This window comes from Aptenodytes patagonicus, chromosome 9 (genome assembly GCF_965638725.1).
Source record: "Aptenodytes patagonicus chromosome 9, bAptPat1.pri.cur, whole genome shotgun sequence".
In the NCBI taxonomy this organism is placed as follows: domain Eukaryota; kingdom Metazoa; phylum Chordata; class Aves; order Sphenisciformes; family Spheniscidae; genus Aptenodytes; species Aptenodytes patagonicus.
Window position 1 is genome coordinate 15958758 of NC_134957.1, and position 142922 is coordinate 16101679.

General features: G+C 42.5%; 3 protein-coding genes across 8 annotated transcripts; 2 read left to right on the forward strand and 1 right to left on the reverse strand.

Moving 5' to 3' along the window:
* The first annotated feature begins 237 nt into the window (after nt 1–237).
* On the forward strand, nt 238–46249 carry MTM1 (myotubularin 1). 3 transcript variants are annotated; one of them, XM_076347233.1, is made up of 17 exons: nt 251–293; nt 1953–1989; nt 2472–2627; nt 13408–13479; nt 14470–14542; nt 16074–16168; nt 17183–17293; nt 18224–18325; nt 26218–26301; nt 27584–27733; nt 29578–29766; nt 33403–33588; nt 34635–34841; nt 38998–39090; nt 39966–40079; nt 40435–40611; nt 42974–46249. In XM_076347233.1, exons 4-17 carry the CDS (start codon nt 13417–13419, stop codon nt 43139–43141), a joined length of 1812 nt encoding a protein of 603 aa, XP_076203348.1. In that variant the 5' UTR covers nt 251–293; nt 1953–1989; nt 2472–2627; nt 13408–13416; the 3' UTR covers nt 43142–46249. The 3 variants fall into 3 exon arrangements, with proteins under 3 accessions (XP_076203347.1, XP_076203349.1, XP_076203348.1); XM_076347232.1 differs by lacking the exon at nt 1953–1989 and having other exon boundaries at nt 238–293; XM_076347234.1 differs by lacking the exon at nt 1953–1989 and having other exon boundaries at nt 238–293; nt 42977–46249.
* Nucleotides 46250–46760: 511 nt separating this feature from the next.
* On the forward strand, nt 46761–92787 carry MTMR1 (myotubularin related protein 1). Of its 4 annotated transcripts, XM_076347236.1 has the most exons (17): nt 46761–46825; nt 49771–49876; nt 52705–52728; nt 54936–54986; nt 56342–56417; nt 57324–57418; nt 57635–57742; nt 58153–58254; nt 58952–59035; nt 59697–59846; nt 60595–60783; nt 61276–61461; nt 64603–64809; nt 65631–65723; nt 70720–70833; nt 72232–72408; nt 91523–92787. In XM_076347236.1, the coding sequence occupies exons 5-17, from the start codon at nt 56372–56374 to the stop codon at nt 91685–91687; spliced, it is 1716 nt and encodes a 571-aa protein (XP_076203351.1). In that variant the 5' UTR covers nt 46761–46825; nt 49771–49876; nt 52705–52728; nt 54936–54986; nt 56342–56371; the 3' UTR covers nt 91688–92787. The 4 variants fall into 4 exon arrangements, with proteins under 4 accessions (XP_076203351.1, XP_076203352.1, XP_076203354.1 ...); XM_076347237.1 differs by lacking the exon at nt 54936–54986; XM_076347238.1 differs by lacking the exon at nt 52705–52728 and having other exon boundaries at nt 46784–46825.
* Nucleotides 92788–95341: 2554 nt separating this feature from the next.
* CD99L2 (CD99 molecule like 2) lies at nt 95342–129547 on the reverse strand. Its single transcript, XM_076347240.1, has 11 exons — nt 129460–129547; nt 111824–111889; nt 109484–109522; nt 107927–108022; nt 106969–107043; nt 105815–105907; nt 103554–103616; nt 102414–102449; nt 102181–102300; nt 99711–99776; nt 95342–99268 (listed from the first exon to the last, which is right to left on the reverse strand). The coding sequence occupies exons 1-11, from the start codon at nt 129515–129517 to the stop codon at nt 99204–99206; spliced, it is 777 nt and encodes a 258-aa protein (XP_076203355.1). The 5' UTR covers nt 129518–129547; the 3' UTR covers nt 95342–99203.
* Nucleotides 129548–142922: the final 13375 nt, after the last annotated feature.

Genomic DNA, 142922 nt, shown 5'->3' on the forward strand with positions numbered 1-142922 from the left:
CCGCCGGGCGGCGAGCGAAGGGCTTCCCCACGCGCGGCCCGGCGCCCCGCACCGCCTCAGGCGGCTGTTTCCCGCCACAGCCCCTGGGCCGCGAGCACCGCCCTTCAGGACTACAACTCCCGGCGGGCCCCGCGGCCCCGCGGACTACACCTCCCGGCAGGCACCGGGGACTCGCCCCGCGGGGTGGAGCGGGCGCCCGGCCCGTCACGTGAGCGGGCGAGGCGGGCCCGCGCGGGGCGGGGAGCGCTCGGCGCCGCACTCGGGCCCGCGACGGCGACGGCGGCCGCGTCGCGGTGAGTCTCCGTGGGGCCCGGGTTGGGCAGCGGGGCTACCCCGGCTGTCTCCGCCCCTGTCCCCGCACCCTAGCCCCTCCCCGCGCCGGGGATCCTTTCCTCCCGTCCCCGTCCCCCCCGCCAGTATGCCCGGGCAGGGGCTGCTGCCGGCCCGGGCCTTCCCTCCGGCCCAGCCCCTCTCCCTCCGGGCACGGCACACCTCGCGTCCCCCGTCGCTTGCCTCTTCGCCTCCCGGGGTGGTCTGGGGGTTGCCGGAGGCTTTTGTGAGGGGCCCCCCCCCTTGCCGCCCCGAGCGCTTTGGGAGCCCCGCATCCCCGGCGGGCCGCGGTGCCTGCCCGCGGGCCGGGAGTCACCTGTGGCCGCCAACCGCGAAGCGGCCGGCGGGGCCCTGCGGCTGGTGGGACACGGCTGCTGAGGCTGCTTGTTGCTGTTCGGCTCCGGCTTCTCCTGACTCACGCCCTGATGTGCTGAATCAATCTGGAAGCGAGACGTTGCTGAAGCGCATAGCCCAGCGTCATGGCTTAGCAAAGACACCTTTGAACTGTAATTTTTACCTTTCCTGTAAAAAGAAATTCTCTCCTGTGATACGAAAATATTCCGAGTGCTCTTGATTCGCTTTCAGACTTTTAAGCCACTGTAGTAGTCATTTCTGACTGGCTTAAATTTTGTTCTGAAGCATGTGACTTCTTTCAGTGTTCACGGCTGAAAAGCTGAAACCTTCCATTTCAGAGCAAAGGTTTTTAGTTGATTTAAAACAAGAAATGACTCTTGAAGATGATAGACTGTTTCTGCTTGCTGGTCTTTGTGCTATGGCAGTCAAAAAGCATAATTCCTGCTTTGTGTGATTGGTGTTTTTTGGTTGGTTTGTTTTTTGTGGGGGTTTTTTCAGATGTACATGTAATTAAGAGCATAAGAAGGGTATTAGCTTTTTTCTTTTCACAGAAAGCCCCTTTTTTCTTGGTACTGTAGAAAGCAACATAGGCAAATTCAGTTTTAAAATCGTGTAGGTGTTAAGTGTTTTGCAGTTGGCCTGTAGATTGTCTTGTCATGACAAGTACTAATCAAAACTAGATATGTTTAAAAAGTACCTGGTCTCTACTGCATAATACCTGTTTTGGGGCAGTATTCTGCTCGTTGCTTGCTAGTAGCCATATATCTATTTATCATTAACCAGATTTGAAGGGCAGATATCTCATGGTACAGGATTAACACTGTGCAAAACCAAAACTTCTTTCCTGCTGTAGTTTTCTTTTTAATGTAAATTTGTGGTTTAGGTCGTTAAAAAAAGTTAGGCTGTACAGTTATTAACAAAGCTGGTAAGTGCAATGAGCCTTAACACACAGAACTTTTGGGGCTGTATGTAGCTTCATTGTGTGGCAAACGTCACAAGAGATGAGATGTAGAGGTATTTTCAATAAAATGCAGAATTTTCCCTTTTTGTACTGTTTATCATTCTATGCTTGGTCAGAAGGAAACTTCCAAAAGATGCACTTGGCGAAGAGGCGGGCTTGTAGCATCACTGAGGTTGAGCAAACTCTAGTGTTAATGTATTCCTGATATGTAGAGTTGCAGTGTTAACTAACAATAGTTAATTTAGAACGCAAGACTAATTTAATGAGAAGTAGCTGTAAATCTTTAATATTGTGTGTTCTTTTAAAGGAGACAACGTGCTAATTTTTCTAAGAACCCGAATCAGGTAAAATTAAGTTTTGTTTCATGGTCTATTCCTTCTGACTTCGCCAAGTTGCATAGCAGCTTTCATATGAAAGTAATTCCTGAATGTATTTGGGAAGAGAAACAAATAAATGGCGGTGTTCTTTGGGAAGGGACGAGAGAGGAAATGCTTAACTGTGTGCAGAAAGATGCCCAAATATGTATGGGGAACATAAGCATGGTTAAAAGTCTGCGTAAGGTTTACACATTAGAAACACTTCAAAACCGTATCTTAAAGTTTTAGAAGAGAAGGTTCTTCTCAATTCCAACTACTTGATGCCAAACCTCGTGACAGAAGATAAAACATAAAAAGAACTAGTACTGTTTGTTTCCTTTCGCCAGAATGTTTTCAGTAGCAACTATTCTGGGGTTTTGCTTCCTTTCTGAAGTTTTTTAAAAAGTAATGTCAATTGAAATATTCTGGCAGTGCTAACAATGTCTTCCTACCTGCTCCATTCCTGTCAGGGGCCAGCTACAGCACAAAAGTCAAATGTTGTTTGAAAGTTGAAGGAATGAACACACTGTTGTCCTCTCATCTCGCGCTGAAGTGGGCATCTCTATACTTTCTACAGTTGAAATGACTTATTGAATCTGGAGGCTTCTGAGCAAGAGAAAACAAAAGTAAGTGTTTTCAAGTAGACTGGGTTACACTTTTGTGTTAAGTTGGGGTGTGTGTTTTTCAACAAAATCTAAGTAATTGGTGCGCAACCTCTTCGCTGGGTTGTTGCATATAATGAATGGAAAGGCTGTATGCCAGAGACTGTGGATGTGACCGGACCCATTAATGCATAACATACATAGGCAGATGTGGAATTCAGAAGTATCAAACTTTCTGTGCCCGGCAAAGTACCTGCCTGTTACTTGAAAGAGAGCACACCCGAAAGTATGGTGCTGCCCCGTGAATGAGTTGGGCAGGGTAGTCCCAATCTCCCCTTTCTTAGGGATTGAAGCAAAGAACGGTTTGTGAATGACTTCATCATAGTCCTTAGTCTACTTCTTTTTAAACAGAGACAAACTCAGAATGGTACTTTCTCTGTGGTATTATGTGTATTCAGAGAAGCAATTCATGTAGTGGAAGATGGAACTAAACACAGCAGATGAAAGAGGATGAGTCTGATGCATCAGTTGTACATGTTCTCAAAGGAAAGTTGGAGGAAAGCCTGAGTAGGGGATGTCATTTTAACTGTTACAGTGTCTTTTTTTTTTGTACAGTATATCATTATATAACAGATACAATTTCCATTTCTCTTGTGGAATCATCAGTTAAATCTTTAGCAATAGAACTACAGTGGCCTGAGGGGATATCTTTCAAGAAGAATGAGCAGAAAGCAACTGAAGGCTTTCTTAATAGAAAACTTTGAAGCTGGATTTGCTATCCCATAGGCTTTCCTGTCAACCGCATCAGCTTTTGACAATGTGGGAGGTATACATTCCCTGCAGGGGATGCAGAGTAGAGAAAATCGACTGGGTGGGTTTAGAAAGCCACAGATCAGCCTTCAGGCATAGGTTTCCTACAGATGTAATGCTGATTCTAGAGGTAATGTGACAAATGGTTCCTAAAAAAACCCGCTCACTTCTGTCATGCCACCTAATCTAGCTGGATTTAACAGCTACTGGCTGTACGTGGCTACATGCATAGAGGGGAAACTACTGCTTTCTTTGATCCACTCACATGATTGAACTTCCACTTTAGAACTCAGTTACCAGAGTAAATATTAAGAAAAAATCAGGAAACAAGATAATCATGGCAAGAGAAAGAAATTACACGTGGAACAAATACAGGAGAAGCAATAAGTGAGTAGAAGTGGACAGAAATAAGTGTTAGCATAAATTACAAGGAATAGACTTCTGACAGTTGCTAGAAAACAGGCCTTAGCAATAATTATATTTATTACCACTGAAGCAGGTGCTGCTTTTCCTTGTTACAGTGATACAAAGCATGAGAAATATCTAACTAACAGATCAGAGTCCATCAGCAGATAAGTTACTTAGTGTCCACGATAGCACATGTCCTACTGTATCATGTCTCTTTGTGAGAGAGCTTGTAATTCTCTTACAAGAAAGCTTGCCAGGGTAAAAGCCAGGGATATCACCCTAAGCTACATTTTCAATATAATTTGAAAGGAGGAAGCAATTGGGCTGATAATTAGAAAAAGTAATACTACAAACTTTTATGTTAGGTCTTGTTGGAAATTGTGATTTACTTTGAAAATAGGGTGGGAGTCAAATTCCGTGAGAAGTTAAGACAGTAAAAGAAAACCTTCAAATGGAGACAGGAGATATATCAGTCCAGACAGAACTGAAGATTTTTTACTCCCTCCAGCTATTATTTATTCAATACCTGGCTTCCATGTACAAGCTACAAGATTTATTTTTTTTTTAAAGAAACATATACCCAGAAGTGCATAGGATCTGGTGGCACTGAAAAAATATCTGCCAAACTTTCTGCCAAGCTGTTGCTACTTGCTGCCGTTTGTAGAACTTCATTGTCAGGATATTATTTTTTGTTAGTGCAAGGTCTTCCTTCTAATATCTTCAAAACTACCTGCTATAGTGTAGGTATAAATATATATATTATATATATATATATACACCTACACCTGCTATAAAATAGGAGTGGGCAGGCAACTGGCACACTTCTAATTTGTTTGCCGAATTAGCAGTCACTTGGCTGTTGTGAACTTTTGTTCGTTTGCACTTGTTCATATTGAGTCCTTTTGGGGACAATGACTTGCCCTTTCAAATACAGGGCACATTAGAGAACAAGAGAATGGTTTTTCTGGGAGAGGGAGCGTTTCTGATTCTTTGCAAACAAATTCAGCAGTCTGTGTTGAGTTGTACAGCTTGCCATTCACAGTCCAGCAGAGAATTGGCAACATGAGGGATTCTAGAGTGCATTTTTCTTAAAGACAGGAAGCCTGGTGGAGAATTGGCATTTGGCAAACAGGTAGATCCAGACTGCAAGTTTTTTTTGTAAATTATGCTTTTTTTTTGTAGGATACAGAAATTTTTTTGTAATGCATTACTGAAGAATTTGATTAACTGACTTAAAAACTTCAGTGCAGAAGAGCAAATACTAGTATGCATTCTACATGCACAGTATCCCATTGAAGCTTGTACTGCTGGCATGCTTTTTGTGTTCTAGTTATGGCTTGAATTGAGAAGGCTTTCAAAGAGACTTGAAAGCTCATACGGTTTCCCTGGAAAATTTAGATTTAGTGAGTACATGCGAATGGGGAATATCATTTAGACATTAAAAGAGAAGACCCACTAGTGGCATAATCCAGTCTCAGATCAGTAAAGTCATGAGGATCCACCTGAGGAAAGGTAAGGGCTGCAGACTCCATTACTAAGAGGTTACACTTGGAAGGATTTTACACCCTGTAACTGTGATGGTAAAGAAGAAACAGGAGATTCCGTGATCTAGCAATCCATGTTGACTCCAAAGATCCACTCTGGAATAAGTGCAGGTAGAAGCTTATGACCTGATATGCAAAGGTGGTTTGTTGGTGTACATCATAGGTATGATTTGCCCTTGAACTCTGATGGTAAGAAATCATAAGTGCTCTCAAGTGGTTTAATAGAGCCCCTTCCTTTTCGTGTTTAAATGATACTTACATCTCACAGGTAAGTCGGTTTTCCTTTCTTTCTGTTTGCCATCGGTTGCATAACAAGTGGCAGGTAATTGCTACTGGCCACAAGTAAATACATGTAACTATGATGTCTGAATTGGCGTTGCTCTAGGCATGCTTTTGATGTCAGTACTGTATGACTTTTAAATGTTAAAATCTGTTTTTTAGTTAAGTAGTCTAAATGTATCAGGTCAGAGAGCATGAGCAACATCATTACGATTAATGATCAGAGGGATGGAACACCTCTCCTATGAAGAAAGGCTGAGAGAGTTGGGGTTGTTCAGCCTGGAGAAGAGAAGGCTTCAGGGACACCTTATTGCAGCCTGTCAGTACTTAAAGGGGGCTTATAAAAAAGATGGCGGCAAACTTTTTAGCAGGGCCTGTTGCGACAGGACAAGGGGAAATGGCTTTAAACTAAAGGGGGCTAGATTTAGACTAGATCTAAGGAAGAAATTTTTTACGCTGAGGGTGGTGAAGCACTGGCCCAGGTTGCCCAGAGAGGTGGTGGATGCCCCATCCCTGGAAACATTCCAGGTCAGGTTGGACGGGGCTCCGAGCAACCTGATCTGGTTGGAGATGTCCCTGCCCGTGGCAGGGGGGGTTGGACTAGATGACCTTTAGAGGTCCCTTCCAACCCAAACTATTCTGTGATTCTATGATTCTATAAATGCTAGAGGCGAGGTGAAGTGTTAGCAGTGCATTCGCATAGGTGGGAAAACGAAATGAGCACTGTTAAAATTGAAGTAAAAACCACAGCTATACAGCAGATTGTAGTGGGATACAAAATAGGAGAAAGCTTAAATATGTACATATATTTTAAAACTCCATCACAGGATAACTTTGTTCATTCTGTGATTCTATGATTATTTAAAAAAAATAGTTTTGCTTCTAAAAACCCCCTGCATTGGTATCTTTCATTGTTGCAGGAAGTTTTGGTTTTTTTTTTTATTTCCTTTGGAAATAAGTATAAGCAAGTATTTCTGTGGTGTGGATTTTCTGTGGGTTTTTGGTGTGTTTTTTTTTTATCTGTTTGAAACTGGAATGCTCTGCCTTACACTACTTATTTTTTGTAGCTTTGTTAAACTTTGGAGACTTCTGCTACCTTATTTTTGTTTCTGTTATTGAGTATAGTTCCTTTGTGTTAAAATATAACTGGTTAAATGAGTGTGAAAGAGATGTATTTATTTCTATGGACTTGATTAGTTGGTTGTGGCACTTTGGTCTCACCGTGTTTCTTTTTGGTTGATTGGTGTGCTGTTTGGTTAGGGACAGCTGATGTCTGGAAAACTGTCTTCGTTGTTGTAGATCTTTTTTTGTGACTTGTTTTGTATCCCTGTATATCTTTATATGTAATTCAAAAATTTTATTAACCTTTAATGAGATGAATGACTACTCTTAACTTTGTTAGAGTAAATGCTCATTTACTGGTGTTAAAGTTGCTGATGCTTATTTCGGTGACCCTCTGATATGATAACTTAGATGCTGTTGTTGGCTTGACCCTTCAGGACTGTTGCTTTTCCATATATATGTATATTTTTAAAGGATTTATGTTCCTTTCTGCTTGATACTTAGAGCGAAATACTTTTTTTTCCCTTCTCTTTTCATGGTTGTCTTAGCTTAATTTTGCTACTGTCTTAGAAATTCCTAGAGTTCTGCTCTATTTTATATGTAATTTCTGAGAACCTATGTATTATGTGTTATCTCTTCTGTGCAGTTGTGGTGCTGACAGATGTGGTTTTGTTTTTAGGACTTTGTATTTTATGCTTTTAATTTTATTATGGGAAACACAAGGCAGTATATTCATACTGGCTCTGCAGGTTGTTACTGTACCAAATAAAACTCTACAATCTTTGTGTAACACCAGCATTCCTTGTTATTACGAACCTGCTTTTTCATTTTTTGCATCTTCTGTTTAAATGAGGGTGCAAGCAGCTTTTTCTGCATGTCTGCACTAACTTACACTTACCTCAAGCACAGTGAAAAATTGTTTACTAATATAATACTATTTTTCTTCTCTTTGAAATAATTCCTTATTTGATGTCAGGTCTAACTATGAAGATAACCTCATTTTTAACCTGATGGATGCCTTGCAGATCTTAAATGATTAACCCAGTGCACTGATCACTTTCAAGTGTCATATAATTGTCCAATTGTAACAGTAACTCTTTTTAGAAGTGCTCTAATTGTTTTCTGAATTACTATGACAGCAAATGAAGGGGCTTAATAAATTTTGTAACTGTATTTTTAGGAGAGGCCTTGGAGATGCACAAACTTTTTTCGTTCTTGCACAAATCATTACCTGGAGCAGGATTATGAGAACCTTGGCATTACCCTGTGTGTGGTTATTGATGTGTGACAGAAATTGGAATGCTTCTAGAAAATGTTCAGTCAAACTTTTTGTTGTTCATTTTTACCATATTGATAAATCTGATTCTGGTAAAAGCAAATAATTCTCATGCTTATCCAGTTGCCCTTATATATATATTTTTATATATATATATACACACACACACACTAACTGTTTCAACTACAATAATATGTCACTAATGTTTTTTCATCGTGTTTACCTCTTACTCAGTATGTTCTGTAAATGTCTTCTGTGTATGGTAATTTAGCAGTTTAATTTCCTCAGTCTTTGCAGATTAACATGTTGAACATTATAGACTATACAAAGTTAAAAACTTCATTTTACATTAAGTGTTGTCAAAATTGTTGTTGCTCCAAATGATTGATATAGGTACAAATTTGAAAGCATTTTTTTCCAAAGTTTTAATCCAGTGATGGAGGGTCAAAAATATTAAATAGCTGGAAAGTGGTGCTCACAATTTACTTGATGCAGTTTACTTGATCTCAGATGTTTGTGGTAGTAATCCTTTGGCAGATGCAGATTATGTTGTGTTTGGGCATAAACTAGTTCTTTATACATGTAAAGATTTTAGGTTGACAAAAGCACAGCTCAGTTATACAATAATTACAAATTATTTGGTGTGATTCTGGTGTGAAGATGAAGCCTTTAAAAGGACCAGCAAAATGTCAAATGAGCTTTAATTTGTTCCTGGATCATAAACAATGAGAACTAGTTTCACCAGGCTGTTGTCAATCTAAACATGGCTTGTAAGAGTCTTGGTTGTCTTTCCAAGCTGCACTACACACATCCTCTAACCTGTTGGCAGTGAAGAACCTTAAGGAAAGAGTAGCTGGTCATTTCAGGTTTCTTAACCCTCAAAAGCTTATTTACGTGTTTTAAAGTTTATTTAGATTCTCTGTGTGGGCATATGCTTGTGTCTGTCGGCATTTATTAATAAAGAGCAGATAGGATCCTTGAATTGACTTCTTAAAATCTGGCCTTCAGTGCCTACCCTTTCAAATGTTGTTGTGCCTCCATTCCCATGAATCCTAGGAAGCACAAGTATAAATATCATCTTTAATGAAAATACAGATCCCAAGTAGTTTAATTGTTACTGTAAGATCATTGGAGCCTATGTTTCTTGGTAGTGTTACTATATTAAGTTCTAGTAACTTTAACAAAGCTTTGTTTATTAGTTCAAGTTAAATCCAGTAAAATTGCTTTGTCTCCTTGCTATTCTGGAGTCAGGGAAGAATGTTCAACTGTTTGTAACTGCAGAATATCATAAACAAAGTTGTCTTATTTGTTTTAAATTTGCAGAGTAATTGTACTTCTGTTCAGCTGCTGGCAAGCGTGTGGTTTGTATGGTTTTCAATTTTTGTGCAAGTATAGAAAAACATCTGGGTGATACTGGGGAATAAAATGTGTTTGCAGTGGAAAACTACTTGCAAGATTTTTCCCTGTGTGGAAGGACTACTGCTGCTCCATGATTATGAGAAAGTTGTAGCTATTTTAAGACTATGATGGAGTATGTTTTTGAATTGTTCATGGTAATATTACTTTGGGAGGTTGCCAGAAGCTGCTTCTACAATTTGACAGAAAAAGAAATAATATTATAAAAGGAAATATTTCATGTTCATTTAAAATGTTTTTGAAAACTTGTTTGCTCTTTTGGTATAGAGGTGTCCACTTTAAGGGTGTGTCCTCGTTCGATGGGTACTTTTAAACGAGAACTTAGTCTTGTCTGTTGCCTGAGGGTCACAGCAGCATAGAGTAATTCAGGTTGGAAGGGACTTCAGGAGGTCTCTAGTTCAACCCGTTGCTCAAAGTAGGATCAGACCCAGTTGCTCAAAGCTTTATTCAGTTGGGTCTTAAAGACCTCTGAGGATGGAGACTGCAACCTCCCTGGGCCCTGTTTTCACTGCCTGACTGCCCTTACAGTGCAAAAGTAGGGTGTGTTTTTTTTCCTTAAATCAAGCTGGAATCTAGTTTGTTTCGGTTTCTGTTGTGTCTTGTCCTCTCATCACTCACCACTTTGAGAAGACAGAGCCAGGGTCCTCAGAGGTACTACCTCAAAGGTACTGGTGGGCAGCTGTGAGGTCCCATTGGAGTTGTCTCTTCTTCAGGCTGAATGATTCCCGGCTCCCTCAGCCTCTCATTACAGGGCAGGCGCTCCAGGTCCTGGTCCTCTTGGTGACCCTCTGCTGAACTCACCGCAGTTTATCAATGCCTGTCTTGTACCGGGCTCCAAAAGTGGACACTGTTCTAAATGGGTGTTCTATAATGTAAAGTTTAATTACTTGACCATAGTTTACTTATAGAAATCAGGGAAATATGGGTGGTTATAAATGTGCTTATTAGTGTTCGGGTTTTTAAAGTGTGATTGGATTTCAAAGCAAAATTTGGGTAGCGTTAAAAGAATTCTTCCACTTATATACTGATGAAATAATTTGCATTAATTTTGGTGAAAATGTTTGATGGATTTTAAAAAAAAAATATCTGACAGATAACACCTTACCTTCAATACGTATTTATTCAACTTGATTAGCTCTGAATAAGTCTAATTTGCATCGTTAGTGTTGGAAATGAACAGAGTAGTTGGTTGTAATTCTATAATGAAATATTCTGTAGAAATTGAAGTCAGTGAGTGAATTCATGCTCACTGTAAAGTATGTTTAAAAAAATCAGTCTCATGGAGGGTTGAGGGAATTTTACATGAAGTAAACTTACATACACAGAAACACGCACATAAAGGTCTGCTGCAAGAGCTGCACGGACATCTTGGTTGTTTGAAGTGGCCTAGTGCGGTGGCAGAGTGGAGGGGAAGCGAGCTCTGTCCCGCTGTATTGTCAGGTTCTACCAAGAGAAGTTTTTCTGAGAATCTGAAAGGATCTCTGCTTATTCCTTTTTATTTACACTGAGGTTTGGAAAAGTTATAGTCAGTGTTCTGGACTCGGATGATTATTTCGGAATCGTAACTCACCTCATGTAATGCTGCAGTTCAGCCAAAACTTAGTGAATGTGCGGTAAGGGAGGAAATAATATAGAAAGCAAAGGAGGAAACAGAAGGCTTTTAGAACACTTCATACTGTTCCCTGTGTGAGCAGCAGAAGCATGCTACGATTGGTGGTAGTATTGAAAGGCATAAGCAATGTCCCAACGAGCTTTTGTTCTTATGAGCTTAGGCAGTGGGTTGGCACTGAGGTGAGTGTCCAGGATCCTGGGTGGGCTCGTGCGACCTCTGCTGAAGCTTGTCTTTCTGTGGCTTTGCTGGTGGAGTAGCCGCGGTTGCAAGACCAACAGCTAGCTTGGGTGTGCCTGTACCTGCTGCAGTCAAAATTTCCTTTTTGCAGTGCACATCTATTCAGGGTTGCCACATCTTTTAAAAGTCACTTTTCTAGGGCTTGTTTATGCTCGCTTGTCTCTCATGGTCGGTGCAGCCTTAATTTAAATTTATGTGAGCTCCAGTTAAAACCACTTTCTATGCTGACATAGAAAAACTGGGGCTGCTGTGCCTTTGTCTTTTTTTCTCGCCTGGTATTTCTCACTTAAAATATGCACAAAAACCACTTCATGTGGAAAACATTTTAAAACAAGCTTCTGAGTAAATATACCTTTTACCTTTATAAATATCTGGTTATTAGAAAACTTAAGCTTCTATAAATTAAGGAAAGTCATCTGAACAAATATTGGATGTTCACAAGTTAACATAGCAATACAGAAAAAGTTAAATCTACCTTAAGTTTTATAGTATGTAAGCTATTGCAAGAAAGGAAAAACTGTGAAAATATCTTCTCTTAATCTTCTAGGCAAAATTATAGTCAAAACATTAGCCTCCAGTGTTGCAATAGTTTTTCTGTGGAGGGTAGTTTGAAAGAACAGTGATTTAATGTTGATTGCTAATAGCTTTTCATTTAAATTGTTGGCGTTGCACTAAAATTAGTTCAGGACCCCTCTGTTTCGGTGTTGGGAGAATGCTGAGACTGCTGGAGACCCAGGAAGGAAGTAATACCTCTGTGTGACAGGGTCACACAGGCTCTGCGGCGTTCAACTTTCAATTTTTCAACTTAATGTGGGTTCCTTTTTTCTTTTTTTTTTCTTTTTTTTTTGGTGGAGGGGTGTGATTTTTATACTGATAAGCTGTATCACTGAATATTAGTTTTAAACACAATGTCAGGTTTCCTATGTTTTCTTTATGACATATGGAAGACTTAGGCACTATAAGGAAGTAACAAACCTGTAGAACTTCAGGTCATGGTTTTCCACCTTCTTCCCGCAGAGACACATTCCTGTATTGTTATAGTAACTTTAAAGCATTTTGGACCTTGCAGTTTAATCTGTCACTATCGCTTGTGTAGGACTGTTGCAGTGTCACTGTGAGCCTGCTGTTATGAAGGAGCACGGGCTGATTTGTCATGGTGCAGAGAAATCTGTGCAAACTTTTTTCAGTGTTGAGAGGGGAGAGAAAGTGCTTGTTTAAGGCTGCAATGTTTCATTTATGGAATAGAAGCAAAGATTGTGTGGTCTGTAATCACCTCCCCCCCAAACAAACAAATAAAAACTCTTCAAGGTTGCTGTACCATGTCAGATGGTCTTGATGAAGGGCGTGTGACTAGTGAAAGGGAAGTATAATTTGGTACGAAGTTACTGTTTGGAGTAACTTCAAGTGTGAGCGTTTTCCCAGTGTTTGTTCTAGAGATCCCTTGTGCAATGTCAGGAAATGATTAAGATGATGAATCCTGTATCATGCGATTCTGTCTTTAATCAATACCATTTAAAAAAAAAAATCCTTTTCCTTTAAACATATCAAGGCTATTCAGACCAGAAGGCTGGACACTCCCCCTTCTGGTGTGCTAACTGAAGTTTCAGTTTAGGAAATGGGGGATTGTTTTTAAATGTAGAAGTACTGTGGAACTCCTGCTTTTTCCTTCTCACCTTTTTTTTTTTTTTTTTAATTCAAACACTTGGATGTATTGACATGCTTGTGATTTCAGGAGCTGTGCAATAATTTTATAGTTTGTTCCTGTTTTCCTAAATGAAGTCTTAATACAAATGCTCCAAGTAGGTTGCATTTCATAGTATGTGTACCTGTTGCTTAAAACAAGCACTCTAATGTCTGTTGACTGAACTAATAATAGTATTTAAACAACTGAATTCCAAAATATAGCTTGAGTCAGAATATTCCTTATAATAAGAACCAATCCCAGAGCTAGTAATGAATTTCTTGTTTGATTTGGATGCTTTTAAATAGTGACCTTCAATTACAAGGCATTGTGTAATTTTATAAATTAATAGTAACTTGCAAAACATTCTTGGAAGCTCTTGATGTCTACCTGTGGACCTCCAAAGTCTAAAACCTCTCCTGTAAATAGTCTGTAGTCCAGGAGGAAGTTTAAGTCTCCAATTTGTGCTTTTTCATCAGATACCCGGTATGGCCTCATCATCAACACCTAAATACAACTCAAACTCCTTGGAGAGTTCCTCAAGTAAAAGGGTGAGTGTAACTTTTTACACGTTTTTTACATCAGAAGTCCCAGAGATCATTATCGTCCATATTTGGGTAGAAAAATTAGTATTTGAATGACTTTTTTTCTTGAATGTGTATACTTATTTTTATTGCTAAATTTGTAATGCAGTTAACTGAGTAGATTTAAATATCTTTCAGACTGGATGGGTGAAATATTCTCTGTATCGCAAATTATTAGAGCCTCCTTAAAATCAATTCTAATATACTTACTCTTATCCTTGCTTTCTACATTGGAATATTCTGTGGCATTCTTGAAAGTTTTTGGCACTTTGATGCTGTAGAGAGATTCTGTACTGCAGTTGATAAGTTATACCTAGTTATGTTTGGCTGCCTCAGTTTTAAAATGTTCATCTGTACTGGAAAATACATTAAAGCAATCTATATATGGTGTTCCCCTCTGCTTTTTGATGCTGCGTGGCTGAAGAAAATGTAACCTGTGTGCAAGAAAACAGAAACTAAGGCTTTATTTAGCTTTTTAAGCATTTCTTCAAAAACAAAGATTATTTTCTATTAATCGTTCTTAAAAACTACTGAATGCGGGAAAGTCACAAGAGAGTAGATTGTGTGTAATAGTTGTGAGTACGTTGCTTAAGTGATTTCAGTTGATTTGTTCTTCCAAACCCAGCATACTTGGAAAATTAAGTGCACAAAACTTTCAGAGAACTTACAGTATAGAAATTTAATTCCAATTTAATGCAAATATAGTTAACTATCCTTTTAGAAGAAGAAAGACTAAAATATGCTTATGTTTCAGATCTGTTCAACCTTTAATTGTTTAATAGTTGCAGTTTAGGATAGTGGTGTGTGTTCCTGTTTTGGTTTAGTCTGCCAGTTTCTACTATGGAAAAACCTGTTTTTCCCATGCAGAAATTACCTTTAAGATTTTTTTTTTTTAATCTGGAACTTGAAAGAATTGTAAATAAAATACGACGTGCTGTTGTACTTCTCTTTCTTTAGACTCTAAAAGATGGAACTAACTGGGAACAAAATGAAGAAATACCTCGTCTGCCAGGAGAGACTAGAGTTACAGGTATGAAGCTATATATCTGCCTAACGCAGTGTATGTTTAGGAGTCTGGCATATACATGTATCTTACTGGATTGTTTCATAATTTGGACTGGTTTGGGCTGGGGGTGGGAGTAAGTCATGCTAAAAATGTCATGAATTTTTTTAAGTGATAGGGACTTTTTATCACTTATCACAAATAACTTTTTAAGTCTTTAAAATCTTGGTTTCCACACATGGCAGATCCTCCCATACAAAGAAATTGCAAGGCAAGATGTGTCATAATGGTATCTACAGACTAAGTAGCACGTGTCTAGTGATGAGAGCCCCTCCAAGCTTTCCGAAGTCAAGAGAATTCTACATGCCACCCACTGTGTATTGATATTGTGTACGGTAGTGTGGAACCTTAGTCCAAACTGTGACTACCCTAAGTACAATCTTACGCTTCCTTGACACAACATGGCATGCATGTAGCTACTATGCACTTGTTAGCCTTTACATACAGTAATGTTGTAGCATAAGGAAGATTAATGTATTGTGTACAGTGATTTCTTACTTGACGGAGGCTCTTCCTGGAATGGAGCCTTCCACTCGTGGAAGTTTATGTTGAGGTATCAGAATGCAACTGAAAGTGGTCTGTCTCTTATTTGTGAAGCCTCTCCTTCCCCCCCGCCCGAGGATTTGTTAGGTGGGTTTGTAAACAAGATTGGCTGAGGTAAAACCAAAGTGGTGATTCCGAGGAAGTAGTTATGTTTTTAATGAGGAAAGTCGTGGGGAAGGCATGAGGGAGAGGGTGTGGAACCAAGATGAATGTTTGATATGATCCTTATGAAAACTCTCTGTGTTTTGGGGCAGCACGCGGGAAGGAGGGTGCTTGTTGTGGAAGGCAGATAAATAGATTGGGCTAAAGAAATGAGTGGACAGGGAGAAATAGGTGGTTTGTAGTGCTTCACTTAAGTCTTTGATGTCATTGCTTCAGTTAAATCTTTGGGTTTTGAGTAGTATGTGTTAGTACTCATTTTGTTACTGTCCTTGCTGAAACACTGCTGATGGCCCTGCTGTATTTGATTGCCTCAGATTGAAATGTAAAGTTTCCCTTCAGGATGGTGAGTTTCCTGAACACTTTACAACTTGAACTACGCATTTCAATACAGAATTGGTTACAGAGCACTGAAAGATGTGATAGTATCAACAGAAGAACATATTTGTTCTGGGGTAGTGAACAGACTGGTTCAGTAATCACAGAGAGGACTTAAATCTACTCGCTGTCCTGCCCTCTCTCATGTAGTGCAGAGAAAGAGAAGAACACAAATGTAACTAGGGAAGATTACTGAAATCTGCTGATTTAATTTGGGCAAGTTTAGTATATGAAACTCTCACATTTTCTTAATAATTCAAGTGGACAAAATTCAGATTTATTACTTTTAAATTCATTCATCTTTCAGAGTGGCTCTTATGAGTGCAGCTGTCTTTATTTTACTGCTACTTAACTGATCCTGTCCTTAGCTCTGATTTTTTCTTTTCACAATCTTTAAGAAATGCTGCATTTCTTACAGACAAGGATGTTATTTATATGTGTCCGTTTAATGGCCCCGTTAAAGGAAGAGTGTACATCACAAACTACAGGCTGTACTTAAGAAGTGTGGAAAATGTGAGTAATATGCCACAATTACTTCCGTGGGATGAGTTGGTTTTAAACCCCCTTCCCTTCACCCCCACTGCCTTTGATTTATTTTGTGGCCAGTTCATTTGTTTTAGTTTTGGCACACTTGTGCTTGTGGAATTGCATGGGAGGCTTTTTACTTGAAATGGTCTGTAATGTTTGTAATAACCGTATCTTAATTGCGTAATGACTAAATAGTAATTGCCTTTGTACCACTGAGAAATCCGTATAAAAACGGAAGTTCTTTAAAGTTAAATGTGTTGTAAAAGTGTGATTTTTGCCTGGTACGATTACAGTTTAATTACTTACACTGAACTGATACCTTTATCTTTTGTCCGTTGGAACTTTTTTGGTAGCTGTTCCCTTTACACTTATTCTGTGATAGATCAAGGGCAGCAACTAATGATGTGCAATAGTTCTTAAAATAGCTATCAGTAAACCAAGATTTTGATTGTCCTTGCTGTTGGAAAAGAAACACTTTCATCACGTGGGTGGGGGGAGTAGTAGTGTATTTGATAAGCAGCAACATGAAAGAGAATAAAATGTGCTTGTTATCTTTTTCATAATGTGTTTTTTTTTTAAAAATAAGGTTTTAGGACTATTGAACTGAGGTCATTCTGGTTGCAGCTAAGTCTACTAGTAATCTCTTTTTCATTTCATTCTCCTTCATTCTGTATATCAATAAAGCAGTCTTAGCAAGCAAAGGCAATCAGAAGTATGTAGCAGAAGGCATCTTTTAGGGTGTTGCCACCTTTTTTCCCTGCATACTGTATTAGGCATGAAGTATTTTTGTTGCATGTTAAATTGGATGATGGTCAAGGCTGTGGAGTGACTGTACAGACTTCGTAACATGTTGGGAGGGGGGACTTAATCAAACACAGAAACACACTTTTGCTTCCTGTATGTATTTCACGTCTGCTTTCTGTTCTAGAATGCATAAGAACATTTTGCGTGAGTCTTCTTTTCAGATTAATCTTGTCCTTGCTCAAACTTTTCTTGCAGGATCCAGTTGTGGTATTGAATGTTCCATTGGGCGTAATTTCAAGGATTGAAAAAATGGGAGGAGCCTCAAGCAGAGGAGAGAACTCTTATGGATTAGATATAACCTGTAAAGTAAGACTTTCCAGTAATTCAATAGGAAATGAAATCTGGAGGTTCCTTTTCTCACTGCTTACCTATTTATAGGAATGAAAAAACACATGTTCCTCACAGCTGAATTTAAAAAGAGCTTTTTGGAACTGGACAGGGAAATACCTTTTGTATAAAGGGCTATTTAACTGTCCTCTCTGCATGCGAGGAGAGGGATTGGTCTTCCTTTCCGAATCACTAATCGACAAGAGGTTTTGCACAGTAGTCTTGTTTTAGGGCATTATTCCTGCTTTGCTTCATTATTTCATTTGTTCTAAAAGTAATTTTTTTATAATCTTAAAATCTTCAAAGAACACCTCAAATGGGGGTTTTGTAAGCTGTAAGGGCAGTGAAAAAGTTATGTAACAGCTATCTCTATTTCCTTAGTCTCACAAAAAAATTACGTTGCCATGAAAAAATATGGTCATAGGGGCGTTCCCAGTGGATGATTCAGGAACCTTTATTTGACTCATTAATGGAGTATGTATACACATTTGATTCTTAGTAGTTAATGCGCAGATTGCTTATTTTTGACGTTAGTGATGAGAAAATAGCTAGGGACAATGTAGTCTAGACAGATTATTAGCAAATTTTCATTTTGAAAACATAGAGTAACTCCCATCCTGCAAACATTCAATAGCCCATGAGACTTTTTAGTGAATCAGATAGTCATTTCTGATGGCTTTATGCCAAAGCAGCGTTTGCACCACACAGAATGTGGTACTGCTTTATTTGTAGAATTCTTGTGCTCTATTCTATTTTATGGAATAAGAAATAAAACTGAACATTCACAATGGTTTGAGGCATGTTGCAAGCAGATTCTAAATCATGTTTAGTGTATAATATAGCATTTGTACATCAGATAAAAGTATCTTACTGCTTTGGTTCACTTAAAAGATAATGCCTTTGTTTTAGGATATGAGAAATTTACGGTTTGCATTAAAACAAGAAGGGCATAGTAGAAGAGGTATATTTGAAGTCCTCACAAAATATGCTTTTCCCCAGTCACATAACTTGGTAAGTTACATTATTTATGCTATTGAGTTGTTTTAATGCAGAGTTGTTGCCAATTAACTTTAACTGTTTGACCTACTAATGGACGTCATGGCTGCTTAAAAAGAATAACCACAGAATCTGGTGTCAGCATAAACTAAAGAGAATTAATGTTTTTATTTTGTACATTTACAACACTTACATCTATGTATTTGTAAAATTATGGACACTATATGCTATACTTTAGGTAAACTACTGAGCACCTCTGATCCATGCAGATTTCATTGTTTAGAGACTGTAAGTTATCCTCCCTAATTAGGAAATATTGTAGTACATGCCTTAGTTGATTTCTTGAAAATGTTAAACTATTGGCAGTCTCCAAGGCAATGATAAATACGAATCACCAAGAGTTTTACTTCAGGAAAAGAAGACATGGTAAGAAAAGACTTGTTTTATTGATGAAACTTGATGAAGAATATAACAGGCAGCTAATACAGTAATGAATTTACACAGATTTATTTCAGGTAAAAAAAAAAAATCTTATGGAAGGAATTGAGCGACAATGATGTTAACTAACCATTAACTTCTGTTTCTTTGCCAAAATCTGTGTACTGTGCTTGGTGGATCATTTTGACATCTCTTTAGTAAATGCTTTATTTTGTCTCTTGTAAAATTCAGTTTACGTTTTATTGGGGTGCTTTCATTTAGGATAATTGTATAAGAGCTCTCTTCACAAAATGTTGGAGGGTTCTGCTATGAATTTTTAAGAACTTTGTTCAGAGAATTGTTGAGTATATGAGGCTGCAGCAAGAATCTTATTTCCTTCTCCAAAGAGACATGTCAATCAATGGGCTGTACTCTATAATAAACATTTAATTCTTTAAAACTTTTTTGCAGAAATTTTGCACTCTGTATGCAAACAGTCTGTGGAATGAAAGCATAAGGAAAAATAAATGCTTTTGCGTAGAATATTTTGTAGTGTTGACAAATAGGTCTTAAGAAATGAAACTGAGATTTCTACCTTTGGGTAGGTGTGAGGAGTTGTACTGACAAAGAAAACTGTTGTAGAAGTAGTGAATATATCTCTAACTCTACTGCTGGTATTTTATGCATCTTACAATAGAGAATGATTGAAAGCATAACAGGATATATGGACTTCAAAAGGCTGTTGGAAAAGAGAGAGAAAGCTATATGTAGAAATATCAAATTACAGAGAAGTTTAGGTCAAAAGGGGCTTCTGGATATCATCTGGTCCAGGCTTCTGTTGCAAGTAGGGCCTTAGATTAGGTTATCCAGGGCATGGTCAAGCCTAGTCTTGAATGTTTCCTGCGAGGTAGATTCTGTCATGTCTCTGGGCAATCTCATCCAATATTTAATCGTTCTCATTGCGAAGAATTTTTTTTTTTCCTTACATTGAGTACCTGTGTGGATTTGCATGTAGTGAATGTGGACAAATTAAGTTGTAACTGACTTAGGAGAGTCCCTTGTGGGATTTTTTTTTTTATGATGTCCAATCCAACTACAGGGCTTGAATAACATGGTGATGAGATGTGGACTTGTGCGAGGTTTTGTCATCCAAAAAGACCTGGTGTTCCTGTCTAGTGATGGTAGTGAGTAATGTGTGGAGTAGTACACTTCCTGCTTTGTTTGTTGCACCTGTTGAACCTAGTAAAGCTCATCATTACATGGCCTGGCCCATTTTGTATGTAACTTGCCAATAAAAGTTATGCTCAGTAACAAAAGGCTTGGTCAAGGCAGAGGTAATTTTGCCTTCAGATTCAGTAAAGCACAAAACTTAGGAAGATAATGACAATATGGATAATGGCCGTATTTTATATCTCTTAGCTATGTCTGGAGCAGGGTATAACCATTAGAAATTATTACTTTGGAGTGAAATAAAGTGAGCCTATGTTATATCATGAAGTTGTACCTGTCCTTATTTTCTAATGTCACAATGTGGATGAGCCCTTAACTTTAAAATGAGCTAAGCAAGTGTGTGATATTTTTGGTGTGCTTTTACCGTATTTCAGCAAGCAGTTCAAATTGATCCTGCCAAAGGTAGGCGTTTCTGCCTGGTTGTTCATTCCTGCCTTGGTTTTCAGATAGGGAACTGAAAGGGACTAAACCTAAACAAGGAGAAAAGAAGAAAAGCTTTACCCTGAGTCATTTCCTGAATCTTGTTAACCCAATGTGAGGATGGGGTCAGGGCATCTATGGGTGGATGTGAATGAAGAGGAATGATGGGACTGCCTCTTTCAGTGGCTGGTTTAGAACAAGGTTTCACTGTCTGAATGTGACAGTATGTCTGGGCTGTGCATGCCTGCCTTCTCCTTTGAATGTACGCTAACACTCTGACCATGCAGCCAGCTTGATCAGGGAGATCTTTTATAAAGAACGTGTTGTGGCTTCACATAACAGCTGGGTGAAGATGGCAGCCCTCTGCTATGCAAATGCTGAGCTCTTGCTTTTCTCTGGTCTCCTTCTCTCTACCTTCCAGCCATGTGGTTGATTATTCCTCTTATACCAAACTGACTTGGTATAATCACTAAGTAAGCCAATGTAGCTCACTTATCCAGCACAAAATATTCTGTTTTCTGAGTTAGTCTTGAGCCGCTTTTAATAATTTGAGGAGACCTGGTTTGAAATCAGTATGCACCAGAACCAGTGCAAGAGAGCGCATGTGAGTGGAACAGGGAGCAGGCAGGAGAGAAGAAAGAGGGATGTCCTGTTTTTAGCAGTGGTAAAATGGTAATTTTGCTCAGACCACCTTGTGGAACTGCACCCTTGATCTTCAGCTGATTCAGCAGCACTGATGCTTGTGCAGCTCTGCAGTGGAAAGAAGGCATCATCAGGACAATAAAGGTCTAAACCTTTACTGTCCTGATTTTTATCTGTATTTTTATATTTTACATCAAATTTTTATCTGTAGTGGAACCATATCCTTAGAGCTGATCCTAAACAAAACTTTTAGAGATGCCTTGCTTCCATTTTCTTCATGCTATACCGTTCTCGGACAAATGGATGGTAAATACAGTCCAAAACATTATTTCTGAGTGGAGTGTACTTACTGTTTTCAACATTTTTCTCCATCACCATCCCAACAGCAGTGTTTGAGAGCCTATAATAAATCACAGGTCTGTTCACAACTGTTTGTCAGTGTCTCAACATCGTCCTATGTGCTTACTTCCAGAAGGTAATTCTTGTCTCTCTCCAGTTTGAGCCTAGGTTGGGTTCAGATCTCCTTGAATCGATAACGTAATGTAAAATCTGATAGTTCATCTGACTGACAGCTTAGTTGATACGGAACAAACAGCTGCTATCCATAATCCTCTGTTGCATTTGCGAACTTGGGCTAATTGAAAGAAAACCGTTGCTGAAAGTGTTTTTTGCGTAGAATATTTTGTAGTGTTGACGAATAGGTCATATATACCCAAAACATACTTTTATTTTACTGCAATGTTGTTCTAAGCCTGAATGTCTCTTGTGTGTAGGTTTTATTTTTTTAAATTTCCAACCATTTTTGTTGAATTTAGACATATCTAATGAAGCTGCAGTTGATTTAGTAGAGGCTCAGAGTACTTAAACCTTCCTTCTCCCCAAACAGTACTTTAGCAGGGATGTACCATAGATGTGGAGGGAAGGAAAGATGTGTGAAGAAGGCATGGAGCGGAACTGGTCAATTTTTATTATACTCTGGTATTTGAAAGGCTTGCCTGTGTGCATAATGACGCACTGAGAGAGGTTGGCAGGGCTTTTCTGCTTTGCGGAGTCATGCGATTCCTATAGCTGCTCATGTAGTTTGCTTCTCTGACCTTCCTCTGCCCACTGCGCTCTGAAGGATATAAATATACACCCAGCTGGTCCATACTAAATGCCTATGGGCAGTGAAGCGACTTCCCTGTTTTCAGCCTGACACAAGAGGTGTGTGTATGTGAGGGGCACTAATACGAAGGAACCTGTATCCACAAAAAGCTAAGCCATTTCACTAGTATTTTCACTAAGATAGCACCTCTCAAATCTTACGTCAAGTTATATGAGAACCTATGCAAAATAGATTGTAAATGGCATAATGTGTTCTTCTTCCCATAATTTCTTTCTGTCCCATTTGCCTGCTACACTGTAGAATTGCATTCAGATTACATGCACTGTGACATGAAAGCTTCAGCAATGTTAAGTTAATCAAGACATACAGGTACAAACATACTGCGTTTAATCTGTAAGCTTGGGTTATTTAGGACCAAAGTGGAAATATGTGGGTCATTAGTGCAGATGTGAAGCTTACCTGAACTGTAACAAACCCTTCTGGGATCTAAATATGTATTTATCACATTGATTTGTTCACTATAATAGGGTTCGTCAATTTGGTGCATCAGAATAATAAAAGGTCCAATTCAACAAAAAAATGTTATTCAACAGAAATTACTTCACATTGCTCATTATCACATTTTGTTCCTAATAAATAAAAGTAATGTACAAATGTGTGCTAAATATGGCTTGTACTGACACAAGTAAAAAAATACAATTGTATTCAAGCATATATCTTGTTTGCTTAAGTATTTGATTCTTAGTATGAAAATAGTTATAAATGTGGGTTGCTTCGTACACTGAAGTTAAACTGTAGTTTGAAATTAAATAGAACTATATGATATGAGTATAAACGTATGTGGAGTTTTAAATGCATGTTCTCCTACTCTGACTTTTCTGCTATGTCATGTTGGAGTACATGGAGGGATACAAATTTTACTTTCATCTAATGAGCTGCTTTAAACTTACTTTAAACTGTATATTGTTGAATGGAACCATGCTGTGATTGCCAGAGTGGAAAAGGAAGCATTTTTACTCTTTGAAACTGCTTTGTATATTGCTTTGTGTATATTGTGAGACGGCCCTAACGTAGGGTGGGGATATTGCTGTATTTCAGGCTCTAGCATTTAGCCTGGACTAAAGTTCAGGCCACCTTCACAAAATATTTCAAGACTTGAAATATCAAGTCTTAAGTGAAAGGCGGTTGGGGGTGGTGGGGGCGGGATTCAGATCTTTAATCTCTTTTGTACACTGAGTAAGACTTTCAGTAGTAACCAGATTAACTGTACAGGCTGTACACAATGTGCACATATAAATGTGTGCATATAAATTTTTGTTATAATTTAGTCAACTCTTGCAGAAGAAAAATAATTTTTAGTCTTCAGGTTTTCAGATACTGTTAATTTTTAAATACTGTTCTTGTTGGAGTATACGTCAAGAGTTTTCTCTGAATTGCTCATATAAAGATCTAATTCCAAACTTTACTCCATACACCTTTGCATTCATTGTAGTGTTCTGTTACTTGTTAGACTTCAGATTTTTTCTGGCTGATCCATGATACTAACGATTTTTTTTCTTGAGCAATATAGGAAGAATTTGCACTACCTGGAACATCAACAGAACTGATGAAGCTTAATTGTCAGCTTTAATAGTTGTGGGTTCTGTGACTGAAAGCTTTTGTAGCAGATGTGGTAAAGCTGCTGTAGCTAAGCATTTTAAAAGAAACACGCTGTACGTAGTAGGACATTGTTCTTTCAGAAAGGATTCTGTCCATCCCCTCCTCGTGCATAGTAAATTTAACCCTGGTTTTTAAAAGGTGAAAACAAAATACACTTTTCTATCTGATTTTCTTGTGGATTATTTTGTGGGTGACATGAGCAGCATAGCTGCCATTTTGTTTATTTCTAGTTTGGAGCAACACCTTCTTTATTACAGTGCACTGTGATAGCTGCTACATAAAAGATTTTACTGATAAAAATAAGCTCATGTATTTTACTTATCAGGGCTTAAGCTGGGTAATTTTTAAGTTCTCACCAGGAAACTTGCAGTAAGTAGCAACTTAAATAAATAACATATTCCTGCCTTTGAGACATCTTTTAAGTGATCTGTTAGGATTCCAGTGTTTCTGTTTCCTACTGTTATAAGATTCTCCTTTGTCTCTGGTTCTTTGGTGAATTCTTAGCATAGTTGCTCTTCGGGATATAGCAAATTCCTTTGGGGAGGAGGGGATGGTTCTTGTGTGTAGCTATTTATTAATAGTTCAGCAAATCAGTTGCATCTACTGCTTTAGATAGTGATGTTCCTGTTTTGCTGTATTCCTAGTTTGCAATTAAAACAAACAACCTTTTTCAGTTTTTCTGCTTAACTTCTGATACTTACATCTTCTTCTAATGGAATGTGGTTTTTTTTTTTTTTTCTGATATAGTTGATGTCTGTCTCTTTCCTTTTCCTTTCTTCACCTCTCCCTCCATCCCACTTGATAGCAGTTTACTTAGTCAAAAGAATCCGTAATGTTTACTTACATTGAAGGCCTACCCCTTTAAAAATGGTGAAGACATTCAGAAAACACAATTTGGGAATGCATTGTTTACTTCTGCAAACTTGCCAATGAATGTACTTGCTTTAAAATACTGATCTAATTTAAAATTCCAGTTTCTAAAACTAGTGGGATAAAGTATCTTGTGTGAGTAGTAATGTCCTTTTAAAATACTTGTTGATTTGAAATACATGAGGAGAAAACTCCTGCTTTTGGAGGGATTCAGTTTTGTGTTTTGATTAGAGGTGTTTACTGTTTAAACCATTGTAACATATTAGGCTAAACAGAATTGCCTTGATCCATTAGGGTCTGCCTTCATAAGATCTAAAGAAACCTCCATCTGGGCCTATGGCGCATTTACGAAGCATTGCCTTACCTCTGTAGACGTAGTCATGGCACCTTAGAACCATGGTTTGTTTTTTTTTTTTTGCTTGCTTGCCAGGTTTTCTGCATTTCTGCATAGTTCAGGTCTACGCCTGTGAAAATGATGTGGATTTGGGATGTTCAGTTTAGCATTCAATTTATTCTTTTAATGTCTTTGAATAGCTAGGAGACTTTCAGCTTTTTTGTTACAAATGAGCTATGATGGGCTCTTGAATGCTTTCTGCTCTGGCTGCTGATGCTCAGTTAGCTCAGGACAACGCATTCTCTTCTGTGTTTTTCTTTTTTTTGAAACAACTTAGTTTCATGCTCCAGTTGGCATCTGAAGAATTTGTAAGCCACCAAAATCAATTTTCTCAATGAAGGAGATTCTTAAAATAAACATTACTTTTGCTTTCATCATAAACTGTAAAAACAAACCAAGGAAAAAAGGGGTTAGTTAGGTAATACAGCCCACTTGGAATTGGTTGAAAAGAGAAGGAAGCTAAAAGGTATGAGGAAGTTGTCAGAATCCTGGGTGAGGATGCCGTGTTGTATAAATGAGTCTTGAGAGTGAGCAACAAAGCAAGAGAAAAGCAGATAGTGTAACCTGCTAACAACATATTTTGTTTCATTTTCGATGGCAACTTTGTAATTTTCATGGAGTTTTACGGTAAACTGGATTTCTGTTAGTAAGGATCAATTGGAGAGGGGATGCAGAAAGAAGGCTGCTTCCTAATGGTAATGAATAGCAATTAAAACCTTTTTACCTTTAATTCAATTTAGCATCTAATATTTTATGTAGTAATTACAGCTGTACCTATTGGAGAAATTTTGGTGAGAAGACAGTAGTTTATTTGGTGAGGATGTGAAATACGGGAAATAAACCGATACAACCTATTTTAAAACATTTCAACCTCCTGACAGTAAAAAAAAAAAATTCAACAGTTTAAGCTTTGTAATTTTTATTTTGTCACTTCTTGTTTTAACTATTGTCATATTTTCATTATTTCATTAGCAGATCTGTATTGTTTGTTACTTCTTGCTCTTTGCTTTACAGTCTTATAAATATCAGATTTAAATGGAGAGAATGGGGCTGGCATGGAAAAGTCAGTCCTATTTTGTGGCGGGCATTAGGGTATAACTGATGATGAGCCCTCATATTTGCCACTTTCAGTCAGAGTTTGGTGTAATAAGCTTCTTTTACATCCTACAGCTTATTTTTGCATTTGCAAATGAAGAAAAGTTTTCTGAAAATGGATGGATGGTGTACAATCCAATGTCTGAATACAGGAGACAAGTGAGTTATTAAAGTTGCAGTTGCCTGGTGCTTTCGTATCTGGCAACTTACATAGAGGAATTATTGTTTGTACATTTCTCTTATCAGCTCTTTTGTGGGGGGAGCTGAGAATGGGAGAAGATGGAAATACAACTTGAAAAAAAGTAAAGAGAAGAAATAAAACACTAGAACCTTTAAAAAAAATTAGAATGTCACAGGAAGGTAGCCTTTGCTCTTTGAAGGAAGTTATTGATACCTCTTACAATGTGGCACTGTTAGGTGAGCAGGGGGCGGGGAGAATGTGCCAAATATGTAACTACAGTGTCCTAAATATAGGTTTGATTTGGTCTTTGATTTGGTCTAGTTCTTCCTGAAGTGAAAGGGGGGGGGGGGGGAAAAAAGCCGCTTATTTTAGAAACAGCGTTGCTTTAGAGAAGTTATTTATATGTCTGTCAGTATCCTACCTTGCTCTTTAGGTGATTTTGGAAAAATGTCAATGAAAGAGGATGATATATTTGATTTTAAAGTGTCTTTTAGACAATTTATTTTTGCTTTAAATATGACCTTTTCTTTTTAAATTTAAATAGGAAACAATAAGGACTTCCTTAGATTTTCTTTTTTTTTTCTCCCCCCTCCGTAGTTTTTTGGTTTAAGGTTTAGAGGCCTAAGACCCAAAAAAGGTAAAATACAAACACCCACACAAACCCCACTGTGCGTGTGCATGTGTGGAGGGGCTTATCAGTCTTTCTCAATTTCCTGGCTGCTGTTTGTGAAATGCCTTACTGAGCAGACTGCAACTAAAAGTTGTTGTTTCTCAGTAAGAAAGCTACCCTGAATCTTACTTTTAACCTGAAGGTAGTATCAGGCTACAGGGAAGAAGGGTTGAGAGGAGACTTCCTCCCCCTGTCTTCTCAGGACCATTGTCTCTTTCCAGCAGGCAAAATGGAAAGGCAGAGCTTTGAGGGAGGAGAGAAGGCAGTTTTCTTTCCTCAATCCCACAGTTAAAGAAATACATCTACTAGTTTTAATCATTGTTTTGAAACTTGTTTTAAGAATAGAACTGTGTATGTAAGAGTATATGAGATAGCTATGCAGTTGTTTAAGGCTGTGAATCCATCAGCAATGAGCAGTTTTGTGTGGTCTTGTAATCTTTTTTTCTTCTATTGTTTTGAAACAGTACTGTAGTTAGGTTAAATTGGTAGGTTATTGCCACCATGTGGCCATAATGTCATGTAAAACTCAAGAGCAGAATTATTATTTGTACGGCCAAAAATACATTGAAAAACTTTGTGTTGCATTTTAGGGACTGCCTAATGAACGGTGGCGAGTAACTTTTATTAATGAACATTACGGACTGTGTGACACGTATCCATCACTCTTAGTAGTGCCATATAATGCAACAGATGATGATCTCAAGAAAGTTGCTGCCTTTAGGTCCCGAAATAGAATCCCGGTGAGTATTATGTGATGAAAGTTACCTTATAGTGTAGCTAGTTTTAAGTATGCATTCAAACAACTTTTGGCTGAACACAACACAGAAGATGCTTTTTTTGGAAATGGTTACAGCAAAATAGTTTTGATTGGCTGGCGGTTTTTACTGCTTGAAACTAGTGTCTTGGCCAAGCCACATTTCCGTTTTTCCCCACAACAATCGCCCATTTCAACTTTGTTGGTTTTAACTTGACTTTTCTAGTAACAACTGCCAGCATTGCAGATTCCCTTTTCTTAATGAAGTATGAGCCTCAGACTGCCATCTGTACTAGTTTGTTGACTATTGTTGGATGCATATAAAAAGTGATAGCAAATGTTATCCTCCTGTAAGCAAACCACATGGCATTTAAACATAGTTCCAATGGTCAGTCCTAAAATAAAACCTCCTGCATAGTCTCTGTAGTGAATTTTTGGGCTTTTTAGTCCTTTAAATTGGGCTGTGGAATGGATAAACCCATTTGACTTTTTGGGTGTATTTCTGTAACTAAAATTCTTTGAGGTAAGAGAATTTTTATGTATCAGCTCTTTACAGCACTATAGAAAATATTAATTTCTATCACAATACAGTCTGTTTTAACTAATATTTCAATTTGGCAAACTCAGAAGTGCTAGATTCTTAGCCAGTATCAGAAAGCTGCCTTGAATCTCAGTTAATTTCAAACAGATGCAAAACTCAATATGATAAATATTTATTAGATATGGTACTTACTGACAGGCTAGGCCTATAATTATAAATTTACTTTATAATTACCTTACAGACACATATGTATATGTAGAATATATAACGTGTATATGTTAAATATATAGTGTGTGCATATAGTTCTTATAACCTAGCTATATCTTCTCTGTCATCTCAAAATTCATGACAGGGCTTTTGTATGCCTGTACAGTGAGAGTCATTTCCTTGGTAATAGTAATTTTATTTTTGTCAGGAAATAACTAGTCGTACTCACCTGCACACACACTGACAGGTCTTGTTTCTGGATCTACAACTAAGGGTTGTATTTCAGGAGTGAATACTTTCTGAGGACTTTTTTTTTTTTAACTCTGATGTTCTTTCACTCTGTAACCCACAACTCTCAGACTGGGTGAGAATACTGTTTCTTAATATTCTTCAGTGATGAAGTTGGAGGTTTTGCCTGCTTCTTGGGGTGCTTATTTTTAATCTCTTGCACTGCAATCTGTTTCCTGAGCGGCTCACTATCTCTTGTTTGTGGTAAGTCCCCTCAGGCTCAGAAGGACAACAAAGGCAGCATGCACTCTGCTCCAGTGCCCCCTCTTTGTAAAGAGGGCTGAGGAACAAAATGTTCTTTAAAGAGAAGGGGAAACATTCAAGATACTGCAGAGAGGTTCAGCTTTACTTCCTTATCCAAAAAAAAGGGAAAAGTTGTTCTTGTAGAATTGGAACATCTTAGTCACAGTTTCTACAATGAGTTCATTCTTTTGAATTGTTTCTTAGTTTCAGCAGGCATTGCTATGTTTGTTTCCAGTTTGCTTTTCAGAATTATTTGTGCAACCTAAGACTTGTAGGAAAATATTAAAATACACTGGATTATATAGGTAAGTATAATTTCAATAAGAGTTAAATATGTAACAGAATGAACTCTTTTAAAGATTATTATTATTATTAAATTTTATGAGACTACAGTGGAAGCAGTTGAGATGTCTGGGGATTATCTTTTGAAGAAATAAAATAAAAAGTGTTAATTTTCACATTATCTGTTTTAAAGAATGTAACTTCAAAATTTAAGTTATGATTTTTTAATAAAATGTATTTCTTCTAATGTGTCTTTGACATGTGACTAGGTTCTGTCATGGATTCATCCAGAGACTCAAGCTGTTATTATGCGCTGCAGTCAACCCCTTGTTGGAATGAGTGGCAAGCGGAATAAAGATGATGAAAGATATCTTGATATCATCAGGGAGGCTAACGGGCAAATCTCAAAACTGACCATCTATGATGCTAGGCCCAATGTCAATGCAGTCGCAAACAAGGTGAACAGATGCTTAATAGTCGTATTTGAAGGGGGGTGGGGAGGAGACTTAGTTTGAAGCTTTCTGTGAGGGGGTTTTTGGGAACAGTAGTAATCTTAATGTAGATAAATTTACATGATCAAATATATATATTTACGTAATAATGCTGAGGCTCAAGGCCATGAAAGGACATGAGTGCCTAAAGTAGGTCATAAGCAGGGTTTCAGGACTGTATGTGGATTTCCAGATACGCTTTACCCTGTCTGTTATCGGTCAAGCACAGATCTTAGCATGGGACTGAAATCAGATATGACTACGCTGTGCACTGTAAGGTAGATGTAGACTGATCTGTAGATCTGTTGGAATGACATGTCACCCCTGTGCAAGCCACTGCTCTGCTTCATATCCTCTGGGAAAATTCTATCCTGGAAAGGCTGTGTGCATAAAGCCAAGCCCACTGATAGGCATCCTTTGGTTCTTCCTAACCGTTACATGAACCGCTTCAGACCTATCCAGGCATCCAGCAAATAAAGAGAAAGTGATGAATAAGTTAACTTGGGGGTTTGCACTCTGAACAGCAGTCTGGGTATGATTTTGGATACCTGGATACCTATTCTTCCGTAGGTGCCTGTAGTTGGTAAATGCAGTAACAGAAGTAGTGTTTCCATCTGACAAAGTGACCATTTCTTTGCTAATCTGCAGTCAAAGGCTAAATGGGATCAGAATCGTAGAACAGCCCAGGTTGGAAGGGACCTCGAAAGATCATCTGGTCCAACCTTTCAAGAAGAAAAGGTGTCCCTGTGCCTTGATTTCCCCTCTGCTCCCCCTTAACTCTGGTGAGGACCAGACAGGCATACTCAGATAATGCCAGTCACAGTGTGTCAGTGTTGTATTTGGCACAGAGCACAGCAGGCATGGATGTGTTCCATGTTTATATGAAAAGCCTAGTTAGGGAGAGGCGGTGAAGGAAGTAAGTTTAATGTTTTCTTCATATAAGAATGTATCAACTTCACTCCCTCCGTGTCTAGGATAGTCCCTTACCCACTGAACTTCAAGCAGAAATGAAGTGGACATGCTCTTCAGTACTTACTAGTGAAGCTGTGTGTGCAGCAAAGAGCATGAGATATATGAGCTCAAGGGTTTGAGATCTTAGTGAAATGATGAGTGTGCTTATCTGGGAGAGAAGGAATTTAGCTTCTGAATAGTTTCTTTGGCACAAAATGAATACTAATTTAGTGGAATGAGTCCTCTTCAATGTTTGTGCTGAAAGGAATATGAAATGGTAAAACTTGTTTGCCTCTAGGAGGTTTATATGTAACAAATGTTAAGTTGCTTCAGAAGTCAAGAGGGACAGTAATGTTAGTGTTTTGCTCTGTGTGACTTAAAACACATGCATCTGTACCTTTACAGCCCTCTTCTCTATAATAGAGAATATAATTTATTAAGCAAGAAATTAGGCTTTTTTTTTTGTATAGCACACATTCTTTCAGAGACTCTATCCTAGGGGCTGTTTGGCTAGGTTTTAATCTGATGGTTTGTATTTTGAGGGTGTGCCTCAATTGCTTGGATTTTACTCTACAAATTGCATTATCCTCTGCACACTGAATTTTTATGGGTGAACAAAATATGTAATCCTTCTGTTTGTCTTGTGGAAGGAACGTCAAGTCTTACATTGACTTAAATTTTTCCCCAGTTCTTGGACAAACTCAAATTTTTACCCCATTTGTTTCAAAGATGTATTATGGCCAAACTTTATACACACATACTTACTGAAGTATGAAGCACAGTTTTCAGCTTTTTAAAATGGTCTGTGTATTTCACCCATGTGTTTTAATTAATTCCTGATATGTCTAAATATGAAATACTGAGTCATAGTAGTAAAAGCAGTAGGGTGCATTTCTGGGTCTGAGGGACAATGACATAAAGAGTGCAAGCCAGTGTTGATCAGCACTGAAAAGTTTTCTTGAACAGCTGTGAAGATTAGCGTAAGCAAAATCTTGGGCTACGCTACTCCTGCATTCCTGTGTTCTTTGTACATAGGTCAAGACCATACAGTCAGTAGGAGTTGCAGCAGCCCTGATGCTAAAATTACAATCATTCCTCACCAGGACTTCATAATACTCAAAGGAAAGAGAAAAATCCAATCGTTACTTCTTTTAGTGCAGAGCCTGGCAGCTCTGAGGAGGGAGATAGAGAGCATAGACTAGGGATACTGTGCTACTATACAGAAATGTAGGTGGTACTAATGAGGAAAGGCTATACCGTACTTCAGGTTGTTGTCTGATGTGTAGTTGGTGGCTGTAATGGCTTATAAAGGCAAAATTTATTTATTACAATGCATGGCATGGCATGTTTTTGCTCTCTGCAGGAAGTGCTGCAATTTTGCAGCTATCTTTGGAAAACCTCATCAGTGGTACTGTGTCCTAAAATATGTGTGGTTTTTCCACTTCCTTTTGTGACCAGGCACATCCTCTTCTGTGGTGGTGATTAAGTGTTTTGAGAGAGCAGCAGTAGAATAGACTTTCTACTTATGTGGCTCTTTAATTTCTTAACAATCTAAATACATGTTTAGTCTTCAGCAATAAAATTTAATGTTGGAAAAGTTACTTTAAAGTAAACTTTAATGTTATTACTAATTTACTTCTTAGAGGCAGAATCTAAGATTCTTGAACTTAATTCTTAAATGAAATGTAGCTTATCCTTAACTGAACTCTTACATTTAATTTTACTTGGCCAAACATTTTATCATTTTTATTTATTTCAATATCAGTTCAATTTTAGTAGTAAATAACTAGGCAGTTTAAACAGGAATTTTTTTTTTTGTAGCAAGTTTGCACTGGTAAACCTGAGATTCACTGTCTTTTGAATTAGTGGTGTAAAGAAACAGACAAATCCTTTTGACTGAATTTCTTTCTAATTGGTACAGGAACAAGGAAATGAGCAATTTTATTCCCTGGAAGTGGCGATCTAGTACATTATGAGTAATTGCTGTTTTGTGTGATTAAAATTACATTTTAATTTAACCTTAATAATCTGTCTGGGAAGTAAGTTGATTTCTTTTGTATTCAGAATCATGAGTTTCTTTAATCCTTGGTGGGAAAAGTGAACATAAATGAAGAAAAAAAATTGACATTGTAATGTCAGTTGGTCAAGGAAAAGCTGTTTCCACCATGAATCTCAAAAGTAATGAGGAAGGTACAAACGTCATCTTATTCTCAAAGCAGTCTTAGTCCTGACTGATGTGATGCTGGCCCGCTGGCCCTTACGTGGCTAGTTCAATCCTATTCGAAGATCTCCAGGCCCAACAGTACAAACAACCTTTTAGCGTTAATGTAAAATAATTTCCCTTTTAGGGTTACTCCCTTGAGGTTTTGAAAGGAACTAGGCTAGCTGGAGCAACTTGAATGTCTTTCTGGCCATGTGCTATACTTAGTACACTTTGTCCTTTTGGACAAAGGAAGGCCCCCAAGTATTCTCCAGCATTTGCCCCTCCAAAGCTTGTATCTGAGACTGATGTTTTAAACAAGCAACTGAAATTATATATTGCTCAACTACAAAATAAAGTGTAAATAAAATTCAGTCCCTTTTTGCTCTGTTGAAAAGCTGCTACAACAATGCATACGTGACTAAAGTTAATTTTAGATCTCTTGTTTGTAGGCAACTGGAGGAGGATATGAAGGTGAAGATGCGTATCCCAATGCAGAACTTTTCTTCTTGGACATTCATAATATTCATGTCATGCGGGAATCTCTGAAGAAGTTGAAGGACATTGTTTATCCTAATGTGGAAGAATCACACTGGTTGTCGAGTCTGGAATCAACCCATTGGTTAGAACATATAAAGGTAAATTTTTGCTGTTTGAAATAATGCTTGTCCAAATCTCTTGTGTCAGACTTGCTTTCTTTGCTAGACTCTGAGCTAGTCCTGATATGGAACACGTTGAACCTCTTGGACTACAAAAACAGCATCATTGAGCGTTGGCTTTTTGCGAACTAGTCTTAGCATATGTTATGACATATCATTACTAAGCAACAGTATATGAAATTCAATGTTTGTTGACTGCCTCAAGTCAAATGTCAGTCTTTAATAGAGGAATGCATTGTTAGTCTGATTGTCTTTACATGTGTGAGACCTGATTTATTGTGGTTTCTAGCAATACAGGCCTACAGGTAAGTGTCATTGTGAAGAATTAGTAATTACTTCAGTTGTCGGTATGTTTGTGACTTTATTTTGTGAATTACGGTTTTGTAAATAAATCTTGAAAATTTATTGGTAAATTTTGTAATTTTCATCTTGTAGCACAAATAAAATACTTAAACTGGTAATTCACCAGTGTTCTTACTAGTTGACCTTTGAAACTTTTGCCTCAAGTACAGCTGTGCAAAACTATTTAGAGTATTATGTAATGAATCCTACTTAATAAAATTTTAATTTTAAGTTAGTATTTGGAAAATAAGCGTATCAGAAGGATACAAGTTCCTTTTTCCAACAACTGAGATATTTCAGTAATTTCGTTCAAAGAAAGGAGCCAAATGAAATACAGAATTTTTAAAGAGTATATCCTATGGTAAATCCTCTCTTTAAAAAAGAAGCTTTTGTTCTTCAGTTTATCAAGGTTATTGTTTTCTGCCCCATTTTTTAAGAATTTGCTGAGAGATGAATTAGATCTTACTAAGGGATTAGGGAACCAATCTGTTTCTCTATTTTTATACAAGAAATTTACTTGATCTCCTAGAAAATCCTTTTCCAGTTGACTACACCATGCTCTTTAGGTCTTTTAATGGAAACAGTATCAATTTAGATACTATGTAGATACAAAGAAATCAATTTATTTTTGTTAGAATGATAACACTAATCTGTGTAGTTTGGCATCTGTTCCTCTTTGCTAGCTTGTCTTGACAGGAGCTATTCAAGTGGCAGACAAGGTATCCTCAGGAAGGAGCTCTGTGTTGGTTCACTGCAGCGATGGCTGGGACCGGACAGCACAGCTAACATCGCTGGCCATGTTGATGCTAGACAGCTACTACAGAACAATTGAAGGCTTTGAAGTTCTGGTGCAAAAAGAGTGGATAAGCTTTGGACACAAATTTGCATCGGTAAGAATTAGAAGATAGTTGCAAGGACCATGCCACACCAAAGTTCTAAAAAGCTTTTAATGTTAAACTACTCATTGTGTCAAGGTTTGATAATTCTTTTCATTATTTTGGAATTCTGATTTAAAACATTTCCAGGTAAACCTGAGCAGAGCTTTTGTTTTTGGACCTGTTTGGTTAATATTTTTTTGCTATTCTTTCTCTGAGAATTCATATTTTGTCCTTTACACCCTTTTAAAAACCCAGAATTGCTAGGGTTACTGTGGTTATTGAGCAAAGAAAATGAGAAGGCAGAAAAATGATGTCCTCCCAAACTTTTCAGAAGAAGATCAAATAAGGCTGGGACATGAGGCTTGTCCCTCACCCTCCCTTTGGACTATTTTGAATGTCATGAGACGCAGATGAATGAGTCTGGCCAATGTCTTTTATGTGATGTTTTGAATGCTTCTTCCCAAATGTTCTAAACTTGTCATAATAGCTCTCAAGAAGCTCTCACTGGTAATGCTGGCTCTAGTTCTGTTCAGTTGTCTCTGGATGCTTAGAAGGTTAAGTAGAAATTGTCTATAGCAAGTCCTTAATATCCTACCCATGTATAATGCAAAGTCAAGGGTGTTTGTGTTAGGAAACTTTTCAGAGTCTTAGTGGAACTTCTCTTAAATTTGGCAGCTAACCATTTAACCAGGAAATCTATACGAGGAACAGAGAGAAGCAGAATAGGTTGCCAGGGAGAGTGCGCTGGGATATGTAAACATTAAGTTGGGAGCTTTACAACAGTGTTACTTGTTGATGCTGAACCTTGTAATTTGCAGTAAGAAGTTTCCGCACTTTCAGTAGAAGTTATTTGCACAGACAATTTGTCCATAGTGGAATATTCTAAAGATCTTACTTAAAATTGCTAAAATTGGGAAAATAGGCAATCTGGAAAAATCAAGAAATAGAAAAATATACCTATGTGTGTATTTCATGCCTATTTTACATTTGCAAGAGTGTCTCAGTCATTTGGAAATTCAGGTATAGCTATTCAGCATGAATCACTTCACCGTTTAAGTATGCTTGTAGGCTGCGGCAGTCTTTGATCTGACATTCTAAAGGTGCTTTGAGGCTTAGGAGATTTGCATTATGATTGTTGGGAGTGATACCTGCTGTAGTCCAGTTTTTTGTGTACTTACCTGTAGTCTTCTAGTACTGATGTGTTATATAAACCTTTGAAGTATTCTGTCTTGGTACAGCCACAGGAAAACACTGGCTTGCCTTTTTATTCTCATATTTTATTTTGTATTTTTAAATGTTACAGGCATGATGCAGATAAAATTAGGTTGTATAACTAGGAAGCTTGTAGCCTAGCGCATATGTTACGATTTATCACAAAGCTTAAAGAGAGAGATCTGTATGTCCTTCACCATTATGAATAAATTTGAATTATCTATGATTCTTTTTATTAAACCATTAACTTCAGTTTGAGTAATCAAAGGAGTTTTTTCTCTCTCAACAAATAATGTTTTTCTCCTACTAGCGAGGTAGGACTTTTGTACCCCTTCCAGATGAATAGCTCAGTCCACTGGTTCATCTCTGACAATGTAGCAGCAATAAGGGTGATTTAAATAGCTTGCTTTTGCTTAAACTACTATTTTGTTTTCCCAACTTGCTCACTCAAGTAGTAATCTTTGGACATGGTTGAAGCCACTCTCCTTTAGCCATCTGCTGTTTTCTGAGAGTACTGTATATTTTGATTTGATGGGTTGTTTAGCTTGTAGTGAAGGTAGTCCTTTTCTGGAGTGTTCTGTAGAATAAAAACTGATAATGCAAGCAGAAAATATTTGATCATACATGCTCCATTTTAGTTTGGTAATTATTGATAGAACTGTGAGTTTTAATAGTGAGGACTAGGCACTTCAGTGCAGTTAGCGTTTTGTGAACCTGATCTCCGAAACTATTGTTGTTATGCCTTCCCTCAAGTGGGGAGTTGGAGAAGAGTGGGGTGTTTCTTATATTGTCTGGGTTAGAGCAAGCTTCATGTTTTCATAGAATAGTTTGGGTTGGAAGGGACCTCTAAAGGTCATCTAGTCCAACCCCCCCTGCCACGGGCAGGGACATCTCCAACTAGATCAGGTTGCTCAGAGCCCCGTCCAACCTGACCTGGAATGTTTCCAGGGATGGGGCATCCACCACCTCTCTGGGCAACCTGGGCCAGTGCTTCACCACCCTCAGCGTAAAAAAATTCTTCCTTATATCTAGTCTATATCTACCCCCCTTTAGTTTAAAGCCATTCCCCCTTGTCCTGTCACAACAGGCCCTGCTAAAAAGTTTGCCGCCATCTTTTTTATAAGCCCCCTTGAAGTACTGACAGGCTGCAATAAGGTCTCCCCGAAGCCTTCTCTTCTCCAGGCTGAACAACCCCAACTCTCTCAGCCTTTCTTCATAGGAGAGGTGTTCCATCCCCCGATCATTTTTGTGGCCCTCTTCTGGACCCGCTCCAACAGGTCCGTGTCTTTCGTATGCTGAGGGCTCCAGAGCTGGACGCAGTACTGCAGGTGGGGTCTCACCAGAGCTGAGTAGAGAGGCAGAATCCCCTCCCTCGACCTGCTGGCCACGCTGCTTTGGATGCCGCCCAGGATACCATTGGCCTTCTGGGCTGCGAGAGCACACTGCTGGCTCATGTCCTGCTCTTCATCCACCAGTACCCCCAAGTCCTTCTTGGCAGGGCTGCTCTCAATCCCTTCATCCCCCAGCCTGTATTGATACTGGGGGTTGCCCTGACCCAGGTGCAGGACCTTGCACTTGGCCTTGTTAAACCTCATCTTACCAGGGTTGCAATTTGGATGTTTTAATAACAAATAACTAAATAGTAAACTACTGAATAGTAGTTAATAGTTCTTCTCTGTATTTTCCATCTAATGAACCACACAATAAGTTTCCTTGTTGAAAAGGAATTCCCTACCCCAGCTTTTCTATGTATAGTGAACTTAGTGTACTATCCAGATGATAAAATTGCTTGCTATGTGTCATGTCGCTCTAATAATGCATTCTAATATAAGAAATATGAAACATAGACATAATTAAAGATGGAAAATACTCAGGCGTCCTAAAACTGCTAACCATAGTGAAAGTGGAAGAACTTTCACTCCTTACTGAACACATGCATGACTGTTAACAGATACCACTTATTTTAAACCATGAAAACCAGAGAGCAAGGAGGCCAATTTGTTTGTCTTCCCTATAGCGCTTTTCTAGTCATTTGCTACTGTTGACTGAGTTCAGCTACAATCCCTCATCTCCCTCTATTTCCTGCCATTTGATTCCATTATTTTAAACTATCTTGCAAATCATTGTACAGAGTAGTGTACTGGTTTTATCATTTTTCACGTCCTTAAGACATTAAGCCTGCTATCTTACAGGCAGATAGACGACGTCGTAGTTCAACATACATACTCTTCTTTTGCCTCCTCCAGGCAAGTATATTCAAGCTGAATTATAGAGTTAATAGACTCTTTTCCCTGAATCTCTTATCTGTTCTCAGCTATCATATGTGAAAAGGAAGGAAACAGCTTTTACCAAACCTACTTTTTGTCTGTGGGGAGAATTCCTTTGATTGCTACTTTGGAATCCTCAGAATAAGCGGCTCACCCAAACTTTAAAAACGTGCATTAATTTTCTGTCAAGAACATGAACGTTTCTTTGAGCTCGCTCATGTTCACTGTCTACCTCAGGGTGAATCTTTAGGTTCAAGTGTGGAGGGGGAAGAGGAGAATGTGTGTGGATAGTCTGATGATCTAAGTTCTCCAGTGGCTTAAATTACAAAAGGCAACAAAGTATATAACTTGGCTTTTGACAAACTTATTACGTAAATGTAGTTCAAAATATGTCTTGATTATTTGCAAAGTAATGGATGCTTTAACAGTTCTGCTTGTCCAATAACTGGCAGGTTTTTATAACAGGACCAATTACCACTTCGGAATTTTTCTCAGACATCTATGGAACAGCTTTGCGGTATTTCTGTATATCTGAATCTCTCCTCCTTAGTGCAATAACTAATTCTGAAATAAGAACAGGTTGCTCTACTACAGGAGCATTAATATTCTAGTGCAAAATAAGAAACAGTGTCTATTGGCCATAAAATAGACTGTTTTGGTTAACAGGAGGCTGTATTGCTTCCTTTCAGAGAATAGGCCACGGTGATAAAAATCATGCTGACGCAGACAGATCGCCCATCTTTCTCCAGTTTATTGATTGTGTGTGGCAGATGTCTAAACAGGTATGTTATATCATTCTTCAGAAGGTAACATTGTTAAGAGATTACTGAATTAAAAACCTACATCTCTATTTTAAAAAAAAAAAAAAGTATTTGAAGAAGACAGCATACCCCTCTGCTCTGACACGAGTCAAAAAGAGTGTATTTACTTTTTAACCATACCACCTCTCTACTCCATTTCTAAAAGTGGTATACAAGCTGTAGTTACGTTGCTTAAAATGGCATTGGCTGTGCATGCAAGGCTGGTGTGTCTTGGATATGGGCTTCTCAGAAACATATTGAGAGATGTGACCCAGCAGAATGCTTTTACGGGAATTGCATCCAACTACCTTAATAGGGTCTGTTTCATTTCACCATTTTTGTGAAGCTGTCCCTTGAACTACAGGGACAAATGTTGTTTTGTCAAAGCTTGAAAAGGAAGCTTGGGAGCTGTTGAGTGCTGTGATTTAAACGCTGTATTTTCAGTAAGTAATGAAACAAAGCAGCAAACTTAGTCCGTTTAGGGCCAAGGATTAGGAGCTAAACCCTTACTTTCCTGTATGGTGCTGCGCTATAAAGAGTGCACTATGGATATCGTATTCTTTCTTGCTAGTAAAAATGTAACTGTAACCATTCTGTATTTTATTCTTCTTTTTAGAAATTAAAGGCAGTTAGAACATTTTGAGAAGAGTTCTTTTCAGTGACTAGTTTGAGAAAGTTGAACACCTCATGTCATCTGAACACTTACTCTGCTATGAAGTATATGAAAGCATTATCTTAAAAATTATTTGTAGATGTATTCAGGCTTCTAAATGCTGCCTTTAGCCTCTTACCCAGGGCATGTGCATCTCTCCCTGCTTTTACGATGTAAAGAATGAATTTGTCTTTTCTGGTTTTAGTTTCCTACGGCCTTTGAATTCAATGAGCAGTTCTTGATTACGATCCTGGATCACTTGTACAGCTGCCGGTTTGGTACTTTCTTGTATAACAGTGAGTCTCTTAGAGAAAAAGAGGTTAGTCAAACCACTGATTGTTTAATTGTATTGCAGTCTTGACTCTAGATGATTACAAAAAGTTTTGGTTGTATTGTATTTGGTTATATTCCTCATATGACAGTGGTTTTGAACTGGCTTTATTCTCATTATAGAATAGTTGCATGGTAAACCCCTTGGTTTTGGTAGCTTAAAGACTATGCAGCCACTAAAATACTTGTCAAGCGCTGGTTTTGGAATATTTCTAATACAGTAACTTATTATGCTTCTAAGTAAATCAGAAGTATATTAATTTTAGAATGTAACCATTGGCTTCTATGATGGATTTCCTGGTTTTGTGCAAATATTTACTGTTCTTATTTCAATTTCATTTTAGAAAGTGACTGAGAAAACATTATCGTTATGGTCTTTGATAAACAGTGAAAAATCTAAATACACCAATCCTTTTTATACTAAAGAGCTAAATCGAGCACTCTATCCGGTAGCCAGTATGCGTCATTTAGAGCTCTGGGTCAATTACTACATCAGGTGGAACCCAAGAATTCGGCAACAAGTAAGTAAATTCTCTATAATGTACAAAATGCTTTTAGACTTTGGAAATAACTGACTTTTCAAATAGCACCAGTAATCTGTTCAGGTCTTTAATATTATATTTATAAAGATGGAGAAAAAAGGTGAAAACGATTATTCAGTTCTTTTTTTCCTTTTTTTTTAATCTCACTCAGCTCTTCTCAGAACACTGAGCTTATTTCACTGCTTAGTATCAAGTCATCCTCAAGCTCTTTCTAGCCCCTTTTCTTGGGGACAGGGCTGGGGGTGCATTTTTTAAGGGTGTTTGATGCTACTAAAGGGTGAATGGCAACGCTTAGAAATGGGGCTTACTGATCCCTGAAGAGTTAGGACATTAGCATCACAAACATGCTTAGTTGCATTTGCTTAGTCTTTCTCCTTTTTCTGAAAGAGTGTATGAAGTCTTTTACAAATTAAGATGACCTATTTGGTCCTTTCTCTTTCAAAACTGCGATCTGTATTGATGGCTTATGGTAAGATTATTTTTTTATGTAACTTTGATGACCCAACATTGTTTACACTGTGTAACCGTTGGATGAAAGCTGTTTTTGGAAATTATACAAGTGGATCAGATTGGAAGCCCAGAAAAGCTTTTATCAAATTACATATAGTTCAGTTCTGTGCTTTTAATGTTTACTATATGGACACTGGATGTTTGTGACAATTTTGCTAGAAATCTCAGCAATGTGGCATGTAAAGATAGTGTACAGAGACTTATTTGTTGTTCTTAACAAGTTGTGGAGTTTTGAGTAGGAGAAGATAGAGGAGCAATTTCTTGGACAGAAGCAGTCTTCACAATCCAGTCCCTGGAGTTTTCAAGCAATGCGCTTCCTTTTCCGCAGCTGATCTCCTGTATTATTTACAGGCCTGCAAAAAAGCCAGACAGTTTGCTATATTTTCTTATAAGTATGTTGCCAGTTTTAATTTGAAGTTCTAGTTTTAAAGCTTTTTTTGCTTGCTGTGAAAGATGAGGGCGTTTTGCAAAAGGTGAATCCAAGGATTTATTTTAGAAAGTGAAGGATTATAGGGCATGCAAATTAGCTGTAAATCTACTTAAAAATGCGCTTTGCCATTATTCAGGAAAGGTTTTTGGCAGGAGTTTCTTATTAGAAATGCAAACCCATGTGATAATCTTCTGTGCTGCTACTACCGGTCCCTCATTTTCACCATTTTTATATACAAAATGCAACAATTTTTTTTTTTTGCTGCACATGAAATTTATGCTTCATCTTGACTTAAGCAACTGAATAGTGGACATGTGGCCTGAACCAGTTTTTCGATGACCTTTGTTAGTGGCATTACTTAGAAGCATGTTCCGCATCAGACTTCAGTCTAATGAAGAGTCTGCTCTGCCACTAGCAACATCATTAACCCTACATCTCTAATAATCTTAGTAACTACATTCAGTCATTGATCCAACTTCCACAGTTGCTTCAACATTCATCGCCGCCCTCATCTGGGGTGTGTGTAAGAGTGCTGATTCAGCTGTTTTTGAACTGGTGAGGCATTTACATTTGCTCCTGAAACTGTACTGCTAATAGCTTTTAATTACAGGCAGTTAACTGTGAAACAGCAGCAACTTCTTGACAGGTATATACAGCTGAAGGTAACTTTAGGCTCTGTATCTGCCTTGGACATTTGTAATACTACTTTTCCATTTGTTTCATTACTCTATCTGAAAAAGGAAGCTAAACTTAAAATGGAAACAGTTAAGATGCTCTTTCTGTGAGTAATCTCCTGAAAGCTAGGGCAGTTGATTTTAAACACATTCAAGTTTACTTACGGAATTCACTAATAAAGTTTTGCATTTATTTCACTTGTTTGTTTACTCAAAGTTGCAAAATTACTATTAAAAACTGAAGTAAATTTCATCAGTAAGGGAAGTTATTTAATCTGAAGACATGGATTTCATTTTAATCTGATCAGTGTAGCTAAAATAGTCAGTCTGGCTAAACACTGTTTTTAGGGAAGGTGATGAGACATCTGACCTCTGGAATCTAAAACCTTTTAATAAGTCAGGAAGAGAAAAGCTTCGGCCAAGGTATTCACACCTATCTTCCACACAATATTAGATAATAAGAAAATAAAATCCACATGCTCCAGGAAGTGCTGGCTGATTTTATTGAGGTAGGAAGAACTGTCTTGTGTAAAGATTTTCTTTGGATGAGAACAACTGGAAGGCATTATAGAAATATAAATAAATATTTCTGTTTAGCTACAACTTGTTACATATGTTAGAAACTACAAATACTGAGTAATGCCAGGAAAACACAAATACTACAGCAGGCTAACTGTGTAGAAGTAGTTGGACTGAAGTGATAAGACTAATATAGATCTCTTTCTAGCAGCCAAATCCAGTGGAGCAGCGTTACATGGAGCTCCTTGCGTTACGTGATGATTATATAAGGAGACTTGAAGAACTACAGATCACAAATAATTCTAAGATATCCAATTCATCAGCCTCATCAGCATCTCCCTCACAAATGATGTCCCAAGTACAAACACATTTTTGAAGAAAATGCTGGCTTTGTTCTATTCTGTAATAGCAACTGGTGCTTAACATAGATCTATAGCATAAAGGGGAATATTTTAATGCCTTACATTAGACTGTCCTAACACAAATTATTTTAGACTGTCTTCATTTGAAGAGGACTTCAAAACAAACAAAACCAACTCTTCAGTTAGGTGCCTTGCAGAACCTGTGGACTGGGAACATTATTAATCAACTTCTAGTTATGGAGGGCTTTAAGAGTTATTTTTGAAAGTCTGGTACAATTGAAATTAAATTGATTTATTGTTTTCATAAGAGTGCTTTAATTTATTACATTGTAGGTTATGTTCCTGTAAGGAAATTCATGTCCAGTCTTACATGTCATGAATAAACACATTAATGGCAATAGGAACATTCACATTGTGCAAAATTAGGTATGTGTGTATTCCTGTTAGGAATACGTTTGTGGAGTTCATAAGATAAAAATAAATTCTATTGTAAGATTTCAGAGAGGAGTGTTGAAATTTTCTGGTTACCTGAGAATTCCAAATTTTCATTTTTCAAAATAAACAAAAATATGGAAGGGATTTCACTGATATGCTTCTAATGAAAAAGTTCAGATAGCTCAGTAGATATCAAAATAAAACAAAAATCTATTTTTTTTGTTGTAAATTGATTTAAAAAAAAAAAGGACAATTGTACTGGATTCTGAGAAGTCTTGTTTTGGCTAACTGTTCAGCACTAAAGTATATTACAAATTATCACTGTTGGCAATATTGGTTCTTTGGATTAATACAGAATAAAATGGTTCTAAAGAAGGTTTATATAATTAAAAACAGACCCACAGAGACATTGCTTAAATATCCAGCAATAGCCATAGTATTAAAGCTTGTGTTTGTCTTCTAAAAGTAAATGTGCCTGTTTAAAGGAGCTTTTATACCAAAGTAGGCAAAAAATTTCAGTTATAAATACTGTTGAAAACTTGTGCATTTATAGCTTACTGTTTAATTTAACTTTTGTTCAACGAATTTATTCTTAAGTATTTAAGGGACTTCAGTATACAAGATTTGCATATAGTGTGTGCACTTATATTGAACCTTCCAGTGAATTCTAGTTTCAAGCCTTCATTTCAGAGGCTTCTTGTAAACCTTTAATTTGTTACTTTTCAGGTATTTTTTTAAATAGTTGCAAGCATTTCTTATGACAGCACAAACCTTGCTACTTGATATTTAATTAAAATTTTGCATATTCTCAGAAGTTTAATGATATTCAGGCAATTCAGGAAATATTGCAATTCAGAATCTGTAGAGGACTCTAATACTGTTATTTTAAAGGAGATATTTTGATGCTTGAGGCTTCTGTCATTGTAAATTATTGTACATGTGAGTTTTGATCTGCAAGATATAATAGGATTATATATAAATTAAGTTTTGTGTAAGTATATATAATATAGTTTATTAGAAATTCTGCAAGTTTATAAAGTGTAAATATTTTGCATATGAAAACTGAATTTAAAGCTATAGTTCCATAAAATAAGTCAAGGTTTAGAGGACATCTGAATATTTTTAGAACAGTATTTTTTCAAAGGAATAAAAGTATACCGCCTCTTGATTTAATTCAGTATGTACACTGAATTGCACTATTTTTTTCAGGGAAGCTCAGAGCATACGGCATATGTGTTCTAAATACACATGATTTATATGACTTATTTTTATCCTCTCAATTTTATTCTCCCATCAGTGTTCTTCAGTACGTGTTTCCAAAATAACATCACTGTCCCAAAATCTTGACTTGTTAAGGTAAATAAGATGCATTACATCAGATAAATGAAGAAGGATACTCAATTGTTCATGTTATACTTTACATTTTGAAAGCTATGCATACTCTGATATATTTGCCTTCTACTTACTTGTGGTTTATAAAAAAAGCTATTTTTATGAGAATATTTAAAGTTTCTGTATTTGAGTTGAACGTATTGGTGACATCTCTGAGCAGTGTGGAGAAGTTCAGAAAATCTAATAGTTTTTACTGTGTAAACACTACATGATAACCTATTGCGTTTGGGAAAGTGTAATATAATGAAAGGATCTTTCTGCACTTCATTATGTACGTGCCGTTCTTCATATTACCGGTTCAGTTGAATTTCAGTCTTTGAAGCTCTCTAACATAGCTCTGTGTGGGCTTGGATTTTTTTTCAAGTCAACAGATAAGATACTTGTTTTAATTCTGTTTTTACATGGCAATATTAGGCAAACATAGGGGTGTTTTTAATCCAATACTTTCTGGAAATTACTACTTTGAAGTTGTGAATGTAGCCATACAAACTGATCAATGTTAACAGAAAACTTGTCTCCTTTCCACTTTGATGTGTGATCTGGGCTGTCGTTCTGCAATGCACTGCATGCACATACACTGTATCTGTACGGCACTCCAGTCCCCTGTGCAGAGCTGCCGGTGCAGCAGCTGACCCGTTAACTGCAGTCGGTTCCCTGTTGTAGCTGTCACAGCCAAGAACAAACCTGGGGAAGCTTTTGAGGTGGTGAATTGAGAGTTCCAGGTGTTGAGTGCCTTTTCCAGGAGGGGTAAGAAAGCAGGGCTGGGATGTGGACATCAATGGCTATAAATGCCCAGTATCCAATACGAAATATCCATCTCGGAACGCTATTTTAGTGTTTTCCTTTCTGTATTCTTACTAGACGATAACCTAGTTTTTGTGCTGGGCTTCAGTTAGTTATTTAGAAAGTTTATTTGTTGAATGCCGCCTTTATTTGCTCATGCCTTATCCACCCCAGCATCACTGTTACAGCTATACCCTAGAAATGATTTGCGTACTACCTCCTTTTGGTGTATTTTTAAACTCTGCCTTGAGTTCAGTTTTATGTCTCACAGTGAGCGTTTTTTTTTTTTATGCTTGAGAAAACAGGTTTTTATAACCAACCAGGAATCTCCTCATGTACTCCTTGCTGCTCCTTAAATAACAGCGTCGGCCGCCCTCGTTGGATACCACGGGACTGCTCTGGAGCTGGGTGTTATTTGTCAAGCAACTTTGGGGTGGGGAGAGCTTAACATCCGTCTGCCGTGTATGTGTGTGAAGGGAAGAAAAAAAAAAAATAAAGATGTCAGTTTTAAACCCTTTGCCTCTGACAGACGCTTTAATGGAGCACTGACAGCCTTCGCCTCCTTCCGTGACTGCTGCTGTCGGTCCATCTCTCCCAGCAGCGTGGCTGCCCAGCGCTGAGGGGGCTGTAGGGGGGTGGTAGGGCGTGAGGGGGTGCCCCCAGGCCCTGCCCTCCCCTCAGCCGCCGGGCCGAGCCGGGCCGGGCCCCGCGGAGGCCGGTGGCGCGGGGCGGCAGCAGCCAGGCCTTCCCCCGCCGCGCGGGGCCGCTGCCCGCCCTCGCGGCGGCGCGGAGGCCTGTGGGTAAGCCCCGCCGCCAGGTGACAGCTCTCGGCCGCCGCCGGGGCCCGAGCGGGCCGGGCTGAGGCGGCAGGGCCGGGCCGGGCCCGGGGGTGCGCCGCGGAGGGGCCGGGAGTCCGCCATCCCGGCGGCGCAGCGAGTCCCACCGGCGGCCGGAAACATGGAGCGGGCGGCGGCGACGGCTGGGCCGGCGGTGGAGGGCGGCGGCGTGAGCCGGCGAGCCGTGCGGGCGGGGGGCGCCGCGGCGGCGGGGGCAGGGTCGCGGCAGGCCAGCACGGAGACGCTGGACAGGTGAGCGGAGCCGGCGGCGAAGGGCGCGCCCCGGGCGGGGGGCGGCGGGAGAGGGGGCTCCGCTTCCCGCGCTCGGTGGGGGGGCGCCGCGGCCTGCCCTCCCCCCGGGGCCCGGCGGCGGGAGAGCGGCGGCGGGCGCCCCTCGGCCCGCGCCTCTGCGGAGCGCGGCCCCCCGGCCTTGGGGCGGCCTCCCCGCCGCCGCCGCCGCCCCGCGCCCCGAAACCGGCGTAGAAACGGAAGCCGTGCCGCCGGCGGGTGCCGCGGCGCGGAGCCCAGCCAGCCCGTCTCACTTCAATCTGGGGGGGTTATTTTTGTGTAACCGCGCAGGCTAGCGGCAGATTTTCCTCAGCGAGGGAACCGGCTGTTGTCAAAGTTTCCTGCTTGCGGTTGTGTGATTTTCGTCATTAACGTCATCGGTTTTGCGAAGGCTGAGGCTGCCCGCGGGATTTTGGCCCGGGGTTGTTTTGGGCAGTGCGTAGCTTCTCATCTTTGCAAACTCCAGTGAGACCGTTCTCAGATTTTAAGGCTTTATTCCCGATTTTTTTTCACGCGAGTGCGTATTTCACCTGCAGAGGTGTAACTGTCCCAAAGCGGTATTTTGTGTGTGTGTGTGTCCGTCCCGGTGTGTCAGTTTATCTCGAGGTGTGTGTGGTGGCTTTGTGTCTCGGCGGCAGCCGGTGGCAGATTCTCGGCTGGCTGCAGGTTGGTGGGTTTCACCAGAGGTGGGTACGCAGGAGCTTGACGCCAGGTGTTACTGCGTCTAGTTCAGCAGTCGCTGGCAGAGAAATTCCTTCTTTTAGAAGTTTCCAGCTGGAGGGAGACTTCAGAGCTGAATTTAAAAATCCTTAAACAAGGAGTAGAAACTAACGGAGATTTCACCCAGATGAAAAATAAAGAAAAAAGACTGTGTTTAAAAATCAGTGCCAGATTCCAGTCTCCATGTTCTCTCTCTTTTCTGCTCGGAGAAACCTGGAGTTTTACATCGTTCTGGTGAAGGTGGAAATCAAATGTCCATTTTCTATCACCACAACTTACATCTTTGTGTTCCTTATTAATGCACTTTCTTATCTTAATTTTCATCTTTCTTTCTTCTGCTAATCTTGTTCTACCCTGGAAAAGTTATAATGTCCGTTTGTCATATAATTTATTTATTTGCCAGTACGGTTGTACCAGGCTACGCTAACGTGCGTGACCTCAGATGAGACAGAATGAAAAGGCGTGTACTGGTGTGTGTCCCACTTGACAGATGGTGACAAGTCACATCGGTATGATCAGCATCCTGTGGTACACTGATACACCCTGAGACACCGATTGTAGGAGATGGACCTGCATTCACATTTGTTTTCCTGCTGCTGTTAACTTTGTTGATGTAGTGATTCCCGGTGAAGATAAGCCACAGAAAAATAAATCCTTTTCTTAATTAACAAGTAAATGCTTAATTGGAAACAAACTTAGGCAAACCCTAAAAGGGTGCACTAAAAATTAAGAGATGTGAGAGAAGGAGAAATAAATGAGATCAGAAAAGGATTACTGTAGGGTTTAGCTCATGCACTCTTTTACAAAACTTGAGTTTCTCTAAGTGAATCTGGACTCGAGTTCAGCACTAACCTGAGAGTTATCTTCATTGTTCAAGCAGGAGTATCATAGATGTGTTTTAGTTGCAAAACAACATTTTGTGATCTAGTACTGTGTAGAATTTTGTGGGTGGGGAGAAAGCTACTAAAATTTATCAGAAAAGTTCTGAAAGAGCTTTCATTTCAGGTATGAAGTTGTTGCATGCATCTTCACCATATCTACCCATCCTAGCAGAGTTAATGTGAGAGAAGACCTCTAGTTAAGTAGTAATTGGTCATCTTATGCCATTATCCCACCCCCTTAATGTCCAAGTTGTGGTGCCCCTGTTGGGTGCTGGGTATGCCTATGTAGTTATTCACTTCAATGTCACGGGATACTCACAGAATCCAAAGCTACTTCATGAGTGAATTCTAAAAATGGATTAAAATTTTCTTTCTGTATTTGACTTCCGAATAAGCATTAAATCTGTAGAAGAGCCCAGCTGAACCGTTTGAAGAAATGGCAGTTATCTAAGGCATCAGCTGAGGCTGCCGCGGCACTCAGGGAACAGTTCCCTCTGGCATTCCAGTCTTTCATGAGGTACTGGCATGTTTTGAAGGAGACCTAGCGCACTTCAAAGTGGCTGGCACCAAACTGTAATTGCTTCTCACTCTCAATACTACGTTATTTGTAAGCAGCACTAGTTCAGGCTACTGTGCTCAAAACGCATCATCTGGGATTTAGTGCGATGCTGCTGTTCAGATGCTTTGTCTGTAGGGTTCTTACAAACACCCTACACTGCAGAATTCCTTGCTGTGGTATGGGAAGGCCCGTCCTGAAGACTATTCAGAGATTATTTTACGAATAGGAAAAAATATGGCTAACTAGAAGTTACCCTTTAGAAAACATGTATTTTCTACATTTAATATTAATATAGAATACAACACTAGCATAGTTTAGATTTTTAAATACTAGTATAGAGTAATTTAATTTTGAGGATTTACTGAATAATCAGGAAATAATAATAAGGAAAGTGTAAGGAGTTTCCTACTACTTGACCAAATTCATTCCATGGATGGCTTTAAGAAAAAAAAAAGATTAATGATGAAAAAAATTACACTGGATAAGGAAACCAACATTTTTATAAGTTCATAGGACCCTAACCTTGCTTTTAACCTACTGACAGCTCCACATCTCTGATAAGATCTAGTAAAATTCTTTTCCCTAATTTGATCAGTGAAATAGTTGCATTCTGCCCACAAAGCAAGCTAATTTTTATGATGTTAGTGATCATCTGTGGTCTTGTGTTCTGGGTGTGCTCAGTTGCTACGCTATTCTCAATGTACATTTTGAATTACTGCTAAATAATTTGAAATATTCTGTTTTTGTAGCCCAACTGGATCCCATGTGGAATGGTGTAAACAGCTGATAGCTGCAACCATTTCTAGTCAGATTTCAGGGTCTGTCCCATCCGAAGGTGTGTCCAGAGACTACAGGGTAAGTGACTCGAGGAATGCATTGATTTGTTTAAGGTAGAAGAGTGAATGATCAGGAAGGTCCTTGCTACCTTGATTATCAGGTGGTAAGTACTTAAGTGATTGCTGAATGTTTCAGAACTAGAAACATCTCATTATGCGTAGGAGTCTCTTGAATCTGCTTTGTGTTTTCCTCCATATTTTGAATAGTAACATTGAACTCTACAGAATAAAAATTAAGAGAGAGGTGAAAGGAAAATTAAAAGTCAATGTTTTGAATAAAACGCCAAAAGTGAGTTGTCTTTTCTTTTGATTGCTACATAAAAAAAATTTCGTAAAGTAGATTAATAGTTACAGGTTGAAATTGTTTCTAGTGTGTGTCATTCAGAGTACAGAACTGAGCTTTCCAGATTTCACAAAAAATAAATGCATATGTCTTTGTTACCATGCAAAGAACATAAATGACTACCGTTTTTCATGGGGTTTCAGCAGAGACAGAGAATTTAACATCAAACAAACAAACAAATCGCCTCTTTCACTCCCTCTCATCAACGTTTTTGTCATTAAGGTAATGATTGCACAGTATGGTTTACCTGATAGGTTCCATTACTCTTTTTTACCCCTATTCTTTCATGCTCATTTGCCGTTTCCTATATGCAGCGCGCCAACTGAACTATCAAGAGTGGAGCGTATGCAGTTTTCCTGCTCTTACAAATTGACAAAAATCACCTGTGTTTCAAGTCCCTTTAAGAAACCCAGGCTGCTGCTATCTAGATCCTTTTTTCTTCCTAGATTTGAAACAGTTCCATGGTCTTCATGCAAAATGGCCAAATGAAGATTTAATCTTTTTTTGTTTTTAACTAGATTTTAAATTATTTTCTGATATGCTCTGTGATTAAAAAGTTTGTTGTCCAGAAACAGCATATCTTAGACTCTGTGACAGCAGGTCAGATTCAGCCCAAGCCTGAAGGTGAATCCACAAAATGTTTTTGACCGTAGTCTACTTAAAAATTCACCTCACAGAGTTTCACGCTATTGGCACAGTCAGCAGCTTATACTCATAAAAAAGTGTAGCTCTTCCATACTATGGCAGCTGAATTGCAAATGCTTACTTCAGGTCAAGGCTAACATCTTTGATAAAACATTGTGGGAAACCTTGCATTACAGCTGTCTATGTTGTATTTGGCCTGTAGATCAAGGACTTCATTTCAGTAAAATCCAAGTGTGTAAGCTTGGTGTTCAGTTTATCTCTGAGTTAGAACGCATTCCTCTGGAATAAAGGGCACTTTTAAATTCTAAATAACCTCCTTCTTTATACCAAACTCATCTTGGATGTTATTTAACAGGAATAACTCTTTTAAGGCCTAATTAAAATTCTACTTCATTCTCTGTTTCTTAGAAATGAAAGAAAAAAAATTAAGCCTGGTGGTATTCAGAATTTTTGTGTATAAATTGTATTTGGCATCATTGCATTGCTGTGATTTGAAATCCCATATTTGTCTATAACATCATGGAATTTTTTATCCTAGAATATCTTCAGTTACATTCAGGACCAGTATCTTGTGAAGTGGTATCTATGCTTTAGGAGAGGGTTTGCTTTGCACTTAGCTTCTGCAGAAGTTCAGTGGTACACTTAGTTGCTTAGTCAGTACCACTGACAGGCTGGGTTTATTCATCGTTACGATGGAATTCACATGTAAAAAGATAATGCCCATTTATAATTGTTTTCCTTGGAGACATCTTTCCCTTTTGATGCACGCTGATCAATTTTCTGGGTCTTCGTTACCTTTGGTTATCTCGAATTGCTCTATTTAGAGACTATCTTACAACAACTCAAACTTCAGGTAGGGCCAGATGTGTGTGTTTGCTTCTGGAACTGGTCAGGCAAGGCAGTTCTGTTGCTTTCTGCTGGATTTACCAGGAACTCACTGCTTTATTCTTTCTTTCATCCTTTTTTTAATGTTTCAATCAATGTTTGCAAAAACAGGTAAATATATCGATTCTTGTATCTAATGGTGTTAAGACGTGTAGATGAGGAGCTTAGGGACATGGTTTAGTGGGCATGGTGGTGTTGGGTTGACGGTTGGACTCGATGATCTTAGAGGTCTTTTCCAACCTCAATGATTCTCTGATTCTATGATTCTATGTTACTCTGTGTAACTTACCTTACCAGAATGTAATTTAGGGGAGGGGGGAATCAAACAGAAGCAAAGGGCCTGAAATGGAATCATCAAAACTGGAGAGCACTGAGCGAGCTCTTGCTTGCTAAACCCTACAGCAACATGATCTCACTCTGAGTTTGAACTCCGCTGCGTATGTCTTCTGTGACATACTCTCTGCCTGGAGAGTATTCTTGAATGAGGGGTTCATATAAATGAAAATTGCTTAGATTGTAGTAGCCGAACATAGACACCTTCAGAAATAAGTTGAGAAGAGTTGTTGCTATCCTTGTTTTGCCATTTGAATCTAAAAGATATGGTGGTTATACCGCATGGCTGTTACTGCAGGCTTATTGTCTTCCACCTATAAGGATTACCAGGCTCTTCCTTCTCTTTTCACAGCAGCACGTTGTAGCTGGATAAAAGGGTGATTAGGAATGAATGTTTCAAAAGAGCTTGGCATTTGTTACATCACTAAAATGAAGTGGCTAGATTGTTTTTAGACCAAAACACTTCTTCGAATGAGAGCTACTAGATCTGCATAGTTTTGTTTTGTTCTTTCAAAATCTGTCTATAATTAAAATGTTTGGAAGTAGAGTTTTTCTGAAAATCTGATGAAGTAAGATATAATATCTTTAACAAATCAAATCTGTGTGTTTTGTTGGATAACATTTTATATTTTAACTAACAGGTATACAGGAGGCCTGTTATACGGGTAAGATTACCTTTGGCTAGCAGCAAAACGGCCTCCTACCTGTTTGTCTTTTGTGCTGTGTGAGATCTTGGTGTGTCAAGCGTTCTTCTTCATTAATGGTTTTTATGAACCAGTCAGATCATTTTGCTATGCAGTGCAACAGCTTCTTTGCCATAGAAATGCTTTATATACATTACAATGTTTTCGTGAGCAATAAAACTCAATGTGTAAGAGAGCAGTATTTTTAAATTATGTTATGAATGTGCAATACTAACTTCAGTTTTATTACATTAATTTTGACAAAATGGATGCTTGCAACTGAGGCTTACATGCTTCGGACTACAGAGTACTGTATTAGCACCTCTAACATGTTATCGATGCTAAAGAATATTAGTGGTAAAAGTGTTACGTCTTTGTCTATCCTATTTAAATAAGATACCAATTCATGCTTGCCTTTGTACATGTTTTACCTAAATTGTTACCACCCTGTAGTAGGATTGAAAGTTAGGTTTGAAGTTAGACACTAGTGCAATGACCTGCATCTTTTTAATGATAATTTTGAGACTAGGTCTTGCCCATTGTTCATTGGAGAGATATAAAAAGGGCATGCCTTGTTTTCTTGTCCCTCTCTCTTAGTAACATTTATGGAGCGAGAAATGATCTGGATAGCGTTCTGACATTGTTCATGAAATGTGTCTAACACTTTTATTCGAACAAAGACCTCTTGTTCAGTCTCAAGCCAAGAGATGAAGTCTGAATGATTTCTTTTTCTCATCCGTTGTTTACATATTTGAAAATGATGTGTTTAGTCCAATCACACAAATCCACAAGTTGATATTTTTTTTTTTTAAAAATAGATAGCTCTTGAAATAATTGGTCTGAGTTGAGTAACAAAAATTGATTGTTTTCATTCAGTTTTTCATAGTTCTTTGTAAAGGCTTTGGTCATTGAATGATCTGCTGTGCTTCTCTCTCTTTCATTTATTTAAAATCTTCTGGTGTATTTGCTGGTTGTCCTTCTGGTTTTCCTCCAGAGATCGCAATATCTACTTTGCTTTAATTTCAGAAACAACATTTTTATGGTCTGAAATTTAAGTAATTTCTATTTAACAGAATTCCACCAATACATAAATGTTAGGAGTCCTTTATAATTTGAAAGGGTTTTTTAATTAATTGTAACTTTTTCAACTGTTGTAGACTTCAGATTACCTGAAGATATCTGAAGTTGTTCTTCTAAGTTTTTCTTTTTTGAGGGTTCTGTAGAAATACTGTAAAAAGAAAAATTGACTTTAGCAAACATTTGTAAGTTTAGACTGAGGCTGGTTTTGCAGTCTATCAAGTGAGAAGTTCTTTGCATGTGAACTGGGAATAATAGACTGTCATGAACAGAACTTCTCTCCAGTTAATAAAGAAAGAAGATGGAAGAACAGTTTTGGCTCAACGTAATAAAACAGTTACTTCATATGACCCTATGACATCTGTGCTTCTCTCTGGAGTGCATAGGGACCTTATGTTTATTAAAGAGATTTAATTAATATTCAGGATTTGCTGGCAATATGATGCAAAAATAAATTAACATTAAAATGTGAATTGTTTGCATATTTTGCTATGAGGAGTAATTTTAGGTTCTGTAAAGTTACTGACTAGGTTTTCCAGCAACAACACAGAAGTTTCTGGAAAAATACGTGAAACCATAAAACTGAAAGTTCAATTAAAACATGTTTTACACAGTAAAGCATTTTTTAAATTGTCTAGATACTTCTATTTGATGTCAACCTATTTTTTCCTTGAAAGATTGCATGAATTTTCCCCTAATGCTACCATTGCAAGCTGTACTCAATTTCTTCTATTGATAAGCATGTGGCATACTTTGAATTCATTTTCTTCACTATAAGGTTGTTTGTCTTAAAAAGACAGTATATACTTTTATGTTCTTATCTACGAGCACTGACTCTTTTGTGAAAAACGGATTAAATTTTTTATTTTGTGTTGTGCCAAATAACATTAAAAGCATCGTGCTAATAGCTTGGATTCCTTTCTGTGGAAAGTAGTTTGTGCCAGGAGTGGAAGATTTTGAATAGCTAAACTGGAGTTAAAGTATATGCTGTCTTTTTAAGGAAAGAAAAAAAAAGGGAAGCAAAAAAGAAAAGATTCTGTCCTTTCACTTGTTGTCTGCATGTTTTTTCCTGTTACTTCTCTCTTGCCCTACTGCTGCCTCATGCAATGCAGGAGATTCAGGATGGACACAATGGCTATCATTCTGAAGCAGAACCTGATCAGGTGGCAAGTTTTACTCATCTTTCATTCATTAACTGTGTAGCAAGGTACTATATATTAGTACTTGTACAATACATACAAATCTTATATTTCTCATGCAAGAGAATCCATAGAAAGCATTTAGTGTGTTAACCGGCTATGTGCTAGGTAGGGTTTTCGTGTAATGTCACGTAGTCTAAAATGTAATACTGCATGTAAGATCCTATCTGACAGAGCACATCTGTCCTTCTGAGTTTGTAAGTATTGGCTAATTCTCTACACATCATTTTCTGTGATTGGGTGCTGAATACAAAATTCTGTTAGTTTCCAAGAAAATCTAAAGCCAGAGATCAATTTAAATATCTTTAGAAATTATTTGTCAATGAGGGCTTGGGGTAGTTTGTTTGGAGGCAGACAGATCCTACCAATTATTTGTATGTGGATCAGAGCTGTAATACAAGGGAAGAGTTATTTGTTTACTGTAACATAGCCCCTTATATTTATTCTCACTTCAGGATGTAAAAAATTGAAACCTTACTATGTCATCATGTTGACCTGAGAGAGATCACTTTCTCACGTGGTCCTTAAAAGTCCCGCAAACCCTTTTATTCTTAATTAAAATCTTTAGTACATTGTAAATCTTAGCTGCCAACGAAGGACCCAAAGGATCAATCTTGTATCATTCAGGAATGAAGCCATTTACCTAAATGAAAATTTATGGAACTAGCCCTTATTTTAAAATTGCTAATTGTTCTTCTATATTTCATTATTACTTCATTCTTAATCTGACCTTCTGGATCCAAAATTCCTATAATGGACCTCCTCCATAACCTGTGGCACTCTCAGTAGGGTATTGATTGAAAAAGAGTATCGTGGGGTGCTTCTGACTTCTTGCTATCAAAATACAAAATTAAAATGTTAAATAAATAAAGCTTCTGCCATATAATTCTCTCAGATGATAAATAAACAACATTAAGAATAGAAAAAAATGTAATATGAGCTTTAAAATGTTCTCAAGTAGATAAAATACCCAAAACAATACCTGCATTTAGCAAAAGACTAACATTATTAATTATAAATTTGGGCTGATCTTATTGTTTGTATTTTTGTATGCTATATGTAGCTAGCATGTGAAACTAATTGTTGCATAAATGCTTTATTACTAATACATTACTAACATGTATGTCTGTGTAATATTTATAATACCAAGTTTTGTGTTTGTTTGGGTTTTTTTCACTATGGTACTGTTTAATACAGTTGTGCCTTGTAAAAAAAGATACAGTTCTTGTGTTCCAGTTGTAAAAGCACTTTGCATCAAAATGTATTGATGTGGTACAGATGGAAAGTGAGATTTACTCATGGTTTTGGATTTCTGCCAGGCGCTGTGGGATGGAAACAAACTAGCACAGATGGAAGAGGCTCCACTTTTTCCTGGAGAATCAATCAAAGTTACTGGTAAGCATACTATTGAGTACTACACTGAATACTATTAAATCACTAGTTTGTTTATTTAAAAACAGAATATTATTTCCTTTTTACTTTTGTTATTTTAATTTAATGCCACTTTAGATTAGCTGATTTGATGTGGATTTCTTTTCTTTGTCTTTTAAATCCAAATGTAGGAAGGAGAAATCAGTTCCAGAGGATGACTTGCTCCATATAGATAAATCAATTTTTTTCCGGGGTTAGTTTGTTCCATATAGGTGTATGGGTTGTATTTTTGCTTGGGGATGCCAAGGATACTTCATAGATTCAAAAGCTTCAAAATTGTGATAGCAAAGAAGATGAAGTTATGGAAAACTTAGTTTCCAGTTCTTAATGAGATTTATTTCACTTTGGTCTGTGATGGCAAGCTCTGTGTTAGCAGTACAGTACTTGGCTAGAAAAGAACACTAGCTCTTTCAAATAAAAGTGAAAATGAAGATATGGGCGTATAACTGAATTACTTGGAGGTCAGTTGCGTGCACATCAGTAATTGCCCGTTTGGATGCGCTCTCTCTGAGGTGAGTGTGGGTGCTTCACACCTCAGGGCAGGGACCAGAGCCGCCTGCAGCTAAGAATACCAGCAGGGTGCTTTGTTACCTGCCTGCCCTTACTGCAGCCAGGGCTAGCTGAGCCCAGCCCCAGTTGCTCAGTAGTTGCTGAGCAGCAGTGGGACTGAGGAATTTGATTGTTTTCATTGTTGAGATAAAGACAGCTCTTTCAGTCCTGACAGCTTGTGAAGAGTAGGCTTTCCTATAGAGGTCAAGCATCAAAATCTTACGGAACTGCAAAAATCTTGCTATTTTTAAATGGAAATAGATTTTTATGGAACAAATGTCTGTAATAGTAAAACAAAGCTTTAATTGGTCTGTTTTCCAGCTAAAGATGTTATGTATATCTGTCCATTTATGGGAGCAGTCAGTGGTACACTAACAGTGACGGACTTCAGAATGTATATCAAAAGTGTTGAAAGGGTAAGACTTCGCTATCTATCTGCGTATTGTTTCAGGTAGGAATGTTGCTGAAGTAGATTTCAGAAAGTGACAAATCTGGTGTAAGTGAAGTATGATGTTCCACAGCAGTCTATTAAACAGCAATTATAATTGACTCTAATGAAACATACATGAATAATATTAGTTTGTGTTCCTCCTAATGTAACAAAATTCATTTGTTTTATATACAAATTTCAGGATCCACCTTTTGTTGTTGATGTTCCCCTTGGAGTCATAAGTAGAGTTGAAAAAATTGGAGTACAGAGCCATGGAGACAACTCGTGTGGTATAGAAATAGTTTGCAAGGTATGGCATGGTAGAGATTTATTCGTATTAAAGTATTTTCATTTCATTTTTCTGTAAGAGGAATCTGCACGCACACGTGCTGTTTTGCTGTCTGATCAGTTCCCTGTATTTGAACCCTGCTTCGTTTAGATAATATATTTCAATTCCTCTTATGATACTTGCAGTCTTAAACACTTCTGCCTTTTGTCTCAAGAGTGAATTAAAAGGAAAAATGGCTATTTTTATGATATCTAGCAACTCTAATGACGATCCTAGTCACGAACACTTGCAGAACTCTGTTCTAATGCGGGTTAGATGATGTCAGTGACTTAGTGCTACATATATGCCTTCCTTCAGTCAAATTTCTTATAACTGTTTTGTTTTTTTTTTAATTTATCATAGAGTACAATAGTGTAACTTATTTTTGACAGGATATGAGAAATTTGCGGCTGGCCTATAAACAGGAAGAACAGAACAGATTGGAGATTTTTGAAAACCTTGTAACACGCGCATTTCCTGTTTCTAATGGGCTGGTAAGTCTTAAGATGTAGAGAAGGCTGTCACTAGCTCACCTCTTTCTGGAAAGTGTAGGTGGGGAAATATGAGGGCTGTATAACAAACATTGAAATGTTTGTAGCAGGCAAGCTACTCTGACCCTGTTTCCTTTTTGCATTAATTCGTAAAACATTATGCTATGTCCTGCTATCGGTGAAGTTAGTTAATTTGTACATAACCCTTGAGATCTATTTTTGCCTAATGTTGCTGATTAAAAATATGTATGTATTGACCTCTATTTTCTGCAGTAGATAATTCGGTCTAGAAGTTCTGTCTAAAACAACAAATAGGTACAATTAGTCTTATTATTAGTTAGCTGCAGAATGCTATTTCATTTGCTTGTATGGGTAAGGAACTGGTCGGGAGGTAGGAGACCAATTTCTTCATCCTGGCTCTGCCATTGATGTGTTGTATGATCACAGGCAAGTAACTTCAACTCTCTGACTGTTTCCTATCTTGATTTTGTTAATTATATACTATGTACTTGAAGGAGAAAACTGTCTTTCATTTTCTTTGTAGCACAGTGTTGTCCAGTCTTGACTGAAGGTTTTACGTCTGCTGTTAAAGAGTTTTAGAAGTGTTACATTTGAAATATTAGAAGGTTCACTGTTTTGGAGCTTATTGTGCATACAGCCCATCAGACAGTAATTTATGCCTTTGCTTTGTTGTCTTTAGCCTCTTTTTGCATTCAGCTATAAAGAAAAGTTTGCTGTCAATGGCTGGAAAGTATATGATCCAATGGCAGAATATAAGAGGCAGGTAAGTTATATAAGTACTTGGTGTATTATTTTTTTTCTCCATCTCCCCCAGAGCCATTTAAACAAGTAAAAAATATTCAAGAAAACTCGAAATTTTTAGCTCTAGTTACATAGAGAGTCTGTCTAGATCTCATGTTTAGATAATAAGATGCAAGTGGCCTGACTTTGAGAGTGCTGAGCCCCTGCTAAAGTTGATGGAGATAACAGGTGCTGAGTACTTGAGCAAATTGGTCTATCTTAACATGCATTCTTAAATCCACATTTTCCAAGTGCTGTTTCTAGAAAATATAGGCTTTATAAAAATTTGGTTTTGAATAAGCAGCATTAAACAGAAGAGTAACCATACTTTATCATTGTAAATCTACAGTTTCCTAGTTGCAAAAGCATTTTTATTTCACTATACGATCACTTTTTACCTGAGTGTGCAGCCTATTCAAATAGTTATTTTGCATATCAGTTTTAAAGATAATAAATAGGAAAGACTTTCAGTGTTTTGGTTTATGGTTCAATACGAAGTCCTAAAGTTTAGAGCTTATTTAAAAGAAAAATGTGGGCACAATTTTTTTAAAAAAGTACCTAGCATATAAAAATTTTCATCGCCCCAAACTCAGATATGTAAAGGTCTAACCTGAAAAATACAAAAATGTTTTGCTTTCGTACAGGGCTTGCCCAATGAGAGTTGGAAAATATCCAAAGTTAACAGCACCTATGAGCTTTGTGATACATATCCTGCTATTCTTGTTGTGCCAACCAGTGTAAAGGATGATGACCTCTCAAAAGTGGCAGCGTTTAGAGCAAAAGGCAGAGTTCCAGTAAGTGAAACTTTTACGAGGAGATATAAGTGCTCTACAAATTTGTAGCTTATAAGAAATTATCTGAGTTCTTTTAGGCTTTTTTTTAAATAACAGTGGGCCAGCTCCCTTTCTGAAAGCGGGGGGGGCAAGGAAAAAAGAAGTAGGCTTGATGGGTTTAGAACTGAAGAGAGCAACTCAAATGTGAGTCTAATTGCTTGGTTATTGTGCCGTGTAATAAATATTTGTTTGGAGTTAACACTTCTAAGCCACAATGGTATCTGATGCTAATTCACATATGAACTTGTGTTCTGATTTGGTGTGGAATGTGTTACAGCCATAGTGGTTTTCGTGAGAATAGACAAGTTTTGCAGGTAGCATAAGAACCCCTTCAAATATGTTAGATGGTGACAGTTTTCATGCTATCAATCTGCTTAGCAAGGTAGTGTACAGGTCCATAGACTTCCACATGGAAGCAGTTTTTCTTCGTTGTTCTTTTTTTTTCTAATTAGTAAGATGCAGTAGCAGGCTTAGCTTTTATTAGAAATAAAAGCTAAGATGTTTAGAATCACTTTGTATTTCAAGCTCAGATTTGGGATGAGCAGTGCTAGTGTGCTTCAATATGGTTTTGCATCAGCTTGTCCTTAAATTTGCATTTGTTGATTTGCCAGGAAATAATTCCATGTAGGCAGTGTGATTGTCTAATTGCACTCTGGCCTGCTGCTTTTATAGTAGTATAATAAACTAAAATAATTTTCTTTTATTCCAGGTGTTATCCTGGATTCATCCTGAGAGCCAAGCAACAATAACACGGTGCAGTCAGCCATCGGTAGGCCCAAATGATAAGCGTTGCAAAGAAGATGAAAAATATTTGCAGACTATAATGGATGCCAATGCTCAGTCACATAAACTTATCATCTTTGATGCCAGACAGAATAGTGTTGCAGACACAAACAAGGTAGGTTGGTATCATAACTAGCGTTAGTAGTTCTATCTTTATTACAAGGCTCAAGATTGAGTAAGAGATGAGGATGAGGAGAACTTGCTGTTGAAAAGGGAGAAAAAAGGGTCTCTAAAGAGGGCATGGGAAGGAAGGTAAGTTGCTTGTAGCATTTTGGAAAGGCCGGCAGGAATTGAAGGCAGCATGAAGACATAGCTGAGAAATGATGTAGTAAAGCCCACAGAAGACCACAGGTTTCAGTAGTAAAAAGGGGAAGGTATATGAATGTATTATCAAATGTAGCCTATTACAATTCGAATTTCTTTCACCTTAAAAAAATTACCCTAGTGCTTCTTAGAAAAACAAAGGCCAAAAATATATTTTTATTAGTGCTAAAATAATCCTTTGTTTCAGAAAATCCTGAAACCTGACCAAAATAACCCTCTCAACCTCATACTGAAGTCCTGTACATGTTGTTTTCTTCGTCTGTTTTTGCTTTTTGAATGACAGGCAAAAGGTGGAGGATATGAAAGTGAAAGTGCCTACCCAAATGCAGAGCTGGTCTTTCTGGAAATTCATAATATACACGTAATGAGAGAATCCCTGCGTAAACTTAAAGAAATAGTTTATCCTACTATTGATGAGACTCGGTGGTTATCAAATGTGGACTCCACACATTGGCTGGAATATATAAGGGTAAAATACTTTTGATGTGGAAAATCAATTGTATTTTTAAACCATGTTTTTAACTTGCATTTCTGAAAATATTACTAAAATAATGTCTAGATTTAAGCATGTTGCTTAGATCAGGATAGTGTTGTAAAAAAGCTTAATTTTTAAATGGTCACTTAGAACATAGCATTTTAAGCATTCCATAATAACTTTGTACTTTCAGTTTTATGTATTGGTAGGTAATGAGTTAATTCCTGATAGCACAGTATCGTATTTAGTGTTAGACAATGTTTTATTTTCTTGAGAGGAAATGTTTGTGAGCAGTCCAGGGTTATCCCTGCTTTTTGGAAGAATGCCCTGGGAACTTCAGATTATATTTGAACAACTGCCAAAAGGACTTGACTGTAAATTCTACAGTCTTTCTCATCCTTCCCTCCTTCAATGCGATGTTAGTGTTCGTGTGTTGGGCACCTACATTTTCATGGGCTGTTTATAGTCAGTGCTCTACTGGGTTATAATCTGCTCTATTATTTAACATAATATTAAAATAAATCGCTACCATACTCAGTTTTACAGTCTGTTTCACTAACCTCTGAAATGCTTTTAGAATAGATAATTTCATTACCACATTCACTCCCCTGTTTATGATGAATATGGATGGAGTGGAATTTGTTTTATTAGCAACTGGCTCAAGTGTCACTCGTGCAAAACATGTTTGGGATTGTTCATTAGTTTTACTCTTCTATTAACTAGTGCTTGCTAACTGCTGCAGGAGAACCAGTAGAGGGAGCAAACATTTAAATTAAGAATTAAACAAATTTAATGGTCTTTTGGGAACAGTTTAATTTTCTTGTTGTCTTGAAGTTGGACTATTTCAAACAGCTTTGGGAATCTGAGTATCTGGAAACCTTTTCTTATCAGCCTGGCCTTAAATACAGTAGTCTATTTTTAAAAGTGGAGTTGTTTGGGCCAGTGGTCACCTTTCATTGACATTGACTTCAGTGGGGTTCCTGGGCTTAGACGGTGTCAGAAATGGACCTTGATACCACAAGGTATCAAGCATACCACAAGCATAGCAATTTGAAATTTCATTTAAATTATTTTAAAGAGTTGACACACATGTAACATTCTTCATGAATCTGTCCCTTACGTGATACTTCACGTTACAGTATTGGCAGCACAAACTGCAGCCTGATTTCTTAAAAGCTGCCGTTCCTGTGTTAACAGTGTTGATAGTATCTCCCCGTGCTTTTATCCAAGAATTGCTTGCTTTCTTTGCCTATTTGATTTGGCTTGTAATAGCAATTAACAAATCCACAGCTTTACTCTAACGCATCTTCTGTTTTCTGGGCTCAGACCAGTGTGGTTGTGTCCCAGTTTAATGCAATGCATTACTGGAAATTCACCTTCCTAGCACTGGGCACCCACAGCACTTTGAAGATGGTCCAGGAGTGTCTGGGGAGGCACCAAAACCATTCCGTGTGTGTGAAGACAGTAGTAACAACAGTAGAGTAGAGTCTCTTGGTGCTTTTTGCACACCCAGGATGTTTCCTCATGCTCTCCAGGGTATTTTCTGTCTTTCAGGGTAGAACTTGTGCTATTAATTATTTTTAAACCGATTCTCATTTTCTAAACCAATCCAAAGCCAGTTATTCATTAGGAGCCCTAACTGAAATACTGTGATGGTTGCTAAGTTTTGAAACATCTATAAAGAATAATAATAGTTTGTGGAGGAAGCGGTTTTCTAAAGGCTTTTGTCCAAAGTAGAAAAAATGTTTCACCTACTCCACAGATATTTACTGAATTAATAGTAACTGTTTTCTGTCTCCCATTCTCTGCTTATTGCCTGTATCTGTTCTATCCTTTTATTTTCAGCTGTACTCCTTCAGAGGCATCTGTGTTCTCTTTAGGATGATTTAGAGCAAGCTATTGCATACCTGTCTATTACATAGATTAGTTTTCTGCTTTTATTGAAGAGCAAACTGGTTTAATGTTTGCACTTTTTTAGTGCAGTAGAGCTTTGTAACTGAAGTAATTGACAATTAACTAGTTCAGACCACAAGCTCTATTCTCCCATAGAAGCTTTTGTATTGTTTCCTGATATCTCCATCCTGGCATCCTTCAGTTTTACCATAAAAGATACGATCAATGAAAGATATAATCAACAAAAATTGTCTCTAAAGCATGGTTCTTGAAATAGCTTTGAAGACTGGTCTCGTGCACAGCTTCTCCAGTGGATGCTGGCTTTCCTACTTCCCAGAAGATGTTTTTACATGCCTAGGAAGGGAAAAATGCAAGTATTTTGCAAGATTCTATTTTCTGATGTTGGAATGCAGAATAGGAATTTCTCCTGTGGTCCTATTCTAGTGGCTGTTTTTTTTCACATATTTTTCAGTGCCATGGTAGGTCATGTTACAGAGACAAATCTTCACAGGAGAGAGATTATTCAAGTTTTTAAAAAACTACGGAGCGGCATAAGAGAACAGGAGAGGGTTTTTTTTGTGGGGGAGAAGAATAACAAGTTCACACAGGTGATCTCAGTCCTGTGCCATCCCTATCCTTTGCTCTTCAGCATGCTTCTGAATCCACGCTATTAATGGTCTGCTCATGGGTTGAATATAATGTATACTTCAGGCACCAACAAATAGGCACAGGCTCCCAGCCAGGGGTTTCTGGGTTTGTTTGGGTTGTGTTTTGATTTAGATTAGCTGGATAGTTTGTCCCTTTCTCTAAACTTAGTAGTTGAGAACTGAAAGCTGAGGAAGAAAGAGTGATTGATTACTGTGAAAGTGAACTTTGAAAACATTGAACTTTCAGCCTTTGGAATAGGTTACAGTATTTGTGTCTTTTCATCATGATACTGAATTTCAGATTTAATTTAGAGAAGGGATTCCCAGGTTCTTTTGCTATGTGCTACTAATAATGGAGAGCTGGTAAGAACTTTCTCCTGGTCAACAGGGTGCACACAGTTTTTGTACCTCTAGGAGTATGCATACCACCATTTGGAAATCTCTAATTTAAAGCAATGTCATCCAGATGATTATGTAATTAATCTGAAGTTTTAAAATATATTAACCTTAAGAGCATAAAATTCTAACGGGTTTTTTTGGGTAGAGTTTTGGTTAGTATTTAATATGCTTGTTTATTTATTTTTGTTTATTTAAGATGCTTCTTGCTGGAGCAGTAAGAATTGCAGATAAAATTGAATCTGGTAAAACATCTGTAGTGGTACATTGCAGTGATGGCTGGGATCGAACTGCACAGCTCACTGCACTAGCTATGCTTATGCTGGACAGCTATTACAGAACTATCAAGGGGTTTGAAGTTCTTATAGAGAAAGAATGGATAAGTTTTGGACACCGATTTGCAATGGTAAGCTGAAAGATTTAGTGTGCAATTTGTCACTTTCAATGCTTTTATTTTGAATAGCATGTTTTCTCACAGTACTCTGCTGCATTTTAGTTATCATCTCTGGTGTCCTTCTTTTAATGGTGTGAGTGTGTCAGAGAATTGTGACCTGTTCATTTTTAACAGGAAATCTGTGTGTGAGGTATAATATAAAGTAAATAAGAATTAAGTGCTTTGAACATAATGGTTAAAAAAATTCACATGACCTTTTTATGAGGAAGAGGGATTGTAACACATTGCTTCATCTTTAACAATCTTATGAATGGAGAAACAAGGAAAACAATTAAGGTGTCTAGAAGGTAAAATTGCTGGAACCATTACTCTGATTTAAGGTTGAAGTGTTTATTTAACACATGGGCTAGCGGAGAATTAGGACATAAATTATTATGACATTTTGTGGGCTCTGACTCTAAGATGGTTTAGGAGAAATGACATGTAGTTATGGCAGGTGGATATGGAATAATCATTGTTTCAGTACAGTCTTATGAAATAACTACCAGTTTGACCCACTGGTAGAAATAAATGGCTGTGCAGTGAAAGATGGGGAAACAATGGCACAGCTTTGTTGACCAAGTGTCTTTCCAGCTCTGCTCAACAGCAAAGGCGTGTCCATAAGTGAATATTGGGATGCGTTTTTAGTAGTTGAAAAATACAGGTTAGCATTATGGAAGATTTGCTTGTCTTGTTCATGATTGGAACATATTTAAGAGTTACTCAGCTTTAAAGTGTTGGGATGGTACTGTAAATACACTAGACTGAAATGAAAATCTTGTTTTGACTTTCAGCGAGTAGGACACGGAGATGATGATCATGCAGATGCAGACAGATCTCCCATTTTCCTTCAGTTCATCGACTGTGTCTGGCAAATGACAAAGCAGGTAAGATGCTTAAAGAGTGTATTTCTATGAGGACTCAGTCTTGATCTGGGAAACATAATTCATGTAGGAGAACATGTTCCTTTACAGAGCAGTAGCCTGTTTTCCTGAAGTTGGTCGTGCTATGGCTGCACCATGCACACATGTGGAAACTTTTTGCTCAAAGTGAGGCACAAGGAGCTAAAGTAGAAGTATTGACTTGAAACCAAAATACCAGGAATCCTTTCTGTTTAAAATAGGCTTTCAAAGGATTCTCTGATTACATAAATGAGGGTTATTGATGAGATAATTTATTTGCATTGCATATTCACTGGTGGAGTAAATGTTCGTATGGATTTATTTATTGTCCTTAAGAAACAGCAAAAATCCAGGCTGATTGTGAACTGAGGGGAGGAGAGGGTTCTTCTACGTATGTCTCAAATGCGAAATGTAAGTTAATGTTGCCATCATTATGCATACAGGACAGCATTTCTAACATGCAAGCCTATTTTCAGGTAAGTTTTCTTACTTCCAACACTGCTTTTACCTCTGAATCAGGGGAGATCTTTGGAATTAGTGATATTTAAGATATCAAAATATTAAAATTCTCAATTTTTTTTCTGGATATGTTAAATTATAGAATGGCTTTAGCCTTCATTTTCCTTATTTGTACCTCCATGAGCATAAACAAGATTTTTCTGAGCTTTTATATTGCTGTTCTTTAATGGGGTTACTGAAATAGGTTGTCCACATGAAGGCTTTATTTCCAAGTAAATTAGAAGTGCTTGACTCCTTTTTTTCTTTTTTTTTTCTCTCTTTTTTTTTTTTTCCTCCTTGAAGCCTAATGTAGATCTGTGCTCTTATGGTAAAAGCTATTATACTGAAATCTGTATGGTATATGATTTGAAGAGAGGAGCGTAACAGTCTAGTTCCATATGATGCTAGAACTCCCAGATCTCGTACCTTAGTCTTCTTTCTCTGAATATGGTTCTTAATAACTTACATCATAGTTTCCAAAACTTGTATTCAAAACAGTCATCTTGGTTGCTGTATGAAAGTTCCCTGCTGTAATACTGGGCCCCTGGCCAGAGTCCCTTGAAGACTTTCTCTTTCTGTGTGTCTATATTTCAGCATTAATGTGCTGTTTAGTATGGCTGGAGAAAATAAATGAAAAATTCTACCCCTCTCTCAGAGGAAAGCTAATAACAATAGCAAAGAGAAGTGGTTCTAAACACCTGGTAGGAACAAAAGTCCTCTGGGGAGATCCTTAACTGAGAGCAGCCTCTTCTATTTTTGTGATCTCCCGTTCTGCCTTCTATTTCTTGCTATAAACAGTTTAAAAAAAAAAAGGAACGGGGGGAGGGGGGAATTTGTGAAACATTTTGCCAATACCACATCTGTTCAAAACCTGGATCCAGAAACTGTTCTGAAATTCATGAACAGCAGTGGCATTGAAAAATCATTAATGTTACAGCAGGAAAAAAATTGAAAACATCATTCTCGGAGAGCTCTTGCCCACTTATTTTTATTTTTTAGTTGACTTCAACACCTAGAGAATAGATGTGAAGATTGTGATTACCTTGACATGGACCTGTGAAAACCAGGATTCTATTTTATCCTTGTGTAGATCACTTGCCTGTAAAACAGTGCTAGTTTCGTGCTTTAGAATCTATGGTAAACATATGTGAAATGTTCCAAAGCTCAAATAAGTGTTAATGACTGTGGGAGGGTGTAAGGGCTCGGGTTTGGGCATGGGCTCAAAGCAAGCAAATTTTCTCTTTCTGAGAATTACATACTTAAAACAGTTGACTTAATACAGTGAGAGAATCTCTAACTTCCCACTAAGATACAAATTTCCGGGTAGCTTCAGACAATGAAACTTAATCCTTGACAGCCTTATATTTTCCCTTGCTTTTTATGGTCTTCATGACACACAAATACAGTAATAGAGAACTTGAGAGAAGTACATTGACACCAGATTTTAATAAAAAACATATGGTGAAGTGATTTCCCTCCTCCGTTAGTAAATTCTGGTGATTTTGAACAGCAGATGTCAAATTGGAAAGGTCACATGTGATCTGATGAAATACTGATGCCCTGTTAAAAATGAAACAAAACTATAAAATTTGCATGTAGCATTGCAGCTCAAGTAGGAGCTTTCTGCCTTTCATGCACAGTACCCACATAGGAGGAAGGTATGTTTAAAGTTGGTAGACAGTTGCATCTTGTTTGTTACTGGATGTCATCTGTTGCCAGAGATGCATGTTTCACTAGTTTCAGTAGTGTACTCTGTTAGGATATCTAGTGTTCAGTTAGCCTGATTCAGTCCAATTCCACGATCATAAGAACTATTCTGTGAAGTGTTTCAACTTTAAATGTTACTGTTTTACAGAACGAGTTCATTGATTAAAAAGCAAGTTTATTTTCCATGTCTCTGAATCAGATGCCACTTGGCATCATCAGACTTTTAAACAAGAGAATTCTTTTAAATACCTCCTTTACAAAAACCCCCAACCACTCCAGCAGCATCAAGTGGGAGATTTTAATGACCCATGTGTTCTCTCACAATTATTGGATTTGACAAGAAGTAAATTTTCATTTGGGGAATTTTTTCACCTGAATCTTCAAACAGACGCTAATGGGCTTGGAACTACAGAGGAAAGCATTTTTAGGTCAGTGATTTTTCAGCAGCGGTAATAGAAGCTTTACAGTCTTGATACGTCAGCTCCAACAGTACAACTCTTGTATCCAAAGACAGGGTTTCAATAAAGTGCTATCACTTATTAATAAATTAGTTGGAGTGCAACCACTGATGTATGGAATTTTGAATATGCTTCACTGGATTGGAATAGCGGCCATGTCGTCATCCGTCTGATTAGTATGGACCCGTCACAACACAGAACCCTAATGTGACAAGGCTCATTAAGTGCTTTCAGTTAAAGAGAGTCCCTTTAGGAGAGGCTTTGTCTTCGAAGTTATTTCCAAATATCATTTTGATCCTTTGCAAATTATTTTTGCTCTCTGTATCTGCTGCTTTGGACTGGATGCAGGAGATTGAGGTCTGAGACCCACTGAATGTCCTCCTGCCTTGGTTCAGCACACCTGCTTATCAAGTTCTGTTCATATTTCTTTAAAATCATAGCTCTGTTGTTAACATCATTGTATTGTAATTGAGTTTTGGCATGATTTCCTAGAGAGAAGGAAGTGCTGTAAGTGATAACTTTTGAACGTGACTGAAAAAGAGAATTTGATAATCTTAAGTTCCTATATGTTTTATGAAAACAAATGCCTAGGTGACTGAAAACAAACCAGTGATTTGAGAGAGAAGACCCAGTGTGAGCACGCGGTGCTGTTGAGCGATGCGTAATCCACAGCAGAGTCAGAAGAAGGAAGGCTCCCATTCATTTTGTGAGCCATGATATTGATAATTTCCTTACTCAAAATTTTCATTTGAAAGTTGGTATATCTTAGCTTGAGAAGTCTTGGAAAGAGAATGTTTTTGCAATGTTTGACTTAAGTCAATCTTCTTTTAAAAGAACATTGCTTAAAACCTAGATCTTTCTGGGTTTAATACAAGCACACCCATTGTGTGTTATTCAACTCTTTACTTTCAACATGAATAAACATTTGCCCTTCATAAATCACAGATGACACTGAAGAGGAATTTCTGGATCAGCTAGTTCATCCGCAGTCCCAATTGCTGCGTTATTCCTCCTAGCTGTACTTGTTGTCTTTTTTTTTTTTTTTATTTAAAGTAGCTCTTGAGTCACTCATGCCAAGGTCTTCAGTATTCTTCAGTGGCACAGAACAGAAACCAGTCCGCTGCTTTCTTCAGATCTGAAATATTGACTTCAGATTTCTCCATACAGCAGGAAATTCTTCCTTATGCATCTGTAACTTTGCATTTTAGACTTCTGTAAAGATTTACTCCTTTATTGGGCATGAACAAAATTTGTTTCATTTGTCCTGAAAATTAGTCTCTTATAACATTCTCCTTCATGGTAATGAGAGAAATGCTACTTCTTAAGTTTTCCTTTAGTCTTCTAATTTTTTTTTCTCCTAAATGTTAATCATTCTGTGTCTGTGTTTGAGACCCTTGTCATACTGAATGCAAAGCTATTTTGACACATCAAGCAGTTACCATATGTAGTCTTACTATAAAATTTGATTGAAGAAGGACCTTTTCCATCTGAATAGGTAGAAGCTCATGCAGTTTGCATTAATTTCTTCCTTTATGATTTTTAAAGCACTACAGATTAAGGTCTCTTAAACATTTTGAGTGTTTTCAAATTTCTAACTCTTTTTCCTAGAATGTATCAGGTAAATACCTGATGTATTGTGAATAAAATAGCTAGTGGTGCTCAGTGGAATAACAGTTCTTTCATTTCACATGTACAGGATTTACTTTCCAAAATTAAAGAAGAGGGATTAAAGGCTTATTGTACATAGCTGATGGTAAACTCAAGGGGTGAAATGGAGAAAAGTAACTTACTTGGGTAGAAAGTGAAAGAAACGCTTTAAATATATGTTAAGCACATTGTATGTGCAGTAGTCTCTATTATCCAATTCATTGCATGTTAGAATAGGAAATAAAACTCTTAAATGTCATAATCTTTTTTTTTCTTTTTCCAAAATGATTTATTGTCCTGTAACAAGAGCAATAAAGCATATGTTGAAGACAGTTTGGGGTGGGTTAGAACAGCATACTGTTAGAGCACCTTAAAATGGATTGCTTTGTGTCACCAGTTTCACATTAGCTAATGTTTCTATGTTTGTATTCTAGTATACTTGCATAATGAATGTAAGGTTTGTCTCTGAGGAGTATTTATAAAGAAGTATGTAGGTGAAATGTATTAGCGCAGTGGGAGTTACTGAAATTGCTGAGTTTTCCTGAAAATAATCACTAAATAAGAAAAAAAACTTACCTGAATATTTTGGTTATTTCTTATCTCTGAGTTTCTTCCTTTCTACACTGCTTAAAATAAAGTTTAAAGTAATTTTACCGATTTTTTTATTTCAGTTTCCTGCAGCCTTTGAATTCAACGAGTTATTTTTGATCACCATTCTGGATCACCTTTACAGCTGTCTTTTTGGGACTTTCTTATGCAACTGTGAAAAAGAGAGATTAAAAGAGGTAAATAATTAGTGTAATACACGTTCTTAATTTGTTGATTTTGTATGAAAATGCTTCGAATACAAGACCTAAGAACATCTGAGCTGTGTTTTTGGATACATCTGTCCCAGAGTCTTAAAAGACAATGGGGACATGGATTGTCATGGTATGAGAAATATATACTGAATGCCCTGCTATTAAATGAGGTGGCACTTACTCTTCTTTAGTTATTATCTGTTCAGAGATTTGAGGGTTTTAGAAAGTCCTCTTTCAGATATTTCTACCCATCATATACAGTTTTAAATAATCATTATCAAATTATATTAGCATTTCTTTTGCTATTTCCAAAGGAATGCCTGTGGATGACTTTGCAAGTCACTTTAGGACATAATTAGATGGAACTTATGGTTGAAGACTATGGAAATTTAAAATATCTAAATGAATGAAGTTAGGACTCAATGAAATACTTTGAGTTTGGAAAAAAAAATTAAAAAGCTTATTAATATTCCAAGTACACTTTTGCTTACTTTTGGCTTTGTTGTTTTTAATACTTCGTATTTTTTAAAGCAAGTAACAATTCCTTGCCATATTTAGCTTTGCTATTTTTTTGTTTTGTCTCTACTGCTTCTGTAGGGAAAAAGTTACATGTAAATACCACAAGATGGAGCTGAATAACATGTTCTCAGCAAATGCAGGGTTTCCAGACAGCTTGCTTTCATAAATGAATAGTCAGATGCAATTCTCAATAAAGAAATGCAATTTAAGATACAATAGTAATAGAAACACATGCTTTGCAACACTGACGGAGTGTAAAATTGCGAGATGAATCTGATGTAAGTTCAGATTTCCAATCTTTGATCTAACCATGATTATGCTGGTTACATTTAGAATACAACAACTTTCAAAAGTGCAAATAAAGATAAAATAGGCATTTTAAAGCATAATAGCAATTGATAGGAGCAAATAGTGTGAGTGGGAGAATTGAATAGTTATTTTTCACAGATGCTGTTTTGGATCTTCCAAACTACATATCTCTTCACTGATTTTCTTGTCAAAGCTAATTTAATTTTTATTTTTCAGTTGGTCAGTGCGTAACCATATATTTAAGTAGCTGTAAACATTGCTGTAAATTACGAGCAGTACAGCTTTCTTTTGCTCAACTACACCTTAGTGTCTCTGAAAGTCATATGCCTGAATCTCCTTTGTCAGTTAGCCTTGGGCCAGAATAAATATTAAAATGTTTTGCTAAAGTTTTAAGGCTGTTAAATGATCAGCTACTGGACGTGTTCTCAGAGTGCTTGCAATTTTCTAGTACATAAGGTAAATTTCACAGACAGAATTACTGATATGTAGATATTAGCCTCATATTTTAAGGTTTTGCAGTCCATATAATTAATTTTTTTTTTTTTTTTCAATCAGGAGGTAAGCACAAAGACTATATCACTGTGGTCCTATATAAACAGCCAGTTAGATGAGTTCACAAATCCTTTCTACGTAAACTATGAAAACCATGTCCTGTATCCTGTGGCCAGTCTGAACCATTTGGAACTATGGGTGAACTACTACGTCAGATGGAACCCAAGGATGCGGCCTCAGGTATGAGCTTTCACATGACTTCTATGTTCTAGTGAAGAGCACGGAGATTTAAAAAAATTATTATTTTTCATAGTGTCGAATGCAGCATTTAATTTCAAAAGTGCTCATCTGTTGCACGTATTTCAGCTGATAGGGAAAAAGGTGATTTTCTCGAAGAAGAGGCGTGATGTGTTCAAACTTGGTAAAATGATGTTTTCATTAGTCACCAGTAGACTAGGGAGTTACAGTATCACTTTATTGGCTTGTGAAAGGTAACAGATTAACAGTCTTGTTGTCAGAAGATTACTTTTATAACACTTCTATAATCCTTTGTAACACTTTTTAATACTTTTGTTGCCTTAGCCTTCTTGTAAAGTTTAGTGTACCTTTGTTTTTAATCATGTTTTGCCCTTTACCAACAATGATATAAAATATAGCAGCAGTTTCTGAAAGAATTGGACTACATACTGACTCATTTTGTAGGCTCTCTAAACTTAGCATCACATAGATGCTTGTTTTCAATTGACCTTTACAGTTTCAAGCTGGCATGCTAAAGATTAAACACTCTGTATGTATGCTCCTTGAGTCATCCAGTATTTGTTCTTATAAGTAATGTCTGCGATTCAGATAAATCTCTACATCTCGTCAGACAAATACTCCATATGCTCTCATGCTTAGAAGTCTGAAGAAAGAACATTCAGTTTGTGTCACAACCATAATATATCTGAGGGTGCTACACCATCTCTTTATTAAGGTAACATTCCAAGGTACCCCCAAGCATATTATGATAAATTACCTGTATTAAGTGACTGCTTGAAAGCTGCTTTCATCTTCTAGCAGTTAGAATGAGACGTGAGTTTCAAATTTATTAGACACCCAGAAGTCAGAGGCTGTTGTAAAAGATGGTGTTCCAAGGTAAGTTTCAAGGACAGTACACTGGTAGAAGTCCAGGCATCTGAGAAATACCTTTTACGGTCCTGGAAAAGTCTGGATTGCTTGCTTTCACACTGAGATGTTTTTTCTGAGCTGCTTTGTTTCCCTTACTTGTTCTATTTTGGGTGATGTAGTCCTATGACTGTTAGGTACCTGTTAGGTGTTAGCATGTGTTAAAACTTGAAAGATGGTATATTTTAATCTTTATGGTTTTAAAGTAAAATTGTCAACTGCTTTTTAGCAAAATATCATCTTTCCCTTAGCCTATTTGCTGAAAAACATTTGCATGTTTTGCAAATGTTATGCATGTTTATGCATGTTTTAGTATAATCGACCTGCAGCAGTGTCAGTTTATTACTTGTATTTAATTGAGATCTGTAGGCCCTGAAAGCGAGCAGGATTTGTAAACACACATGAAAGCTAGTCCAGGTCCAAGAGAGATGAGAGTGGGGAAGAGATGACATAATGAGAAAAAGTCAGAACTGTCATACACTTAGTGGCAAGCTCTGCCCACCACCTCTCTGTTGGAGAGCGCTCTGCCGACTTCTGTTGGAGAGCACTCAGGCACTCTAGCACATGTGAATCATTGATCTTCACTGGTCATCGAGAACAGGTCCCTCAAATCAGCAGGTTGAAGGTAGCAAAATTTGATGATCCTGGTAACTGCTTTAACTTTACTACCACCTTCTTTTCTTGAAGACCTCATACGACTTTTGACTTTTTAGATCTACCACATTAGCTCTGTCTTGTGAAGATACATCATGCCTTTCCTCTTGTCTCTGGCCTGAATTTATCTGATATCTGTGAGAAATATTCGGAAGTGTTTCACATCTACTTGGATAAATTTGCTGCAGAAATTACGGCTTTTTTGTTGCAGAATTGTGTTCTCCAATCTAATTATGAAAGCACAAACTCATGCAAACAAGTAAATAAGTCTTTGTAATCACAATATACTGAGTTTGCTTTCTTCTGTATTTGCATTGTCTAGTTTCACACCCTGTTAGCCAATTCAGTAACATTCAGACCCATTCAGTAACAGCAAAAAAGACAATCATGATTGCGATGCCCAGCAGGTCTCCACTTACCTTCAGTGAAAAGATTTCTTAAACAATCAGTGGATTTATTAAAAGAATGGGCACCTCTGCCTACTGAGAAAAGGTGTTTTTGTTGAATAACTTTTAATGTGTTTCTTTTGTTTTTCAACTGGAGTAAGAGAAAGTTAAATATTTAATATTAATGAAGAGCTCTCTGATGAATAGCAATTCAAGGCAACCTCATGTACTGTTTTATCAGCTGCAAAAATTTCTTTAGGAAACTGGAACTTGTTTATTGTTTTCTAGGAGATCACCAAAAAGGAGAAATGCCTAATTATATGAGTTTAAGGGAAAATGAAGAATAGTCCTTTAATATAATCAGAATGGATGTTTGATACCCATTATCAACCATCTTTATGTTATGGGAGAGGAAACTCGCAAGACCAAAAGGGCAGTTTTTGGTTTGAGGCAATATTTTAGGTTTTCTAATTTCAGCTTTATTAGCGAGTGAGGCTTGAATTTTTAAATGGACTGAGGGAAGTTAATCATTGCACTTCATTGACTTTCTATTGGAAATGAGCATACATCACTTTTAATTTTTTTAATTTGAAAATTACTAAATGCTGACTGGATATAAGTATTTATTTTTGCTTTGTTGTACTCTGCCTTCAAATATCTGTGTCTCATCAGACCTCTATCAGTACAGAAAGGTCTGATCATGTTCGTCATTGCACTAGGACATACGGAGTTCAGAGTTACTCTTAATGTTCTGTAAAGAAAAGATTGCTTATAATGATAAATCTTCAGTTCTATCTAAGTTTTGTGGAAGGCTGAATTGGTGGGTTTGATGGTGTTTATTTGCATCAAGAGCCTTGTTTTGGGATTACAGCTGTATTGCAATAGACGCCGTGCAATTAGGTGACACAGTCTCCTTCCATAGGGTTCAAAGCTCAAGTGTCTGAGAAGTGAACAACGTGGAAAATTCTAGGTTAAATGTGGACATCTTTTGTAGATTCCCTTTTTGCTAAACTGTGCTTCAACAAGGTCATTCTAATTCTTAAGTGAAATAAAAAGTTCCTTGGTTTCAGTTTGGAGGTGTTACATCATTATCGACTTCTTGTCCCAAGAAAATTAGATAGATTTGAGTCCTATCTTACTTGAGTTCATTGACTGAGAAGAGGTTTTTTCCAGATTTGCCCTTTCCTTGGGTTGGAGAAATGTGTATTTGTATGTGACATGTGGAAGATAAGCTCTTTTGTTCTCTCATACAGAGGTGTGTGCTCTGTGAGTACCTGCTACTGGACTTACAGATGACCCTACTAGTCTGGAATAGATAAGATTGTATGATGCTTTTGAATTTTTTCAGTTGATACCGTATATTTCTCTTTCCCTTCCTATGTAGTCATTCAGACCTCTTCTTTACACTGGTTTGAGGAGTTCTGGCTGCCAGAACTCCTCAAACCAGAACTAATATACTCTTATCATTCACATATACAGAGCATGAGTAAAAGTTCTGGTCCTTTCAATTCAAGCTGTGCCTTCCTATGTGAGAGGCAAGAAAAAGAATGTATTTTAGTCACAAAATTTACATAGTCCATTAGGATATGTTTAGGTTTTTTTATGCCTTCTGGGAAATGACATTTTAACCCTTGGAGTGCAGGGCTTAAACTTGTTTTAATTGGTTTTTTTTTTTAATTTTTCTATGCCTGCTAATTTTTCCTCAAGCTCTGTTCTGGAAATTTGGCCACTGTGCTAGAGATAATATCATAGGAATCCCTATGAGTTTTTCAAATTCATTCTTTTCTTTTTGTGTGTGGACTTTCATCCAGAATATAAGGCTAGCACCATCTATAACCTAGAAATTCAGTTCAGCTACTGGAATAGGATCATCTGCTAAGGCAGTCTTTGGAGCTTCCATGAAAAGCCAGGGGAAGTCTGTTCACAGGTTAACAGCTGGCTTAAAGAAAGAAAAGGAAAAGGTAGGAATAAATAACTTATTTGTTCAGTATATACAGAAATGATCTGGAAAGCATATAAATAGGTTACAATGCTGCTTTTTTTTATGCTGTGTATAGAATTGTAGAAGGATTTGGTGTGTTGAACAGTTGAGTGATTAGATGTCAGCTGAACTTCAGTGTCAATAAACACAAAATATTGCATATTTAAAAGAACAAATAAGATGCTGAGCATCACTGGAAAAATTGTTGAGAATAAACTGGAAAACATAATTACTGAGATGTTTTATCCTGCACATAACAGGGTAGGACTTACTGTCTGGCACATGGAGTGTTCATATGATTTATACCTGCCTTCAGTCAAGTTGGCCGGCATTTCCACTCTGAGCATGTTGACATTGGTTGTAATACGTTCAAAGTTCATACATATGATTTAACACCATTTTGTGGCAGGACAAAGCCATCATAAGGCTCTGGAAATGCTTGGCATTGCTGGTCCATGATCCATGGACTTGAGTCCATCTTTTTGCATGAAAGAATGAAGCAGATGATGTCAGGAGAAGGAATTGCCTTGTGGGTTAGGTAGCTGAGTGTTTCCCTATCTAAGGAGATTTCATCCCTGCATTTACTGCAGAGTTTCTTGTGAGATAAGGCAAGTTTCTTACAGTACCTGATAGTTTCTCTCTATCTGGGTGTCTAAGTCAAGATTTCCAGAGTCTGATTTACTGCAGGTAAATTACATCTGCAGAAAGAACTCTCAGCATTCAATTGATACGGAATAAAATAAAGACTAACTGCTTATCCTGTGTGCTGAAAGAATCTGTAGTCATTTAAGAAAAAAAAAAAGATTGGTATCCTGTAATAAGCACAGCATCAGAAGATGCACAGAAAGGGAGAAACTAGTACTATATAAATAATCTTCATTTTTGGGAGTTTCTAACATATTTTGAAGAGCAATCACTCAAAGCATTGATCTAATCTATCAGATGTCTAAATCTAAGTGGGCTGTAGGTTTTAACAAGCAATGACATCAGCTTGTAGCATGTAGAGTTTCCTGAGCCTGGAAATCTATGCAGTTGTTTGCAAAAATCTCTGTTCCAGTTCCCACATGGTAGGATTCATCATTTCTGTTTGCTAGTCATTGCTTTTCCAGAAGACCAGGGGGTTTTGCTTGGTTTCCCAGGAGCATACCTCTACAATAAGTGTGGAAGTATTGATTATTATTGAAAACTGCTGTTTTCATCATTTGAGATTGCCTTTTTCTATGAGTATACTGTTAACTAGGTTTTAAAAGCAAGTCTGTCAGAGTTCCAGCTCTTCATGAAGAGGAACAAAAAGCTCAAGTGAAAGATATTGTTGTCTTTCCAATGCGCAGAGTAGGTTTTTGAAAAACCGACAGTCTTAAGTCAAGCAATGAATTTAAAATAACCATTTTCCTCTGCAGCCTTTCTTCCCTGTTGCTAAAATAGATAAAGTATACTCGCTCAATGAGACAAAATGCATTCACTGTTTAACAATTTTCATGTGAATGACTGTCCTTGAGCTAGTACAGTAATACACAGTAGATATCCATCCAATTAAGACTTGGCGGTACTATAAGTGAGTAGCTATTATAATTTCTTTTATACCTATCCTTGTGTTGATAAATTTTGCTATCCAAAAGCACTCCAGAATCCTGAAGGATTACTTGGGAATAAAAACCTGAAAATCAATACTGAAAGTGAACTGTAGTAATTCCGTGAAAAGGAAGGTTTGAATTTTTTGGGAAATGAAGCTGTCTTATGTCTAGATGTTTTTTATGTGTTGTAGTATGCATATTGTATAGCATAATTGTAGTTTCTGTGGGGGTATAATTAAAAAAAAACCACCAACTTTATCTTTCCTCGAGTCCTCACCCAGCAGGAATAATTTATTATAACTGTGAAGTGGCATGTTCTGAGAGTTACACTACACCAGATTCTGCCTTCGATGTACGTGTGGATAATTCAGTTTAAAAAATGGTTTCATATCAATGGTATTTTAAGCAATAAAGAATGTTTCTTTAGCAGTGTTCTAGGTATTTTTCATCTCATTATAGGCTGTAGGTACCTTATATCTAAAGTGTAGGAAAAGTATCTGCTTTTGGATGAAATAGGCAGCAAAGCTAGCTAATTGGGAAAATAAAACCCCACCTGTTTTAACTGGTTAATTTGCAGGAACCTACAATTGATTCTTTCTGAGTGAAGAACGTTACTTGGCTCACTCAATTTTGCAGCATTTTGCTGTTTTTTACTGGTTGGGTGCGGGGTTTCAAATGTTGCAAGTATCACTAGCAGTGGGAGAATCATATCAAGTCTTACAGGGGAAAGAAGCTGCTCGTACCAGAGAGAAGAAACTCTCTGGAGAGACAGGGCAACTGGCAGTATCATAGATAAGGAAGGGAAGGGAGAAGAAGCAAGCAGCAGGGAAGAAGTGCAAGAGTAGAAGGTAGATATAGGTGAATAGATTGTATGAGGAGGGGGATCAGGTCCTAAGTTTAATCATGGCTTGATGCAGAGAAGTTGGACTGGAAACTTAAAAGAATGTTGAAATGGGCAAAAATGTGAATTGTTAAAAGGCTAGAGAAACCTAAGGACTTTGCGAAATAAAATCTTCCTGATGAGTTGATTTTTTTTTTTTTTTTTTTTATTTACAAAAAATTAATTCCTTAAGATAACTTAATGAGAGAGGGGTAATGGAATAAAAATAAGGATTTGAATGGGAAAGGACCGCAAAACTTGGTGAGAGCTTAAAACCAAACAAAAAGATGCTAGAATCATGGACATCTGGGATAAGTCTTTAAAGCTTATATTCAGCGCTAAGGGTATTGCTCAGGATGGGTAAAAAGACTAGGGACACAGGGTTTGGGTAAGTGGCTGCAAAAAGTTGGTTATGAGTTAGGGAGGGGAACAACATGCAGTCTCAGTCATATTCTTCTTAGTTTCTGAGTCAGTATTACAGTAACAATTAAAAGGAAAAAAAACCCACTGAAATATCTTCTTGAGGTGTTTGGTTGTTTTTCAGCACATTGAGGTAATAGTTTAAATAACATGTGAGAAACATCCTGAAGACCTAATGAGCAATGGCCCAGCCAATTTTCCAGCCCAACAAAACCGCAGATGCACTGCTGGGTTAGGTTTCATCAGTGTAGGCTCCTCTCGTGCAGCAGAAGTAGGTCTTTGCTTTCCCCTGGAGCGTGGAGAGAAATGATGGGGACCTGGCTGTAGTGGCTGGGTGTTGCTTAGCAGCATTACTGTGGCAACACACTGGGAAGCTGGTGTTACAAAGGAAGGGATGCACACTCTTCTGAAAATCGCATATCGATACAGTGGAGTAGAGCAGCAAAAAGTAACTTGAACGCGACTGGGTGGTGGGTCCAGAGTCATGTTTTGAGCTTCCACTCCTAATTTGAGACGCGGGATGAGAAAGTAGAAAACAGTACATCTGCTGTCAGACTCCCAACAAATCCATCTCAGTCAAATCAATTATATGATTTCTTAACAAGACTGTATAAAAGCTTGCCCTGGAGACACTACTTGTGCTGTGCAAGTATACACTTCTAGGGTTAAGGTGGTAAGAAGATCTTTTAATAAACGATCTTCTCCAAACTTCTTGTTCCTTACAGAATCTGTCACTCTTCCACTTCCTTTTATTCTAAACAGTGGCAAAGTAAAGGAGAACCTTGTTCACAGCAAGCCATTACAGGTGTTATTGTGAAGGTTGTTGGACCCATTCCTTTCTGAAGAAGGCTTTATTTGAGAGTGGAATCACACGCTGAAATATAATGGTGTGAAGTAAAAAAAATGGAGATAGTTATCTGTAAGAATTTGCACAGGATGGTATGAGGAAACACTGGCAGCAACAGGTCTGCCTGGGAATAAGTCTTTAGGAAATGTGGAAATGAACTAAACTTCCTTTTTATTATTATTTTAATGGTTTTTGTGGCAGAATTCATTTGAAGAGGCTTCATCCTCTTACTCTTCCTCCTCCTTCCAAGACGGAAGGAGGCTTCCAGAAAGGTGCGTGATTCCGCTTCTATTTGGTTCTCTTAATGGTTTCATTATTAAAAAAAAAATAAATACACATGATTTGAGGTTGAGGCTTTGTTTTGGGCATTTTTCCCCTTTTTCCCCTCTAGCACCATTGTCTATCTTTTCATTCTTTCACTTTTGAATTTGTTCCTTTTTTCAAATAAGGGAAGTTACAGTAGCAGAATTGAAGACATCTGGGGGAAAACACGGCTCCTCATGCCAGGCTGCTTTTCAGGTCTTTTTATAAGAACTTCTATAATTTTTTTTTATATCTTTCAGCTGCTTACACCACCTTTTTCTTACCCCATGAGTACGTACTTCTAACATGCACCTTTATCACTAATAAATCGGTTATTGTCAGCTGCTTGAAAATACTCTGAAGGTGCTAAAGATTTCTCTGGACTGAATTTGACATGTTATTTCACGAAATTAAAGTATGTATCAGAAGTTTAGTGTGTCAAATCTAGTTTTGGAATTTTATTGTTTTACATCAGTGTGCGTCTACATGATGCTGTTTGTCCTGTTTCGGCTGGGATAGAGTTACTTTTCTTCCTAGTAGCTGGTACAGTGCTGTGTTTGGGATTTAGTATGAGAATAATGTTGATAACACACCGATGTTTTAGTTGTTGCTAGGCAGTGCTTACACTAGTCAAGGACTTTTCAGCTCCCCATGCTCTACCGACTGAGAAGGCTGGAGGTGCACAAGAAGCTGGGAGGGGGCACGGCCAGGACAGCTGACCCAAACTGGCCAAAGGGACGTTCCATACCATGGGACGTCATGCTCAGTACATAAACTGGGGAAAGCTGGCCAGGGGGGCCGCCACTCGGGGACTGGCTGGGCATCGGTCAGCCTGTGGTGAGCAGTTGCATTGTGCATCACTTTGTATATTCTACTATACTACTACTACTACTACTACTACTACTACTACTACTACTACTACTATTTAAATTATTAAAGTGTTCTTATCTCAACCCACGAGTTTTCTCACTTTTACTCTTCCGATTCTCTCCCCCATCCCACCGGGGGAGAGTGAGCAAGCACTCTCAGCACACACGGCTGAGGTTAAACCACGACAGTCCTTTTTGGTGCCCAACGTAGGGCACAAATGGTTTGAGATAACAACAGATTAACCAGAGTGCATTAAGGAATTTATATCTGTTAACAGTTGCAGGTCACAATATTTATTCATCTGTTCTCAATATTAGTTTATCTGATCTGCATCGTGCTCATTTTTTTGCTGTACATGTTAAAGATTGGTGTTGGGTTTTGCAGTTTGCTGTGGTCTGCAGTGATTAGTGATGTTTTGCTTGGGAAGTTTGTTATTAAAACACTGGCCTTGAGCTTAATCTGGTATTTGAGCTTTGTACTGAAGCCATTCCTGTACTTCAGGTACCACTTCGCGGAGACAATTAGCAATTATAGTTCCTCCTCTGAGAGGTTTTTTATGGAGGAAATACAGAATGGCAGCATTGCTACCTTCTTCTATGACATTTCTTCCTTCATTAGAGTAACTTTTCAGTATCTTGAGCATGCTTGGGTAGTTAAGATACTTCTATTGGTATTTCTTAGGAATGTTTCGGTTTTGTCTAAGGTTAATAAGCAATTTAAGAATATCATCCAGAGATCTGCCCCGAGGCTGGGTAGTTATGAGTGGCAGGGTGTGTGGGATAGCATGGGCAAGTACCTAGGCCAATGGGCACCCCCATTTTGGAATGTGTTTTGGAACTTCACCCCTGAGCAAGTGCAAAATCCTGAAAAATTAGTAGAATATTTGGAAAAAGTATGCTGTCACCCTGGCAACTCCAGAGAGACACAGATCACTGCAACGTGCTGGGGCCTGGCCCATGCCTACCGAGCCCTGTTCAACACCATTCAGTACCCTCAAGGGGAAGAGAAGGTCTCTGGATCTGACGATAAAACAACAGGCCCTGCGGCCACTCCAACCCCGGCGACATGCCCTGCGGCCACTCCAACCCCAGCGGCAGACCCTGCGGCCACTCCAACCCCGGCGGCAGGCCCTGCGGCCACTCCAACCCCAGCGACAGGCCCTGCGGCCACTCCAACCCCAGTGAACAGGCCCTGCGGCCACTCCAACCCCGGTGAACAGGCACTGTGGCCACTCCAACCCCGGTGGCAGGCACTGCGGCCACTCTAACCCTGGCAACAGGCACTGCGGCTGAAGCAAAGAACCAACCCATGCTGGTATCTGTCGCCCCTATACACAGGAAGAAATCTTGGAAGCCGAAGTCGGCTCGTTTAGTAAGGGAGGAAGAAGCTTCTTCTAAAAGGGAGCTGGAGGAAGAAGTATACAAGGCAGACTACCCCGGATGTAGGGCTATCATGAGAACAGGAGGAGGAGAGCCGGCCGCTGTCCGGGGAGGAAGAAGAGGAAGAACTCATAAACAAGGCAGTGACCACCCGATCCCTATCGCTGAGTGAGTTGTGAGATACACGAAAAGATTTCAGCCATCGTTCAGGTAAGCATATTGTCACCTGGCTGCTCCAGTGCTGGGGTAATGGAGCCAGTAGCCTGGAATTAGAGGGTAAAGAAGCCAAGCAGCTGGGATCCCTTTCTAGGGAAGGGGGCATTGACAAAGCGATTGGAAAAGGGACACAAGTCCTCAGCCTCTGGAGGTGACTCCTGTCAGGTGTGAAGGAAAGGTATCCCTTCAAGGAAGACGTCGTGTGTCACGCAGGCAAGTGGACCACCATGGAGAGAGGTATCCAGTACCTGAGGGAATTAGCCATGCTGGAGGTGATTTATGCTGACCTGAACAATGAGCAGTTATCCAAAGATCCAGATGAAGTCAAGTGCACACGACCCATGTGGCGGAAGGTGGTACAAAGCACACCATCATCATATGCCAACTCATTGGCAGTGATGACCTGGAAAGACAAAAAGGGACAAATGGTGGATGAATTGGCTGGCCAACTCCGGCAATACGAAGAAAGTCTCTCCTCCTTGTCTCAGCTGTGGAGAAACTGTCCTGGGAGGTTCAGGAACTCAAAGAGGCTAGGTCCTACTCCCCACCTGTATGGACCAGTATCTCGGCTATTAGGAGTCAGCGTTCTTTTGCTCAAGAGAGAGGATATAAAGGGTACACACCACGGGGCACCCTGTGGTTTTACCTGCGTGACCACAGAGAGGACATGAGGAAGTGGGATGGAAAACCTACCTCAGCCCTAGGGGGTTGCAAGGGAAAACAATCACAAAAGGGAGTTCTTCCAGGAAAATTGCTGCTCCAGTTTCCAGCGGGCAGTTCACCAGACAGAGTAGAAGGGCCGATCTTACTTCTGATCTTAATTAAGAGACTTCTGACGCATATTTACAGGAAATGAGTAATGAATACTATGACCGGGACTAGAGAGGCCCTGCCTCCAGCCAGGTGGAAGAAAGGGACAACTGGGTTTACTGGACTGTGTGGATTCGGTGGCCTGGCACATTGGACCCACAGGAGTATAAGGCTCTAGTAGACACCAGTGCACAGCGTACCCTAATGCCATCAAGCTATATAGGGGCAGAACCCATCTGTATCTTTGGAGTGATGGGGGGATCCCAACAGCTAACTGTATTGGAAGCCAAAGTAAGTCTAACTGGGAATGAGTGGCAGAAGCACCCCATGGTGACTGGCCCAGAGGCCCTGTGCATCCTTGGCATAGACTACCTCAGGAGAGGGTATTTCAAGGACCCAAAAGGGTACTGGTGGGCTTTTGGTATAGCTGCCTTGGAGACGGAAGAAATTAAACAGCTGTCCACCTTGCCTGGTCTCTCGGAGGACCCTTTGGTTGTGGGGTTGCTGAAGGTTGAAGAACAACAGATGCCAATTGCCACCACAATGGTGCACCGGCGGCAATATCGCACCAACCGAGACTCCCTGATTCCCATCCATAAGCTGATTCATCAGCTGGAGAGCCAAGGAGTGATCAGCAAGACTTGCTCACCCTTTAACAGTCCCATATGGCCAGTGTGAAAGTCTAATGGAGAGTGGAGACTGACAGTAGACTATCGTGGCCTGAACGAAGTCACGCCGCCGCTGAGTGCTGCTGTGCCGGCCATGCTAGAACTTCAGTACGAACCGGAGTCAAAGGCGGCCAAGTGGTATGCCACAATTGATATCGCTAATGCGTTTTTCTCAATCCCTTTGGCAGCAGAGTGCAGGCCACAGTTTGCTTTCACTTGGAGGGGCTTCCAGTACACCTGGAATTGACTGCCTCAGGGGTGGAAACACAGCCCCACCATTTGCCATGGACTGATCCAGACTGCACTGGAACAGGGTGAAGCTCCAGATCACCTGCAGTACATTGATGACATCATCATGCGGGGCAACACAGGAAAAGTGGTGTTTGAAAAAGGGAAGAAAATAGTCCAAATCCTTCTGAAAGCCGGTTTTGCCATAAAACAAAGTAAAGTCAAGGGACCTGCACAGGAGATCCAGTTTTCAGGAATAAAATGGCAAGATGGACGTTGCCAGATCCCAATGGATGTGATCAACAAAAGAACAGCCATGTCTCCACCAACTAGCGAAAAGGAAACAGAAGCCTTCTTAGGTGTCGTGGGTCTTTGGAGAATGTATATTCCAAATTACAGTCTGATTGTAAGCCCTCTCTACCAAGTGACCCGGAAGAAGAACAATTTCAAATGGGGCTCTGAGCAACGACAAGCCTTTGGCAAATTAAAGAGGAGATAGTTCATGCAGTAGCCCTTGGGCCAGTCCGGGCAGGACAAGAGGTAAACAATGTGCTCTACACCGCAGCTGGGGAGAATGGCCCTGCCTGGAGCCTCTGGCAGAAAGCACCTGGGGAGACTCGAGGTCAACCCCTAGGGTTTTGGAGTTAGGGATATAGGGGATTCGAGGCCCGCTATGCTCCAACTGAAAAAGAGATACTGGCAGCATATGAAGGGGTTTGAGCTGCTTTGGAAGTGATCGTCACTGAAGCACAGCTCCTCCTGGCACTCCAACTGCCGGTGCTGTGTTGGATGTTCAAAGGGAGGATCCCCTCTACACATCATTCAACTGATGCTACGTGGAGTAAGTGGGTCACACTGATCACACAACAAGCTCAAATAGGAAACCCCAGTCACCCAGGAATTTTGGAAGTAATCATGGACTGGCCAGAAGGCAAAGATTTCAGAATATCGCCAGAGGAGGAGGTGATGCGTGCTGAAGAGGCCCCAATGTATCATAAACTACCAGAAAATGAGAAACAATATGCTCTGTTCACTGATGGGTCCTGTGGTATTGTGGGAAAGCATCAGAGGTGGAAAGCTGCTGTATGGAGTCCCACATGTCAAGTTGTAGAAACTGCTGAAAGAGAAGGTGAATCGAGCCAATTTGCAGAAGTAAAGGCCATCCAGCTGGCTTTAGACATTGCTGACTGAGAAAAGTGGCCAGTGCTCTATCTCTATACTGACTAATAGATGGTGGCAAATGCCCTGTGGGGGTGGTTGCAGCAATGGAAGCGGAGCAGTTGGCAGCGCAGAGGCAAACACATCTCGGCTGCCACACTGTCACAAGATATTGCTGACTGCGTAGAGAACCTGGTTGTAAAAGTCCATCACGTAGATGCTCACGTACCCAAGAGTCCGGCCACTGAAGAACATCAAAACAACCAGCAGGTGGATCAGGCTGCTAAGATTGAAGTGGCTCAGGTGGATCTGGACTGGCAACATAAGGGTGAGTTATTTATAGCTCAGTGGGCCCATGACACCTCAGGCCATCAAGGAAGAGATGCAACATATAGCTGGGCTTGTGATCGAGGAGTGGACTTGACCATGGACACTATAGCACAGGTTATCCATGAATGCGAAACATGCGCTGCAATCAAGCAAGCCAAGCGGTTAAAGCCTCTCTGGTATGGAGGACGATGGCTGAAATATAAATATGGGGAGGCCTGGCAGATTGATTATATCACACTCCCACAAACCCGCCAAGGCAAGCACCATGTGCTCACCGTGGTGGAAGCAACCACCGGATGGCTGGAAACATACCCCGTGCCCCATGCCGCCGCCTGGAACACTATCCTGGGCCTTGGAAAGCAAGTCTTATGGTGACATGGAATCCCAGAAAGAATTGAGTCAGAAAACAGGACTCATTTCTGAAACAACCTCATAGACACCTCAGCCAAAGAGCATGGCATTGAGTGGGTGTATCACATCCCCTATCAGGCACCAGCCTCTGGCAAAATTGAACCGTACAATGGACTGTTAAAGACTGCACTGAGAGCAATGGGTGCTGGGACATTCAAACATTGAGATACACATTTAGCAAAGGCCACCTGGTTAGTCAACACCAGGGGATCTGCCAATCGAGCTGGCCCTGCCCAATCAAAACTTTTACGTACTGTAGATAGGGATGAAGTCCCTGTAGTGCACGTAAAAAATATGTTGGGGAAGACAGTCTGGGTTATTCCTGCCTCGGGCAAAGGCAAACCCATCCGTGGGATTGCTTTGCTCAAGGACCTGGGTGCACTTGGTGGATAATGCAGAAGGATGGCGAAGTCTGATGTGTACCTCAAGGGGATTTGATTTTGGGTGAGAATAGCCCGTGATTTGAACTGTATGATCTTAATTGCTACATAATATCATATGCCATACCAATGTATTACAATAAGAATCACCCAGATTAATGAAGAATGAACTTCAGTGAAACCAAGCAAAGCACAGTGATGATGGAACCAGAACTGACTTCAACATGAAACAATCCAACACCACCTACCATCTCCATCTCTCCTGCCCTGAAGGACTGTTATGACAGATGGAGCCCAAAGTCATGGACTAAATGAACTCAACAAACATTTTAGAGGGATGGCCCATAGACTAAGGGAATGATATCTGTGTGTATGTATCAAAAGACAGGAAAAGGGGTGGTGATTAATGGGAATGTATTGGAAAGTGTGGGACCTGAGCATGACATAGATGGTATAGAATAAGGGGTGGATACTGTCCTGGTTTTGGCTGGGATAGAGTTAATTTTCTTCCTGGTAGCTGGCATAGTGCTGTGTTTTGGATTTAGCATGAGAATAATGTGATAACACACTGATGTTTCAGTTGTTGCTAAGCAGTGTTTGTACTAAGTCAAGGACTTTTCAGCTTCCCATACTCTGCTAGCGAGGAGGTGCACAAGAAGCTGGGAGGGAGCATAGCCAGGACAGCTGACCCAAACTGTCCAAAGGGATATTCCATACCATATGACATCATGCTCAGTATATAAGCTGGGGGGAGTTGGCCGGGGGGCAGCGATCGCTGCTCGGGGACTGACTGGGCATCGGTCAGTGGGTGGTGATCGGTTGCATTACTTCCCCCCCCGCCCCGTTTTTGTTTCTCTCTCTCTCTCGTTGTTTTACTTTCCATTACAAATTATTGATATTAATATTATTTCAAGTATTAAACTGTTCTTATCTCAACCCATGAGTTTTCTTACTTTTGCTCTTCCGATTCTCTCCCCCATCCCTCCAGGGCGGGGGGGGCGGGGCAGTGAGCGAGCGGCTGTGTGGTGCTTAGTTGCCAACTGGGGTTAAACCACGACAACATCTACCATGCGCTTATTAAAAGATGGCAAACATTTTAAAGATGACCCTTTTTTTTTTTCCATTATAAGACCCTACTCTGCCTTGCTTACAGTTTTGCCAGACTTTAATGATTTGTATTGAGTCACTAAGTATGTGTGTCTGACTGAATTGTTTTGTAAAACTTCATCCAAGAAGGCTCAGTTGCTTATGAGCGTGTGACTAAGAAAAATGTTTTCCCATATGAAAATATTGGTATTGTAGACTTCTTTTGTTGGGGTGAGGGGCTGTTTTTCTGCAAATATTCCATCTCTAGGGCAAACATGAGATTTCAGTAAGAGAGATTATGTTTCAGAAATATGCCTGGTCACATCCTGGAAGAAATTCATCCAATTTGGAGGTCTGAGGCTGGAACAATCTCAGTGAATTCTCAAGGACTGAGAATAAATGAGAGTAAAAGGACTGAGAGATGGATTTGATACAGAGTCTATGAGAGAGTTGTGACAAACTGGGAATAGGAACTAGGAGTGAATAATACTCCAAGTGTTGGAGGTCTTTGCTTTCTGTTCAACCCATGGAATACAATCTGAGAAAGTAGCCTGGAGGGGGCACAGCTGCAGACAAAGAAAAATTGTCCCGTGGGTGAGGGAGCAGGATGCTGCTCTGGAGAAATGAGGCTTCTCCCTGCCTTTGCCAGAGGATTCCTCTGTTGTAAGGGAGATCACCTGGAGCAGAGTGGTCACCATGTGTGTGCTCCTTATTTACTGGGTGTCCTGCTTGATACCCACGAGGCCGAATTGCAGAATTCCCAAGTTCTCTGTTAAACCAATTTGAGATCAAGCTATGCAAAATTAGGAGGTGCTTGCTTCAGATCCTTGTCTGTAAAAGTGGAGTGTTAGTACTCCCATACCTTATTAGGGTGCTGCAGAAATACATTTGTTTCTTGACTTGAGATGAACGTACAGAAAAGGAAACCTAAGCATTTTAAGTTCAGAAGAATAAATAAAGGATGGGGTCAGACACTGCAAAGAAAACTAAATATTGAATAACTGCTCACTAATTGAGTGGCATCAAACTGTGCACTGAATAAATGAGGAATACAGGGGGGAAACTAGTATTTTAATGTTTATTTAACCACTGATTTTATACAGATGTACAGGAAGGCTGAATTGAGTTTGGAGAAGTAATCTTCATTCTGATACCTCCTAATTTTTTGAGAGCATAATTTTGCAACCTCAATGTTGAAGAGCGTTTTTGTGTGACTTGAATATACACACTTTTAAAATGTCATTACTATTATTTAGCTAATTTATTTAAAGACAGTCCTGTTCTTTGAGGTGGATGCATGGGGAGAACAGCACTTGCATCAAAGTTTGAGCATGTGTCTTGTTGAATTAGGTTCTGGGGGAATGCAGAAGACGGGTTGAGATGTGCAGCCACGCTTTTCCTCCTTGAAGCACTTTACACAGCGTGCCAAGTTCTGCAGCGGCTTTTGTGTAGTGTATCCTGAAAGGATTTGTAGTGGGTTCCCCAAAAGCCAGTTGTATGGAACTGCTTTTTATGAGTGTTTGAGCATTGTGCAGTGGATCACACCAGTTAATGCCTGTGTGAAAGGTGTCTAGGAGAAATTGGCCTGTTATGCTGAATCATGATTAAGCTGTGCAGAAATCAGGTGTACAAATCTCCCATGACCAGGGCTTGCGTGACTAATGATACCAATGATAAATCACTCTGTTACAGACCTAAGTGTTTCAGGAAAATGTCTTCATAAAGAAGAAATCCGAAGTGGGAGTGTATGAGGAAGGGATCTTTTACTTGAGGAAAGAAAAAAAAAAACACGGGGGAGTGCTAATTCCAGAAAGTCTTAGTCTTCACTGAAATTCGAATTTTCCATAGTGTGTATTACAGCGTCTTGGAGAAACTTCATCAACAGGCTCAGTTTTGCCATGTTTTTAGTTGTATAAATTTTCTGTAGACTGCCTCAGAAAAATGACATTGGCTTTCTGGAGGGTGTGCTTTGTGTTTGATTAGTGGAGGAGGCTGTTGTCTGTAGACTTGTGGCCTCACTGGCTAAAGAGTTTGTATGGTAGATGCAGGAGAAGATTTCAAGAAGAGAAGGAATTAATTGCATAGCGAAGGCAGGACTCCAGGGTCATTGGGAGCTTGGTGGTGTGCAGCGATTGTTCTGCTGAAGACTCAAAAAGTTATGCTTTTAAAATTGCTGTAGATGACACACTGGATGAATTGATGACTCCCAGGGTACTGGGAGCAGCACTTTGTGAATACAGTGAAGTTCCTGTTCATGGGCTAAGCCACAAACAAGAGAAAAGTATATGGCCAAAAAAATGCTGACCTAAAATAGACTGTTTGATACTATTTTATTCTTTTAAGCTAGAACTAAAGTTAGAAATGAAATGGTATTTTCCTGTTTCAGAAACACGAGTGTTAGATTTTGAAAATGTCAAAATCAAATGCATGGATTTTTGATGTACGTTGTTTAAAAAGCCAGAATTCACAAAATCATAAATTGTGACTCGGTTGAGGGTTGATGGCAAGAAGAGAAACCCTTTCTGGGTTTTGGTGTCGTCTTCACACACCACCATGTGAAAATTTCATGCTCAGGTGTGTATCCCAGCCCTGTAATCACTTTTAAGCAGTAGGAAGTGATCACGGGTGGATGTGGTTCCCTGGAGCCTGGCATTCCAGAAGCCCAGGGTATAAATTACTTACAACATCTAGCAATCCATAGGTTTCCCATTGCTGCATTTCCCCATGATTGTCTTGCCAGCCCAATTAAATTCTTTTCCCATCTTGCTCTTTCCAAAAGTTATAAACAATTAGAGTTTATACAGGATAAAATAAATTAAAAGCAATTTACAGTCAAACTTTTTTGGCCTTTCTGTGGCATTTGGAAGAAGGCGAGGTCTCTCTCTGCTTGTCTGAGATAACAGATCCAGCTGCAAAAACCAGTGTGGCTTGCATCTTCCTTTGGCCATGGTATAATTGAATGTTCCAGATGAGCGTGAAAAGTGCCTAGAACTCTGAGGCAGAGTGGTGCATCTCTGGTGTTTTTTGGGTACTGTCAGAAGCAGAGGCAGAAACCTGTACGACCCACTTCTGTGAAAGGCTTATCAGAGTGTGACTCTGGGAGGTCCACCACAAGCACAATTCACGTGGCTGCAGCACTTCTCTCACTGACAAGCTGGAAGGTGTCAGACTCTTGGAAAGGCACCTGGTTAGAAGAGTAACAAGATGCTCTGTGCGGAGCCAGCTTTGTGAACTCTACTCTCTTTACATAGCAAGTTCTGTCCCAACAGGCAGAGGAAATAGTTCCTGGGAAAGGCATTTTAAGTTCAACTGAAAGCGGTATTGATAAGGAATAGGGGTACATTTATTAGAATATTTTTGGTATCCCATCAAGACCATTTGCAAACAGTCTTTTGAATAGGTTTCCTGCCAACTGTGTTGTTAGAAAGGGACAGTTTGCTGAAATGTTTCATGTCAAATGACTAAAGAAACATTTTCCCTAAATATTGATATACTGAAATTCATAGGTGTTGGATTCCTTGTGTTACTGAAAGAAACAGTGGAAGCCTTGCTTGAGAAGATAACTCGCTATGAGAGTCAAAATAAGCCTTTTCTTTCTTCACCCGGCAGGTTCCAATCCATCAAAATCTTAAAGAGCTCCTTGCCATCCGGACGGAGCTTCAGAAGAAGGTTGAAGATTTGCAGCGGGAAGCTGCTACACGATCCATTTCTTCCTCCTCTGACAGAGGTTCATCTCCTTCCCATTCAGCCACGCCGGTGCACACCTCTGTGTGATGTGTAACAAAAGCCATGTGAAAAAATTTGTGTCAGGTAATACAGAGAGGAAGGTGAAATGCTTTTCCCATCACAAAAGGATTGTGAGTGACTTGTAATTGCTATGATCTACATGCCTTACTCTGTGTCTGATATTACCATGATGAGGCCAAAAAGAGCTTCAATAGATGTGATATATTTCCTTGTTGGCAGTTCCCACATGTGTTTTGACATCTCTAGCTAAATCACCAATTGTGAAATTAAACTTTGTTTTGAGCAGCTAACAATTTAACCATCCTAAAAAGGAATCCATCTGCCAAGCAGACAGAAAAATGCCTCTCACACTGCCTAGGGTGCCATGCCTGGTTGAGAGAATCAGATTAAATGCCACATGATGCTTACACAGAACACAGAACATTTTTCTGAATGGGAGCTCCTTATTTCACTCAGTAATATATATATTTTTTTTTTGGCTAGAGCAATTTATTTTTGTTAGGTAATTAATGCACTTGGAAATTGATTTTAAAATAAATGTTTTCCAGTGTAGTTAGTTTTACGTTTCAACTAAATATGCCATTAAAAGTGGATGAAGTTAAACTGGATTTATCAAGTACACCACACTGACTTGTATGATGTAATATATTTGGTAAAGCATGTATTGTAGGTTTTTTAATGCCTTTTGTACAAGTTGAAATAAAGTCTTTTGACTGTTTAGCTTATTGTTCAGTTTCAGCCTCCTGAGCGAGGGGTAAACCTATTCCTGTCAAAGTCTTGTACAAAGTAAAAGTTTGTTTTCTAGCAAATGGTAATATTTGGGGTTGGAATGACACCCAGCTGTGTAAATTGTATAGTCTGTATAGCTCCACATTTTGTTAAGCGTGTTTTGTTTTAAAGTATACACACAAAATGCAAAGCTGTGTCTGTTTATACACACGTGTATGTGATGTTAACCATATGCATATTCCTGTGGTTTTAAGCTGTAAATTCAGAAAATGGATCCTGCCTGTCCAAACTCTTTTGAAGACCTTAACTTGTAATGACTTTGTTTGACAAAGTTTTTAAATAATATGATCTTAATTGGTTTTCTTGAAATAAAGCCTCTTGGCTTTTTGTTTTCTAAATTGCTACTAGCATTTTTTTCTATAAAATGAATAATTTAACTGTGTTTTCATATAAAATATACATTCCCAACTTTCTTTCATCTCCCCCCTGAAATATTCATATCAGAGAGATTTGATTACTATAACATCCAACCTTTTAAAAAATTATTCAGTGGCTTTCGTGGAAGGCCCAGAAATGGTGCATGCTGAAGATTTTCCGTGGGTTGTTTTCCTCGCTGTGTTTCGTGAGAATCTGGTTCTTCTCCTTAGGGCACTTAAAATGCTGCAGCTCTGCTTTTTGACGCGTGCTTGTATGGCTCCAAGTTCTGCTGGTGGGAATTAAGCCCCGTTCTTAAGAGCCAATTGATTCTATATGCTGATTGTGGTTTTTACTATGAGTATCCGTTTATTACTGCGCATTTGTTCTTAATATGCGATGGCACTTTCCTGTTTCTCTGTATTCATATATGTAGCATACAGTTGATGAGTAAGGTGAGCTGCTGAGCACTTCTGCAACTTCAACTGGGAAGGCTAATGTGCTGTATCCAGTCTTACAAGTTTACTGTGCAGTGCAGGGTATTTCAACGTGTCCTTTTTATTATAGTGAATGCTTTTTATAATAGATACTCACCTACAAGAACAAAGTTCAGGAAGGCTTGCAACGTTGCATCTCTTAATCAACCTCAGGCTTTTTATAAATAGATGAAAGATGTTTTCCTGTAAAAATGGTTCTGCTGAACAGTATGCCAGCAGTGAATTTTACATTGCCAAAATATGTTGAGCTGGTATTGAATTAAACTCTTCCACACTTCCGATTTCCTTGACATTTTAACTGTATATTAAAGTAAAGCACATTATCTCTAAAATGCAGTGCTAAAGAAAATCTTTTGAAGTTTTCCTCTTTATTGCTGCTAATAATCACAACATTTTCTCTAGAATTATTGTAAAAGTGATGACTGGATTATCTTGGGCATTCTGAGATTTTTAAAGCTTAGATTCCTAGAGCTAAAATCTGAGGATTCGGTTTTGCATAGAAGAATACCAGTTATTTCAACTGACTGGCTGTTTATCCACAAGTTTTGGCATAGCTTGGTGAGTCTTCTCTGATCTGAAGGGAGAGGACAGGGGGAGGGGTCCTGCTCTAATACGTGTAAGCACAATGGATGTTTTTGTATATACTTAGCATGGCAGTTTTCAAAGGCATGATATAGCTCGTACATGCTAGTTAAAGCATAGTTTTATATTGAAGAGGTGACTGTCTTTGTACTCAGTCTGATTCCTGATAATCAGATTTTTTCCTATTGATTTAACAACTAATTCTGTCATTATTTTTTTTTTTAATAAGGCAGTATTGAACTGGTTGAGGAAAGACCAGAACCCTGTTCCCTGCCTGATGCACCTTGGACAGAACTATTCACTTCTGATTCACAAGCTGGATCTTCTTTTGGTTTAGTTTTTGGTTTTGACTCTGCTGAGTATAAAGAGAATATGCAAAGACAGCAAGCAGTTAAATTTGACCTGTAGAATTTTCCTGTTGTCCCAGAATGGGCTGAAACCTTGGTAACCAACTGAAACATTTTTTGGTTGTAATGTTAAGTGAATCATCAGCATCAGACACGTTGCCATTTTAGTCCTGTTTCAGAGCTGAATTACACTTTTTCCTCCTTTGTAGATAAAATTTTTTTGTTGTTTCATTAAAATGGAAGAAGGCTTTTAAAGCTGGTAAACACTCCTATCTGCCTGGTTTTGTTCCCTGCACAGGCAGCCTTCCTCTCAAGGAGTTAAAGCTTTAAACAAGAAGTGTTTGATTTTTCTCTTATTTTCCGAGAAAAGCTGTACTAATTCATATGCTGTATGTAGTAACACCAAGAATGGCTGGTTCTCTAAAAGCTGGAAATAAAGGATCAACAACTCCCATTCATTGAGCCCCACAGCAGAGGACAAAGTAAAATGGGCAGTTTAGAGTATTCCCCACATGAAGCATTTATGTTAAAAAGCAAAAAGGAATGTCTGTTTGCTGAGAGATCACATCTGCTGAACTAAGCGGGTATCATATTAGAGATCTTTTTACTGCCAGGTCTTGCGCAGTTGGGAAGAAAGAATTTTATTTCTACAAGAAGTATGAGTCAGAATTAGCTAGTTTGAAATATAAACCACCCTTTTTGGCTGTGAGACTAAACACTGCATCATTATACAAAGGTCAAAAGCTTAGTTTGCACTGCATGGGAGATTCATCTACTGGATGTGAAATTCCAAAGAAAACTGCAGGAAACCTAGGGCAGCGAAAAGGACCAAAAACCAGCGGTGCCGAGTGCAGCCAGGGACACAGGGCACTACCTAGAGTTGAGTTGCTGGGTGACCTGAGGAGAGCGTGTGTGTGCGCAAATACTTCATTTTTACCATTAAATTAAAGTTTTCATAATGATACTTGTTTTCTCACAAAGTCTAATTTGTTTTTTTTTAAATAAAGACTTTAGTGTAGTTACAGAAGAGGTTATGTACAATAAGGATGTAGCCCACCATTTGCAGTTTACTTCCAACATGAAAAAACCCACAAAAAATTGTCTGAAATGTCTTAGTAGTCAACTTGTTTTATTTGGTGTTTTCCAATGGTAGTCAAATTCTGATTTTTACCCCCATGATCCTTACATGCACGTTAGCAAAATGAATCTTATCTTTTCACAGCGTAACATTCAACCTTCATTTGGTACAGATCGCTTCTGCATCAGCAAACAATATGCCTTGCTTTTAAGTAAGGACTTCATTCAAAAGAAAGGATTCTCTAATTTCACAATGCCATTGTTTCTGAACTTCATTTGTTCCTGAACCTCCTTTGTTGCAGAAGCAAATTTTTAAAGCCTTAGCCTGTCAACTCGTCTTACTTTTTCAGAATTTGAAATGGTATTATGGACTAATTCCATTTTTATCACAACAAATGAGTAGGTAAGAATGACAGTATAGCACTTGTGAGAGTTCCTTAGTGGGGTTGCATGAAAATAACTGAATTTATAGTGCCAAAATATCTGAAATTCATGTCAGAGTATTCTCAGCTGAAGAATCTAAACCGAAGAAACTACTGCAGTATTGCCAAATCTCAAATGAAGGAACTACTACAGTATTACCAAAGGAAAATGAAAGTAATTGGTAGAATAAACAACATGAAAAGCGCTAGTTCAATTATTTCAATTCTGTTTTCTCTGTAATTGAGAAACCTTTTCTGAATCATTTTATTAAAAATAGCTTTAGTTAAGCTGAAGAAGTGAGGTGTGAAAAGAAAAAGGACTCGCAGCACACGTAGTATGTAAACTTTCAGGGCAGCTGTAGATACAGTTTTTGGACTCATAAAAAAAAAAATCCCATTTTTCCAGTGCTTTATGGCCTTTTTTTATAAAGGATGAGAAAGTTCGTACCAGTATGCAGCACCGAAGTGCAGGATTTTTAAAAATTCCGTATCCAGATTTAAAGAGAATAGATACTAATTAAATGAAAGTAGTTAGAGAGGTCAGAGCTGGGTCAGTTGTTTCAGAACTTGGATCGCTACTAGGAAAATACACAGGAATCCTCTCAGTTGCTATAATGCCTAAAATATAGATGATGTATAAACTCCCTATTTCTCAGAGACTGGTCTGAGAGTTCAGATGGAGAAGGAGACAGACTGCAATAAAAAAGTAATTTGAGCCTTTACAGGTATTTCGCACATTAAGACTTTGACTCTTGTCCAGTTCTGAAGAGAAGACCAAGTTTAATTTCTTTACTATGGTATTTGTCAATATTTTCCTATGTGAAATCCTACAGGAAGAGATCTTGAATTCTGTTACTGTAAATTTTTGAAGAAGTGCTCCCTTTCACTGTGCATTTACGGTTTTCCACATACCTACAAATTACACTAAGGCATAAGTATTCACCAAAGTCATAGAAAGGGCCTTGGGGAAAGGAGCAACTTGTGAGTTCTAAAAACTGGGGTTTTTTTTCAGTGAAACAGCTTTTTTTGCCCTTTTTTTTTTTAAACTGCAGTATTCATGAATTAGACATGTGTTTCTCATATGTTCTAGTGTAAGAGTTTCCCAAAGGAGGGGTAGGCGCTATATTCTTTAGGCAGTGCTGGACACTCCATTGCACTGTCCACTAGACAAACAGGGAGCGCACGGTGACAGAAATGCAATAAACCCGATGATCTGCATCTACAGAAAACATGGTCATCAGCAAAAGGAGAAAGGGAATTACGGTCACTTGATCTAAGCTAGGAAAACGGCTCCTCGTTACCATCAATGCCGTGTCGTAACACTTCATCTAAAGAACTTTCTAAAAACATTTTTCATGCTACAGCTTTCAAATGTGTTTGGCTAAGTAAGAAAAACAGGCGACGGTGTTTGGGAATGGAGGTACACAAACTCAGCTGCGTGGCTGCATCGGCGTCTGAGCTGCTGCACGTGATGATCCGAATCCTGCAGACCACGCTTCCTCCATGAAAAGCCGCCTCTGGGAGTAAGCAAACACAGAGTGCATCCCATCTCTACTTCCTCTGCTTCCACTCTCTGAGAGCCAATAAATAAATATTTTTATTTTCTAACCCAAACACATTCATAAAACAAAGCAGCAGTAGTTCGTAGCAGTAGTGTAGCCTAAGTGTTCTGAATACACGTGAGGCACCGTATATCCCTAGAACTTGTCTCCCTTATAAAACACTGTAGCTGTTCTGCTAGAGCTAGTGTAAGGCTTTAAAAATGCAAGTGTTAAAAAGAGCATAAAGAATTGTGCAGCTATTGCAAAACACTTAACCATGTTACTAGGCAATTTCCTTTCAAATGGAGCTGTTAGGCAGCAATGCTCCTAGGCTGATTCGCCTCCTGGCAAGGCCTTCTCTAAGTCATGCCTACCTGAAAGCTGTGAATTTGTACATCAAACTGAAAAGGCTTTTTTTTAATATACATTCACAAAATATGGGATTTGCGAAACAGTACAAAATGCACACATTTCAGGTTTATATATAAATAGTGAGTGTCTCTTATACCATGTAATGTGAATTTTCCTTCACTTGAGAGCATGCGTTTTAAGCCATCATTCATTTGAATAAATGTATCAGAAAGTGGTAGTATTCACATTTTAGTAGCCATAAAAAAGGGTTGGGGAGGGATTAGAAATATAAACACAAATTCTTGCAACATAGTGAAGGTCAGGTGTTGGCACTGGTACAACATTGAAGACGGTTGCATGAGCACCCGCGTGGGATCAGGGTGCTGTCGTGGTGGTAGCCCAGTGTCCTTCTGAGCACCACTCGCAGCCCGAAGCTTCCCAGAAAGCTGCAGGAACCCCATGCAGGATGGTGATGGAGGACCCATCCTCTCAGGAGATTCAGTTAATCTCTCAGGAGATTAACCTTTTTAAAGGTTAGTCGGTGACACAAAGGATGAAGCTGTATCTCCTTTTTCTGGTGCCAGGGAGTGCTCTCAACAGTTGCGTTAATGACTGGAGGAGAAGGTGCGGGGACTGCATCTTGCTAAGCTTGACTTCTCTTGTGGCAGTGAGCGTTACAGGTCTTAAGGGATACCTACTTTGTTTATTTTCTGTTGGGTTAAATCTGTAATTTGTTCTAGTGTGAATGAGATCTGAACCTGTCCTTGGAAGCATCCAAACACACAGTTTTCGTTTCAGTGACAATGTAGGTATCTCATGTCACACAGACAAACTGTATCGCTTGGCAGCTTCAGCTCCATTCTGATCTCTAGCATAGTCAAGCATTCAAATGGTATTTGCTAAAAGTGAACATTGCACACGCTGCTATTACCTGTATTTATGACTCGGTGTGAAAAGCAGGTCCTTTTATGCGGTTAGAAGCGCAGCGCTGTGTGGTGGTGAAGCATCCTCAACTCCTGGCTTCGGAGCAGGGAGTCACCTGCCTCAGCCCGAGGCCCCACCTGGGGACCTACCCATAGGCACTTTATTTTTAGGTGTAGCTATGCTAAGGACCGCAGTCTACCCTCAGGAAATGTGCAGTTTTCACCACCACCGTTGGAAGTGACAGGCCCATAGCTGATGGCAGAAGTTGGCTGGAGGTGCTTTACAAAGGGCGTTGAATGGTTTGCTTTGGATTGCTACTTACAGGCACTTTGCTGTCCTCATACCTGTAAGTTCTTCTGCTCCTTGAAAAAGACCTTGTCCCTTAATTGAAAATTGACTGCTACTGAAGCACCTTCTGTTGGTTTGCATACAACTGGACATCAAACCTACAGTATTACCTCGATGTAAGCATATATCTCTTTACAAAAAATGAACACATACTACCACTCTAACCCTAAAGCCTAGAGCAATAAGAAGCCAGTTCAAGCCTAAGTACACATTAAATAGCTTTGGAGTCAAATTAAATAAAAAGCTAAATTACAAGCATGTAAGATCTCCATTTGCTGCTGAGTGATTCTTTTCTAGCCCCAGGTCAAGCTTTACATCTTCGCACTGTGTTGTTTTGGTGGTTCTGCTGACTGTGTTTCCAGTACTGAATATTTAACTAGGGAGAAAGAAAAAAAAAATCGTGAGTACAATAGCACACGATGGAACCAGAGCGCAAGCAGTGGGTGCCCAGTACTGGTTGGTTGTATGTGACATTGGAAAAGTCTTTGCAGCAGCCTTGATTATCTGTCACTGAAAGAAGGATCATGCTTTTCTTGTATAAGACACTCTCGATGGCTAAAAACGTGAAAGCAAAATATTAACTGCCACCATGTGCAGCATGAGCTCCTTGGTCTCTTGCCATGGCTTTCCTTTGTGTGCAATAAAGGGGGAAAAATACTGTGGTGGGTGTTTCCCAAAAAGCTGCAGCATCACCTAAGTGGTGTCTTCCTCAAAGAGACACGGCAGCTCAGTACAGCATGAGGGACTTTAAGGAAGTCCCTCGGTAAAGCTGCTTTTGTGGCCAGATGCAGATAGGGTAAGGAATGCAAGGTTCTCACCTTGGGGTTCCTCGCTTACGACAGCTTCCATGTTTTCTCCTTTCACATATTCCGCGTTAAGTCCCTCTGAGAAGTAACAAAAAAGACAGTGAGATGGGAAGGTAGAAAGTAAAAATTATTTGCTTTGATGCCTTAAAAACTCTGGTAATGGGCCTATCTGCTGTGAAAACTAAGATGCCTTTTTGCAATCTCCTCTGCATTAACAGCAGTATAGAAACATCAGCAAACCATAAACAGTACTGAGAAAGCGTTGCTAGATTTTAAAGTCACCACAGAGGCTTGCCTAGAAGGCACAGCTTCGAGCAGCAGCCCTTTTTTCTGAGCCTTTTGCTTCATCTTCATCATGCGAGGCAGCAAGGCCTGTGCTAAGGCACTCAACTAGGAGAAGTGCATGGAGTAGGTAAGTCTTCTGGACGGGACTGCTGTGCAGCGGGGCTGCTTCTACGCGTAGATAGATGGTATTGTTCTCCTTAAAAGTTCAGTTACGCAGAGCTGCAAGAAGCAGTTTAGAGCAGGGCTGTGATGGTCCTCTACAGCTCCTCTGAAGGACCTCTTTGGAGAGAGGCAGAGACGGGAGTGCTGTGCTAACTGCCATGTCCCGTTAGGGAGGGACCAGAGAAGGGGAGGGGGCCGTGCTGGTTTGCAAAGGAAGGCTGAGGCAAGCCACGCTGCGGCCATGCAACACGCAACTTTTAGGCATCTAAACTTTATATGCATTTAAATGTAGCGCAAAGTGTGGCAGGGACCTGCTATGTCTCACCATCAGGTGTTGATGGGGCTAATTCGTACCTCACAGGGAAGGAGGGAGGCAGGGAACGGTGCCGGGGCCGAGGCAAAGCAGTGCGATGGGAGCCCTCAGGCAGCAATGGGGCAACGCAGCCTCCAAGGTGTGTGAGAGAAGGAAAGTTTCTGCAACTGGCTAAAAAAGCCCCATAAAACCCCATGCCAGCACAGACACTGCAGCCTGTGGCTGGCCAAGCCATGGAGGCAGGAGAGGAGCTGCCGGAGCAGCACTGACAGCCCCCGTCCTGCCTGGGCGCAGCAAGCGGCTCAGGGCAGAGGGACACCGAGAGGCTGAGCCATAGCCCAGGGCACAGCTAGCCAGCGGGAGATGCGGTTTAAGAAAACAAAGTGGGGTAAAGAATATTAGGCCGCGTTGTACACAGCCTTTAGAGGCATCAGCAAATGCTCATCAGAAAAGGCTCAAACCCAAGAAATGGAGGCGCAGCCTTGCCACCACAGAAGGACAGCTGGGCGAGGAAAAAAGCCGAGCCTGTTCCTCCACGCTTCAAGCAAGTGGTCATTACACACCACCGCTGCCTCCCCCAAGACATGTGTTTTGCTGGGATAACACCAAATGCAATTTATGTTTTTCAATAAAAAGCCACTTTTGCAGTGGCTGACGGCTCTTAGATTTCTGTCATGCATTGCAATGCATCTAAGGCCTGACATTAGCCCAGCATGCCATGTCTGATGGCTTAAATTAATCCTCCTTTATAATTAACTTTAATTTCCTGCCGCCTTTCTGGGGCTTTGTGTCTCTCAGCTTCCCCCTCATCAAAGCCTTTACTCTTTTTTTTTTAAATTATTTATTCTTGCCAAAATATCATTTAAGTGGGAGGAATATACAAGGGTGTTTCATTCCATTGCATTCACTTGACTTTTCCTGCTGATCTAATTTACCAAAATGCTCCTGTTTGTTTCAGGCACAACTGGGAAAATAGCACGATTCCAGCACAAATTTCCAACCCCGAACACCCTTCCCCCAAAGCAAAGGAGTCTCGCAGGAGATTTCATTTGATTAATTTAAACAGAGCTTTTTCCATCTGTTTGCAACCACCCCATAACAGGCTGCAGGAGCCCACCATGGCCAGGCCGGTGCTGTGGGGTGAGGCTGTCGGGACACCTCCTGCAATGCTTACACCGAGCAACTTTATGGGGCAGCTTGTGCAAAAGGCACTTTCTGGGAATAGGAAGCTTTGCTGCTTAATTTGCACTTAATTGCAGTGATTGCTGCACGCCTGTGGGAGGGTGGGGTGGTGGCGCGACACAGTCGTGGTTGCAGATGCTCGCTGTGCTTCCCTCGCTGCTGCCTGGTGAGTTTTTACCTTTTGCTGAGATGTTGGGGTTTTTTTGGTTGGTTTGCTTGTTTGGGGGTGTGGTGGTTTTTTCCATATTTACCCTGTTTAGTGTCCCCGTTTTGGTTTTTGGCTGTGACTGTCAGTGGGTGCGTGTGAGGGGCTGTGTGCATCCTCCAGGACGGCAGCGGGTCCTGGGGCTGTCGTTGCTGGTGGGTCCCTGCCTGTGCAACGCCTGACAGGGTGAGGGGGCTGAGGGGAGGGAAGGGCTCTGCTCTGCCAGCTCGGGGTCACCCTCTCCTGTCTCCAGGCTGGAAAATGGCAGCAGGGTTCAGGGAGCAAAGAGGGGGGGTGCTTGCTCTGTGCCCCTGCGGCGGTTGGGGGGGACTTACGCTGGATGCTGAAGCAGAACTTCTTCTGCTGGTAGGAGATGTAGCTGGAGACGGCCCCGATGAGCGCCATGGCCAGGGCGCTGGCGATACCGGCGATCGTCCCTGTCTCTGCCACTCTGCCTGTGGGCCCAGAGAGAGCAGGATGCTGTACGGCGGGGGGGCATACACACCACCCATCCCATCCCACTATCCCACTATCCCACTGCCGACCTTGCAGCCCCGGCGGTACCTACCTCCGCCGTAGTCACTGTCAGTGCTGCCCCCGGCACCTGCAAGAGACACAAGCCCATCAGCGGCCCTGCGCCCCTCTGCTCCCCCCACTGCCGTACCAGGCAGCCCGGGAGGGAGCAGGCATGCAGGGGAAGGGCGGCAGCGCAGCCCCAGGGGCATCCCTGGGCTGGGGGTGAGCGTATGTCCCCGTGGGGCGCAGTGTCTCTGCTGCCCCACACCTCCGCCTGGCTGCCTGGGGTGGCTCGTCGTTGCTTCTCAGAGGGGTCTGAAGCTGCTCCTCTCTCCCACCGTGCGTGCTTGGGGGGAGCTTGGGGGAGAGCCTCTGTGGGGACACCTCTGCCTGCAAAACAGTTAACCTCACCTCTGCCCCGCACTGCTCTCGGTGTAAAGAGCGGATAAATGAAACGTTGTCAGATAGTCACACAGCATACTTGTGCCATCACAGGGACATGACTGGCTAAGCTCCATGTCAGGGAATCTTCACTTGGCTTGAAGTCTATTTTAACATCACCTTCCCTGCAGAAACTGGGCTGGGAGGAGAAGCTGCTCCTGCTGGAAGCTGCAGTCCTTACCGAGTCACTTGCATCCTGAATTTATGGAAGCAGGTCAGCATTGTATTAATGCCTCTGATGTGGTTTGTCCTCGGCACAGGGATTCATTAAATGTTGATTGGGCTTGTGGTGTTCATCTCTTTACTCAACTGCTGTTAATATTTAACGCTGTGGATCCTTGCAAATGCGCAGGCTTATCCCACTGTTGCTGGTTTTCCTCCTTGTTTCAACCATCGGTGGTCGCATGGTGGAAGGCAAACGAAGGCTTGTGCCCTCTCACGGCACAGGGGCGGGCGTCTGCTTTTGAAGTGGTAGGTGAGATGCGGGTCCCATCTGCCCTGGTGGCAGCTGGAGCTGCAGAGCCTCCATGCGACCAAAAATAAGCAGCTCCAACCGCTGGCACAAGGTGTGACTGTGGAGGCCAAAAACTATGTGTTCCCCTGAGACATCCCCTTTCCCTGCACACACGCCCCTGTCGAGAAGGTGAGCTCTGCTCTGCACAGGGCAGTTTCTAGGAGGTTGGCTAATACAGCGGTTATTGCCTGAGACGCAACTGCTAAAGCAAATGAACGTGCGTAGGTCACTGCTTACCTTTCTTCTTATCCGGGCTGTAACCGCCATCCACGATGCTGGCCAGGTCGTCGTCTGAAATTGCTTTAAAAATAACAAGAACAAATGGTGGTTGGCGCCCAAGGGGAGACGCGGCCCCATCGGGAGGTAGTGGCCACAGGCTTCCCCGTGGAGACCTGGCACGCGTTTCACGTGTGCTCTGTGGCAGTGGTGGAGCTCGCCCTCTCAACCTGCAAAAGCCAAATTCACCCAGCAAAACACCAAAGCCACCTTCCTGGGAGGGCAAATGCAGCCAGAGCTGCCTAGAAAATAACATAACGGGAAGAAAAAATAGTGCATCGCTTGCTGGGGATGAGAGGGATCCCAAAAAACGAGTGCCTTTGGATGGGCAGGGCCTGGAAATGGGACTTTTGGGGGATTCTGGGCGGGGGTCATCTGTGAGCATCACGCACCCAGGGTCGGACTGGCGTCCTGCAAACCCCTGCTCCTGGGGAAACGTTTCTTTGCCGGGCAGACAGAGGTTGCTTTATTCATTCAAGTATTTTCTCTAAAACTCTCCATCTATTTTGAAGAGCCGTGTGGGGCTTTCTGTGCAGCAGGGCCCAGAGCAGGGGTTTGCACGCCCATTTAAACCAGTGGCTCCCAGTCAGCCAGCTACTCCATCCCCAGTGAGAACAGGGACTGGTTAATAAGCAATTCTGCTTCTCTCACAATTACCAAATGTTAACAAAAAGTTTAACCCCAAATTATTTTAAGCTCATAAAAGAGGTAATAATTGACTTTAAGTCTAGCTTGAAAGAAATACCCCTGAATCAAAGTTTAAATACTACTATATTATTATTTTTTAACCAAAATGACTGACATATTTATGAGTTCATGAAACATTTTGGCTGCTCAGTCTCAGCTGGCAGAGGAGGAGGGAGGAAGAAGCGGTTTGTGTGTGCAGTGGCTGTGCTGCTGGAGACCAGCGTGCCCTTGTCCTGCCTCTGGCGAGCCCCTGGCAGTGCCAGCCTGGCCCAGGGTCCTGCAGGCAGGGAGCTGACTCTCCTCCTTCCCGGAGGGACAGAGCAGCAGGAAGAACTGAGCACCGGCACGGCTCGGTACAGGTGAAAAAGTTATTTCGGACACAGTTGTAGTAGGAATGTTTAATTCGTGCAGGGTAGGTGCAGAGAAACACGGTCTGGGAATCAGCAGCTGAATGAGCGGAGCTGTTGAATCCCTCGGCTCCAGTCCCAGAGGGAGCCTCGGGGCACAGCAAGGCATGTGATGGGAGAAGAGACCCAACGCCGAGCCAGCAAAAGGCTCCTTCTCTGATTGTGTGCCTTGGGAAGGGTTATCTTTGCCTTAACAGCCTGGAAGAGACTGCCTTATTCACCAGCTTACCACAAAAAACAGATTTATGGGCTTAGTAATGAGTGTAAAAAGAAAAAAGACCCTGACTATGCCAGAACCGGGAGAGGTCCCTGGCAGTCCAGGGTGCAGCAATGCCGGGGGAATGAGTGTGCTGGTTTGTGAGCGGTGCCACATTCCAGCAGTTCAACGCCTCAACCTTTCCTGCAGGAGTCTGAAACCTCAACAAGCCCAGAATATCAAAGTGCAGACAAGTCACCTAGTTAATACAATCTAATAAAATATCTGACTATTAATTACACGTGTGAGCAGGGTATACAGCCATCCCGACATCAATAAACTAGCCGTGCAAAGTCTGTTTTCTAGCTCAAGTGCTCAAGGGAACAATCCTGGCAGACAAATGATTCATTCACCAGAGTATTTTAGAGATGGAAAAAAAATCTCCCAGCCCATAGCGTATGTTATGCCAGGACTTAAGCCTGCTCTAGATTTATGTCTTGGCAATGACCGCGAACCCCAACAGCACATGCCCTCGGTTAAATAGCTGTCAGGTACAAGGACGAGGGGGAACTTAACACAATCACCACAATTTAATGGGTCAGAAGAGACCCTGGGAAAGAAACCTGCAGACAGGCAACAGGTCGTTAGGCAGAGCCCCTCTCTGCCAAGGACTGCCGAGGCGGGGGCTCCTTCCCTCGCCTGCGGAAACATCCCCCTCCTCTGCGCGAGCAGGGCAAGGGCAGCGTGGTGCTGGCTGCAGGCAGGAGCCTCGGACAAGGCAGCGCCTTTGTTTCTCCTTACCCCGTCACTTAGCTGGGATGGTGTCTGGCAGTGAGACCCTGTGCCCGGGAGGGGCCGGGGAGGATCTCCCACAGGTCCCAGGGGACAGCGCAGCTGGTGGCAGGTAGGATGGAGAGTGGAAGTCCACGTACCTTCACCTGGCCTTATGTCCGGCCTCCCACCATCTTTCCCATCGTTCTTATCATCAAGGGCATCAGCCAAGTCAAAATCCATAGGATTCTTTGCTAGAAAACAACACAGGCATTAGCAGTGCTGGCCACAGGCTGGGGAACTCCGCAATTAATTAATTAATCAAGGAAATGCTCAGCTTTGCCAGGGAAAAGTGCCAGTGAAAGAGATGAAGCCCCCGACACAAACATCTCCCGGTTTCGCTATGCAGCATTGTGGCATCTTCTAAACCCATCCCGTTTCGTGCTCCTGCGCCACTGTGGTGAGAAATGTCGTGTTCTTCCCACAGAAACAGTCTCGTGCCGTGGCTCAAGTGCCAGGCAATTGGATAAATCAAGCCGGGTAGAAAAGGTCAGAGCCAAACTGGTGCTCCCAAGGGCCCAGCGAGCCGCAGTGCCGGGGGTGACGCCTGGGAGGGGAAGGAGGCGGCTGTGCCGCGCTGGCATGCCGGCTGGAGCAGCCTGCAACTTGATTGCTTGGTGTTATTTTCCTCCGTGAACCGCCCAGCTGGTACCCTGAGCAGCCCGGCTCTGACAGAGCAGCTATTGCCTTCGCTAAACGGCAGCTAAAACCGTGGCACGGAGCCAACCTGAGCTCCTCAGCCCTCCCACCAGCTCGCACCTTAGTTTATTCTGATCTAAAATTGATTATTTATTTTTTTAAGCCTGGGAGCACCTATTGCCAAAACTCTGTCCGAACAGGCAGCAAAGCACCCGGCTGACAGGGTGCCCTGAGCCTGTGTGCCGGGTGTGCCAGTGGAGCCCAGAGCGGCTGTGCTGTGCTCTGCTCTGCTCTGCTGTGCTCTGCTGTGTGGTGCTGTGCTGCACCGCACTGTGCCGGGGAGGACAGCAAGCCCACAGCCTTAAAACAGGCAGAGGAAGGCAAAATGGTCCAGGAGCCAACGAGACCCCCGGGGAAGTGCAGGGTAATGCCGAGATACCCTGTCCGCCATGTGGTTTTCTATTTTATTTTTTTTTTCCTAGATGTCTCATGTGAACAAACAAACTAGAGGCTGGAAATACCGGGGCGAGGGGCAGCGCTGCCATCCCGAAGGCTCTGCCTGCGCTGGCAGCAGAGCTGGGGTGAAGCTGCGGGGGGCTGGGGAGCTCACGCTTACCTGGGTTATGCTTGGGAGGGGCCCTTGTAGTTTTTGGCTGCTTGGTGGTGCGGATGACATCCCAAAAGCTGTTGTCTGAAGGGAGGGGAAAAAAAAGAGACGAAAATGATGTTACCATCTCAAACATGCATTCGGATGAGCGCTGGGAGGGGAACACCCTCCCCGCAGGGAGACTGGGGCTGCACTGGCATGGTTCGGTGCTCTGGTCTCTCCACAGCTTCAGCTGCCCCTGACACCGGGGGCACCCCCTGACCGTCAGTGCCCTGGGGATGCTCAAGCCCTCCCTGTCGGTGGTGGGCACCTTCGTAGGGATCCCCTGCGCCAGGGCATGTGTCAGCGGGGCTTGCATTTGAGAAGGGGACAAGCAGGGCTGCTCCCTCCCAAACACGCTGCCGGTGGGACACACGCCACCGTCCGCTCACGGGCACTCTGCCACTGTGAGGGCAGCCCCGCACCACCACCACCCCCGCCAGCTACCCACAGCCCACAGGAGCAGGAGCAGGACCAGGTGCTGCCGAAACAATACACATAAAGGATGTGCTACTTTGGCGATGAAATCTCCCACCTAATAGCAGCGAACAGCTCCATCCTAGTTAAAACCTTTTACAAATGCCGCTTGGCGAAGCCCCCGATACGGCTCATGCAGGGGGCACGTGGGCAGCAAGGGAGGGAGGGTGGTGAAATGCTGGTGCTGACCCTCCTGGCATGTCAGCAAGAGCCTGGAGCATCTCCTCTGCCGGCTCCACTATGACAGCAGGGAAGGAGGAGGTGGTCACCTTTTAAAGTCACCTGTTGGTGGTCAGCAAAACTTGCCAGACCTCATCTGTCAACGCCTGATCTCAGCCTCCTGGCTGCGGGCATGGCTCCCGGTTACCTCAGGGAGCGTTTTCCCCCATCTGGAGCCCTGAAGGTGAGCACACATGTACCCTCCCCGAGGTGTGGGGGAGCTCCGCACTACCTGGCTTCCCCGGTCTGGGGAAGGGCTTCGGAGTCGGCTTGGCTGGTTTGGTGGTAGTCTCCAGAGGGGTGTCAAAGTAATCAGCCAAATCAAAGCCTGTTGCAGGAGAGAAGGGATCGTTAAAACCCCCATCGTTTGTGGGGACGGTGCGAGGCTTTCGGCACGCATCCCCCGCACCGCAGCTCTGTGGGTGCTGTGCAAGTGACGTTGCACCATTGCCAGAGGCCACCAGCACCCGAGTCAGCGTGGAGCTGAAAAGGGCGTCCAGCTGCTCTGCTACTCAATCGCAACCGTACTGCAGAGCCTTCAGATCAGCCTCGCCATCGTTTAACTCTCCCCATCCGAGCTGTGGCTTGCTGCCCACCCCCAGCCCGAGTGACCCCAAAATAATGTGTTTTGGGGGAAGACCTGCTGGTGTCCTGCGGCATCTCCTGAGGCAGAGGCTGCAGATGAGAAGGTGCTGCAGGGATTGATCCGGTGGCTGGGACCTGCTCTGCTCCCTGCACAGCTGCCCAGGAGTGACCCTGGGCTGAGAGGAGCATGCATGGGAGATGGGGCCAGGGCACAGGAACCCGCCGCAGGAGGCCCCTGGTGCCATCACTCATCCAAAGAGCACTCCCTGGGGAAGAAGAAACTTGCTGAGACGAAGCCTTGGCCTCGGCATGCATCCATTTCCCAGGGAGAGTTTATTGGATCAAACTGCCTCTCATTTGGGCTGCGATCCAAATGACAAAGCCCTGCGCGTGCTTTTGGCACTTGGCTTTTCTTGTTCCTAGCAAAGACCATGGTGGCCAAGGAGCCGGACAGTTGGATTTGCTTAAATTTGTGCCAAGATCCTCATGCAGGGGCAAGCAGGTTCACTTCTGAGCGCTCCCCCGCTGTTTATTTCAGGCTCCTCTGGCGGGGTTGAGCAACCCTCAGCTCTTGTGACCGCACTATATTTAAGTAGGTATTTTTGGCCAGAGAAGCTGCTGGCGATGAAACTCGGGTGAATTTAAGGGAGCTTCCTCAACCAGGGCAGATGTTGTAGAGCCAGCCAGCCAGCACATCTGACAGGTGCAAACAGTCGGAGAGACATTTTTCCCTGGATGGGGAAATGTCACCAGGCTGGGCCTTTCCGTGAAGGTCAGGGATATCTTGGAGTAAAAAAAGGAAGGAATATATCCTCTGGGATCCCTCCTGGAAGGAAAGCTAGTAGGTGCCACGCAGCCAGAAACAAAAGCCCTTGTGTAGCTGAGCAGTGATTTGTGTCTTATCCATTAGGATACTGGAAAGTGTGTGAAATTCAGCCTTGGCCACAAATGCTCCACTGTCACTCGCCTTCAGCATGGACAGAAATATCAATATTGCATTTACTTCGGCCGTACGGGAGGAGCACACATATGCACACTGGCACCAGCTTTCTTACGGGCAAGCCAAGGCATCCCAAAGCCTCCGCTAAGGCAGCAGCACCCAGCCGCACACGTGCAGCCCACGGGGGGACTCGCACGGTTCAAACCCCCATGGGAAGCAAACCCCGCCCTGTGCTTAAATGATATGCACGCAAGGAGGTCTCACCTGTCCCACCTGCCGGCTTTCTGGGGCCCTTGGGAGTGGCTGTGACAAAACAGACAGGGAGGAAAATGTTAGTCATGGGCATCACCGAAAATGTGTCACTTCTGGTTTGAGAATAAATGGCAAAGATTTCACCACGAGCTTTCCAGCTGACCGTCGTTGGTTTGTACTTGTAACCTCGTAGCCCAGAGCCACGAAATCCCCACGCACACGGCGCGTGGCCACAGGGAGCAGGACTGCCTGTGTGCAAGGGCGAGTGGCTGCAGCCCCATGCAGGATTGAGCCCAGAGCTCTGCAGGGCACAGCTGTGTCTGGGGCTGAACGCTGCCCCGGTGCAGGCCAGCATCCCGCCAAGTGAAAAGCAGAGAGCTGTAATAAACTGCTCCGAATTAAGACTCCCGGAGACGGCAAGAAACAGAGCAAGGACAGATACTGTACAGAACAGCGTGGAAAACAAGAGTATGCTGCCAATGTTTTGTTGTCCCCTGCCCGGTCGGTTAGTTAAATGACAGATAATTTCCAGTGCTGCATTATGAACGGGAGGTTCCCTGTCAGCTGGAGGAATTTTGGTGACACCCCGATGCTCAGATCCCAGCTCCCCTGGCCGCTCCTGGGCTAAAACAAGCTACAGTCAGCCTTCAGGGGGGGTTATTTTTTTCACCCCCTGTAAACCACTATCTATTAATAGTGGCTAGCATTACCAAGTATATGAATAAATTATGAGCAAGAGTTGTGGCTGCTCTATTCCCATTAATTTCCATTTGCGCTTCTGAATACCGGAGTGCTTCTGCTGGGCTTCATTTCCAGTGTGCCAGTACGGTTTGATGTGACCCGACTCCAGACCCTTTGTTTGCTTTTATTCCGGGGCTGATGCGATGAAGTCCAGAGCGGGATGCAGCAGCCAGGGGAGGCTGTGGGGACAGCACTGCCTCTTCCCCCCCCCTCGCAGCTGGGACTCCAGCCTGGGGAAACGCTGCTTTCCCTCTGCATGAGATGGCCATTAGGCGTTTCTAACCAGGTGTCTCCACATACTGTATTAAAGGGCTTGCAAAATCCTAGATGAGATCCCTGAGACCCATGACCAAGTCTGATACCACATAGTCTATCCTATCCCCCTCCTGCTGAACCCGGCACGCTGCAGGAGAGATGCACGGAGCATCCTGACTCTTTATTCCACATAAACTCCAACGTAACACAGACCAAGTGTCTGTGTGTTGTTAGAATATAAAGTAAGAGATTTTGAAGCCTGTTACAGCTTTCACTTATACTTGTAGGTGTATTTTGTGTGATCACAGGGGCCGGCATCGCTCGCAGAGCGCTCCCTGCTACCGCCCAGCCGGGCGCTGCATCTGGGGACGGTCACCAGGAACCACATGGGAAGGGATGGGCAGCGAGGGGTCCTGGGCGCTGGCATGTGCAACTCCGCTGCTGCGCCTCCATGGCCGAACAGTGAAGGGGAGCTGCCAACGTGTCCAGGTGCAGACCTGGCTTGGGCTCAGCCCTCGGCGCTGGGTGGAGGCGTGCGACGTGCCCCTGGAAGGGAGACGAGTCTCCTCCCATCAGCTACTGTGCTGGTGGTTAGGTTATCTCTTTTGAGTGTAAAATGAGAGCTGCTCCACTGAATTTCCTCCACCCAGGGTGGTGCAAACCCCTCACCAGCCCCCTGACCTTGCCGCTGTTTCTGCCAGGCCTGAGGCTGAGCTCTGCCAGGCACCGCTGTCCCCTCAGTGACACAGCCCAGCCCCAGCTTACATAAAACTTATAGAGTTCAAAGCCAAATATTAAATATCAGCATGCCAGCAGCAAGGCACCCCTTTCAGAAATGAGTTTCTTTTAACTGACGGGTTACACTTGAAATTAAGCGAAGCAAAGCAACAACCCAACATGCCGTTTGCTTTCCTCAAGCACCGTGTTGCAGAGGGACCAGGGAAGGACCCGGCGCTGCCCCTGCCCGGCTGGGCTCAGCAGGTTGCCCTCACCGGCAGTTAATGCATTATCTTCCAGGCAAACAGGGGCATGTTTGATGGTAGGTGTTACTAACGCAGGCAAGGAAGCCAAAAAGATGTGGTCAGTGCTGTCGCTACATCAAAGCACTGGTGTGCCTCTGCGGTTTGCTCACGGGAATCAGAAAGCGAAGGGCACAAGGTCAGCAACCAGCTTCTCCAGGACTATCTCCAGTCCCACCTGTTGGCAAGCCTGGACACTGCATCTCCCCGGGCAGACGATGAGGTAGCCCATATCCTCCACCACCCTCCCACCGGCATCAGATCCCAAAGAACAAATTGCATCTATTGACATCTATTTGTTTTCTCCTCTTTAAAAGAATAAATAAATGTGACTTACGTCGCTTGGTGCTGAGGTCATACAGGGCATCTTCTAGGCTGAAGTCATCTGGGTTGTCGCCATGACCTGGAGACAAAGAATCAGCACTGGTTGTACTCGCTCCGCACAAAGTAAACTGCCTTTAAATACAGTGCGGCTAGACTCGTTTGCTCAAATTGCTTTAGTTTTTAGAGGGCTTTCTGCTTTTTTCTGAACCTGACCCATCATCAGTGATGAGGAAGACATCAGCTTTCTCCAAATGCTGTGACTGTTAAATTGCAGAGCAGTCATCTCTGGATTTTCCACTTGTCTGCCCTAATGGATGCTATGCTTAAATTTGTCAAGGGGAGCCTACCAATTCATCTCTTGAGCTGCCACTCATCTGTGGCTGTGCTCACGATTACACGTTTGCTAAACACCATGAAAACATTGGGACAGCGCAGACAAATTCGGTGAAAAACAAAAAAGCCCTATGCACCTCTTCTTCACAAGCGCCTTCCAACATCAAAGGCTTCGTATGAAAATGCTGCTGCTGGCTGCCAAGCACAACTTAGCATTTCAGAGACCGCCTGCACCATTCTGCCTTGGTAATGCAAACCAGGACCAAACCCCCATCCCAGGGATACCCCTGACAGGCACAGGCAGATTTTTTTGTTAGAGATGCCTCACCACAACTCCAGCCACTTTATAATATCCCGGGGATAACTCGGCGCTATGCCATGTTCTTCTGTGATAGGGCCAGCTAATCCTTCCTTTCTCCATCTTTTTTTGCATTGCGTTAATTACTGTTGACTTACCCTAGTTCTGAATGTATTTGTCTTGATAAATTCATGCTTTTACATCTCAGAGCATGCTGAGTAATTAATATCCTTTGGGTTTGCTAAGTACTGCAGCACTGCAAGAGAACATTAAAATGGCTTTCCTCTTATTCCTACTGCTAAATGGATTTAGCTATTGCCACCTGAGCTCCAGCGTGCTTCATGAATAAATTTAAAGCTTTACTGACAAGGACAATAACAATGGGAAGGCACCAGTCCATCAGAAAGCAGGTATCAGCATTTCGGTGAAAAACTTCTACCGAGAGTGGTCTCTAAGTACTGCAACACCTCCAGCTCCGGTTTCACTTACTCACACATCACATCTCATTTCGTTTGCCGTCTATTTAAATGTACACTCAGCAAACCTGAGGGTGATTTAAATGCAGGGTCTACGGCTGGAAAGTTGCTATGGGCTTCTCTCCCCTGGCAAAGCGCTCAGCGTTAAGCTACGGCTGGGGGTGTGTGTGTAAGTAATACACATCCCAGCTCACGGCTGCGTTTCTCATTGAGATGAAGGATGCCAACGCTTCTCCTGTGAGCCCAGAGGAACGGCCGGCAGTGGGCGATGCCCCATTGCAGGTGGAGCCCAGTTACCACCGTGTGAAATCCGCGGAGCGAGGCATGCGGACGAGCCCCTTGCTCAGCACAGCAGCGTGGCAGGGCTGCGCTTGGCACCTTCAGCCTCCCTGCACACCCCTCCACTCCCTTCCCAAAATATTTGCCTCTTGGGCCTTATTGCTGGCAAAATACTGGCACTGTGAGACAGGTGATGCTCTCATGCTCTGACAGCCCAGATGAAGCTGCAGGGTTATCAAGTGGTCTGTCAGTGCAAAGGAGCTAAGTAAGGACCATGCAAGACCATCCACAGCGCCGAAAAAACACCTGCCCAGCTCTAGCACTTGCACAGGTGCTGCCGAACCACCAGCATGTCCCTGCTGGGACCCCACAAGCTCATTACTGCTGTGGCCGACTGTCCCAAGCTTGCTACTCCAGCAATTTCATGCAGCATGGCTTTCCCAGCATGGCTTTTTCCCCAGCCTGTACTGGATTTTTCAGGAACCGTTGGGGCTCCTTCATTCTTGTCTTTCTATTTTAAACTGTGTTTAAAAAAAGGTGGAAGGGGAAAACCGCGGCGCGTCTCTGGCGGGATGAGAAGTGCTACAAACCCGGCCGGGGGAAACGCGTCATTGCCATGTTTCATTTCGGTTCCCCGTCTCTGTGTCGGGCAAGGCGAGCGGGCAGGAGGGATATGGTGGCAGCACCAAGACTCGCATTGGTATGCTAGGAGCCGCCCCTTCCCTCTCCCCCCGCTCCCTCTGCTCTCTGTGATTAAGTAAATGTTAAGGGCGCTGATTTGCTGCACGCCGAGCCCTGCTGTTAGCGCATCCTCCCCGTGCTTCACCTTGACACAGGAGCCCAAATACGGAGTGAGGGGGGAGCGGGCAGCCCTGGGGGTGCGTGCAGCTGACCCGCTCTTCTGCTGAAGGGCTACAGGGTTCCTGGGCCTGCACGGAGATGCCCCCCCTGGCGGGGCCACGGGCCCTGCAGGGAATGAGAGTGCCCCAAAAAACGGACTCCCCCCCGCCTGGCTTTGGGGGGCTCACTGGACCTGCCAGCCACTTACACCTCCCCACATTTGGTGACAGCTCCCCTTGGCATCTCTCACCACAGGACGAGGGGAGGGTGCCACTTCCAAAATCAGCCTCCAAAGAGCCAGCTGGCACACCAGCGGGTCCGGGGGAGGGTGAAAGGTGCTCAGGGCCCTCCATCCTCACGGGGCTGATATAAAACAGCAACCGCTAACGTGTCCTGGGCTGCAGCCATCCTGGGGGAATACCCCCCACCAGGGAGAGGCGTGCACGCAGCCCGTGTGAAGGTTAGGAAAAGTGGTGAAGCACTGAATCACCTGGTAAAACCTTCTGTAGGGGCTGCGGCGCTTGGCACAGCCCATTTCCCAGGGCTTTCCCACTGCTGCCCACAGCAAACCGAGATCCTTCTCCAGGGCAATTTAAACCCAGGAATCCCCTAGGCATTGGCAAGGACTAATAACAGATTGCCAGTTAACTGAAGCTGACAACATCTTTATTTCATGCAAAGGGTGTTATAGAGACGTATTACACCTTTTATGGATCAATAACCGAGCAGTGCCGTCAAAGGCACGCAAACTTGCCTGCTCACTCCGACAGATAAGAGCTGAACGCTCTTCTCCTCATTCTTTTATTCAGTCACTAAGCGGTAACAAACCCGGCACTTCACAGCCAGACGCTTAGAACCCAACCAGCACTCGGTATGCGTGTTTGCCTTGCAAACACAGTTTTTCGGGAGGCAGTGATGCTGCTCCCTGCACTGTCTCATGCAAATCCCTTTGCTCCTGGGGCCCTGGTCCCGCTTCGCTGTCGGTGGAGCAGTGGGTCTCCCGGGCTCCCAAAGCCCATTCTCTGATGGGAACCCAAGCACAGCACAGAGTATCTTTACATTAAGGGTTTATACTCTCTGGGAGAAGCTGGGGCACGTTCCTATGTACCATAGCTCACAAGCAGCACGCTGCTGAGGTCTTTGTCTGTAATGCATGCTCAGCAGTCGAGGTCCTGCACACCCTGACGTTTCACTTCCCCTGTAGGATGTACCCACGCTGCCTGCAACCTGTTACAGGACTGTAAAACCACTGATACACAAAATCATCCTCTGCTGGTTGCTCGGTGTCAGGGAGCAGTACGGGATCTTCGCCAGGGTTGATGACCAGACTAGTTTTGGGTTTTTTTTCCCCACCCTTGCACTGGGTCCTTGGCAGGACTCTTGTCCCTGGCTGCTGGGAGCAAATGCACATCCCCAGGGGCAGCTGGGAGGCAAAGCCAGCCCTGTGCGCCAGCCGGCCGAGGAGCGGTTGTGTACCGGCGCTGCATGGCGCTGGAGAATCCGTGGGACTGCAGGTCTATGGCAGGGGGGGAAAACAGGCAAACAAGACACGTTTTCCATATTTTTCTTTAATATGACAATAAAAAGAAACCGAGCTGGGACATCTTGTGGTCCCTCAACACCAGAACGGGGAGGTGGGGGGACCCCAAGGCTGCAGCTGCGCTGGATGGAGGCTGTAAAACAGAAGTGAGAGTTATGGCCAAGCCAGTGCTGCAGGTTCCCTGCCTCTCGCTGAGGACCCTCGCCTTGCCAGGAGTATTTTTAATCAGAGCTAGCTGCTCTTTGAAGGTAGAAGGGTTTCGTGCCTTAATGTATTCTCTCCTCATTATTTTCTGTAGCAGGCAGCTCAAACGCACAATTGTACTCGTCAGCTTTTTAGTTTTTACAATTATATATATATTCTAATTAAGCCCCACTGTTTGACAAAGCTTGAATTACAGTATCATAATTCACACCCAGTATTTGCTAGGCCGTCTGCAGCACTCGGAGTTAAGGTGTATTCCATTTTTAGCGCCAGCCCACGGATCTCTTTGTGCAATATATCTGTGTTTAGCTTCCCTGGGAATTGAGAGCCCGCGACGGTACGAGATTGACAGCCCGGGAGATTACGGGAGAATGCAAAGCAGGTACAAGGGCAGCGGAAAGTAATTCAAACTGCCTGACTTGTATGCATCTACCTTAGGAGCGATGCGGCGGGCAGCAGGTGGGAGAGCAGGAGGAAAGCACGTGCCAAGGTAACCGAAAGCACCAGGGTCTCCCCAGCAACCAATCTCGAGCCTTTTTGGCTGAGTTACGGTGTCGGCACATGCAGGTGGTTCCCTGTGCAGGGCACTCACAGCTGCGCTGGCACCTCTGGGGCAGGGTGCTGGGGATGGAGGGTTTTTGGGTGCAGGGCCGTATTGTGCTGCTGGTGCTGGACTGGATCCTCGCAGCGGTGTTTCCTGCTGTCTCAGCAAAGATACGGGCCCAAAGGTCTGCAGGGAGCAAATGGCTGCTGCAACCTCTGCAGCAGCTGGGGTGCCTCTGGCAGCAGCGAGGGTCCCCAGGGACCTCTCCTGGAGCAGGCAATGGCACGCTGCCACCAGCCAGAGCAGTGATCCTGGTCAGCACAGACCAGAGCTTCAGGCTCGCCAATGCTCTCCACCACCACTGCCTGGGCGCTGGCCCCAGCCACCTGCCAAACACGTGGGAAATTTACTTGCAAGTGCCAAGTTGCTTGCAAATCTTGAGTTCTTGCTGACTACTAAGACCAAAGCACAGTTCTGTGCGTGTACGGAGAGCAGAGCTCCTCAGAGCTGGGATGTTACAGAGCAGCGCTGGTGGGCCAGGCTGGTAAGGACAGCTTCATTGCAGCTGCACTTGTCTCCAGAGACGTGCCCAGGCTGCCTCCTGAACACAGACCTCCTCCTGAAGTTAGTTCTGCCTTGAAAAGCAGACTCCGAACTTCCGCCAGCTCCTCGGCCGCTGTGAGGGAAGACAGACTGCCCAGGGACATGCCCCTACACAAACATCCCTGTTGGCAGCCCGTCGGGATGAGGGGAGACAGGGCTCTGCCGGGAAGCGAAGTACCGGAGAAACTCAGCCCCCTGCACACGTCGCAGCAGCAGGACCGACGGGCTGATGCCAGGGGTACGTCGCCCCAGTCCGGGGCACGGCCAGCTGAGAGCGGTGGGACACAGCTCCCCAGCTGGGATGGCCCCTGCTCCTCGCAGGGGACAAGGTAGCACTGCCATCCTCGTTCTCCATTCCCAGCAAAACATTTTGATTTCCAGAAGTACTAATCAAAATCACTCTTGATTATGGCAAAAACAATCTCTGCTGAATTTTTTTTTTTTTAATGCAATTAACAAGGGTATATGGTAATTCCAAGCAATCTTGCTCTTGAGATTAAAGGAAAGCCTGCCAGGAAGCACATGAATAAAGCTTTAAGATGAGAATTTGCATAATGAAGACTTTCTCTTTGTCGAGGGACTAATGGTGGTTATGTTTGAAACCTATTAACAGAAATGCCTAAAAGCCCCGCTAAAGCCAGCACACTGCCGCCATGACCCACGCAGGCTCCGTCACCCCTGCTGGCTCCCCGCCGCGAACCTCAGCTCCACAACACCCCCAGTTTTGCCCTCTCCTTGGGCCGCCCGAGCGGCGGGGTGAGCTGGACTGGGCCAGGCATGCCGGATGGGGCAGGACAGGCAGCGCGGCCCCTGCACAAGCACTGCTGTCTGCAGCTCAGGGCATCGCACCTCGTTTGGGCTTTTAAGCCACAGGATAATTCTGCATTTCTGTGCGCCGGGGCAGCCAGACGAGAAGCAGATGTCTGTTGCAATTTGATTTCAAGGCTTACTAGGAATAATTTAAATTATTCGGTGGCAGCACCCGATGTACTTGGCACCCAGCAAGAGCGATGAGGTGGCGAGGAAAACTTGACCAGCAAAACCAGCCTGCATCTGGTGGGCTCCAGGCTCCTTCTCAGCAGGCACTGTTAGCACTACGATGTGGGGCCGGGCCAGAAAGGCCACCGTCCTAGTGAGCAGAAGAAGGCAAGCCCTTGCTGGGAACTGCCCCACCAGGCGCTGAACGCTCGAGGGATGGTGGTGCCCATCTGCTCTGCGCCATGCCGAGGGCTGCCCAAAGGTCCGAACGCATCTTCTCCCCACCTCGGGCGGAAGGACAGACCTCCAGGTTGCTCCCAAAACACCCGAAGAAGCAGCGCTGCCCTGCACACCCCACGGTATCCCACAGCCCCGGGCAGCAACCGGCAGCTCAGCCTCCACAGCCGCACCAGGAGCTGGCGGCAGGTCACTCTGCAGAGACCAGACAAAAAACACATCAGGGAGGAGTTTCTCATCGGCTGCCATCTCGTGCAGCCTTTCTCACTCCTCCACAGCAAGATTTAAAACCCCGGAGGGAAGCGCCCTCGTGTCCTCTTTCCCAACAGCCTCATCTGGTAACCAGCTCACAGAGAGCCTGCAGTATTTACCAGGTGCGCCTGCACAGAGGCTGCAAGGAAACCTCAAAAGCTGCTGGCCTCTTCCTCCTGAATTTTGGCATACGAGAAGAGGGCCTGCTCCAGACCTGTCTGCAGGAGGATGAGCTTTGCCACCAGGCTGCTCTTCCCCCAGCGCTGTCCTTGGAGCAGTGGCAGCTCCCACCACCAAACCCACCAGCCTCCACTACCACCCAGCCTCCACCATCAAATCCACCAGACTCCACCGCCAAACCCACCAGCCTCCACCCCCAAACCCACCCAGCCTTCATCACCAAACCTACCAGCCTCCATGACCACCCAGCTGGCTCCTGAAGGGGCAGAAAACACCCGCAAATCCAGAGGCGTTTCTTCATGCTAAACTCTCGTCCCAACTTTCTCCTTCTCCCCAACGTTTCTCTTTCACCTGCTCTCAGTCTCACTGACTCAAACCGGTGGTGATTACTGTATTTGCATGTTTTATTAAAAAAATGAGATGAGAAAGGCTATTAGCGGAGTGGCTCAGTTGCTGCCAGTTGATTTTGCTTTTCAAACCAGCGCGGGGCTGCCAGCTCGGAGGCTGCAGGAGTGTGGCAAAGGGGTCTTTCTCCACACGCTTGGGGACTGAGACGCAAACGAGCAAATTTGCTGTCGGAGGGAAACAAAGTGTTTCCATGCGTTTCACTGCTCTGCCAGTGTCGGCATGTGGCTGTGTTAAAGCTGCGAGTGGGAGGGGGCTGCAAGCGCCAGCTGGCCCTGAGAGGCCACGGCTCTGCTAGAGACGGCCTAATCCTGGGGGTGACGTACCGAGTGCCCATGGGCAGCCACACAACATCTGTTTTGGGAGGTGGGAGGGTGCCCAGCCCAGGGCTGCATGCAAGGTTGGAGGGGGGAAGCGAGGGGCCCGTGCCATGCATCGCATCGCATCGGCCACTGCCACGCAATGTGACAGAGGTTGCTGTAACAGCAGCGAGGCCATGGAGGAACCCCAGTGCCCGGGGGACTGTCCTGTCCCTGCAGGCTGGCAGGGCACCGGCTGCAGCCCCGGTGCTTGCGGCACAGCGAAGGGCCCTTGTGTCTCCTTCAACGCGATACCCACCCCACTCTTTGGGGACAACCCCAAGGAGGAGTATGGCAGCACAGCACCATAAACTACATCACCCCCAGTGTCAAGCTCGGTGCAGGGACCACCGAGGGTTTGATCTGCTGAATGAAAGTGTCTGGCCCTCGGAAGGCTGCAAACTCTCAGGCTGGGCTGGAGCCCTCAGCTCTGCGGGAGACCAGCAGCTCCCTGACCCGCTCATGCACCCCAGGCTCCCAAAAGGCACTGGCCAGAGCAGTACCCCCCACCACGGACAGACGAACACCTCCGGGTGCCGGCAGCAACCCTCAACAGCTCAGAGTGAAAAGCAAAGCCCCGTCAAGGGCAGCGCTACCGGAGCTAGGAAAGGCTTCACATTGGGATGCCTTGGACCTGCAGACGCTGACTGGGTCTGCCCCATCTCTGGCTCCATGGCATCATCGTCTTTCTGACCCCACGTGAAACAAACATTTCACCAGGTCTTCTTCCACCCCAGCATGGTCGGAAAGCAGGCAGCCCATAGCAATACAAGATGCCAATCAAAATGGTTTTCTTCAGTATCGGCACTCAGAGCTTTCAAGGTTTCCAAGGCTCTCTGACATCTCTGCATGTAGAGCGGGTGACGTTTTCTAAGCAACTTTAATAAGATAATCGTTCTTTGAGGTTTGTATCAAAGAGGTCTCTGCTGCAGCATTGCCAAAACCTGCTTTCAATTAGTCCCAGACCAATTGCATCGGGAGCAGAAGGCTGGAAAGTGTTCAGCACAAGTATTTAAGGTTCCTCCCTTTCTGGGGATTGCCTGAGCCCAGCTGTACCTGTGATGAGAATGGGATGATGCCCAGCTTTCTGTGCCTGGGTTGGGTATAGGGACATTGTGGCCAAGGGCTAACAAGGGCCGGGGGAGCTCAGCCTGTCCCAGCTCTCCCAGGAGCTCTGCCGCTGAGCCTAGAAAGCAAATCTCTGACCCTCCTTGGGAGTCTGGGAAAATGCACCAGGTAACCCTCAGTAATTCAAAGGTGCATCTGATGGGAAAGGGAGTTGTTTCTTCTTTTCACTCTTTTGCTGTTTGTTTGGTTTGGTTTTTTTTTAAGGAAGAACAATTTATTATACTTAAAGGGGGAAAGGATGTGGATGGCATCATTTTTTTATTCCCTGACCCCAACCACTTTGCAAGTGGCAGAGGAGAACTTAGCACTGACCCTACTGTACAGGTTAGAGAATGGTTTAAGGTGACTTTCTCAGGTCATGGAAGAACCAACAGTGTCATCCAGGACTTGAGTTTGTCCCCCTCCAGATGCAGTGTGCAGGGGTCCGCTGGAGAACTGGATTACTGCTCCTGCAGCAAGGGAAGAGGAGATGTGGGGTGCTGTGACCCCGTGAGCCAGCCCTGCCACGGAAAAGCAGGCCGGGAACAGGAGGCAGGATCTGAGCTGAAACCGCTTTGGGGGCAGCCTTGGCACCACCTGTGTCCAGGTGTGCTGCCCCTGGCCTTTGCCCAGCCCAGCCTCACCAGGCGCAGGGTGGGAAAGACAAACCCCAACTCACTCGGTTCGTGATCTCTAATGAGGGTCAGAAAACACAGCAAGTTCCTTTCCCTCCTACGACTGTGGGTGCAGGGCTGAAAATCGGGGTGCTTTAATGTTTTCCTGCATGCTGTCCACTCAGAAACATTATGAGGTATATGTTCATATTAGCCACTTGATTTCTGCTTACATGTTAACTAATGACTACAAATTTGCCTAGGGCCAAAGACGCCAGTTTATCAACCAGACAACAAATTGTGGCATGAAAGCATTTTGTTCATAACCCAGCACGGAACAACTGATGACAAAGCCAGCGATGCAGGAGCCCAAAGAAAACCAAAGCAGGAGATTAAATGCTTATCACCTGATTCCCGATGGAAAGAGATTGCTCTCATCAGATAAAGATCAAGAGAAGATGCTGTAGTTAAAAGTAGGTAAATAGGGAATTACACGGTAAAAATGCTGGTTCATCACTTGGGATGTGCTGCTCCTGTCGTACTGTGCTATTTAAAATCGGAAGCGGAGCGGTAGTGGAAACGAAGACTTGGGTGATGCTGACAGATGGAGCGAGGCCCTGGGAGAGCGTGGGGGGTTACAGCTCTTTCCTCTGGCTGAAGGCATTTGTCTGCCCCGTCAGCGCAGACTGCAATGCAGGGCTCCTGCCTGGCTGCTGCAGCGGCACAGCGCCTGCAACTGCCTGCTTGCCTTTCCACAGCACCTCACCGTGCAAATATTGGGTATCTGGATCGGGATGGGGAGTTGTTTAGAATCCAGCCTCTGCTGCTCGCTGTCTGCACCCTCCTCGCATCAGGTGCGCTGGGATGTGCAGCGCTCGCCCGGCCGTGCTCCCGCTCCCCCCTGCTTTGGGCAAGGCGCCTCCGCTGCTCCCCGGAGCATCGCAGACCCAGGCGGTGCTGCCAAGGGACAGCACCGTCCTGCCGCGGGAAGGGTCTTCCAGCATGGAGAAACAACAGGGTGGGGGGCTGCACCTCCCCCCCCCCCAAGTAGGAAGCAGCAGCAGAGATCTGCTGGAGGTGATTTTGAGCAGGTGGTGCAGGAGAGGGCAGTGATTTTTAACCACTGGCCATGGCCAGCTGGGCCAGGCCACCCCCACCCAGCCCGGCAGCTGTAAGACCACCCCTCTTGGCTCACCCATGGCAAGGGAAGCTGCTGGTCGAGCCTGCAGTGGGACGCCGTGCCACATCCCTCAGCCTTTTGCACCAGCTCATTTTCAATAAGGTGGGTTTGGCTCCTTGCTTTCATAGAGGAGTTTGGAGAAGTCCCCTGGGAAGCGGAGTTCAGGGTGTGCATCCGCTCCCTGCTGCTTCCCGTGCCCAGCACAGGCTGCGTCTGCAACTGGGGAGGTAATGCCAGCTTTGCCCAGAGCCTGCCTCCCGCGTCCGGCTGGTGAGCACCCGCTGTGTTCCCGTCACCTCCCAAATGTGCTACTAGGAGGCAAAAGCACAGTCCTGTTATGCAGGTGGGAAAGGTCTGCTGAAATACTTCTGCCAGGGGAAAAAAGTGTTTCTGCTAAGTCAATGACAACTTATCAGGATAAATTCTGCAGGTTTTTGTTACAGAATTTCATGGGGTTTTTAAAAAGTTATTTTATGAATGTAATTTAAAATGTCATTTTTTAAGTCATGAAAGACAGCTGTTTAATCCTGAGATAAAACATTTCTCTAGATGAAGGACGTGCACAGTTTTGCCTCCCATCACTAGGGGAACAGCTACCTTATAACCAGAGCACCGTTTGCTATTGATGTGGCATGAAATAATTTAAACATAAAAATAGGAGCTCACTGAGTTCAAAGAGAAATCCACCAACAGGTCTCTTGCTCTCTCTGACCCTACTTGTGGAAAAATAGCACCAACGTTTACAAAACCAACAGTTTGTAAACTGTTATTTTAATTTAAGTGTTATGGCACTCAGATTTCCTCTGCAAAAGTATCTAAATCATTCACTCAGTTAAGACCATCATTACAAAAGAGAAAGCAGGAATATACCTTTTTTTCAAACATATGCTATAAGCTCACTGAAAAATGCTCTATTTTCTGCATGAGGCCGAAGACATGTATTGGGATCTGTGTGCATTTTTAAAAACACACATGGGCACAAAGCTTAGTGCTGCCCTATGGATTTTTGGAAATAACGAATTCTGGTTTCCTGGCAAATAATTACACACAAACTGCATGGCATCCGCTCAGTGTCTCTGACAGTGTGTGAGACAGTCTGTCACCAGCAGCAGTAGCTGATGCCCAGTGAGCAGGGCCAGGCTGAACACCCGCCCCAGCTGAAGCACCTGGGTTAGAAACCAGCCTGTTTCTGGGTCAGAAAGCAGGGCTTTGCCTGGGGGCGAGGGGGACGCTCCGGGCAGGCGTGCACCAGCTGGAAGCATCGCCTTGGATGGTTTGGTTTTGGGGGGCTGCAACCTCTTCAGCCCAGCGTTGTGTTAGGGTCAGGTTGCGTGCGGATTTCTCTGGCCAAAAGAACTTCCAGGGTGGGAAAATGTGCTGGGCAAGGGGGAAGTTTCACTGATTCTTGGTCTTTCTACCTCCTCACGGCACGAGAGCGTACCCTGGGGTATACTCGGGCTCTGTAGTGAAAATTATGCAAATCTCTGAGAGAAATGCTATGTACTGGATGGCAGGATGGGACCCGGGGAGGTTTTTGCTCCAAATGAGGTAGACTGGGTCTGGCATTAGCTTCACTCAGACCGTATTGTCTGGAAAGATGACCCAAGTCCTGCGGTAGCGGGGACACCTGAATGGAGGTGGCTGGTCATCACGGAGACGCGTGCTCCACCAAGCTGCTTGCTTTCATCCCATATAGGTCATATTGAGATCTGATATAAAGACAGAGACTTTTCCCTAAGCTCCTACCCCTAAAAGCACACGTTTGTCAGCAGACAATGCTTTATAGGCACAGATTAATGTGCTGTTCAAAATCCTATCACATATCTAATGTCCCTTCTGCAGCACAAGCACCTCCTTTGTCACCCACAACTGGGGCTGGAAACCTCTTCTGCTTATTTAGCCTCCTACCCTCCTGGAGCCCGTGCTGCAGTTACCCCTAAACACCCAACCAGGAGCGTGCCCTTCTGAAGCGGGATTTCAGTAAGATTCTTCCAACTTTGACAAGGTCTTTCTATCCAGATTTCTTTGTATATGGACGAAGAGAACATTTCAAAGGTTAAGCAAAATGCTGAGCAATTCTCTTTTCCCAACACCTTGTTTGCTGGAGACAACCCCGCGCCAGCTGCACCGCCCCTCGCCTGCAGAGCCCCCCAACAGCAGAACGATGCTGTTCACAGTTCCCTTCTCCCTGCCTGAGCCGCCGCCTCCAAGATCTCGTCAATGCCTCTGCTTTTGCTTTCTTTGGCTTTCCTACACATATATGCCATGCCAGCGCTGAATCCCTACAGGAGACCCGGCCCACTCCTTCCCTGAAGATGCTGCTTGTGGTTGGGTATCTTAGGGGAGAGGAGCTTGCACTCAGCATCAGCTTTCTGCCTGTGGCCCTGGTATTCCTACCGCAATAATTTTCTGTGTTTCCTAGACAAGGTTGGAAAGCAATGAAAAAGGATTTTGGAGCGACAAGAAGACAGTTTTGTAAATATGTATTAGCATTAACTTTATCCACGTCACACCAGCAGGCTGAGCTTCAGAAGATCAAAACCAAACCTGACCCTGCGCGGCTCCACTGAAATCCCTGCAAGTGTGCAGAAAGCGTTCGCCTCTCACTTTGCGACGGCTAACGGGCTTGTACTGGGGCACTCTGTTTTCTTCTCAAAAGCATCATTCACTCGGCAAACACGTTCTTGTGCTCGCATCCCAAATCACAGCTAGTGACTCCAGCATCCGGATCCCCAACTTTGAAGTTTCCTTTTCAAAAAAAGGCCTTTCATGTTCTGCGTTTTGATACGCCACGTTCATCTTCCCCCAGTTGTGAATTATATCAGTCAATCAGATTACAAAGGAATTATTGCAAAGGTTTTCTCTTTGCCGTCAGTGTTATGTAGTTTATTAAACATATGTTTTGTTATTAGAGTGGCTTCAGAAGCACTGTCTAATAAAACCCCAGCTTTTCCTTTAGTTAATTGTAAAGTCAATGCCTTAAACCTCCAGGAGACATTTTTCCAAGGAGAAACAAATTTGTTTTTAAACTGAGCAGTCCTAAAAGTTTATTCTAGTCAGCACTGGAGATCAATAGACTCTTCTGTTTTATGTGCTTTAAGGGCTGAAACGGTTGCAACAGATGTAACGAAAAAATTACATTATTGTAGAGGGGAAAAAAACCTAAGAGTTAAATGGCCATTTCCAAGCATAGATCTCACTAGGCTGGTAGAAGAAAAAGTTCTGAAATACAAGCAGAAGTATGGAAATTAATTATTTCCAAAGCTCTGTACATAAATATCTGGGCATGGCACATTTAATTAATGCGTATTTGTTCAAAGATCAGAGATAATTTGTAAGAAAACTAATTTAGCTTCTCCCGCTTTGTCATATGTGCTAAAGACACTATCAAAGTAAAAATTATTCTTTAAATGTATTAGTTTGACTTGCTGCTGATACCTAGTAATTATAAATTTAATAACATAATAATGTATTATAACGAAGATTTTTAGCACAGGTAAACGCTTTACACAACACTGCTCTCTACTTCAGTTTCGACAGCAGTGCCAAGCCAAGGCTTTCGCTTCTACTCCAGACAATTCCTCCCTGCAACTCTCCCGGCACAACCGTGGTGAGCGACCCTGGCAAGCGATGGGCACAGAGCTGGCGGGTCACCTGGCACCAGCACCCCCTTTTCTGCCAGCTGGGTCCACCGCTGCCCGCCGCAAAGTGGAGCCCGGACACCTGGAAAAACATCTGGGAAAGAGCTGGCTCCTTTCTGCTTTCTCCACGCTCTCGGTTGGGCACTGTTGTGCGGAGACTGTGCGGAGGAGCCGCCTGCAGTGACTGCAGCCATCTGTGCAACAGTTATAAATAGCTAATTATACTGTCTAATATTACTTTCACATTTAAGTAATTATTGTAATTGCTGGTGGGATATTGTAGTCACACTTGAGAGGAGAGGTGATCTGTGAGACGCTGTCTATTAGGACACGTGATGACAACATGAAGAGTTGCCCGTCACTGCTGATATTGCAACTTTGGAGGACGTGCCCAACTATTCTTATTGCGGGTTTGTAATCATGAAGTTTTTCTTCAAGCTTTTCTTACACAACATAAAGCATAAAATCTGGACGTGCCCCTTCTGCCTGGCCGGTAAGAGGTAACCTTGCACTCCCTGCAAGAACACTGACCTCACACGTCAAATTTGCCATCTTTCCATGAAAACTCATCAGTGCATTTCTGTACTGGCTTACCACGAGAGTGAGGACAGGAGCGGGGAAAAAAATGACTGTGGAAAGTTCCTTGTTTGACTGTTTTCCTTATCATTTTGCACAAACATGTGGCTAACCCTGGATGACTCAAACATAACTACTTTCTGGAAAAGCCACAGATCTGTGCATTTAAAACATCATGCAACGCACTAGCATAGGGAATGCTCGTCTCTGGCTGCTGCTCCAGCTGCAGCGAAAAGGCTTTGCAAGCCGTTTGGTTTCCTCCACTGCCTCAAAATACTGTAATGCTTCTGCCCCCCACTGCACTGTGGGAATATGCCGGAGTTTAGCAGCACTGGAAAACAGCTTGGTGCCCTGCGAGCAATTCCTATTTCCAGCATTGCACCCACGGCCAGACGGGTGGTGAGGGTGGAGGGAGCATGGCAGCTCGGATGCACGGACGGACGCGGCACGGCTGCGTCCAATAGCCCACCAGGTGCTGAAGTGCACAGTCGCGTATGAAGGGAAACGCAGCGGAATTTGACCAAAGAGAAACTCAAAACCTACCATATTTTTTCAATTAAAAAGTGGGGGTTTGTTCCTGCTTTACTGGACAGCCACAGCCAAGATGCACATTATTCTTGTGTCAGTGGTGGATCCGGACCTCACCTGCAGGAATCGCGCTAAGTACTGATTTTGTTGTCTAGTTTGCTATCCTTGGTTCTTGGTAATTTGTAAACCTCCGAGCTTGCAAGAGACTGGGCTGTCTGTGACCCACCGTCGGCAGCGCTGGAAAGACTGTTTCAGAACAAGAAGCCAAAAAAAAGCCAGCAAATAGAGGCAATGAAGACATTTGATTTCTGTTGCTGCTGTACTGAGGAGCTGGGGTAGAAAGCCCTGCCTTGGAAACCCACACCTGATAGTTTCCTGTGGGCATGGGATGAAGGCAGCGAGGACACCTTGGTACCCGAAAGACCAGTTCAGTGCTCAGGTGGGGAAGGGCTCTCTGAGCCTCCATCAGGGTGCCGCAAAGCTGCTCCAAAACGTTTGGGAGAGAGACAGAGGGAGGAGCAGGCACCCACCCGTGGGTCGGGAGAGCCACTACTGAAATACCGAAGCACTGGGGGAGGAACTGGAGGCCACGTGGAAAGGTTGAAGCCGCGCACCAGTACCTTGTCCCTACGCGTCCAGTGTCGGCAGGGCTCTGCGCAGAAGAGGTTGCAAGTGCAGAGCCCGCTTACCTTTATATAGTTATTTCCACGGAGAGGCAATTTAAAGCAGCTCAGACAGGAGCTGAACTTAATGTTGTTCAATTACCTGTGAAGCCTTGCGCTGGCAGGAATGATTTATGAACGTTTCAGTGAAATTCATTTTGATACAAACACAGCCAAGGATATTTAAGAGCTGGACCCTGCAGCCCAGCGCTCCAAAATGAAACAGAACAGCATTTTTCTTTGCCCAGGTTGCAAACAACAGAGAATGCAAATAGCTTTACTGCTGACTAGTCAGATTTTTTTTTTATTTTAATCTAAAATCAGGACTTTATGCACAGTCTCTTAGCTCAGCCTGTCAAACTGGTATCCACCAATTAAAAATGTAGCTGCTAAACTGGTGAGCACAAGCAACTCTGTACCATGCTGTTACCCTTCCAGGTGCACGAGCAGGTAAGTACCTAATGCAAACGGAGACTAATTCAAGGCTGATTCACGGTAAACCTTCCAACAGCGAAAGCTGCTCGCGGCCCAGTTCACTCTTTGTTTTGTTGCTAATATCCTCTAACCAATCTGTGTTTGATGGGTGCCTCCTAGCTAATAGCAGATTTTTTTAGAAAAACTTTCCTAAGGCCTTTCACATAATTGCTATTTTCTCTGTACAACCTTTAAGAGGATTTTTTTTCTATTCAAACAAACAAACAGCTTCTTAAGAGTATTTTTTTTTTTAAAGGAAACAAACAAAGAGCTGTGGTAAGCTTTGCATTGATTTTAATTCCCCCCCCCCCCAAAAAAAAAAAAAAGCATGTTTTTTTCCCCTATCTTCCTAGTTACTGTCCAGCTGGGACTGATTTCTGGGTTAGACTATTCTGATCTGCAGAAATAGCAGTGGGACTAAAAAAGAGTGAGAATACAACCAGCAGCCCCAGAAATTTGGGTCACGCAGAGAATCCGCTAATCCAATAGCTCAGTAAGCAGAGAGACAAACCTAAACTCCTTTCAGGATGACTCTGTGACTCCCTCTGTTTTGGATTATCTGAGACACAGGCTGCTACAAAGCTTTATACCTGCAGCATCACACATTTTGTTTAAACATCGATGTGACACTTTCTCACAGAGGCATACGCTGCATCCCGAGATGCTTTAATCACCAGTATTGTCATCTAATGACGGGTTTAGAGGCATCATATCTGTCAGATACCTGTGCCGGAGCATCCCCAGCCGCCAAGCGGGGGGGAGAAGGGACAGGCGCTATCGGGGGACGGTAAGAGCCCAGGCGTGGGGGGCCCGGGGGGACGAGAGGGTGACTAGGGAATGGCTTTGGCCGTGCCGTGCCCTGGTGCACAGGCTGGCGTACCGCCAGCCGCTGCAGCGTCGGGGTGCTCTGCGCAGGGTGGGGCCCCGGGGGGGTGCAGCCCCCCCATGGGCGATCCCCCGGGCGGTGCATGCTCCTGGGAGCCCCTGCTAGGGACCCTCCTCGGGGGTGCATCTCCCCGGCCCCGCGAGCTCCCCCCCCCCGCCCCGGGGAAGGCTGCATGCTACCGGGGGATGCATCCAACCCGGGGAGCCCCCACAGCGGGGGGGGGGTGTGTGTGTGTGTGTGCTGCAACCTCTGCGGGATTTCCCCTCGGGGGTGCATCCTGCCGGCTGACCCCGGGCGGACGGGGAAGGGGTTTCCGCCGTGCCGGGGCCGGGGCCAGGGCCTCGATCATGCGCAAACCGCGCCGCGCCCCCCGCCGCGCCCCGCGGAACCCCCCCCCCCCGGGCCGCCCCCTCCCGCTGCCGCCCCGCGGTGCCGGCGGCCGGGCCGCCCTACCTGCGCCCAGCAGCGCGGCGAAGGCGAGGAGGAGCCCCAGGAGGCGGCGGCCGGCCATGTCGCGGCGGGGCTGCGCGTCTGCCGCGGGCACGGCCGCCTGCCAACGCCGGGGCGGGACGGGGCGGGACGGGGCGGGCGCACGGTGCCACCGCCCCCCGCACCCGCCGGGCTGCGCTCCGTCCGGGAAGCGGCGGAGCCGCGGCGGGAGCTGCGGCCACCGTGGGGTTGCTGAGCCCCGGCGCCGGAGGCTGCCGTGCTGGGCGGCTCCGTGCCCTGCCCGCCTCTTCCCGTCGCGGCGAAAACGCCTTCCTGCCGCCCCCGGCCCCGGCGCGCATCCTCCCGCCGGGCGTGTGCGGTGGCTGCCGCTGGGCGCAGCCCCATATTTACTCACCGAAGAGGGGAGAATCCGCGCTGCAAATAGCGATGAGGCGATGCGCAGGAAACCTGTGCGGGGGTCTGGGTTGCCGCTGCCTGGATGTGATGCGCTGTAGCGGCGGGCGGGGCGGGGAGGGCCCGGCGGCAGGACCCCCGGGGGCTGCGGAAGCCGTTGGGGGGGCGGGCAGGAGCCCCGGGGGCTGTGGGAGCCGTGTGTGGCGGCTGGGGGGCAGCAGTGGTGCCGGGATGGGGCGATGGTGCTGGGCGCGGGTGCTCTGCCCCGCTCCCGGGAAGGGGCTCCGCAGAAGTGCAGGGGAGGGAGCTGCTGCAATGTCACCCTTTAATGCCAAGTTTTTGACGTGGAGGTTACGGAGCCATAGAAATGTTGGCTGGAAGCGACCTCTGGAGGTCTTTAGCCCAAACGCCCCCTCGGAGCGGGACCCAGGGACAGCAGGTCACACCAGCCATGGCTTTGTCTGGTGGGGAGTTGAAAACTTCCAGGGCTGGAGTCTCCCCCACCTCTCTGAGTGACCTACAGCAGTGCTGCCCCACTGTCCAGTGAAGGAGATTATCCTCCCAAACGACTTCTTCGGCCATCACCCCCTGTTGTGTTGCCTGCCACTGCCAAGAAGAGTTTGGTTCTGTCGTCCTGATAACAGCCCATAAGTAGCTGTAAGCTGTGATTAGATCTGCCCTCAGCCACCTCCTTGCCAAAGCAAACAAGCTGCCTCTTGTAGTTCATGTGCACCCGGTGCTGGACCTTCTTCTCTACATCTCTTTTAAATGGGGAGAGGGAATTGTTAATTATACAGTAAATACCTTCTTTGTTGATATTTATAGGTTGTTTCACTACAGAAAAGGGGGTGAGGATGCAGCCTGTATTTGGGAGGAATTCCTAAAGCCTTAGTGGGGACTGAAGCCTGAAGAAGTATCTGGGTTGTCCTAGTCCCACCCCACCTTACAGCAGTTGGGAGATACTGCTGTGCCTCGGCTGCTCCAGCCGAGTGTCGGGACTGCCTTGGGTCCGCACAGTGCTTTTTCTCCTTGGTGGGAACATCACTTGAAAAGATAGTGAGCAAACAGACCATGGAGAAGTTACAGTCCTCTTTCGAAGTGCTGGGGTTGAAGGATGCGGTGGGATAGCAGGGGGAGGGATGCTCTATTGCTGATTTTCATCTATGGCCACGCAGAAGATTGCAGGCTCCACGGCTCCTAGTGCCTTGCCTTCCACAAACCTTCTGGGGGCAAGGTCTCTAAAATCCGCACCAGAGGGGGTTTCAGTAAGTTAGCGTAGTTCATCGTGCTTGTATCATGCCGTCAGAGTTGCAGACATTTCTATACTGTGCCATTCTCTCTGCTGCTGCAACAACTAACAGGAGTAACAGGGGTCCCAGATTACAGAGAAGCTAAACTGGAGACGATGCAGTTCAGCTGCTATACAAGGCCATCCGTGCATTCACAATATTGCCTCTCTCCTGTTTATACAAAGAGAAATTCAGGATTACAGTCCCGTTTGAGTCAAACTAAAGGAAACTGGCAGGACAACATTTGTACCTTCCCAGTCTGGTTCCCCAATAACCTCTCCATCAGCTATTTGCATTTCAATGCCTTTCCAAGCCTCTGGTAATTGTTGGGGGAGGAGGCGGGTAAAAAGGCTATTATATTAGAGTTAGATCAGCTTTAGCCCGCCTGAAGGCATGAGAGAGCATCGCAGCAGCTGATGCAACCCGTGACAGTATATTGTTTGCCGTTCTGTGCGAGCCTGGGGTGCGCACCAATGCTTGTGAGTTGATTCGTAATTACAAAGAAATGTATGAATGTAGCATTTAATTGGCAGGAAGGCAGCGGCAGTGCTGTGCTCCAAAGCTGGAGGGAAATGGGGCGGTATGAACCGGGAATTCATGTTGGAACCGCTCATCTGGCTAAACCCCCCCCCCCCCCCCCGACATCCGAGGGTGCCGTCCCTGGCCGGTCATGCCCAGCCAGAGCTGGGGCTGCGTGCGGCAGGCACAAGTTGTGTCTTTAAGGGAGGCCGAGCCCAAGGCAGCTGGAGAGCCTGGGGACTGGCCAGCAAGTGACTCAGCATCGCCTGACCTCTGTCCAGGCGTCCAGGCTATTCTTGGTTCGGGGTGTGTTTAAGGCAGGCAGCCGAGGCTTAAACGCTTCCAGTTGCTCTGCAGAGGATGTGCCCGTGCCGAGGCTGGAGCCTCGCACACGCTATGCTGTCCAGGAGTGCAGTGCCATCTTCCCGTTGGATCGCTTTCCTCCAAGCTCGAGGGGGCTACGACCTTTTCATTTTCTTCTCTTGAGCTAGATTAAAGCTGTGATCTTTAAATAGCGGAATAAACAGCCATCGGAGAAACTTTCAGTGGGAAAACATACTTGCTTCCCGTTACGTTTTAACAGGTATCGTGCTTAACTCTTCTTGCTGCCTTTGAAAATCTGCTCCCTGGGCTTAGCGTGCTTTTGTCTCTCTGAGCAAAAATATGTTTAAGGGGAAGGGTACTCTCTGAGCAGGAAAGGTAATGCTGGGTCAGACAAAAATCTGATTTAGAATCTTTTTCTTCCTAAATCTATTCAAATAATTTAGCAGGCTCAGAACATGTAATCCATTAGATCTCAGAGCCCCTCGCAGGCACTAATCAATTACCCCTGATAAGTGATGGACACATAAAAAGCATCAATTTAGCTGCTACTGAAGTGCTGCTGTTTTAAAAGCAGAATGAGTTGTCATGTGGCAATGCATAGCCTTGCCACACAGTTATCTGTGATGGAAAATGAAAATACTATACACAATTTAAAATGAGCAATTTCAGAGGCTGAATTACATTTCCACCTGTGTCCATCTCCTGCCTGAGGTATTGTTGTTTTATGGCCCTGTTTCCAAATACAATTCTTTTTTAAGTAAAAAAATTGCTAATTTGGGGGTCTTTTAAATTCCCTTATGAAGCTGGAACGCATCTAGTCAAATTTTCTAAACGCCTTGTTTTCTGAAGTCTTGATTAAAGTTATGACCCAAGTGGTTCCTTTTAAAAAAAAAAAAAAAAAAAAAAGAAGGTGAGCAGTAGTATGAGATGGCAACGCTACGAAGAGCCCTCAGCCTGCACCACCCCAGCAGCCCTGCAGTTAAAGGACTCGGGGATATTCCCAGTCTCTTCCGTCACAGCTGCATCACCGTGGAGAAGGAAGGAGTAGGTTTCCCCGGGCGATGGGCTGGCAGGTCGCCGTGCTGCCGGCTCTGGTCCTGTGCCAGAGCTGAGATCCAACAGACTTTCCTCCTTCAACACCAGCAGCTGAGCTGAGGGAAGCAGCTGGGGGTCTTTGGGGCTCGGTTCCCCCCCAGCCCACGGCATGGTGTGGCTGGCTGCAGTGGCTTGCCTGGTGGAAGTCACAGCTGAGTAGAGTTCCCCATAAACAGACTTACTCCACTTCTCACTGCCTGCCAAGTGCCGAGTACTACTCGCCGTAACCATCTACCCAGAGAGCCTCCAGTCTGGTTCCATGCAGAACTGATGCATTGGGGGATATTTGTACAAGCTAATTTTAAGTATGTCATTTCTCTGCCTAAATTAGATGTCTAGACTCCTGCTATAATCAAAGGTGAGAGGCAGGTTCCTAATTACAGTCCTCTGAATCGCACCCTAAAAGATCCCTTGTCTGTATGGGGAGCATGGGCATATTTCCTGTTGTGTGCTGGGTCTGCCACTGCTACTGCAAACAAATACAGAACCTCCTTGCCTTGCGTAAGTCAAATGCTTTAGCTGCACTCTTAGAGGAGAAATGTTAGTAGTACTCAGATGGAAATTAACTGGAGAGTGCATTTATTTTTGGCCGGTCCCCTGGGAGCACCTGCCAAGCATTACCTCTCCTTTCAAGCCTGGCTGTTCCTGCTGAGAAAGTCTGATGGAGCTTCGAGTCTGGGTCAAGGTGAGTGCCTGGCTCTTCATCAGCTGTCTGTGCCGTTTAAAAGGGAAAGAGGAAAGAAAGCTAAGCAGCAGATTGGGTGTGAGGAATGGTGTGCTCGTGCTAGAGAGCGCAGGAATGAGAAGAAACAGGACTGCTTGGGTATGGTTTATGTACTGATTAAATGCACCTGCTGGTCCCCAAGCATCAGTGTACAGTTTTAGAATAAAAATGTTGAATCATAAATTAAATAGAGAAAATTAATTCTGGCCTTGCCTATTCCAGGACGATAGCCAGTTGCTTAAAACAAGGCTTACGCGCACCTGTTTGAAACCGGAGTAACTGACAAGCCATGGCGCCCATGTAAAAGGTTTCCGAGAGTCATGAAAGCTGTCGTGTGGACATGCTCAAGTGTCGGCGATGGGGACTTCAGCATCGGGTGCACCAGGCTCTCCCCTTCTGCGGGAGCATGACCGGAGTGTGCACAGGGATGTGCCTTGCAGGATGCCTGGAGGTCCCCAGTGCTGAACGGGAGCCAGCGCGGCCAGGCTGCCTCCTCTCCCGCTTCCCGGCATCATGTTGCTGGGAGCGCGCTGGTCCAGCACCGGGCGCTGCGCTGCTCTTCTGACGGCAGGACTTGCGGGCAAAGGCATTCGGGACTATTTCTCAGAATAATTGTGATCTCAAATGGAAGGACACTGGGGCATTGGGGTCAATTCACATTTTTCACAAAGGCATTAGAAACTCATGTTTCTCTAGATTTCCTGAAAAGCAGAAAAACCTGGTGTTTTCATTTTTTTTTTTAATTTTCCACTAGGGACAGAAATCGCTGGCTGAGAATCTGAGGCCTGAACCCAAAGAAAACATGTCTCAAGAAGCAGCGAAACTGCTCTGGCCAAGGTTTTTATTTTTTTCTCAGCCTACTCCAGAAGTCTGCAGAATCCAAAAGGGGCTACAGAGTGTAAGGTGACGTTCAGTGGATCAATGAACAGCTGTAAAAGAGCTTTCCTGCCTTTCCCAGCAGTTAATAACTTCGTTGCACAGAACTTAGTTTTTCAGAAAGACCTCATGTGTTTTTTGGCTGACTGAGGACTGGTGAGGAATGTTCATAGTTACAAATGGGAAGAATTTATTATTTTTTAAGGGAAAAAATCCCCAAACCCTCAAACAAACAAACCTGCTTTCACCAAAATCTTTGTTCCTGTTGCTGAGAGTGTGCAGTATTACCTGCAGTAATAAAATAGTGCATAAAGCAGCCTTATTCAGACTGAGAAGTGTGGAAATTTGAGTGCAGAACAGGTAGTGTCGGGCAGTCAAGGTGTCTGCTTGTTTTTTTTTCCCTCGCGCTGAACAGGCGTGATCTATGCGGCTGGGTTAGTATAATGGTGGGGTGGGCACTGGCAAAGAGCAGGTATGACTCAGAGCTGATACTGCTTGGGAGGAAAGCGGTTTGGTTGCCAAATCCTGAATGCTGGCCCTTGGAGAAGAGAGATGACTGTATCTTCTTGGCTCCTGACCCTAAAGGAGACTTTTAGCACAGCTAAATCGTACATGTCCCTTGGGAAGGGTTTTGAGGCCAAAACCACTAAAAAACCCAGACTCTTTCATCTAAATACAGTCCTAGGAAATTACTGTGGTCTCAATCTAATATGCACTCTGTCTTGTACGATGTTAGCCCTCTTCTGTAAATAAGGTTTTGCTTGTTTACTCATCATTCTACCTGTAAAGGAAAAGTTCCATTAAGTGTAACAGAAGTTATGTACAAAAAAGGAAACTAATGCTTATAAAATCCAAAAACTTTGGGATTGTTCTTAAGTTATTGTGTGTGGGTTGTGTGTTTTTGTTTTTAACCATGCCATAACATTTTGTAATTGGGCAGTGATTTTATATTACATTTTCTTACAGGTTCAAAACCCTGTCGAAAAATGCTCATGTGTCTGATACTTTCTCTGTGACTCTCCTGCAAATGTGAAAGAGAGTTAGAAATCCCAAGTGTTGGAGATGGACAAATTCCTCTCAGACCAGCGCACAGTTGTTCCCTTGTTGGGACTGTTCAGGCTCGCTACAAGTTGGTAATCTCTACCACATTAGCTGGATAGATATTAATTTGATGTTTTTAACTTAGTGTTATGGGGGTAATTTTCTTTTTATCAAACCCTGGGGACATATATTAAGTGCTATTATGTGTGACTTAAAAATAGGAAAATCTATAAAATTCAGGCCCTTTTTCCACGGTATTTGTTGTGCTCTGGTCCCGGCTCTTGGGCTGGTCTCCACCGAATGGAGTATGTGACCTGACCCCTACTGGTGGACCTCATGATAACACGAGTCAGTGTGGAAGGGTTCACTCAACGTGCTCTTAAATGAGGTTATTTGCCTACAAACCCAGTTGTTTCTACTGCTGATGCCATAGAGTGTATTTCCAGGTGTAGTAAAACTCCAGGGCTAGCAAAAAAGCGGCACTGGTGGGTGTTTAACTGCTAACTTAATGAACAGAAAAAGATTTGATGCTATTTTGACATATGCCTGAAGTGATTCCGTTTTACACTTGTACGGCTTTGAATTTTTTTTCCTGTCTTAATTTTAACTCTTTTCCTTTTCCTCTTACTGTTGCTGTGATCATAACGCTTTCCTTCCCCTCTTCCCTCCCCCCTCACCTCTTACATTCTTTAACATCTTCCTGAGTTTGGGGGAATTTCGTCCAGTCCCGGCCTGCATTCGAGCGGGGTGCGTGCGGCGATAACAAGCTCGCTCAGATGCAAAGAGCAAACGCTACCCAGCAGAGCAGGCTGACACGTCGGGCAGACCTCCGGCTGCCGGCAGGTGATTGCAAAGTATAAACTCTGCCCGTAGCGAAGGCAGGATAGCACAGGCGCTGGCAGAAAGCATGTGTGTGCATGGATGTATTCAAGTCTAACGCGATTTGACCAAAGTTTTGTCCTCTGCTTGTCAGCTCAGGTGCTCTGGGCAGGCATAGAGAGGAACTATCTTTGTGCTAAAGATCTTACCATCAAAATAGACTCTTATTGCTAGGCTGTAATGTAACGACCAACTTCCATGCCCAGACAGAATTCCCACTGATGTCAAAGGTTTTATTTCCACTGAGAAATTACTAAGCGCTGCAGATTTTGGAATATTATCAACATTAAAACAACAGTCTGGACTGTGTTTTCCCTGCTGTTGTCATGTGAAACACTTAGGGGTGACTATAAGTGTAAGTCTCTGTTACTCTTTCATTTTGTTCATTTGATGGCAGAATTGCTGTCTGCTCAGTTAATTAATTTCTCCTGCTGTGCTCAGGTCTTTCACACAACACCGGGGAAAAAAACCAAAGTCTTCGAGAGTGAGACAATGTAGCGTGAACCCACAAAAGTTGTTAGAGGGACCCGGGGGAGGTAAGAGGTTCTGAAAGTTGGTTTCATTGTTTAAAAATGGTTTTCCTGTAGAACACGTGTGTGTGCCACTGCAGAATCAGCGGTCTGAGCAGCTGAACAGGAAGGAGTTTGGTTGACCCGCTTGGAAACCCATTATGAAATTCTGTGATAATTCACTGTAAGCAAGTTCATAAGTGATGGGGAAGCTGTTTCTTTCCCATTCAAAGCTGTCAGACCTTTTTACCGCTGGGGTGAGGTTTGTGCTATCTCCTGCAGCTCTGCTCTGGGATCAGCCTGCTCTTTGGACTCCGTTGCCGTTCCTGCCACGGTCAGGCTGTGAGCTGTTCCTCGGCGAATAGCACTGATGATAATTAAGTTTTCATTCCCCCATCTTGAGCCAACTGCAAAAGTGTAAATATTGTTACTGCTGTTTTACAGGTGAAGGGAAGACGGGTGGGGAGAAATGTGATTTGCCCAGAGAGCTCAGCCCTGTGGCCGTGCTGTGAACTGAGCAGCTTGCACTGATGGGGCAGCCTGGGAGAGGCTGGAGAAAGAGACCCCGTGTGTTATCGCTGCTCCAGGAGAGGCCAGGGGACCCCAAAATGCCACCTGCCTGGCTCTGTGCGGAGCAACAGCAGCTTTGACTCACGTGACTTGAAGCTGTTGCATTGCTGGTGGCACGAGCGGCTGTGGTCTGCCTTGAGCTGAGGTGCACAGGCTGTGTGCATCTGGAGCCCGGGCTGGTGGGGCTCTCACGCTGCTGTTGCCAGGTGTTAGAGCCAACACTCACCACAGTTCTTCCCTTGTTAGCATCTCTCCATGGCCTGGGACAGTGCTTGGCCCCTTGCTGCTGATTGCATAAAGACTATAAAATGGTACATGTCATCTGGTGTGTTTCTGCGTGTTGTGAGTCCTTGGGAAAGCTCAGTGCTGTGAGCCTACTGTCTTCCAGATGCAAAGTCTACCATCCCTACTCCTCCCGGCGGAGCCAGTGCTGTCCCTGGTGGGAGTGTTTGCTACATCAAAGCCCTGGTTTGTGCTGCGAGCGGATGATTTCTCTGGTATATTTACACTTGTAAGGGAAGATTTTTCCCCCCCCTTGTAAATATCACGGCACTTCTGTTGCTTCTGTGCTGGCCCATCTGTGCACCATTTTCACTTGTACTGACTCATGTTCACAGAGTAGTAAGAACTGTCTCTAAGTGTTTTAATTTCTGCATTACAGTGGGCCCATTTTCTTTTCCAGTTAGCTCCTAGGCAGTTGAGCACTGGGTTTTCTTTTTTCTTAATGACATCTCTGGACTCTATTGGGTTGGTATAGATTTTAATAAAGTAGTTTGCATTTTTTCGTTCAGATTTTTCAAGACTTCCCTTCTTGTGTTTCTGGGGTTTGTTCTCTGCAGTGAGATGTGCTTTCTGCCTGTTTTCTGCATGACCAGAAGTCACTCGGTGTGTACCCCTTCTGAAAGTGGGTACAACATCTTTAGTCCATCATAAGGTTTCAAGTTCAGATAATCCAGAAGAAGGAAACGTTAGGTTAAGGTGGTTCATGCAGATTGCGTTCAGGCCCATTGAGTTGTGCTGGGCTCTTTTTAATGAGTGGTCACGTACTCATTTTCTCTACCTCCGTCTCCTTGGGTAACCAGCCTAGACAGCAGCTGTTTACTGAACAACTCCTGAATATTTTGCCTTGTCTTTGCTGCTCCGTGTGCACCCAGGGTCGTCTTCATTGTCTACAGGTCAGACCTTGCTCTGGAGGTAGGCTGATCACAGGCTCTTTTTAGTAGCTACTTCCCTGCTGTTCACCGAGATGTAGTGTCCATATCCTCGCTCAGCTTCAACTGTCTCCCAGCTCTCTTCTGGCCTGGTACCACAGAGGCCCTGCAACGAAAGGGCACATTTGCAATGAAAGCCCTACCAAACCCTGCAGCTGCAGGAGCATCCTTGGTCATGGTTGGACGCTGCATGTGTTGCCCCACCGGTGTGTCTGGCACAGTAGGGCACCAAGCTTGCTCAGCACTGAGGAGAGTCAAAGTAGCTGCTGGATCTCTGCTGCGCAAGTGTAAACAGCAAATATATATATATATATATAGTCTGAGGCTGAAAACAGCTAAATTATGATCCTTTTTTCCCCCTGAGAATATGAAAAGACATGTATTTCACAGCAGTCGAGTCTGCCAGTATTTCAAGGTACTGCTTTTAGAAGCATGGAGATGTGAGAGCATTTCAGTAAATGACAAAACAATCCTTTTAACAGGGGCAAAAGAGAGTCTTTTTCCTTAAACATATTCTTGGGAAAGACTTGAGCCATTTCAGCTGAAATGAAAAAGTTTAGCCTGAGGCCAAACCCAGCTGGAGAAATTTTCAGCCCAAACAATTAATTATAGATGAAGTTATGAGCAACCAAAACTGGAGTTATACAATAGTCAACTGTGATTACAGTGGTGCTTTCAACTCTGCCTATGACATTGGCACATGTGTCGACGTAAGTTCTTGGGTGACTCTCTCAGGAAGAGCCTTCTTGCAGAGCTGTATCTAAACCCCAGCTTGCTGATTTGAGGGGATGGGAGCAAGTGTTTCACATCAGAAATAATCTGTTTCTGAAAGACAAATTAACTGGTGACTTTCAGAGCAGTTTCTTGTCTGTGTTCAGTGTTTACCCAGGGTCAGGTTTAGCTGGGCTATTCTGTTTCTGTTGCACATGGGAGGAAGGGCGTAATGAAGAGGGAGCCTCCTGTGATGGAGAACAGCTCAGGCATGAGGAAGCTGGGATGGCAGAGATTAATGGGGCTGCATCCCGTCTGCAATATCTCCATCTGAGCAAGGTTTTCCTGGCAAACTGGAAGGTAACCTCCGATGATGGAGGTTGCCTGTTGTAAATGCAGTTCCTTGCTTAGCAGGGAGAACACACCAAGACTGCAAGCGTGTCCTGAACGAATGGTTCCTCGTGGAGATGTTCATGCCACACACAATCACAGGCGAGCATTTTAGAAGCTTGCACATGGGGGAATATTCTCGCCTCCATCGGCTGCTAAATTGAGCTGCTTGTGAACTCTCTCAGCAGTAGAGGTAGTGCTGACAAACAGTCATCTTCAGAGATGAAAAGAGCGCAGGTGAGAGGAAATTTTGTGGGAGGAGATCCTGCTCTGAATTTCTTGTGGAAAACGTAATTATGTGATTCAGTGTAGAGAGGTACGAGGGTTTCCAGTGTAAGCTATAAAAAACGCTTAGGGAAGCAGCCTACAGATGAGGCTGCTCATTCAGACCTTATCTACTCATGTGGGAGCGTGGAAATCTTAGCACTCCACCTTATCTCTTCTCCCCTGGGAGATCAGTGTTGAGAGAGAGTTTGACCTCTCGCTCACCGTTTCAAATCAAACCTAGTGTAATAGTGGCTTTGGCCATGCAGTGCCTCAATCACTTAATGAAATAATCTTGTTCCCTGCCCTTGTGGGTAGAAATATGTCTTGCCAAAATACCACTTAATTGATACCTGGAGGATAGTCGTAATGGAGTAGAGCTATGGCAGAAACATCCTCCCTTCCTCCAGGCTTTCCCTGCAGGGGCAGAGCTTAGGACTATTCCACAAGGTAGTGGAATTTTGTCCCTCTGCTTTGGGGCAGCTCCTATTTTGTGTATGAAGAGGATCCCTGTTTCTGTGCTTGCTCCTGGGCTTTTGCAGTTCCCTGCAGATTTAAATGAACTTTAAATCAACATTGAATCAAAGCATTCAGCGCAAGGAGATCCCAGATCTGGAATGGATGTTCTCCAAAAGCAAGGGCGCCTCGGTGCCAGCACAGGAGTATCATACAAAGAGCTCTCAGCCAGAGCGGGCCCAGAATCTGTTTTGCTTTCTCACACTTGGAGCTGGTATATTTTAAAGGATATCAAGCGGCAAATGTGGCAAAGGGGAAAAATTGTTACAGACTGTATTTGGCAGAAAACCAGCAAAGATAAAATACCATACGTTCTGTGCAATGAGCTCCTACATAAATGATTCATTCACTAGAACACAGCTGGGGTCAACACCTTCTATTTGAATAGCCCAAAGTTATGCATATATTTTTATGTAGGTTTTCTCAAAAAAAAAAAAAAAAAGACAATATATTCTGTTCCAATAAAAAAGCTCTTTATCTATGTAACTTTTAAGAATCAAAATCCCACAAGAACAGTGTCACCGTGTTATACACATATATACAGCAGCTGAATAGCTAGAAAATGACAAGATATGCCCTAGAGATGCAAACTCTGAAAAGACTGCTTGTTTTCCTCTGTATTGCCAGCCAAGTCTGTTCTACAAATTGTGTGTAGTGGAGATCACACTATTTCAAAATATCAAATTGCTAATTAAAAAAACTACTCAAGGAAACTTTCCAGTAGAACAATGTATGCAGTGGGATAATAGTAGTCACTATTTCTTTAATGAGTTTCTTTCCTAACCAGAATTTCTTACAATACATTCAGTGCAGCCATTCAGTTAGATTATTATGAATCACATGTGTATTATTTCTGATTTGGTATTAACATAAAAACTTCTGATGAACCATAGTATTGCAAAAACAGGTCTAGTGTATAGAATGGCAATATCATTCCTGCAGGTAAAAGCCTGGAAATGAAGGTCCTTATGCAGCAATACAATTTAATGTGTTAGTTTCTAGGCTTAATTTGCAAAGGTGCCGAGAAACTACAGGTCCAACTGAAGCCAAGAAGAGCAGGGTGTCTCTGGATGGTCAGATATGTTGATCCACAGCATGAGCATTGCTCTGCAGTGCAGCATTGCATTCTGTAGGATCTGAATCAGCAAAAGGTAATGGGAGGGAGAAATCTTTCTTGGTGGGTGTTCTCATAACATGGTTGGTTGAGTTGGAGATTTTCTTAAATACTTATATTTTGCTATAGTGAAGTAATTTAGCAATGTCATCCAAGGGACAGCGTGTACAAGCCCTTGTGAAATGATGCGGGTAGATCAAGTCAAGCAAAAAGTAGTTTAGTTGTGTAGCAAAGAGAAGAGCGGAGAACGTAAGAGATCTCTTAAATCCCTTCTTCCCCGTTCTGTGAGAGGATGGTGGTGAAAATATTCCCTTCATGTTCTGAATAGAAGTTGACATAATGAGATGGATTTCCAAAAATATTCCAAGAAGGTGGACAGCTTTTTAGGTGGCTTGTTGGTGGTAACTAGGTGCCTCATTTGGTATTCTTGAAAATCCTTCATTCCTGCTTAAGAGGTTCTCTAGTGTCTATTTCATTTTCTCTGGTGAAAAAGAATGGCTTCTTGATCTTGGGTCTTGCATTCCCAAATAGCCATTCTTCGTATTCCCCTCAAGTAAAGAGAGCAAACAACCATTTAAAGCAAAGAATGCAAGAGCTTCCTAAGTATAAAGGTAAGGCTTTTCCTCCTCATATGTTTGGAGTGGTTACTGGGCATTAGATAAGTAGTCCTTGATGAGTCCTTGGTTTGAATCATATTATCTCACCACACAGTTAGCCAGAGGTTGTGGAATGACTGTTCTTCAGGTGCCTTAAAAATCTCTCTTGTAGCCTCTGGTGCTCTGAACGACTTAGCCTCTTCATCACCAGACTCGATAATAATGGTAGTGTTGGGATAATGGCTTTGGATGGTTCTTCCATAGCTGGTCTTCACCCTGGTGCTGGTTACCATGACTCTTCTGCATTTCCTTGCGCTGATTGACTCCCATTCCTTTCCAAATAAGAACTGAAACAAACCCCACGGGAATGAATCACTTGGAGGAGGACAGCAGCTTGGTTTGGCTGTTATTTGAAGACAGTGGAGCCAAAGCCTTCAGGTGGGGG

What these genes read in the sequence shown, in the direction of transcription:
- MTM1 (XM_076347232.1), top strand. Translation starts at nt 13,417, where the DNA reads ATGGCCTCATCATCAACACCTAAATACAACTCAAACTCCTTGGAGAGT. An exon ending in GGTCCCGAAATAGAATCCCG is followed by an intron (nt 27,734 to 29,577) that starts GTGAGTATTATG and finishes ACATGTGACTAG; the next exon opens with GTTCTGTCATGGATTCATCC. An exon ending in TCAATGCAGTCGCAAACAAG is followed by an intron (nt 29,767 to 33,402) that starts GTGAACAGATGC and finishes TCTTGTTTGTAG; the next exon opens with GCAACTGGAGGAGGATATGA.
- MTMR1 (XM_076347236.1), top strand. Translation starts at nt 56,372, where the DNA reads ATGGAAGAGGCTCCACTTTTTCCTGGAGAATCAATCAAAGTTACTG. An exon ending in TTCCTGTTTCTAATGGGCTG is followed by an intron (nt 58,255 to 58,951) that starts GTAAGTCTTAAG and finishes TGTTGTCTTTAG; the next exon opens with CCTCTTTTTGCATTCAGCTA. An exon ending in ACCCAAGGATGCGGCCTCAG is followed by an intron (nt 72,409 to 91,522) that starts GTATGAGCTTTC and finishes TTCACCCGGCAG; the next exon opens with GTTCCAATCCATCAAAATCT.
- CD99L2 (XM_076347240.1), bottom strand. Translation starts at nt 129,517, where the DNA reads ATGGCCGGCCGCCGCCTCCTGGGGCTCCTCCTCGCCTTCGCCGCGCTG. An exon ending in CGCCGCGCTGCTGGGCGCAG is followed by an intron (nt 111,890 to 129,459) that starts GTAGGGCGGCCC and finishes CTTTGTCTCCAG; the next exon opens with GTCATGGCGACAACCCAGAT. An exon ending in TGACAGTGACTACGGCGGAG is followed by an intron (nt 102,301 to 102,413) that starts GTAGGTACCGCC and finishes CTGGGCCCACAG; the next exon opens with GCAGAGTGGCAGAGACAGGG.